At 37.8% G+C, this 116,538-nt stretch overlaps 10 protein-coding genes and 1 long non-coding RNA gene across 22 annotated transcripts; 5 read left to right on the top strand and 6 right to left on the bottom strand.

The window, feature by feature from the left end:
- Positions 1 to 7,147: 7,147 nt before the first annotated feature.
- Positions 7,148 to 12,160, bottom strand: LOC116261598 (probable E3 ubiquitin ligase SUD1). Of its 5 annotated transcripts, none has more exons than XM_031640439.2 (9): positions 12,002 to 12,147; positions 10,640 to 10,743; positions 10,303 to 10,540; positions 10,075 to 10,160; positions 9,773 to 9,919; positions 8,705 to 8,807; positions 8,136 to 8,248; positions 7,938 to 8,058; positions 7,148 to 7,710 (listed from the first exon to the last, which is right to left on the bottom strand). In XM_031640439.2, the coding sequence occupies exons 3-8, from the start codon at positions 10,481 to 10,483 to the stop codon at positions 7,966 to 7,968; spliced, it is 723 nt and encodes a 240-aa protein (XP_031496299.1). In that variant the 5' UTR covers positions 10,484 to 10,540; positions 10,640 to 10,743; positions 12,002 to 12,147; the 3' UTR covers positions 7,148 to 7,710; positions 7,938 to 7,965. The 5 variants fall into 5 exon arrangements, with proteins under 5 accessions (XP_031496299.1, XP_031496300.1, XP_031496298.1 ...); XM_031640440.2 differs by having other exon boundaries at positions 10,640 to 10,766; positions 12,002 to 12,145; XM_031640438.2 differs by having other exon boundaries at positions 10,640 to 10,756; positions 12,002 to 12,145.
- A 669-nt stretch (positions 12,161 to 12,829) lies between these two features.
- Positions 12,830 to 24,153, top strand: LOC116260831 (mediator of RNA polymerase II transcription subunit 8). 3 transcript variants are annotated; one of them, XM_031639345.2, is made up of 12 exons: positions 12,830 to 13,057; positions 16,900 to 17,024; positions 18,222 to 18,346; positions 18,430 to 18,613; positions 18,779 to 18,886; positions 18,981 to 19,051; positions 19,789 to 20,040; positions 21,218 to 21,271; positions 21,423 to 21,632; positions 22,011 to 22,064; positions 23,220 to 23,280; positions 23,769 to 24,153. In XM_031639345.2, exons 1-12 carry the CDS (start codon positions 12,870 to 12,872, stop codon positions 23,951 to 23,953), a joined length of 1,617 nt encoding a protein of 538 aa, XP_031495205.1. In that variant the 5' UTR covers positions 12,830 to 12,869; the 3' UTR covers positions 23,954 to 24,153. The 3 variants fall into 3 exon arrangements, with proteins under 3 accessions (XP_031495205.1, XP_031495206.1, XP_049935597.1); XM_031639346.2 differs by lacking the exon at positions 21,218 to 21,271; XM_050079640.1 differs by lacking the exon at positions 12,830 to 13,057 and having other exon boundaries at positions 18,181 to 18,346.
- Positions 24,154 to 26,595: 2,442 nt separating this feature from the next.
- On the top strand, positions 26,596 to 31,670 carry LOC116261528 (uncharacterized). The gene is made up of 5 exons (XM_031640330.2): positions 26,596 to 26,751; positions 26,907 to 27,118; positions 30,506 to 30,727; positions 30,926 to 31,041; positions 31,213 to 31,670. The coding sequence occupies exons 1-5, from the start codon at positions 26,668 to 26,670 to the stop codon at positions 31,356 to 31,358; spliced, it is 780 nt and encodes a 259-aa protein (XP_031496190.1). The 5' UTR covers positions 26,596 to 26,667; the 3' UTR covers positions 31,359 to 31,670.
- Positions 31,671 to 31,924: 254 nt separating this feature from the next.
- Positions 31,925 to 38,421, bottom strand: LOC116260404 (uncharacterized). The gene is made up of 6 exons (XM_031638729.2): positions 38,132 to 38,421; positions 37,668 to 37,920; positions 36,282 to 36,385; positions 35,632 to 35,808; positions 33,070 to 35,000; positions 31,925 to 32,267 (listed from the first exon to the last, which is right to left on the bottom strand). Exons 2-6 carry the CDS (start codon positions 37,862 to 37,864, stop codon positions 32,121 to 32,123), a joined length of 2,556 nt encoding a protein of 851 aa, XP_031494589.1. The 5' UTR covers positions 37,865 to 37,920; positions 38,132 to 38,421; the 3' UTR covers positions 31,925 to 32,120.
- Positions 38,422 to 49,624: 11,203 nt separating this feature from the next.
- LOC116260871 (pathogenesis-related thaumatin-like protein 3.5) lies at positions 49,625 to 52,497 on the top strand. Its single transcript, XM_031639392.2, has 3 exons — positions 49,625 to 50,213; positions 50,813 to 51,065; positions 52,151 to 52,497. The coding sequence occupies exons 1-3, from the start codon at positions 49,739 to 49,741 to the stop codon at positions 52,305 to 52,307; spliced, it is 885 nt and encodes a 294-aa protein (XP_031495252.1). The 5' UTR covers positions 49,625 to 49,738; the 3' UTR covers positions 52,308 to 52,497.
- A 288-nt stretch (positions 52,498 to 52,785) lies between these two features.
- LOC116261249 (DNA-binding protein BIN4) lies at positions 52,786 to 61,463 on the bottom strand. The gene is made up of 10 exons (XM_031639923.2): positions 61,277 to 61,463; positions 60,241 to 60,460; positions 59,929 to 60,020; positions 59,337 to 59,387; positions 57,969 to 58,086; positions 56,238 to 56,284; positions 56,131 to 56,157; positions 55,366 to 55,441; positions 54,619 to 54,761; positions 52,786 to 53,300 (listed from the first exon to the last, which is right to left on the bottom strand). Exons 1-10 carry the CDS (start codon positions 61,322 to 61,324, stop codon positions 53,208 to 53,210), a joined length of 915 nt encoding a protein of 304 aa, XP_031495783.1. The 5' UTR covers positions 61,325 to 61,463; the 3' UTR covers positions 52,786 to 53,207.
- Positions 61,464 to 63,706: 2,243 nt separating this feature from the next.
- On the bottom strand, positions 63,707 to 70,947 carry LOC116261004 (UDP-D-xylose:L-fucose alpha-1,3-D-xylosyltransferase MGP4-like). Of its 4 annotated transcripts, XM_031639576.2 has the most exons (7): positions 70,776 to 70,947; positions 70,164 to 70,304; positions 69,293 to 69,659; positions 66,900 to 67,607; positions 66,040 to 66,201; positions 65,700 to 65,915; positions 63,707 to 64,294 (listed from the first exon to the last, which is right to left on the bottom strand). In XM_031639576.2, exons 4-7 carry the CDS (start codon positions 67,380 to 67,382, stop codon positions 64,085 to 64,087), a joined length of 1,071 nt encoding a protein of 356 aa, XP_031495436.1. In that variant the 5' UTR covers positions 67,383 to 67,607; positions 69,293 to 69,659; positions 70,164 to 70,304; positions 70,776 to 70,947; the 3' UTR covers positions 63,707 to 64,084. The 4 variants fall into 4 exon arrangements, with proteins under 4 accessions (XP_031495436.1, XP_031495433.1, XP_031495434.1 ...); XM_031639573.2 differs by lacking the exon at positions 69,293 to 69,659; XM_031639574.2 differs by lacking the exons at positions 69,293 to 69,659; positions 70,776 to 70,947 and adding an exon at positions 70,629 to 70,769.
- Positions 70,948 to 73,576: 2,629 nt separating this feature from the next.
- LOC126410391 (uncharacterized) lies at positions 73,577 to 75,402 on the bottom strand. 2 transcript variants are annotated; one of them, XR_007574310.1, is made up of 3 exons: positions 75,252 to 75,402; positions 74,369 to 74,473; positions 73,577 to 73,932 (listed from the first exon to the last, which is right to left on the bottom strand). It is a non-coding gene; the product is annotated as an uncharacterized LOC126410391 (long non-coding RNA). The 2 variants fall into 2 exon arrangements; XR_007574311.1 differs by lacking the exon at positions 75,252 to 75,402 and adding an exon at positions 74,616 to 75,077.
- A 14,755-nt stretch (positions 75,403 to 90,157) lies between these two features.
- Positions 90,158 to 92,224, bottom strand: LOC116260633 (putative disease resistance protein RGA3). The gene is made up of 5 exons (XM_031639081.1): positions 92,142 to 92,224; positions 91,510 to 91,987; positions 91,030 to 91,426; positions 90,511 to 90,744; positions 90,158 to 90,465 (listed from the first exon to the last, which is right to left on the bottom strand). The coding sequence occupies exons 1-5, from the start codon at positions 92,222 to 92,224 to the stop codon at positions 90,158 to 90,160; spliced, it is 1,500 nt and encodes a 499-aa protein (XP_031494941.1).
- Positions 92,225 to 94,910: 2,686 nt separating this feature from the next.
- On the top strand, positions 94,911 to 98,460 carry LOC116261550 (uncharacterized). The gene is made up of 2 exons (XM_031640373.2): positions 94,911 to 95,350; positions 98,335 to 98,460. The coding sequence occupies exon 1, from the start codon at positions 95,056 to 95,058 to the stop codon at positions 95,326 to 95,328; it is 273 nt and encodes a 90-aa protein (XP_031496233.1). The 5' UTR covers positions 94,911 to 95,055; the 3' UTR covers positions 95,329 to 95,350; positions 98,335 to 98,460.
- A 3,317-nt stretch (positions 98,461 to 101,777) lies between these two features.
- Positions 101,778 to 111,812, top strand: LOC116259775 (pathogenesis-related homeodomain protein). 2 transcript variants are annotated; one of them, XM_031637681.2, is made up of 12 exons: positions 101,778 to 101,970; positions 103,340 to 103,884; positions 104,939 to 105,104; positions 105,591 to 105,714; positions 106,207 to 106,319; positions 106,410 to 106,799; positions 108,101 to 108,328; positions 108,527 to 108,616; positions 109,020 to 109,070; positions 109,879 to 110,118; positions 110,314 to 110,403; positions 111,420 to 111,812. In XM_031637681.2, the coding sequence occupies exons 2-12, from the start codon at positions 103,346 to 103,348 to the stop codon at positions 111,756 to 111,758; spliced, it is 2,370 nt and encodes a 789-aa protein (XP_031493541.1). In that variant the 5' UTR covers positions 101,778 to 101,970; positions 103,340 to 103,345; the 3' UTR covers positions 111,759 to 111,812. The 2 variants fall into 2 exon arrangements, with proteins under 2 accessions (XP_031493541.1, XP_031493542.1); XM_031637682.2 differs by lacking the exon at positions 109,020 to 109,070.
- Positions 111,813 to 116,538: the final 4,726 nt, after the last annotated feature.

The following is a 116,538-nucleotide window of genomic DNA, read 5'->3' as shown; positions in this document are numbered from 1 at the left end:
GAAACATGTTTAACAAAAACAAGTTAAACAACTGTTAAGTTGATCTTGAACTTGTTGTATGAAGCTCGCCTCAGCTCAAGCTCAGGCTAGAATTGGCTCAACTCGTGTAAGGCCCCACCTGCAATCATTGAGGTCTGATTTGTCTGAATCTGCAGATTGAAAATACTGCTTGCAATATTTTATATTGATGACTTCCTGAGAAAGGCGTCTCCGGAACTCCAAACATGATATTTCACGTCAGCATCTCTTTCCATTTTTTCTTCAATATCTTCACATACTGAACTGATTTTTGCTGAAGTATCCGTTACTATATAAAAAGGATATCGCAGGAGCAAACTATTTTTGCCAATGATGCTGGTCGTCGTGGATAGAAGGGATCGCATCATCTATATTTTGATATTATTAGAGGATGAAACCGAATTCTTATGTTATATATGTTTTTAATCAAGTTTTCACACAGCCTTCTGATGGGTATATATCTATGTGCAGCTTTGATATTACTATTTTTCAATATAAAAAGGTGATTTGTTTATACTTTTGGACTAGTTTAAAATAAGGTAAAATAACTTGACATAGTTGACAAACTCTCCATTCCAAAGCACTTAGGATCGTCCATTTATATGATCACGAAATAGGGCTTTTTTTGTTGTGCATTACTTAAAACTGAAAATTGTTATTTATTTAATTGTAAAATGTCATAGCTTTTACTAAATATACACAAGTACTCATGTTATATGTTATTCACTTTCGGTTAACAAAAAAAAAAATCAAACATGAAATCTTGATAAGCTCACCTTGTTCATCTATTTATATAAAAAATGCACTATAAAATTTATGGCTTAAGTTGTCGAGTCAATTCTCTGAGCCAATTATCAAATCTTCATCCAGTCCAAGTAGTCACCGGTTTTTCAATTATGATGTCGAAGCCACCAAAAAAGAAAAAAATAATAAAAAAATAAAACCCATATCTAATGTCTCCTTTTCAAGTCTCACCAAACCTATTAATAATTCACCAACGCCTCGGTCGTCTCAATTTGTATTTGTCCTGAGGTGGACCGACCGGATGTTTTTCTACGGCATATCCATAAGTTTTCCTTGTTGAAAATTGAGGTCTTCGGCCGAAAAAAAAAAAAGAAAAGATGAAGGCTCTTTTGAATTTCTTCTTTTTCTTTTTTCATCCTTCTCAAGTTCACTCTCCATCAATGTTATCATAATTGGATTTGAATCAAGTAGCGTAGCTCATTTATGGGTGTTCCGTCTCCAGCTTTTAACTTTTTTTTTTTTTTTAAAAAAAAAGAAAAACATATTTTAACGATTTTTTATGTTCACTTAACTTTTATGTATTTTTATTTTTGTCAAAATTATAACATTTTAAACCAATTCAGACCAGATTCAGCTGAATATGTGAATCGGCTGTAGTTTACAAGGATGGCAAATGGATTCTAGGAATGGTGCATGGTTTCTTGGATCAGAGTGTACTTTTCATAGTACTGAAAAGTTAAGTGTTTTTTATTATCGCCAAATCTGTAGTGCCACTCTCGAAACGTTTTCTTCGTCTTATTTAAAGATTAAATTTTGTCATTTACTGTTTTAATCACCACCATGGTTTTTATTTAACGCATTAACAAAAAAAATTGGGGCATAAATATTATTTTTTTGGTTCCCAGTGGCAGATCGACTCAAATCGTTTTCAAAGGTTTCACGTTAATTATTCTTTGGAGAGAATTTCAATTTTCAAGTACTCACTTAAGGAATAGACAGCAACCGAACGCTTAACTTTTATGTAACATCCACTGAGTTACGTAACTGTAGGGCTGCACAATGAGTCGAGTCAATTCGGGCTCGACCCAACTAGTAAAAAAGAGAAGGATGAGTTGATCTTCAGTCTAAAATTATATTAGAAATGTTAAATGAGTCGAGTTTGAGTTGTAAGAACTCAACTCCTTTAAACTTGGCTAAGTTCAACTATATAAAACCAGTTCATCATAGTTGAATTAATTAAATGAGTTAAACTAGTCAAGCGAATCAAGCTCCAACCTGTTCTACGCAGCTCGACTCAGCTTGTATGTAACCCTACTCAACGTTCATATAAACAAATTTATGTTTACCTTTTTAGATAAATTTTGCAGCGACGACTAAAGGTTATAGCTGAAAATGAATAATAATGTCGTTTGGTATGGTTAAGAAAGCTAATACGAATTAATCAAACGTAAAACTGATAATTAAAAAGAGAAAATGGTAAATCTGGTGCCAACATGTATTACTACTATATGTTGCATCATTTTGTACACTGAGCAACCATAAAGCACACGCAGGATCGGTTGGCTTGCAAGATAAAATAAAATGCAACTGTACATATGTGTTGCAGAAAAATAATATTTTCTCGGCATTGTGTTCCAGAAACGATTGATTATTGATTTTGGGAAGATATGTCTGTCATTCATGATTCACTGTGCATCCGTCGTTGAAGATGCTTATTACTGACGCTATCTTTGCATCAAAAGGAAGAGGCGAAAACGTCAAAGTATTTTTAACGGGCAGGATTGTGTCAGTAATAGTTTATTATTGGTGGCATTTATGACAGTTATAAAATTCCATAGGGGAAATTGAATGGAGGAGGGAAAGATTTTGATCACCACAGAATATGCTCAGCCCCTTATTTTGATGTTTGCTTCGTTTAATTGTGGGAAAATCAAACTTAATTTCCTTTCAACTGAGCATTTCATCTTTCGTTTTAAAAGATTTGATCAAGCAGATTTGATCATTATGGTTGTTAAAAGATGAAAATCTAGGCGAGTGGCACACGTTAAATATGCCCATAAGCGCGATCAGTATGTTGTTGTTGTCGCTTATTAATAGTGGTGGAGCCAAAAAATTCTAACTAAGGGGTATTAACTATTGAATTTTTAGAGACATTTATGTACAAATAAATAAAAGTTGAGCAGGTATCCATGAAGAAATACCCACACCAGCCTGCATTTGCCTTCCCACTGCTCACTAACAAGTTGTTTGGTCATCAGTAAATAATGATAGAGTAGTAGTGACAATATGATTCATCACTTAAGACGTCACTAAAAACCGATGAGACGAGTATAGGACTTGATTGTCATTTTCATGGGTATTAGTGACGGGCATGAATGACATCAATCCATTTAAAAATCTTATTTTTGGGTGAATAAGAAGAGTATTTCATCATAATATTTTATGGTACCATTCAGCTCCCACCCAATTCTTTTGTCTATTTAAACTATATGGTCTTCTTTGGTACCTTGGAGTGCCACTTCTATCCTGGTTCAACTTGTGACAGATAGTGGACACTTCAAATACCATCATTTTTTTTAATGTGATAAGATCATGGAAAATCTACAAAAAAAAAAAAAAAAAACTGGTCAACTTTTCATTCATTTACAAATGAACCTTTAACTTTTGAAATTTTACTTTTCAAACCTTGAGTTAATGAGATGACTTTTACACCAAACCACTCCATGGCATGGAATGACGGTCCACGTTTGAATGTTGGGCGAAAGGACATAAATGCGATCACATTGTTGCTTTGACGGGAATAATATATATATATTTTTTTTACTTTTCTTATTTTCCAGAATGGAAATGATTTCCTTGTGATTTTCTCATGAAATTTGATTTATTATCGCTCGAATTTTTAGGGGTTTATCATTGAGGAAAATTTCTAACGGTTTTGTGTTTTAAAGCAAGCTTGAGATGTGATTTGGTTTCAAAAGTCTCATTAGGTACAAGGAAGTTTATCTTGCTCCTACCACAAATGGTAAGGATTCAAGTGGATACTACATGTTTGAATTGCAAATAGTGGCAAAGACCATACACAGTAGCAAAGAAAAGCAACTTTCCCCATCATATCATCACCACTAAAGTCCAACGTCTCACTTAACTTGTCAGACCTGCACACCATTAATTGAATATCCTCTAAAGTCCATTGACTTTATATGTTTTAATTTGCATTATAATGTGATAACCCATTTTCTTGGAAAATGTACATTATTTCCTGGCCGTGAGCTGCCGACTGGCTAGGCTTGCTTGGCGTCGAAAATATTAATCAAATTGGGTTTGGCATTTGATTGGTTAACATCCCCTTTGTCATATTTTAAACAAGTTTTGCTATATTTAGCAGAAACAAGAAAAGTGAGTGAGACCTACTGTTTAAATATATTTAATTGATAAAGTAAGTCTAAACTTATTGACTCCATGGTCCCATCACATTTGTAGAAGGGAGGTTGACACCCATACCACTCGAACCAGTGACCAGTCCGTGCGTCAAACCCCTTTAAGACAACTTATATTTGTATGTCACCGGGGGCAAGCTAGGATTATTGCCTCAAATTCAATCATTTGATCACCTGTATCTTCTCCTACCGTCTATGTAGAATGCCAAATAAGCACTTCCAATTGTTGATCCAATGTGAAACGCATTAGCGGAAGTAGTTTTTGTAGCTGTTGGGAGAAATTTTCTACACCAGCCCATAAAATTTACCTTATTTACATATTGGTACTTTATTATTTTTTACTTAAGTGCCTCCTCAAATAATAGTTGTCCCCTTGCATTGTGGTGGTATACCCCAGAATGTCCAAAATTCGAGGAATCAGGGGCGCAGCTAGGAATTTTTCATTGTAGGGACAAAACTAAATGTTCAAAAATGTTAAGACATATAATTTTTTTTTTCAAATTATATAGGTTAAACTAAAATTTATATAATTTACATGTATTTTTTTATTTTTTTAAAATCTGAGGTGTCCGTTTATATCAAAGAGTGCCCCTTTATATTTGAATTTAAAATAACAGTTCTCCTTAGCCAGAAACTTTTGACTTTGCCACCATCTTGGCTCCCTTAGATTTTTTAGAATTCAAATTTTACATGTAAAATTACTGAAAGTTGTCTCATGCCCCCTTTAGAATTTTGACCCTACTGACTTTCCCTTCAAAACTGGGTGGAGGTGAGAAAAACTTTGATCAGTCCCCCCGCCCTCCACTTCAAAATTTTCTCAGTCCCCTATTTTGATGTTTGTTTCACTTAATAGTGGGGAAAATGAAACTTAATTTCCTTTCAGCTGAGCATTTCGTCTGTCATTTTATGTCGAAGCAAACAAACCCTTTCTCTTGGAAACCAAACAGCAAGTATGTCACAACAGATTTGATCTTTGTGGTTGTTAAAAGAGGAAAATCTAGGTAATAGACTCACCTTAGTTAACCGGATAACTACTATGTTTCTTAGGAAATGTTGTCCCTCACTAGCAGTGGCGGAGCCAGAAATTCTAGTTAAGTGACACTGGCTGTTAGATTTTTAAACTTTAAAAGGCATTCATATATAAATAAATAAAAATTGAAGAAGTATCAATGAAAAAAATACCCACACCAGCCTACACTTGCCTTCGCCACTGGTCACTAGCAAGTTGTTTGGTCATCAGTAAATAGCCACGGAGTAGTAGTGACAAAAGTGTTTCTTTACCGTGGACGTCACTAAAAACCGATGCGGTCGGTGTGGGACTTGATTGTCATTTTCATGGGTATTAGTGACGGGCATAGGTGACACCAATCCATTTAAAAACCCTATTTGCATTGAATATTCTAAACACGACTACTTTCAATATGTGATAAGATTGAAAAATCTACAAAAAAGCCGATCATAGTAAAACTCTTCCATTTGTTGATTGATAGTGAAACACAGTAGCGGAAGCACATTGTGGCTGTTGGGAGCAATTGGCTCCATCAGCCCATAAATTTTACTTTACTTACATATTGGTACTTCTTTATTTTTCAGTTCACATATGAATGTCCTTCAAACACCAATTGTTCCCTGGGGTTGTGGTGGTACTAGAAGATGACACTACAGAATGTCCAAGATTCGAGGACTGGTATTGAAGAATACCCCTTCAGATTTAAAATTTAAAATAACAGTGCCTATTAGCCAGAAATTGTTGACTTCGCCACTGGTAGAACCACTACTGTTTCCATCTTAACTCCTTAGATTTTTTTAAACTTCAAATTTTACTATGAAACAATGCTAAAAGTTGTCCCATGGACCCTTTAGAATTTATAGAAAAACTAGATTTGAAAAGAAGTAAATTCCAATTTGATTGGATATCAAATTTATTCTCCTAACAGAGTTGTTTATTTGGTCTGGCAAATTCCAACCTTGAAACTGGTTACTTAAATTGAAACTTGATTTGATATTCATAGTCTACTCCGATTCCAATCAGGGAATTTTGAAAACAATCAGAACATTAATAGCTACGTTCAGTCTGACACCAATTTATTTGCCTACCACTTTAAGACACATCTCTGCCATTTCTTTCAATTGAAATCCACTAATGGTCCGATCAATTACTGCAAACACAGGACCATGTTCAATCTTATCCCAGTGTCACTTGGTTTATCAGCTCATACAACAATACAGGATCTTGTATCAACCTCACCCAGCATTGATCGATGTTATCAGCTTGGTCCAATCAACGCTTGTTCACACAATAGAAGATCTATCTCATCCCTGCCCCAATATCAATTGATTTCACCTTCTAATGTACATCGAGTCAAACTCTTTTCAATGGTTAAGGGACGTGAGAGTTTGCTCAGAATGGGCCAGAAATCAACTATTCAAGCCTACCCAACACTGACAGCTATTATCAGCTGGTACGTTACTGCTCATCGACAAAGTACAATATCAGATTCAACCCTACTCTGACATTAATTGATTTCATCTGCTAACATATGTCGAATCAAACCTTTCTTCAAAGCATGGAAGAATTTGGTTCGACGATACCCAAATATCAACGACTTTTACGAGTTTGTAGCCGCACCTTTGGCATATGAACTTATAGTGAACAACATCGAGCCTCTGCTCACTCAGCTAACTTTTATAAACAGTCTTTCTTTTATTCGAAAGAAAGATGGTTTCATGTTCTGGTCACACATGGTCATGCACGTCGAGCGACAGAGACACATTAGGGACGTCGACATATATTATCTGGTTCAAAATCGAATATTACTTAATCTGACTGACATCGGACGTCACAGTTCCATCTACACAATCCAAAATAAATATCCAGACATTCACATGCATTGAGATTCAAATGGCAATCAAATTTGGCTATTCACTGGATTCAGTAACAGAAAACCTATGCCAGAATCTGAATCTGAGTACCATCTGTTATTAGCCTGCCCATGTCAACTCTGTAAACCATGTTTAGCATACGTTACAGAGGTGCGGACTACAGGATCCTTAGGCATAAATTCTGGTGACATCAATTCTGCAACTTTAGCATCACAAAATTGGAAATTGTATGTGAAAAAAAAAAATCAATTTTTTGGTATCAATTTTTCTCGAGCACTGAAGGAACTGGATACAGAGACATGTCTTCGACATCTTCAGAAATGAATATCGCCCGACGGCTGTGTTCATCTACCAGTCCACTAATATTTACCTTTTGCTGGCACAGGTATTTACAGAACAAATTTCTATTGCTAATGTATATCGTAACTATATAAAAGAACGAAAGAAAATTTATAAAACACCCAACCAAGATTTGCAAGGAAAACTGTGCATCTCTTGAAGTCTTCAGGGCCTGCTGCCATCTTGAAAGTAACCAAAAGAACTGGTCCCGGATTGAATTTCTGCATGGGCATAATCATGCTGCTATGGAAAAGCTTCTCCTGTAAACAAGTGTAAACACTCAAGCAACCTTGAGCACGAAAACATATCAGAAACTGATGGCACCTCTGTTTCAAATCTTTGCTTTAGCATGTTTGCTTAAACAAGCACTTCCAGTTAATTTTATGTTTCTGATGACAGATTCATCTAAGTTCAACAAGGTACCGACTTGCAAACTTCTAAATGCACTAACTAATACAAAATTCTTAAATTTGCTCCAGAAATACAATAACAAAGTGGGAGATATTGACAGCGTACCAAAAGTTGGCTGCAAAACGTCTTCCGTTCAGTAAAGGCCTAACGTCCTTAGCTCTGTCACATGTGCAGAGTCAAGTTCAGGAGGATCTTTATTGTCTTCCCGGCTTTCAACCACATATTCCTGATGTTTTAGGATTGGCATCAGAATTCAGTCTCAAAGCAACAACTCATGCATGCTTAAGGCAAGTGACGCCTAACCTTTGTTAGCTCTTGTTTGGCAAGAACATGGTAATGGCGCTCAGTGATCTTATGCCCACATATCATGGCTATGAAAAATCCATAAAGCAACCCAACCATGATGATAGACACAGCTAGACAACACAAATAAAGAAAAAAGTTAGGATACAGAAAAGGATGATTAATAATACTACCATGAAAAATAGCTCCAATATTTCATTGTAACATATGGTGTCTCCAGACTCTACACAACAATTTTGCACAAAACTAAACACGAAATTGGCCACTTTTTTTTTTTTCATATTCTGCATTCCAAAATGTGATGCGAATTTTATCACTTCCTAAACAAGCGTTAATTACATAATATGCAGCCCATTTTTAAGAAAAGTTACCATCTGCTCATGCTATTCAGAAGGATGTCATCTACAATGCCAAATGACTGATAACAACTGGAACTTCACTAACATCCACAAAATGGAAATGCATAGGAGCAGACAAAAAATCACAGGCACTCTCAAGCAGGGGAAGCATGAATTAGAGAGACATGGATAAGGACAAGCAGTATTATGCTGCATTAAATATGAGTTTACCTGCCAGAATATAAAAAGCAACATGGTTCTGTTCATAACCAAACATTTCACGAAGTTCTGCACCATAGAACTTGTAGACCAGCATGCTAAAGAAAGCCACAACCTACGACCATAACATTTCACATTCATATCAGGAAGCCATCAGTATTAAATAAAATACATCCACAAATACAAAACACAAAAGACAAAAAAAAAACAAAAAAAGAATGACAGTTTTTGAAGAAAGCAATCACTATGCGTTTAGTTACATATGCACATGTACACATCCAGGCTTTTCTTAACATATTATTTGATCTTATCCACAAAAATATTAGCTAACAGAATATTGGACACTTTTCAAGCTTGGTAAATAAATTGAACAAAACAGACAATATGGCGAAAATGGTGAAAAGCTTATTATTGCCATCATTTATCATGGTCGACAATCCTCTCATGCTGCCATATGTATAGTTTACCAAAGTCATTTAGATGGTCAGGCTAATATTCATACGGTTATCCCCAATATATAGCCCACAAGGAGCACAAACAGAACAGTAAAAGAGCATGTTAAATAACTTCTGCGTAACAAAATATGCAACCATAAATCTACTCTCCCAGATGGATTGATAGCAAAATATAGCATGACTATCAACAACCAGATGTCTTGAGATTATTCGCTACATCTAAAACAAGACTTATCTTAGGCTCTCAGCAGCCAGATGAAAGTACTCACACAAGCCCGTGATCCTTATGACAGACTATGTCAAACATACATTTGTGGACATCTATTCTTCACATTACTTTGCAGTGTGCACATTCACAGATGAACCTAGAAAACAATGAATTTTAGTTCTTTCAATTTTTGTTTTCCATTCTGCATATTATAATGTTTATTAGATCCTTTATTTACCAGACTGAACTGTTTTTCTGTTACTAGAATTGAAACACCAGTATAACTATTTCAATTTCCTTTTACATGATTACTGAACCAGCAGACAAGGTGCATCCAGATTGTAATCATTGTAAAAAGCGTCAAATGTCACATGCTGAGCCATAATTTGACTTAAACAATGAATATAATAGTCTTACCAATTGAACAATAACAAAAATCAGAACATGGTCTCTGACAACAAGGAAACGAAACTTCAACTTCAACCACCAGCGTTGTGGAGGCACATTTGCACGTAAAGGGAAAGTTGCCTTGCATTCAGTACAATGTGCAAAAGCAAACCCCTCCTGGTGAAAGTAAATAAAATAAAGTACATTGAGTCATTACAACAAGCAAGTAACATCTGTTAGGAGTATTTAATAAGGCTCTACCTATTAGGTGTAAGAGCAGTATTGGTGCAATAGAAATCATTATGTGTTAAAAGTCAGGGAAAGTTGAATACCTTGGTTGACCTCCAATTATCAAGACAAGATCTGTGGACATATTTCTGTGTGCCTCTGCAATGGCAGGGTGCAATGAGGTCTTCGCCTGGAAATAGAAAACATCATTGCTTTATTTGAAATAAAACATGATGGTCAGAGGGCATCGTTTATAGCTTATCTAAGAGAAATGCTCTCTCACATGGTAATGGATCAGAATTAAAGTACAACTATAAATTCTTATCAGGAACCTCCAATATCTAGGCAAATCCGACACTGTCGTTGATCGGAGCAAATCAAATTGCTCTGTTCATCATCATCATCAAAAATTTGTCCCGTGACATGTTCCACGTGGATAACTGTCTCCATCTCCGACGACCGAATTTCACCACAATGTTGGGGCACAGTGGAGCTACACATGGGATCAGGCATGGGCACAGGTGATTCCCTGGTAGAAAGTAACTTTTCTTGATCGTCATTTGATGCCAACTGCATTGAAATGGCGTCTTGATCAATATTCTGCACACCAAGCATTCGCAAAAAAGGTGAATAAAACTGACCACTTAAAATGAAGTCTAAGAAACTCACGAGGGCAAAGAGACTAAGAATGTTCAAGCAGGAAACTTCCAATTAGCACATGTTCTTCTTTCTTGCAACTTCATCAAACAGCAGGCTCTTGCCATGCAGAACGCCTGTATGTTGCACCTAAATAAGTCTAAAACAATTTAAAGAACTCTTCAAATCCTACTGAGCTTTGCGGAGAGAAGATGAGATAGTGGCCAGAGAAATGTGAAGACTGAAGAAATGCATGTATACGATTTTAAGGGTTTGTAAGCCAGCTCAGGCAACAAAGATCAAGTTGAATAAATCTGAAACTATCTCCTGAATTGGATCCGTGGGACTTCTTCTTGGTCATATTAGAAGAGTAGACCAATCAGTCACGTCGTAAAACAGTCAAGTCCCATAAAGGTGACCTTATAAAGCTGCAGCCAAGTTTGATTGGAACTTCATCATATTCAACTTCACAGTTAACACAGTATTTCACGACAGAGAAGGAGACAAACAGCAATTCACAGTGCATTACAAGGCAGGTAAAATACATATCTGTGATGTAGTAACTACGAAATTTTATACATATGACCATCTTTCCATTGAAGTGCAACGAAAAGCACGACTGTGAATCGTCTGTTATTTTGTTACAGTGTTCGAACTTCAAACACCATTCACATGAATAATAATGTCATGCATAAGTGCAAGTTCTACTGATTACATCAAGCAGCTGCAGCTAGCACCTTCGGTTGAATTCGAATCCAATAATTCTACAGATCATTACTCGCGAACCTGGCTCCACATATGAACTCTCTTGAAGTTGGAAATGGGATCTCCGATAGGCGCTACCCATCTCAATTGAGTTCGTCCACGTTCCAACTAATTCAACAATGATCCAAATGGCATCAGTTTTGCTCATAGTAGCCAGCCATACAAGTGAAGTCCATAAGCCAGTAAATTTTCACATGCGTTCAATTACATACTACCATTCGTCAATGTTCATTTAGAAACTCTACAACACCAAGGGAAATACTGATTTTCTCGATCATAGGAGAGGGGGGGGGGGGGGGTGTTGCACCAATACCAAACGAAAAAAAGCTCCAAATCTGAATTTTCTGTCAATCGGAACCATAAAAAATAGCGAATTTCCAGAACTTCCTAAACCAGCTCGTTATTCTATCCTGGCCCACACAAAACACCAGCAGGGAAAAGGTAGAAGGAATAAATAAAACACGTTCTCAGAAAATCGAGGTCGCGTTCTGTAATTTCCCGTGAAAATCGAGGTCGGCGCGATCGATGAGCATGACATCCGAAAACGGGAATCTAACCACAGCTCAGGAGGAAACTAATGAAAATTTATGGACCGAATTCACGCGCAATGCAAAGTTCAATGAAATTCACCTGGTTTTCATGAATCCGCGAGCTGACCTCGCGGAATCCCACTCATAATAGTCTGAATCTCGGTGAATCTGGAACCCTTCAAGATCAGGATCTTTCGGGATCTCCGGCGGAGGGATTATCGGCTGCATCCGCAAGGCGACGATGCTCGCGTCCGAGCAGATATACGGAGGGGTTGGCGCACGTACACCTCGCAGTCGCACGCTGCTGGGACGGTAACGTGGCGCGAACCCACGTGTGAGCACCCGGAAGTGGGAACGAGATCCATGACCCGAACACGCTGTACATCTAATTTTAACGAACATATAAAAAATACAACTAAAGGAAAAACTAATGTTAATATCAAAAGAAAAAGAACGATGGCCATTTATTTTTTAGCTTAATTATTTTCTTGTAATTTTTCTTACAAATCAAAGAAAACCACAACAAATTCTTGTTCTTTAGACTTGGTATTCTGAGTCCATTTTGAAATTAATTTATCGTAATTGGCAATAAAGCTATTTCAATTTTCTTTGCTAAATGTCAAAATTTAAAATTTGTACTTTTATACGACATTTATTTCCACAAAAAGTTGGAAGTTATGAAAAAAAAAAACTTACGAGATACATTTTATAATAAATAAACAAATAATTTTTTTTTATAACAAGTATTACTGCCGCCTACGTCCTCTCTGATCACATTTTAATCGATAAAATACAAAAATTATTTATTTTTCTTGTGTTTGCTCAAATCTATCGTCTGGACGACCTGTAGCAATGGGGACATCCAACTCGAGTCCGTATCCGGTCCATCCAAGTGCCGGGTCCCTATAATTGGGGCTCTCTCGCGTTCTCTCTCTCTCTCTCTCCCGCGGTTCAGGCAGAGAGGGACAATGGCGACGACGGAAGGAGTGGGAACGCAGGAGCCGGCGCAGCCGAAGCCGGAGAAGCTGAACCAGGCGCTGCAGCAGCAGCTCAATCTGGACTCTCTCCGTACCCGAGCACTCGGACTCTTCAAAACCGTCTCCCGCGTCCTCGAGGACTTCGACGCCATGGCCCGAGCCAATGCCTCCCCTAAATGGTACCTTATCCACCTCTTCGTTTCATCTCAGTCCGATTCTGTAGTTCTAGATTCTGAATGCATTTCTGTTGGTTAAACCACAATTTTGGGAGTTTACTGGTTTAGATACAGTGGTAGAAGGTCACCAATTTTGATAATTCCCATTAGTTTTATTAAAGCCTATGTTTGGGCTGAATGTCTCGAGAGATCGTGCACCCTCTTAATAGATTTCATTTCTTTAGTGGGCAAAAGGGCTCGACTTTTTGGGTGATTGCAGAAACAGTTTGGTGATGGAGTTGGAGAGATATCTGTATCGTCCGAAGCATAATTGTGACGATAGGACTTGACATAAAGGATTGTTCAATTGGGATTCAGTATATGGCTTTTGAAAAGTTCAACCTGACGAGATGTTTTAAGCAAAACTACTATAGTCACAAACGGTGTCTGCTAGATATTGTTTAGTCCGTTCATTGAAGGTAGAGTTGACAGTTATAGGTCGCAGCCTGATTGGGTCACAATACATGGACATAGGAGAATTTACAGGCAGCTCTATTTTCATTATAAGAGTTTGTGTCCAGGCAATCTCGCTGGCTGTAGTTGCCATGTCACGATACTCAACCTTGGCACTAAATTTAAAAATAATTTCCTTGTTTTTTACTTTTCTAGGAAACCATATTTCCTCCAATGAATATACAATAACCTACAGTAGATCTTTTATCATAATTGCTTTCCCAGTCCGTATTAGTGAGTCATTGACTTCTATTGTGACCATTTCTCTTCAGCTATAGTTCTTGCCCTGGAGTTCGCTTCTATAGTAATATCTTGGTAATCTTCCAATAACAGTCTTGGGAAGCACATTGTTGATTGACAAAACTTGGAACATATGTTATATTGGGTCTAGTAATAGTAAGGTAAATGAGTTTGCTGACTAACCTCTGGTATCCCTCCTTATGAATAGTAAGTTCTTCATGAGAAATTGCAAGTTTCTACACTGATGCATGGGAGTGTCAACTAACTTGCACCCTAATCTGCCGGCACCTTTGACTCAAAGGCTTTGAGGTCCAAAATATACTTGCGTTGAGAAAATAACAGTCTTTTTCTAGGGTGAGAAACTTCAATTTCTGGAAAGTCGCACAATTTGCTCATATCCTTTACATCAAAAGTATTATGAGGAAGAGCTTTAGTGCTCAAGAATCCAAGATGCTCTTGTCGTATGAGCTTATCAATATAATATCATCTGCATAAATGAAGATAATTGTCAGATATGTTACTTTCTTTCTTAATAAATGATGATTTATCAACATTGCTTGTTGTTTTATAAAATTACTTAGATGAAAATACGAGGTCTTGCAAATTATTTTATGCCATAAATAGTTTTATATAATTTGCACATCAGATTGATGCATCCTCTAGGATGCCTTGGACAGAGTTTCAAACTTGCATATAAACTTAGTCTTTCAAATTTCCCTATAGAAAGGCATCGTAACATCTTGATATAAAAGCCAAGCATAATTGCAAGCACCGGAAAGAATAATCCTGACGGTCTTATCTTAGCAACAATAGCAAAAGTTTCATCATTATTCAGACCCTGAGTTTGTGTATACCCTTTTGTAACCAAACTTGCCTTATCATTTGACGGTGCTGTCATTTTATGGTTTATCGTAGTCATTTTATGGTTTATCTTAGCCGACTCATCTCTTAAGCTAGCGGAAGCGTTCATCATTATTCGGGACTGTGGACTAGACGAGGAGTGCAAAGCACTCAGCACACCATCACCCAGGTTTATCCCATTGTTGGCCATCGGCAAGCCGTGGCCATGAGGCCCTATCAGAACTTGGCCATTCCTCCAAGTGCCTATCTACTATCAACGAAATCTGGGTGGGGGTAGACTTCTCTTGGGAGGAAGTCCCCAGCCGAAGCCAGTTGACGACTAGATGTCATTAAGCAACGCGGCCGACCATCGCCCTACTCGACGACGAGTATTCACTTACTCGCACGGACTATGAGCGACCTTCTTTCCAGGAATTAGAGAAAAAAACAACCGAAGATTTATTTTTATGTACTTTCTAGGAGTAGGAAAAAAATCTCAAGATTTATTTTATGGAGAGCTTGAAATTCTTCATTCATAGCTTGGACCCATGTAAGAATAGGATTTCTCTTGTCTTCTTCATAAGTAGCAAGTTCAGTCCAGATAGAGATATTGCTAAGATAAGTCCTATAGGTTTTAGTAACATACCTGTATCCAAGTTAACTTTCTGCTGGATAGGCAACAATAGAAAAAGGTACATAATCATTCAGTCACACCAGAGGCTTGGAATGCTTAGATCTCCCCAGGATGGATTGACATTCTGCAATCCTATTAGGCATAATCTTTTGGGTGTTATCTTCCTAGGGTTCAATAAGTTCACAGTCTCCCTTAGACTGACAGATTTGTCATAGATATCAAGGCTTGGTAACACCAACTCCCCCTGAGTCGTAACTTCGTTCATATTTGAGAAAAATAAGGAGTGTTTTTATCAAAAACACATCTATATAAAGTCATTTCTCTTTGTTGTTATAGCATCTATATCCCTTTTGAAAAACAAAACTCCCTTAAGAACACACTTGGAATACAATATTGAAGATATCCACACTGCACACAGCATTGCCCTAGGTGTGGAAAATGTTGGTAGAGCAGAAAGTGGACAGAAGTCATAGAATCACAACTGTATCAAGCGGCATGCAGCAGAGAACTTGCTGTTTTGTGAAAGCAGTGCAGCACCTCTACAGAGATTGATAAAGACTCCGATACGACATAGAAATTTAATGCAATCACAAATAAAGCCAATTTTTTATGTGGTTTAGTCATGAAGACCTACATCCACGGCACCCACACACGTCTCAATTCCTCATTCTTTATTATCTAAAACAAACTGATTACACCATGGCTTATAGCCAGCAGAGGTAACAAAAGTAACGAAAGACTTAGCCAATATTGGCAACAATCAACTCTAACCTTTGTTTCCGAAAAGAAAAGATAGCGCTAAATTGGTAACACAAGGAATCAAGGAAGTTTTGTCACAAAATGATGCTTGCCTTCAACTTCTATGCTAGTTATAAGGCACTAAAAAACTAGTTCTTGTGCCACTATAGTGGACCAAGTATTTGAAACAATTAATATAAGCTGAAAGATTTTGAAGGCCGTTACCTAGGGTTTATGCTATGTAGTGAAAAGTGTGAGGTCTGCCTAGTCAGTGGACCTCCAAAAAAGCATTGAGGCGGCAATTGAGCAGGGGAATAGGCAAGCCAAAAACAGTCAAAGCAATAAAGAAAGAGGAGAAAGAAGAAGAAGAAGAAAACTTTTTCTGAGACCCTCTCCTGAACTGGGCCACTAGGTATTATAAGATGCAGGACCTTGGCATGCCTAGGGGCCACATAGGTGTGGTTTTTTAGTACAAAGGGTTTATGCCACCTAGCCACTTAAATTTATCACAAAATATTTGGTGGGTTACTGAAACGTATTTATTTGCTAAAACATATAGGTAAATTGAAGGCCCTAACGGTCATCCTTGCTTGGTGCAATTTGCACAAGGTTACTAAAAACTTGGCGTTGCTCGATACTTCTATGATAGTTGGTGTGCTATCTATTTCCTCTAACAACAATTCAATTATTTCTTTGCAAGGCCATGTTATGCTTCCGACTTCTTGTCCTTAATGTGAATGCATGTTCTGATTTTTAAGACTCGTTTTTTGTTTGCATGAAGATGAGGCATTTTAGTTGGAATAGGGTGAAAATGGATACTCTATTTTGAGAGTTCTTTACTTTTGCATTTGATGTTTAAAGAGGATCGATATGTTACTCACCAATAATTCAAATATGTCAGGCAAGATGTTCTGGGGCAGTTTTCAATGGTTAATCTTGAACTGTTCAATATTGTGGAGGACATAAAAAAGGTCTCCAAGGCATTTGTAGTACATCCAAAATTCGTAAATGCAGAGAACTCAACAAGTATGTCCTCATCTCTTTGTGCAACTGTCCATGGTATCAAAGGTTGAAGTCTTGAATAGAGTAGGCTGGTGATTACTTGATATATGGTTAGCTACATAAATCAATTTTTTTACTATATGTTTATTCTTTGTCCATGGTTATCTTTCTTTTCTTGGTGGAGTTGGTATTAGCTTCTCCAGGCGTCAACATTATATAAATGATCCAATTATTTGAATGCCTTTTCTTCTCCTTTCAGTTCACAAAAAGATATATCACACGATTATCAATTTTATTATTGCTTATATTGTTGACTCTGATGGTAATACCTAACTTTTTGTGATTAGTATTGATACATTCATTTCTTATGTAAAATAGTTGTGTTTTATTCATTATGTGTCACTCATATGGATCTGGTTAGTCATGGTTATTTTAGTGTCATCCTTTTCCCGTCTTCTTCTAATGCTGGAAAGTGAGTTTTCATCCTGCTCAATTAAGTCTTTTGAGGCAATATATGTGTTGTTCTTGTTGGTTCTAGTTATTTCACAAGATTCTGCAATGTGCAACAGTTATAGTCCTGCTAGAGAAGGGTGCTTAAGAATCAATTGGTACCGGTGACATGATGTTGAAGATTGGTATTGCAAATTTCTCTTTTGCCTGATGAAAACCTTTTCTAAAACCTGTGCCATGTGATATCATGCATAAGTCTTACACTTGTACAAATTTTGGCACATTTTTTAGGTTGTTCAACTGGAGAAATGGCTATGTGAACATATCCACTTTTCACTTCCTGTAACTTTTAATGTGCTAGTTTCTTCTCTCCGAATAACTTTTTTCTTCTAAAAGGAGAAAACGAGAAGATCAGGTAACAGAATGTAATTTCATTAGTTCAATGAAATGATATAACACACGGCAGAAAGCTTCAATTGTTATGAGGAAAAATTGCATGCCTCTTGCTAACAAATTCTCTGGACAAGTTTTACAGGATACTATTGTTCCAAAAAGGAAATTTTTTTTCCAGAACATGCATGATATTGTTTGGGAACCGTATTTGCTTAATTTTATTTAGGAGCATGATTTTTTACTATACATTTTTAGGTTAGCCCATAGGAACTTCAAAACATTCATGCAGATGGTATTTATCTTTCTATCTGCTGGTGTTTGTTCTTCCTGCTTGTAGCTTCTAAATGGGACTGCATCTAAAAGTACTTGTGGTTACAGTACTACCGGTCATGCTGTCATCTAAGCTTCTTCCAGAAATGGAAGCAGAGGATACCTCTAAGAAGGAACAGCTATTACTTGGGATGCAGAACCTCCCAATACCAACACAGATTGAAAAGATAAAGGTGCATGAGGTTTACTCAAGCCCCAATTAATATGTAATTTTTTCTTTTGGTTCAAACGTAAAGCTTTTGTGAAATATGTGCAGAACAGAATTGACATGATTGGAGCAGCTTGTGATAGTGCTGAAAAGGTTATCGCAGATATTCGTAAAGCTTATGGCTTGGGTTCTCGTCAAGGGCCAACCGTGCTTCCCACCTTAGACAAGGTCCAGACTGCAAAGATTCAAGAACAGGAGAACATTCTCCGAGCTTCGGTGAATGTTGGTGAAGGTACTGTCCTTCCTGTATCTGCAAAGTAAATCTTGATGTATATTTGTTTACTGGAATTTTCCTCTCTGCCTGCATTACTTTTTTATCCTTGATCACTATCTCTAGAATTGACTATGGCACTTGTGTAAGTATATATACTTATATCATAATTGAATGGAATTTCAGGATTAAGAATATCTGGGGACCAAAGATATCTTCCTTCTGTGCTGCCAGCACATCTCGCAGATGTTATAGCTAGTGGTGATGGTGGCCAAAATTTAACAGATGCTTCTGGTAAGTGAACATATGAAAACTGTTACCGAGCTTTGTATATTTGGTCTGTTTTTGCTATTGTCCTAGTGATGGTACATTTTCCCCTCTCTTTTAGGTGTTTATCCAAAGAGTGCTACTCCCAGTTTGCCTCCAAGCAACCTTAACAGCCAGGGTCCTGTTATGCAGGTTCGGAGACTGAAATACCATAAACTCTTGAAAGCTGTAACTTCTGTTTTTCCTATATATTGGTCCCAAAAGTCGTCCTTCATCTTTTTGCTACTGTTTAACTGTACCATGTTTTCAATTTTTTTCTTCTCTTTATAAAACATTGATTAAAAATGTTATTTGGTAAAAACAGTGCATTTAATAATACAAGCTTATGTCAAGTGTACAAGAGATGTGCCTTCGTCTCCTGCTTGACTGACTGTCCAACTGAGCACTGAGCTGCTAGATATGTCATTATCAATAACTACTTTAATATTATGTCTTTTATATTTTAAAAATTTCTGAATGTATGGATTATTGATGTAGTGAAAAAAAAATCTCAGGATGCAAATGATCCATGAACAACTATCTAGACTGTACAAAGTGTTCTGTATGCAGCTACATATTTCTGAAGATTTCTCTCTCATATTCAGGTCTTGGTAGCTGGATGTGAATCATGTTAATTTCTTACTTCAAGCATGAGTTTGATAGTTGATACCTCAGATGTGGAGCTTCCCACCTTTTCCTGAATGGCTAATCATTTTTCTTTACTATATATATATATATATATATATATATATATATATATATATATATATATATATATATATATATATATATATAGTTTCATCTTTTTCATCTGTGGAATAAAGTTGCTGGAGTTTTTTTAGTTCTACCACCTGTTACTTGCATTCAACTGGCTTTCTTTGTCCTGCAAGGCGTCAGGAGCCCAAATTGTTGGAAGGTCTGTTCCTTCTCCATCTGGAGCTTCTTCCTTTGACAATACAACCACATCTCCATTATCTTATGCCAACTCACCAAGACAAGCAACAAGCCTGATGAATGCACCATCACCCCAGCAGCAGGCACAACAGCAGCAAAGGCAGAAGCTTGGGCAGTTGCCACCACATCAGCAACAGTTGCTTTCTCAACAACAGTTCAGGCAGTCATCCACACCAGGATTAGTGCAGGTATATATTTTTTGTGTCAATATTTTTTCACCAGACATATGATGACTTCGTTTTGATAATGCCCTCTATACACCACTTGGTCCTACTTTATGTGTCTTTCATCAGAAACTATGCATGTGTTTGTGTGTGTGATGTAGCATTTTTAAAGGTAGTTATTTATTCCTTTGTTTGAGTATATGACTTGTATATGTGTGCTTTCATGTGTTCTGGACCTGGCCCATTTCATTATATTAAAATTGTCTTATATGCTTTATACATGCATACCGACATGCATATGCCACATGTCCTGTTAAATCTTGTTGAGTCTTGTGTTACTATAAGTGCAATCACTTAGTAATCAGTTTCTTTATTCTCCCTTCTCTAAATGTGATCTTTCTGTTCTATTCAAAATGCCAGCTAGTCAGTTGAGCCGGTTGTCAACCAACCTATGTTGCAAACAAGTGACTAGTTGGCCAGACTAATCAGCCTATTAGTTGACTTCTTTTTCGCTCCCTTCTTTCATAACCCGAGTTCTTAGAAGTAAGAGATAAGAGGGACCTATAGAAAATGTGGTTAGAAATCCATAATAAAGTCCGACCATAACGACCGAATTCAATATATTCATCCATAATAATAATAGATTACCGCAGTCGATTATATTTACATATGCATAGAGATATATTATTTATTCTAGTCAATCAACTTGGATCTTCTCGGATTGGCTAGTTCCAGCTAGTCCTTTTGGGTCTTGACCAACTTGTGTCTGAATTCTGTTTTTGACTACTTAGCCTCTCTCTGATTCTTCTTACTTGAACCAGTGAGTTCAGTGGAGCCTTTGGTTTGATGTTCTATATAGGTGACATTATCAGGAATGTTTTGGGAATTGGGACTGCTTTCTCATTTATCATATGTTCTCTTAAGTTTAATTATTTTTCAGTCTTTGTTTTATTTTTTTCATTTCAATAACTTCATAAGTTTTATTTAAATTTCTAAAAGAAATTTGTACTCAAACTGTGTCCCTTATTTTTTTATTTTCCATTTTTAAAATTTTTAGTAGGTGCTGAGGTTTCCCTGGTATTCATCATGTTCCCACTTCGCCATTTATCATGACATTTCAACTTGTTGAGTTATTGTGATTGAGACAGTGTCTATAAATGTAGTCTTGTGAAATCATCTTACGTTTTATTTTCTTTGTCAGAACACAATGCCTCAGCTACATGACCTACATGGGCTACAACCGAAGTTCCAAGCAGTATTAATTTCTTTCTTGTGATCTTACCATTTTGTTTCTCTTTCAAATTTATGAATATTGTTTGGTTGAAATATCTGGGATTCTCTATAGATAATTGTATCAATTATCCTTGATTGTTTTTGAAGTTGCAATATGCTCATTCTTGAATAAGGTACATGGCCAACATCAACCACAATATTCACAGTCTCTAGCACACCAGCAATTCCAGAGCAGGCCGTTGCAACCTGGACACATCCAACAAAATATTACACAGGGACAAATTAACCAAGGAAATCAACTGAGAAGCCATATGGGCCAGTTTCCAGGAACTACAAATAATGCACTGTTCAATGCTGTTCAGACATCGCAGAGCTCTCAAATGGTCACTTTTCTTTCTTCATCAAATCAGTGATTGCACTTAAACTTCCTTGCTTACTGGCTTTTACCATATTTAGTCATTTTTGGTAACTTATTCAAAGGAGAAAACTATTAACTTTCAGTATCATATTCTACCAAAATTTTTTCTTTTTGAACTAAGATGCCTTGTTATTGCTGAAAGTTGAGTATAATCAGTTTTGCTGCGATGAAATATCACCTATAAGGTGCGACTTAATACTTTTCTTCATCTAAGAGGGAGCGTTTACTTTTCTCCCGTGAGAAGGATTTGCTCCTCAATAAGTTCCACTGTCTTGAGAGGAAGCCATTGTTACTTTGTCTATTTGGTTACAGCATGTTCTTATGTTTGTTTGTTCTATGTCAGCTCTCCAACATGTCAGCTGCTATTCCATCACAGACATTGCTTCCAAGAATGCAGGTAAGCATTTTGATGATGGAAGTCAAAGCTGAAATTTTGAGTGGATGTCAACAAATTGTTTTCACACTGGATTAGTGAAGTTCAATGAAGGTAAATTTTGAGAAAGAAAAAAAGTAGTAGTCCTGAAAATAACTTCAAGGAAAAGCCTGAGAGTTATTGAGACCACCCTATACAGTGGTGATGTCGTGAATAAACTTTAAAGAATTGCATAAACTGTCATGAAAGGAAAAAAAATGAAACGGAGCTAGTACAAATGTATAGGCAGTGGATTTACATAGTGTAGAAGTGATACTAAAACTGTACAAGTGGTATACGCCAATGTTATCCGTATCGTACGATATGCATGTGTATCGTACGATACGTATCGTATAGGTCGAAGAAACCTATACAATATGTGTTCGATATGCGTGCGTATCGCCCGTATCGTGCGATACGGGGGCCGTATCGCACAATACAGAAGTAAAATTAAAAAGGGGCCCGACGACCCCTTTTTTGCGTGTTCTTTTAAAACCTATGCTCCTCTCTCTCTTTTCTTGTTTCTAAACACTACATATAGTCTAAACACTATATGTTTTGATTTTTGAACTTATGAATTGTGATGTAATCTAATTCTCTTCGGCTGGTTATTATGTTATTTTGAATGTTTGATTTCTTATTTTGGAATGTGTTGTTCATACTTCATACTTCATATACATGAATGTTCCTTTAAATACATTTTTCATGATTTTATTGATTTTTGCTTTTTTTTGGATTTTTTTGGATTTTTTTCTATTTTTTATGAATTCTTAATATTTTTTAAGAATTAAAAATTAATTTTACGATACGTTACGATACGACGTATAGGTCGGCCCGACCGATACGCGATATGCTACGCATTTGATAACATTGTTATACGCAACTGAAAGGTATTTTTTGTATACGAGTAGGCTCTACAAAGAATATTTGCAGGTGGTGACCTAATTTGCAAGTTATAACTTACCTGAATAGAGATTCAAGAATATTTGCAGGTGGTGACACCTGTGCTTGCATGCAGCACATGTGCCTTCCTTTATTTGAAATGCTTGTGTCTTTGGAATTGATTTCAGGTTTTCAAGTTTCACAAGAAATTGACATTTGAATATGCTTCTCTAATTTCCTTGTCTCTGCTGTTTTTAGTTTGGTCCTACTGGTGGACATACACAGCGACCTCATGCTTCTCAGATTCTAAGTGACCAAAGTATGTATATCTTTCCAGTTGGTGATTTTGTCTCATCCATTTCTTTTTAAACTTCATTTATTTGTTTCCCTTTTCTTTTCTCCTTTAGCAGGGAGTTGAGTTCGTTTATGTTGGCAATGATGCTATTTGGTTAGAATTGTTACCCTGGTTGTGCAAGTTTTTGGAGATGCAACATAAATGTTAGCAGTGTAAGATGTTACTAAGGATGTCAAAGTAAATCCTCGAGAGACACAATGTGCAAAACTTGGTTGAGGGCCTAAGTCGTTCACATACAGTTGTACCCAGAAATTTGACCGTTGCCAATTATTAAGCTTGATGAGCGCCTAAATCATTTACTTACAATCCAGTAGATCATCTGATAACTGAACCAATTCAAGCTGTATATATATATATATATACATATTATGTATGTTTTACCAATTTTAGGAAATATATTATTCTCTCGTCTTTCTTTAGCACTGAAGGATCTTTAATTCATTTTGTTGCAGTGTTTAACATGGGAGGAGCAAGCTCCACGAGCATGATGCAGATGCAACAGCAACAACATGGTGTGCAACCTGGATTTGGTGGATTACCTGCCAATGCACAGAATCTACAGTCAGGCTTAGTAGCTCTTCAAAACGCATCTCAAAATCCCAACTTCCCTCAGCAACGACAACCATCACAGCAGTGAGGCCTCGCTTGAAACCAGATTCTATTATGTTGTGCAGTTCATTTTTCAAGTGTAATTGTATGATAAAGTTTTTGACCATTTGTTTATATGACTAAAAGCTTTTCTTCATTTTCTGTGAGCTCTCTGTAGTTCCAAACAGATTCTGTACTGCTATGCAGTTGCAAGTTTAAAATATAATGACATAATGTTGTTCACAATCATACATGCTTCAATGCTGTTGTTCATATACCAAGAACCTTTGTATTGTGAACCATGTTGCCGTGGTTTCTCTGTTTTTTTCCCGCCCCTTCCTCTCTGGCCTATTCTGGATCTAGTCTAACAGGTTGGCTTGACTGGCTTTGCTGAGAGATTTTGCACGCTATCCTGTAAGTGTGCCAGCGAGAAGACGTTGATGATATTGTGAATGCCAGGCGCAGATTCAGCATAAAGAATGTCTAGCTTCTGGTAGATGTCGAATTTGCTAAAGATTTAAGACTGGTCTGTAATGGTTGCTCATGGAGTTAACTTACGAGATCATTCCTGTCGTGGACATCAGATTTCGTTCGTCAGCATCCACAGCTAACTTGGCCAAGGTTTGAGAATCTGTGTAGTTCTCCACTTGTTTGATTTAAAGTCCTCGCTTTTGGCTGCTGCCCGTCTCATCGCTTTTTTGTTGGAGGCAATAGAAACTCAGTTGGACTTGTAAAAAGCAGGTTCTCGCACTGGACCATAATCTTGCTGCCATCTTATTGCTCTGCTTGGTTCGTAAAAACATGGTTTGGTTCCAAAAAGCAGGCCCTTACACTGAACCAGTCAACATTTTTAGCTGCCTAACTCGTTTCTGTTGGGGTTTTGGTAGGATTTATGGAAAATCTTTTTGTTGTTATTCATGTTGTACCATGAGAGTTAAAGTGACCGAGACCTAAAAATAAGATCAGCATGAGCCGAGTCCGAGCTACTTCATGAAGACCTCGCTGTTACCTAAGCCAAAGCTGGAGATTTTTTTTTTTTTTTTACTGCCCAACTCATTGCTCTGCTTGGTTCGACTCCTACAACCAGGCCCTCACATTATGAATGAATGAATCATGATCATCTTTTCTTTTTCGTTGTGCAACATTTTTCGATTGATAAAAACTGGTTGGACTCGTAAAAAACAGGTCCTCGCACTGAACAATCTTCCTTTTTTCCTGTCCATCTTAATTGCGCTGTTTGGCACGGTTCTCACTGGTAAAAATGTTTGTAGTTCACGTCATGGCCAGAACTAGAAACTTTTTTAGAGGGGTCAAATAATATTTTCAAAATTTGTAAAGAAGTCAGAACAAAATTTATCAAAAATTTTCTATAGTTAGAAATTTAAAAAAAAATACAAGCATGTTCCCAAAATGTGTGGGGGTGTCGAGGGGCGATACAAGAATAAGATTTTATTTGTAACAAGTATCTTTTTTGGCTGGTTAATTGGTCACATGTTGCTGAAATGTATTGGCTTAGTATTATCGTGGCCATGGGAAAAAAAATGAGAACTAATGCACTTTTTAGATCGAATAAATGTCTTATATCAAAATGGGGAACTCAAATCTTTAGTATTATATTATTTATCATCTGTATCTGCTATCTAAAAAGAAGGCCATCCCATTATAACTAAGAACACGAATCTTGCGATTCATTTGGCTCTCACGCTCAATTAAATTACTTATGGAGCAGCCATGGCCCCAGCCAGCCCCTCCTTCCCTCCGCCCCTGGTTCACATCTATGTACCATCAAACGTAAACAGGCCCCCTTTTATGAATAAGCTAAGCATGAAGGAATCTGCATGAACTTGCTCGGACTCGTTCAGGGACAAGCAAGGAGTAGAGGCCGTTCGTCCATTTCATTTTCCTATTCCTGTGTGGTCAAATGAACCACTTTTCTGAATCATTCTTGGCTTTATTTGTCTAGATCATAGAATGGACGGAAAATCATTCAACTTGTTTTAACATGTGGTATCTATGACAGTTGGGAGACAGAATCATGTCCGGGTAACAATTTCCCCTTGTTCTCTAGCAGTCCTTATTTTATTATACTTGTTCAATCACCGAGTTTCATCTTCAAAGTTTCTTAGGAGAAGAAAAGTCTTCACCTCTTAACATAAAACTATCTGGATCCCATAAAAAGCGATAAGCCAGTAAATTTTGTTTATGATAAGTTTTGCTCGTTTAACTAACTGACAATCAGAGGTGGGCAGCAGTCAAAGAAAAATCTCTTAAGAATCCTGAAATGAAACCCTCGGATGAAGTCCTGCTGCCACTTTCAATCCAAATGCACAGTGTTAACTATCCTAAGAAGTGGTGAGAGCTCTCTTTCCTTTCCATGGAAGAAGACCATTTAATAGTCAGTTTTTTACGTCCTTGCTCATGGAAATGAAAAAATAGAGTTAACTGGATGTTGCCAAGCTATGTCCATAGATTAAGGCTAACGGAGATTGGGGCCGAATTCAAATGAATAATGACGTAATGGTATTTGGTTCTTCGTCAACAAAAACTCCAATTGAACTTAAAGATCATTGGACTTCAGATCAATTTGAAAAGAAGCCAAGAGTTTCGATAATCTAAGTAATCTATTCTGCTGGATTCGGATAAGAGCTCCGTTATAATCCGAACCAAATTTGTAACGCACCTTAGTTCTGGACCCTGGTCCATAAAGCAGGCGGGCTATCAGGAGGCTTCCCTCTCCTCTCTCTCTCTCTCTCTCTCTCGCTAATGGCGGAAGGTGCGCAAATTCACCGCTCAGATGCGTCATCTCCAGTACCCGCTCCCTCAAATGAAGATGTGAAACCTTCTTCGGTGCGTATTTCCCAATTAATAGAGTTTTAGGTTTCGAATTTTGCTTGTTATTCTATCTTCTGATTGAAGAATTAGTTAGTTATATATTCTCATATCCACCTGAGTTTTAGTCTTTTGTTTTGCTGTTCAATGATCCATTGGTTTCGATTTCTCAGGTGCCCAAAAATCATGATTTGCCTGCCCTCCAGTACCCCTTGTTCCCAATGATGTACAATCAAACACTTCCGGGATTTTTTCCCTTCCAAAGTCAAGAGCAAAATGATCATGGTGGTGGGATTTATGCAATTGCTACGATGCCGTTTATGTCTCCGTTGCCTGGAGTTCCTCCGCCCGTGGCGCTCATACCTCTCACTTATAGCCTTCCTACGTGAGTTTAATCATTGTTGCTTTGGCAAAGCGGGATTTTGGGTGTTTGGTATTGAATGTTTTGTCATATGCATATTTTTCTTTTTTCGTTTGTCAGATTTGACAGTTATTCTTTTGCAATTGAGGTTTTTCTCGTTCTTTTGTTGTTGTTGTCAATGTAATGCTGGATCATGTCGGCGCGCTAAGAAAATTATTCTTGCGTCGACGATGATGCTTGATTTTAGATTTAGATGAGAACGGCTTTAGATTATTTTTGCTCTGGTGCACGTTTGGTATTTGGGGAATTATGTCGATGCTGTTTTATTTGTCCCCTGAGGTTAAATATCATTTCGAGTTTACAGAATTTTGTCAATTGATGTGGTGTTTCATCAGGTGGATTCGCTAATTTGGAGACTTCTTAACCTCTCTCTTTCTCTCTCTCTCTCTCTTTTTTTTTTGTTGCGCATCCGTTGTTTTTTATAGAGAGTTGGGCGGATGTAGACGTAGGATCGCCAAAACAAAGAATTTCCAGTTTCCAGGATTTACTCATTATTCTACTCGATCATAGTAGCCAGTGGCACGTGACATTAGTGATTGCTGGCATGAGGAAATTTGACTGGTTTATTACCTAGTAATTATATAAGATACAAGGTAACATCCTTTACATGATTTGCATATTGTTGGTTTGTACTTCAGTCTGCAAGCTTTTGCAATGTTGCAGGCGGGTGCATTGAACTAATGTTTTGTGGTCTATAGCATATAACATCCACTATTCTGTTTTCTAAATGACAAACTTCTGTATGCATGAATCAGGCCTTACACTACCATCCGTTTATTTCATATTCTTTTGTTAGTTACAACTGTTTTTATTTTTTGTTTAAGAGTGCAACTTTTTTACTGCTAGAAGAACACTTCATAAAATTTCAGCTTTATATTTAATGAGAGGCATTATTTTTCAAATGCTTAGCAACTGAAACATCATCTTGGACCTTTTTCCACATTCTCTTCACTCTTGTTGTAAGCAAAGGAAAGAGAGAAGGAAAAAGTAAACTTAGAATGGTGGCTATTATTCAGTGTAGAGCCTTTGCTTATGTTGTATGTGTATTGCATGCATGGTGCATGTATAATCGAAGGAGTGATGCAGGAAATCCAGCATAAGGCAGTTTTACTGCCTCGTTAGAAGGACACGAGGACAGCTCCCAGTCTTCTTGTTTCCCCTAGCTCAGGATACTAGATCAGATAATGGTAGGAAGAATGGAATGGACCCAAGAAGATGAAACCAAAGTTCCTGAAATAGATTATTGAAGTGTTGCTAATGTAATAGAATGTGAATGAATTGTGGAAATAGTGTGACAGTATTCTCATAGTTGCACTTGGGAATCCTCAAACTGCGATGTGGCCTTTCCTTTCTCTTCTAATCTTCTTTGAATCATGTTAATGATGTCAATGATCTAGCCAAATCCTCTTGCTCATAATGTGATTGTGGTACTTACTTACATGATCGCATGTTGAAATAAACTGCAGTCATGGTATTTTCTACAATAACAACCAATTTGAAAGCACAACTTAGTGAATTTTTATGCGTCTTTCAAGTTTGTTTGCAGGGTTCATGTTTGTGATGCTAAACTATAGTAAAGCGCTATATGTGCTGCTCAAGTACATATTATTTGCCTTCATACACCTGTATCTGCACATCTGCACATCCACATTTATGATTTATCATCCTAAACATTTTTGTGTTTTCTTTGTAATCACGTCTTTGATGTCGAGGCAATGAAACCTGGGTGCGCCATTTTTGGTCTCGCACCCGCGTTGACACGATGCGGGTGCGCCTCCGATGCGCACCCAAATGGGCCAAACAAGAGTCGCTCAGGTGCGGTCAGCCGCACCCAACTAAAATCATCCTTTTCATACTCGCACCCGACTCGCGTTTGACCCGAGTCGGGTGCGGTCAAAAGCAAGAAAGTCTACTTTGGTCCAATTTTTAGGGTTTTTATCTTTATTTTTAAGTTTTTAACAAAGTCAACCTTTCCCTCTTTGTCCCTTCTTCTTCTTCTTCCCTCTTCCTCGACCTTCATCCCTCTTTGTCCCTTATTCTTCTTCTTCCCTCTTCCTCGACCTTCATCCCTCTTCGTCCCTTCTTCTTCTTCATCCCTCTTCTATACGTCGCCTTGGGTGGAGCCGGCGAAGTCGTCGATTGCAGCCTGTAGGGCAGGGTGACCTCCATTCGAGGTAAGTAGCAATCTCTTTTGCCCACTCTCCCTCTCCCGGGTTTTCTGTTTCGAGAATGGCGTTGCATTTGCATATTTGGAATTTTGGGTTTTCTCGTTTGGTCTGGTTCTCTCTTTTTTCTTTTTCTTTTTTTTCTCATTTTTGGGTTTCCTCGTTTTCTATTGTCAGCGTTTGGTTCTCTGTTGTCAGCGTCTGGTTCAATCCATCTCCCTCTCTCCCACCGCCAGCCGAAGTCGAACAACAGCTTGCCTTCGACTCCTTTGCCGTTTATTCCGACAGTCGGCAACCCAGCCTCACGTTAGTCATTCTATTAGACTATTAGAAAGCATTTTCTGATTTCTGTAGGTCGATCCTTGCGATTTTAGTATATTCTGTATTTTAGTATACACCTGGTTTTATTTTACAAGGAAAATCAGCTTTGTTTTTGTAGACAGGAAATAAATCTCTCGTAAAAACAAGGAACAAACAAGAACAAATTAAAATGTAAAAACGACAGGCAATCTGTAGAGGCAGAAGAAAGGAAAGAAGCAAAGGGGGGAATAAAAGGGTTACGTGGGGAATACAAAAATGGGATTTCCTATATATATGTATATTTTCTTTCGAGCATAAGTTCTTGTATCTTGGTTTTGGATTCTTGGCACTTGGCAGTGTTATTGGTCGGCACACTTGATGATATCGTTGGAAACAATCAAGAAAATCAAGATATTGGTGAAAGTGGAAGTGGAACGCAACTCTGATTGATGATATAATATGTATCGATATATGGACTATGAAGTATGACTGTATGAATTGTGAATCTTTGAACTCAAAATTAGAATATATTTCTTGTTAAATGTTGAATTGATGATTGATAATGATATCATGATTAGCAAATTGCAATTTTCATTTTGTTATTTAATAATCTTTTGGTTTATAGACAATTTTTTGTCATATATATTATATAATAAAATACTCTCGGCGCACCGCAGCACCAAAATTTTTTGAGATGTGCCGCGCCGGCACCCGCACCACGCACTCAGGTGACATAGTGTCGAGATCGGTTGTCTATGGATAAATCCAGATACGCTTCCTTGCATATCTGTTCATATATTTCTTATAGATATATCTGACCATACAGAAGGTACATGTTCTTTAATGATTACATGTCTTCGATGAACTAATCCAAACACTGTTCCAGGAGGCCAGCTCCTACTGACGGGAATAATAATGAGGGTCAGAGACAAGAAGTGCCACAACAACATGCACCAGAGCGGCAAATTGTGGTTAGAAGGTTTCAGATTGGTTTTCAGCTTGACTTGTTACTTATCCTAAAGCTGGCCGCTGTGGTTTTTGTGTTTAGCCAAGATGGATCAAAAGAAAGGCTCTTCTTTCTTCTGCTGTTTGCCTCTATTATTTATCTGTAAGTACAAGGCTATGTTTTTTGTTAGAGGTTGCGTTGGATATGATGCTGATGTTGTTATAGGTGGGATAGTGAATTTGCTCTTTGTTGTTGGAAGTTGCATGTATATGATGCATGTGTTAGTATACTTGGTGGATATTTGGATAATGAATTTGTCGCTCTTTTGTGTATATCTGTTAAATTCTGTGTTATTTTCAGGTATCAAACTGGGGCTCTCACTCCGGTTATTCGTTGGCTTTCACAATGGGTGCAGCAGGCCATAGCACCGCCACAACCCCATGTTAGGCAGAGGAATGAACAAGAACCTGTACCAGGTACCTCCATGCTCGTACGAATGACCATTTGGGAAACTTTGCTGCACTCCATTCTATAGTTCCCTAGATCAAGCATAATATTTGTGAAAGATCTACGTGCACACAGAGATTAACTTTTGAGTAGTCAACTATCATAAACTGTCTGTCTAAAAGCACGTGTACTTTCTGCAGAAGGAAATGCAGGGGCTGAAAATGTGAACCAACCAAATGCTGATGCAGTGAACGGTGGCAACTGGTGGGGAATTGCAAAGGAGATTCAAATGATTGTTGTTGGCTTTGTAACTTCTCTTCTACCTGGTTTTCACAATGTTGATTGAGAGATGGGGGTATTTGATGTAACAATGACATGGCCGACGCAGGCTTACATCGGATGCAAACAATGACATGCAAGCCGTTTCAAAGTTATCAGTTTTTTGGGGAGGCACAGCTGGTTTATAGTTGTCGTCTAATATCCCTCCTCTTTTCCTCTTATTCCTGTATTTTTCCAAACTTTTTTGGGGATGCGGAACTTCAGGTTTCTAGCTCCTTAGCAAAGATAAATGTAATATCTTTTTGGCAAAGTGATGTGTATCTTGGGTAATATATGTTAATAATTGTATCTGGCGATTCTAGGCGAAGTTCTGTTGGCATTTAGCATTGTAACTGGGGGCTATGTTTTGCTTCTAAAACCCAAGAAATTATAGTAAATATGCAAATAAATGAGAACTTTACGGGCAAAGTAACATAATCAGATCAAAAGTGATCAATCGCTACTCAACTAGCTCAAATATCAAATACCACGTAATTGGTTAGGAGTCCCTTTCAGATATAAAATCAAATATGACATCCAGAGGTCTGACATTTTTGGAAACTGAATGGAAGAGAGAGAGAGAGAGAGAGACCATTGCCCAAAGATATATTGCTTCAACTTCTGTGCAATCACATTCAATACTTCGGATGGCAACAATCGTATTAGTTTTCAATTCCCTCTTGGCTGTTTATTCTTATTCAGTTGTTTGATGGAACATTGAAAAAGGAAATATCATCTCCTTCATGCTAGAAAGAATATAATTACAAAAATGTATTCACAGTTGCTACGCCTACATTTCTGACAAGAGATTGCTGATCTTCCTCAGTTCCTTGAGAGCTGTCATGGCTGTTACTTGTCCCTTCCCTCCAAGAATGTTCCTTGATAAGTTCAGTGGCCCAACTTGACTCCTTTCAGGCTGGAATGCTGATTCAATCACCTGCAAAATGATAAGGATTGTTATTCAACTTCCTGAACCAAAATGTTACAAACTAGATAGCATGTCTTTGTAGGACATTGATAATGCAGTCATGGCACTGACTGGGCACCTAGTTCCAGGCTCCAGCAGACTTAGTCAAGAAACCAGGATGAAGCTGCCAAAAGGCAGAGTCCATCTTAGTTAAATGAGACTAGGACTGCATAGCAGAGAACTGGGAATAACGGGAAAAGAAAATGCAGAAAGCCTGCAATTGAAGGTTTTGGAACATCCAACTGGCAGATGATTGGAGCATTTCCAGATACTAAATATCAGAAAGTTCCAAATGGCAGCGGTTGATCATTTGAAGAAAAATGAAAACTAACAAACTTTCAGAAAACAACAAAAAAATGTTCAAGATTGTTTACCGGTTAATCAGGTTGCTGTGGTAAGATTCTAACCAGGCATGGAGCTAATGAAGCTAGGCCTCAGTCAGCAACCCTAAGCTAATGCCAGAGCATAGATTGAATTTAGAAATATGGAAAGTTTAAAACCTGACCATGATAGAGGTTCAGCCTCAGCCAGGAATAGGCTCTTGCCAAATATAGATTAAATCCTTTTGCAGATAAAATGTCAATTTTGCATGTCTACCAGAAAACTTGAAAGCAGACTGAGGATTGAACTTACACACCAGACTGATACAAAAGCACTATGGTGTAAAGCATGCAATCATCCAGTTCTGTATCTAGTTTACCTCAAACAGAACCTGATTCATGTCAGCTTATAGAAATTGTAGAAACTGACAGCTAAAAGATTTAAACATTACCTGAATATTTTCCAGCATCGACTGCCCAAGACTTCGCAAAGTGGCAAGCAAATTCTTGTCTGCACCATCTGTTCCACTGCTAGATGGGTATGAATTTGCACAAGCTTCTGCACTTGAAGAGTCAGAAGAATCTTGAGGGATACTGCTTTCATCTTTCGTTAACCTTGTTGGCTCGATTCCACTTTTATTTGTGCTATCATCAGCATTATTTCGACCGAACCTCCAAAACCATTGAAATTTACCAGACAAAGGCTTGCGCTCCTTGAATGCTGCTTGTTTTTCATTCAGTACGTCACCACAAATTTGAACACCTGCATCAGACTCTATTTTCCTTGGGCTCTCTTCAGTGGAGACGAAACCTGGGAATGGCTGAGAAGTAGATGCAACACATAATTCGTCTGTGTTGCTGGTCCTGATGTCTTCAGTTTCATCAGAAAGAGGTATATCAGTGCTACTCTTGTCAGAATCATTTTCAATATCAGGATTTTGGCCAAGAGAACAGGTGGATGCAGAGAAGACCGGAGAGTCCTCACCAGTCAAAATTCTGTCCTGACATATATCATCATCCAGACAAGAAAAGTTCCTCTTTGCATCATCTCCTTCAATCTCCCCTGAATCCTTCTGAACTTCTGAATCTATTCCTGAAGCTTGAACAGAATTATCCTGCACATTAATTTCTTCCATGTTTCTATTGGATCCAACCTCCTCAGCTAGTTCATCCAACAATCTCCTTCTTACAGGCCCATGAGGTCTCCTTTTATCCTTTCTTAAATTTGTTGGAGAGGGATCTGACTCTGCTCTTACCAAATTGGTTTGTGGTTTTCCAAGCCCTTCATTTTCGGCTGATAGTCGATTACTTGCATCTCCTTTTTGATGATCTGGCTTCTGCAATACTGAAATCCTCCATTTCTCTTCCCAATAACTCTCACGCACAGGACTGATGGGGACACTAGGAGAACCAGAGAGCTTGAGTGGCGAGCTAAGGCTTTGAGTTCTTCCAGTTGATGATCTGCTCCTTTCATGAAAAACAGGTGAAGGAGATTGCAAGACACGTGTTTCAAGTGCAAGGACCTGCAAAGATCTTGCCTTGTCAATCAGTTTCTGTACGTCTACATTCTCTGGAAAGTTCAACAGTCTCTGAAGACAGGAGGTGGCATTCTCAGTTGCCAACAAGGAAGATCGCACTTGAAGCATCATTGAAACAGCCATCCCAGAAATAAATGCTCCTCGATCAGAACTAGCAATTTTAAATCCAGAATCATCATCAACACTGGAATCAATGGGTCTGTTAAGTGATTCAAATATAGCATCCCAGACAACCAAGAGGTTCTCAAGCAAAAATTCTCTACCAAATAGCACACGCAACCATCGCAAGGCAAAGTATTGAGGCTCAACACCAAGCTCCACAAGGTGAGAATGTAATGAAGAATCAACAATTGATAACAAACTGTACAATGAAGAAGACATTTCAATAACTGGAGGCAACCCTGTCAAAGATCTAATGGAGGGTGAAGTAGAAAAGAAGTCTGCCATGGTTACCACACCACCTGCACCACTCATCAAAGCATCGAACATGCAATAAGCATCATGTTCCAGAAATCTCTCTGACAAAAGAATACCAAGTTCCCCTTCTGCACCATATGCATCACTTGCCATTATAATGGTTCTCACATCTGGATCCAGCTCGTCAAGACTGCTTAGCTTTCCAAGGCTTCCGGAAAGACTATCACCATCCCTATTCCGCAGTGCCTGGTTTGTAAAAAGATGAGAACCGCTGGCTGAAAACTCATTCTGTTCCATGTTACTCTCAGTGAAAGACATACCATCAAACCTGTCATTGAAATGGTTCTCATGGAGCTTTCTTACTTGACATAGATGTTGCACATCAACATGAAGTACATACAGTAATGGTGCTAAAAGTTCATGCATCCCTGTTATTAGGATCACCAGAAAAAGATACTTGTGGTTACTACGGGTGCATGTATCCACATAGGTTTAAGATATATGGAGAAGAAAAGATATACATCATTCCCTAGAAAAAAGAGAAGGCTCTCTCCATGATTCTGTCAAGTGATAGACATGTGTTGCCAATTGATTTAAAGTTCAAATGTGCTTTCTACACTTTTTTAAAAGAAAAAAAAAAAGCAAATGGCATGATTCCGTTACAAGAAGGGACAACTATGGAATCAATTTTTAAATGAACATACAGAAAAACAAAAAAGAAAGAGAATATAATGTATCATCAACATAGCGAAGGATATAGAATCAAATCCTGCTTTTGTATTGAAAATGTAGCATCCACAACCAACATTAATGACAGACGAGAAAAAGAAAGAAAGGGCAAAAAGAAGTATAGGAAATGCTTGAAAATCAAGATCAATAAGTACAAGTAAAGGAGTATATAGCCAAGCTTCTCTTCTTCAAGATCAAATGAATACAATCAGAGGAGTAAAAAATCCAAGGTACTACCTGACCATTCATCATTAGCAAAGGAAGATCAGGAAATACAAGAAGCTAAAAAAAACTATTGTCACGTCAGATTAAAATATGCAAAGACCTTGCCTTGTTTATAACCAGTTTCTGGGTATTTAAGGCACCAAAGCAGCAATATTCGTCGCAGCATTGCTTGACAAGCTGAAGTCTGAAAATAACTGCCATGTTCTGGATACAATCTTGACAAATCCTGATCTAACATTTTCTCCAGCTCAGCATTACGGAAAAAGCGGCCCCACATACTATCTGTTTGATGAGAGGAAGCATAAGAATGGGGTTCTTGCAAGATTAGGAAGACATCCCAAATCAAAAGCACAAATATGCATAGAGTAGAAATTAAAAAAGGGCGAAGGATAGAAATTTATTGTGGATTAGAAACAAAAAGCATTGTAAAGTTCATTTCGCAGCAAAGAACTAATGTTCAGTCCTCATTGAGAAGACCCAGCTTCACTTGAGAAGCGTGCTCATTCAGTAAAATGAGTGTTAACCAAGCTAATTGATGTGATCTTGGCTGGATGAGCGTTTATGCAAGAAGCACAAATGGATAGCTGTAATTTTTAACAGCTGGAATAAATTATAAAGGAACTCATTATCAGCTTAATGGTTATGGAATACACCATCAACCTTACAAGAACAGTGACCTGAGAATCAACCTGAATTTCTGACAAGTTCCATTAAAATACTGTTCATATATTCATACATGAGAACCAACTACATACCTGGATTTTGTGATAATGGATTATCCATGACAAGGTTTGGCTCTTCAAACTCATTCTTGGCAACATAGGGATCAACCAGAAGGTGTCTTCTCACGTCCGCATACCTGACAAGGCACATAAGCAAATTCAGTTAAAGAACAGAAGCAGCTTAATGAAACAAAATGCACAAGAGAAATGAATAACGAAGAAACATCCATCGAAAAGAACATCAGCAAATCCAAATAAATAATCATAGTTATTGCAACAAAAAATCTTATATTTCTCTCGGTATGATAGAAAAACATCAAGTTTATGGACGCATATTCTACATTGTTAGACATGTAAGGTGAAAACTGAAAATAACAAATAAGTAAACAAACCCACGAGTTCTTCCTTCAAACTGCCTCTACAGAAAAAGAACACGTAATTGAGAAACTTCTTCAAAGAGGGAAAGAGATCAAAAGAAAAAAAAAGGTAAATAGCAATAGTAATGCATCACTGGAAGAAAGAAAATAAAATTGAAACATACACCACCTACGGGAGCATATCTAAGTTTCATCATTAACCAATTTTAAGATCTATTGACGGTGAATATTGTTGAAAATACCTAACATTTGCAACCATCAATTATGTAATCCAATTTTGAAAGAAAGACACAGAATTTACAGTGCACGTTCTCACACATCCTGAAAATTATAGATTGCAAAGTCATTAAAGAAGAACAAGGAGAAAACAGTTTTAAAGAAAGAAGAAACAAACGTCATTTTTATGTAGAAGCAACTCTCACTTTGAAAAAAGGAGGAAATGCTGAATTTCCTCTCCTCCAGAACCAAAATTGCAGCAGTTAACATTAAAGTTTAATAAAGACCAACCTTTTATCGTACAGCCTACTTCTTAAGAGCTCCAGAATCCACACAATGAGAAAAAACGTAATTTCTACCCCCTATCAAGTGAACTTTCAAAGCCTCTCCTAAAACGAAAAAACTATTCAAAGCTACCATGTTAAATGCATAACAAAATTCACTTTTAAACAAACAAATCATTATAAACCATTTCTGCATCACAAATTCAGCTTTTTCAAAGAAAAAACCAACTCTTTCCCACAAACAATGGAGTCGTGCTTCTAATAGAACAAGGAAATTATGAAAGTACGTCATTCATCAAAGAGGTCCGTATAATCCCGTCTTCAAATAGAAGGTGCCGAGCTTTACACCCAAGTTCGTCACCTAAAAATGCATTACCCTTAGAAGAAATATAAAAAGATTCCAAATGGGAAGACATTCACATCATCCAAAGGAAGAACATTATCGCCAGAAGGGAAACCCAACTCGCGAATTTCCTTCTATTCATGAAAAGTCATACAAAGGAGAACAAATGAGAAGAAATGAAATGTTATCCATGGATTACCTCCTCCGACAATCCGCAGCCACTCGTCGAAGATCGTCAATTGAGGAAGAAATGGATGGTAAAACGCCGAGATTTATACGCCACTGGACACCTCTGAGATTGCAGAACCGCGCTGTAGGAGACGACCCATCAGCTGAATTGGGGCGTGAGGGAGACGACGATCCTGAATCCTTCAACTCCTTCTGGACTACAGACATCTCCCTCTCTCCAAGAAGCAGATTCCGGCAAACCAATTGCTCAAGTTAACCAAAATCTAACAGCAAACAGAAAAAACGATGTACCGAGCTCAACAACTCTATGAATGAATGACCTTACAAGAAATCTCTCTCTCTCTCTCTCTCTCTCAATCTATCTCTCCCCTCTCTCTCTCTCTCCCCCCTCTCTCTCTCTCTCCAAGAAGCAGATTCCGGCAAACCAATTGCTCAAATTAACCAAAATAACAGCAAACAGCAAAAACGATGTACCCAGCTCAACAACTCTATGAATGAATCATCTTGCAAGAAATCTCTCTCTCTCTCTCTCTCTCTCTCTAGCGTGTAATGCTTGGGAACGGCTGCTCAAAATGGAGACGCCACCCTCATATTAAAGAGGAAAGTCAATTACCTACTTTGATTTTACTTTCCATTTTTTCAGTTTTCATTTTTTTTTTCATTAATTTGTTTCTGTTATGTGCAGTCACCTAAATCTCAATTTTCAATCTGAGTCTACGTTTTTTTACTTTGTCTCGGGAACACAATTCGATTTGGGTTTATCATTTGCACTTTTCTTTTCATTGACAAAAACATTCTTGTGTTTGACAAAAAAGATTATAGATCTTCCAGTTTGGTTGCCATCTTTTTCTATTCCAAAGAAAGTTGATATGGTCAACATGCATCCAAAAAGCTTATCCTCAGGACATGTTTGTCATTTCTGCAATACTGGCTCCAAAACATCCGTCAAGCGAATTCTTTGTGCGTTTTACTTTCTTAGTCCAAAAATGAATTAGAACATCTTCTTCAATTTGAGAACATGCAGTCAGTCTCTTGGGTTGGATTATTTGGTAAAAAAGATATTATATGAATTTTGGTATATAAGGGTGTCCCAGTCTCACGCACGATATAGATAAATGTGGTTTTGAGTTTTTACTATACCATTACCATATATGATTGAGTCCTCTTTCTAAAATGTACTCACTCATTATAAGAGAAAATTGACATGACCCCTTAGATCATGAACATTCAAATCGTCTCTGTTCTTAGTAAATAAAAATAAAAATTTTCTGTTCATGGTGCTTTACTTTAGAAAAAGAAAGAAGAACAGTTTTAGCTGTGACGCAGTTTTCGTTATTGATTGACAAGGCAACCACCATTAATAGTTGTTCGAACTGTAACCTTTTGCTTGTGAACTGCGCTTGCCGATTCAAAAGACAAATTAAAGAGGGAGTCGTGAAGTGCTGAGATGAAAACCTTGGATCAAATGCCGACCCTACCACTTCACTGTTCTACCCAATTAATCTACTTGTGAAGAAAGTGCAAGGAAATTCAGGAAAAGAACAAGAGCACTTCCGGCAAAGCATACGTATAGAAAGAGCCGTTGAGAACTTGTTCTTCTATTTGTTGCCAAATCTCATCAGATTCCAAGCATATTCCAAGCTCTTTTTCTCTTTATTGGGGACTTCCACTTTTTCTTTCTCTCTCTACCAAATGATGGGCAGCGCAATTGATCCAGTTGTGTAGCATATATTAACTACGTCCTCAGTTCAGTTTGCTTCTGGAATGTCTTATTTAATGGTATGAAAGAGTGTTGATGTGGCTCAGTCTTATATATATCTTTCTCTCTCTCTCTCTCTCTCTCTATATATATATATATATATATATATATGTCAGTCAAAGTTGAGGGCCACGGCAGATTATTGTTTAATTTGGAGAAATTATAGCAAGTGCAAGAGATGATGTTCTTGACGTTGCCACTGGTGGTTATTATATAATCCTAAAGCATTCGGTGTGTCGTGTGAAATAATTCAATGGTCTGAGAGTAATGGCAAAGAAGACAAAAAAAATTAAGATGAAACGCTGACGAGTTTATCAATTATGTGGAAGGAAGCATTACGGACCAACGCCCTTCAAGGAAGGTGCTTCTGTCATGGTGGTGATGTTTTTTTTTTTCTTTTATTTTATTATATGGCTCATATATATATATATATATATATATATATATATATATATATATATAGAGAGAGAGAGAGAGAGAGAGAGAGAGAGAGAGAGAGAGAGATGCCTTTGATGGCTTTGAAAGTTGTGACTCTTTGGACGAGATGTGAGAAAAACTCCGGTTCAGTCAGATCTCTAAATGGACATTAAATTCCATGGACTTTGGAAGTTTCATCTTAAGCATCAGATCCTCATATTTGACGCGACAATTTGATCTATTTAAGTTCGGATTTCATAAGAAATTTGTGGTAACTAGATGTGATTGGGGTCACTTGAGCGTGAGTAAAGATCTCAATGGATGGATTCGAATCAGATGTACCCCCTTTAAGAAAAGTTTATATTGTATCCAACTCTGACTTTTAAATTCACAATCAGAACAGGACCGGACCCGAACCTGACTTCTATTTTTACATTTGAATTCGATCCCTATCCAAACCACATTTTGATATATGAAGAACAACTTCCGAAATGTATGGATATTAGACATAGGATATTTATTTAAAATTGAATCCATGTTCGAGTCCCCATCTGAACCCAATCAAATATTACTTGAAATTGAATCTGAATCCAATCTGGTGTTATTTTTTAAATCTGAATCCAGACCGACATTTTAATCGTATGTTTTTTTTTTCATATCTGAGACTTCCCTGTAGCAGATTGCATGGTTATCCGATTCTAGTCTGATCCATTGGCTTCATGTGCCGTGATTTGAATCTTGTGATTTTCAGATCTAGATCATGCATATTTAGCCCGATAACTGTCGAATCAGATCCAGACTTACGGGTTTTCAGACATTTGGGATGCCAGATTTGCAGTTTCATCAGATCTGACACTGGACCCATGCCAGATCCACAGTATTGAGAGCAGAGTAAGTGGTTATCATAGACGTCCAAAATCACATTAAGACCTTCTTGTCGACAATTGGACCTACTAAGTGAAATGAACCATTCTATCATTCTTTTACTAAAATATAAACAGGCAAGTTTTTTTCATGTGGCTGCAATGAATTTTAAACTTGATGCAACATGGTGACCATTAATGGTCCAGGTCCTAGACTCATTTAGTCCATGTATAAAGACTCATTTAGTCCATGTATAAAGCAAAAGCAGCCCTGAACCCTGAGGGTAGGAGAAAAGGGGGACCGAGTTTGACCTTTTCCGAGGTATCGCTTTCTCTCATTTCGGCCATATGTTCGCTTGATTTAATGTCACTATAAGCCTGAGGTCTAGTTTGATGGCTAGCATCAGTTATCCCTGGTAATAAAATCCCATCCATAAGCAATTTGTTTTAAGTTAATAGAGCATCTATTCGAGGTTAGATTCAATGTTGCGAGAAGGCCATTTCAAAAAAAATAAATCAAAATATATAAAAATAATTATAAAAATTCTTAAAATATTTTAAAATATCAAAAAATTGACACATGGCACTATTGAATTGGCTATGTAACCAAATGGGTAGGCCAATTTTGATGTCAGTGCTGATTTGTTCGTCGAAATGATGTTACTTAATTAAATTTGTTATGTTTGATTCGTGAGAAATCGTTTTTCTGGAAAACCTGTTTCGTGTTTTAATTTAACATGTTAAAAGTTAATCAATCTGCCAGCTTTGGCGCTTCACTAGCACTTTAGATCAATTAAACAATAGACTCCTGGCTACCAACTAAAGCAATAGAAAGAACAGGCTTGGACTACTCTTAGTTCTTTTAAATTCTAAAGAAAATTGAAACTTTTTCAGATTGATAAATTTTGATGTTAGAGAAGAAAATGTGAGATTTCCAGGATCAGTCTTTTAGCGAGGAACCACATCTCCTAAGCATATAATAAAAATTCCTTCTTCTTTTTTTCTTTTATATCAAAAGGGATCGGTTCGTGGAGCCCATTAGCCATTATCTGATCTCATTTATTTGCCGATTCGATTCGTATCCGACAGGTGCAGTTCTCCACGTGACTCCAATTTGTAGCCGTTGCGGCTATCAATCTTTCATGTCGCCTGTATTTCACTTTTTGTATTGCTTGAGTAGATTTGCCCACAGAAAAATACGCCGGAAATCTTGGCTTTTACTAATACGTGGCATGTTTGTTTTTTTATATGGCAAGGATTCGTTTGCACCATTGAAAGCCTCATTTTTACTTCTCATCTCATGTAAGATCAATCGTAATCAAATAATAGAAGTTTTAAATATAGGCAAGTGAACAAAGTTAGGTTTGCTTTCAATAAATTGTAACATTTATAGCTTTTCTATGTGCTTTTTTATACAGAAATGAAGATTAGGTGTGCCTGTACATTTACAGGCGCCAATGCTATTACAATGTCAACATACAAAGTTATAGATTGCTGTTAGGTAAGTGCTGTTCTTCATTGATCAAGAGCATGGAGGTGACTGTAGCGGAATGGAAGTGCCAGCCAAGCGTTTCGGCCCACCATGTGAAACTGGCGAAAGATCAAAACGCCAAAAAACATTTAAGTATGTGGCATCACTCTTTTTCTTGAAGTATGCAGGAATTAATCAAACTAAAGACATGCATGTTTGTTTGCATGCACATAAACCAGACAAACCCAGTGGAAAAGGTCGACCACTTAGTGAGCCCTGAGCCCACTTTTCTCAGTGAACTTCAATTGGGGTGCAGACGTACTCCACTTCCATGGGCGCCATGCTATACTGCAACTAGTATGTAAGTGTCTCTCTTTTGCAGTACAGAGATTTAATGTCATAAAAATCTAAAATGAAAAGTGAAAACTAACTCTCTCTTTTACATTAGATGGAGGGGCGGAGGGAGGGGGAGCCCGCCCGGGCCATGGCCCGGGTGAGCTTAGAAAAAAAAAATTATATGTAAAAAATTAAATTTTTTTTTTGTTTGGCCGGACCCATTGTTCCTCTTGGCCCTACCGTCGCTTCTCTTGGCCCGACCCGCCGATGGTTTGGCCCGTCCCTCAATAAAATCCTGGTTTCGCCCCTGATTGGATGGTATGTGAGAAAATGAGAGATGATCTACCGAAGTAACTTTTGAGGTTGGACAATACACCAGCAGTCAAAAAGTGAGTCGGCCTTGCAACCACAGACATTGTTAGCTTCGTCTCTCCATCTACAGGTTTACCCGACGGTGGACAATGACGCGGTGAGGGAAAGGACCTGGATCCGAGCTGAGGGCCCCTCGCATTCGTACGCTCCACCGACTTGTCTGACAACCAGATCCAAAACGTTTCTAGAATCCCAATAATTTTGATGTCATTCACAACACATTATTAGGAGTTCAATATGTGCTTATGATTTCTTGGGATTCGTTTTAGATCTTAATTAAGATGCATATTGTCATTGGAGTTATCTGTGTGCGTATGTATGTGTATGTGTGTGCACTTAATATATATATATATATATATTGAAATCAATGCAGAGACAAAAGCTTAATTATATATATATATATATATATATATATATATATTGAAATCAATGAAGAGACAAAAGCTTAATAATTGAAGTCCATAGATGCAACCTTCTGGTATAAAGCTCATAGAATTGGCATGACTTGAAGATTAAAGGGTAGGTGGGATGAGCATCAATGGCCAACAACTGTCTCATTTCAATTTTTTTGGATCCCACCCACCAATGGTGTCATTCTCAATGGGTATGGGCTTTTGTACCCTAAAATGAATTATATGACATGTGGTTGTCCACCCAACTAAACTATTGCTTTTTCTCCTTTTTTTTTTTTTAGTGGGGACAATTTCTTGGTCTTGAAAAGTGTATAGGATTCCACCATAAACTTTACAAATAGAAGAATGAATAATTGTAAAGGAAGGTAGATTTCAAGTGTCCCCTTGGATTATTAAAGAATAATCTGTTCAAAATAATGTCTCTTTTTCTTGTATAACGAGTGCGGGAGATCTGATTTGATCTGGGATCATGGTTTTTGAGGTCACATGCTCATCCCCTACGAGTTACCATCAATTATTATATCAAAATTTTCAGCCACACATGATTCTATTGAAGGAGATGATGTGAAGAGACTGAAGCTCATCCCCCTTTTCCGGCTTTCGGAATTCAAGGTTTTTCTTTTGGGGACCCGGAGTGAGGCACAAGTCCTATCCACCGTTTGTACTCCAGAAGAATAGCTATATTGTTTCCTTGAGTTGAGTTTGAGAATGAAAGAATGAATGCCCCCACATGCAAGAGCCAATCATTCACCGTATGAGGCGCGTCGTCAATTGAAATAATAATGAAAAAAAAAAAACCTTGCCTATGTATACAAATTGTTTGCTCCTCTTTTTCTCACCGTGCATTTGTCAGTCGTCAAATCTTAACTAATATACTGCACAAGAAAAAAAAATATCATGATCTTTTCTTTATAGAAAAAAAAAAAAGAAAAACAAAGATTAGCATTTTGAAGCTTGTGGCGTGTAACAAAAATGTTTCACTTAGTTGGCCCCCATAGTTATTATTTAGGCCTCCGCAACGGGCCAGCCCGATTGGGCTCGGGCTTGGGCTGGGAATTTCTCGGCCCGGGCTTGGGTTGGGAATTTCCCGGCCCGGGTCGGGCCCGGTCCGACCCGTTTACATTAAAAATTTTTTTTTTATTTTTTTGTTTTAAAAATATATATTTAGTATTATTAAATACATTTTATATTTTAAAAAAATATTTTATAATTAAAAAACTAATTTTTAATTTCAAATGGGCCGGGCCGGGCTTGGCCCGGTCCGATGCCCACCCTTATTATTATTAGTATGGATGCGCCCATATCGACCCATGCGCATTTGCCGATGTGATGCCGGATTACCAATGTAGATTTATATTTTTTTTTATAAATCAATTTCAATTACTTAAATTGCCTTGTAATTCAAAATATAAAAAATGAAGTTAGTATATCTGATGGTGGAGCTATTTTAGGTGAGAGACAATTATAAGCAGTGGCAAAGCTCGGGAGGCCGGCAGGAGCCATGGTCCCCTCCGAAAATTTTAATAAGAAAAGAAGAATTTGTGTACTAGAATTTTCGTTTGGCTAAAACATCGCTCGGCCAATTATTATAAGAGCTTTATGGTGAGTAGAGAAGCCGACTGGTCCCAGCTCACTATTGAAAATGAAAATGAGCGGGGGTCTAGGCAGATGACTACCTATATATGCCCACACCTAACTCTACCACTGACCATATTTGCGGTCAAAAGGATAAGGCACTAACGCTAAGTTTTATAACATGATCTTGGTCAAGCTCGAGCTACGCAATTCAACTGCCTTAGAAAACTCGAGCTTGAACTCAAGTTTAGCTCGATAGAACAAGCTCAAGCTCAACTACTAGATGATACAATGTAGAGCTCAAACTCCACTCCTTTAACTCATTTATATTAAGCATGTCTCATTTCTTTCAACTTATTTAATTCGTTTGGTTGTCACTCATTTGACTATTTTCTCATTATAATTCAATGTTCGTTGTGTAGTTGAGTCGAGTTTAAATGACTCAGCTTCTTACAGCTTGAACTCAACTTGTTTGACTCTTTGAGCATACGTTTGAACGCAAGCTCAACTTGTTTTGGCTTTAACCAACAAGTCCGAGTGGAGCTTGACCTAGCTCGACTCATTGTTCTGCACTAACTAATATGCATCTAGTAGCACAATTTGTAAAGTCTAACTCATCAGCTTTCACACCTAAGAAAGAAAGAAGCAGCAAAAAAAAAAAGAATTTGAAACCTCTCAATGGCACAAAAGACGAATAACTCACCAGCTTTTTGTGCAAAAGTAGATGCCCAAGATTTGGTATTCTATGATACGTAGCATACGAGGCAATCATGCCACTCATCAACTCCATCTTATCCTTTCTACCCACCAATAAATGAATAAATAAATAAATAAATAAATATATATATATTTGTTTGTTTGTTATTTTCGATAGGTAAGTCAACAGTAGTTGTACCCTACGAGAGACGTTCTAAATATACTTCTTGGTTATCTTTAGCTTGAAATTGTTAAAACTCTTAAAGTCCAACTTCCTGGCCAAGCAAGCAGGTGGGGAGACAATTTCCATGAACAAGCTACTTGATAAATTAAGAATTGTTTAATTCCGCAGTCTATGCGAATGAATGAGGGAGAAGACCTCCCAGCAGGAGTTGTTTGGTAGGAAAGACGATTTACTGTTTCATGATGGAGTAACTAGCATTTCATAAATCTACCCGAATCTCAGATTCATAAGATCAAAAAGATTTACATGACGTTCATAAACTGAGTGTTTCTGCTGTCAAACGACCGTGAAGAGTTGCAACGGAATTAGACAGTCTTTGAATGTTCCATGAAGCTGGTTATATATATGTTAGCTCAAATATGTTCAGGTGCTCAAAATTCCATTAATTCCCCAAAATGGAAGAGAACAAAGCCCCTCTAATGGAAAACAAGAAAATCATCGTGTACCCATTTGGTCCTGTGAAGAGGACAATGTGGTTTACTGCTAGCGTGTTTTCTGTGCAATTTTTATTAGTACTCCGACTTGCCCCGCTTCATTAATTTACAAGTTCATTAATGGAGGGAGCTCGTCAGTGCTTGCTTTTAGGTCCCTGTTCGCATTGCGGGGCACATTATAATGTTTGGCATCTATGGAAGGTAATGTTTACTGATACAGAGAAGCTATTTTTCATTCTAAAAATACAGTAACAAAATCTCCAAAAAGGAAAATCACGCATAAAAACAAAATTCTTTTGCCTTTAAAAGATGTTCTTTCAGCAGTAACAGTGAAAATTATCCCAGGAAACTTTTTCTTCGATGACTTTGTTTCTAACAAAGCATTTTCTCGGCTTCAAACGAGAGAATGCTTAGTTTTCATCAAACCTGAAGAAACTGGACCAGCTAATGATGTGGCGTGCAAGAAAGAAGCAAAGATTAGATTAGAGACGACCCACCAGTGGGACATGTTAAGCACGCGTGCGCTTAGCGTTTAGTGACTTTAATATGCGTGGAAGAAATAAGTAACGGTACCACATGACTGAGGCAGAGCCGGGGGGCCATGGCCCCTCCAGATTTTGAAGATTAAAGTTTCACATATAATATTATATTGCTCCTGTTCTAATAAAAAAAGAAAAAAATTTCTGACGTGTAGATTGATAAGATGAAGACGCTAGATCAAGTTTCAATCACCTCATTTTCTTGAGCCGATCCATTTGCAACCCTACCATGTCTATTCAATCAAGTTTCACCTACGCAGCCCACAAACTCACAAACCATTGTTTCAACGTTGTTATCATGAAGCTGGTCATATGTTAGCTCAAATATGTTATCTGACGTTACAGACAATACAAAGTTAACTGTTGTCGCCAGATGAAACATTGAATTTGTTTTCCTCTTCTAGTACCTATCCTTTGTCTTGTTCAAACTTGAAACTGGGATGCAATTTTGGCAACTTGGCTGCATTATCATGAGTTTTCAATCTGTTCCTGCGACTCAATGGTGGTTCTGATCTTTGCATCATCTTTGCTTGCCATGAAAACCAAGTCCGCTGAGATTAGTACATCTTTGCATTTTAGAAATTTGTTGAATGGAGGCTTGACCTGCGTTTCTGATCCATCTTATAAATGTTCAACATTGTGGCGACCAAGAAGAAAAGGATAGAATACATCAACTACATTTTTATGGAAAAATATCTGAAATCTTGTCACTCAGCGTTCTTCTTTTTTCTGTTTACTTTTCCTGATTCTCCGCTGTGTCCAAGTCTGAAGATGGTAATAGGAAGATGAATCTGAAGCTGGAAGTTCCTGAATGCCGGTAAGCAACATGAGAGTGTCGCCGACCGGCGAGTAGGAGTTGATTCGTGACTGCCTAACTGGTATCTATAAGCTTCACCAATCGCCAATCCTTTATGTTTATACAGACTCGTGTCGTCAATGCTCCTGAAAATATATAATGAAAAGAGACTTCTATCATATTCTGAAAGTTCGTTCAGGTCGTGGCATAATCTGTCTGGAGTCTGCCCAACGCCCCAACCTCAGCCTGTCTGTGAGAAGTAATTTTGTTGCTAATATTTATGAATCTTAGTCCATTTTGTTATTATTTGTTAATCTTGTTTAGTAGATATGTGCAAGATAAAATAAAATGAAGGATTCTCTGAGAGTTTGGAGGAATTTCTAGGCTAATTAAACATTTGTAGATGGTGCACTTGTCTGAAGCCATGGTCCTACCTCCATACCCTTTAAAACCGGTTCCTAATCCATGTTGATCTGAGATCCAAATCCCAATATTTCTATAGCTTCTAGAACCTCGAAGCTTACCTATTCTGGAGCTTGCTTGTTCAGAACAAAAGAGTGCAAAACAGGCGTGGCATGTGCTGCTGACGGCAGAAAAGGGTTCAAAAATCGAATATATACGTTGATTCATAGATCCGAAGAGAGAGGTGGTGACTGCTTATCTGATCTAAAGTACCAACAAAGAAAAAGGAAAGAACAAGAAATCAAGATCTGCAAAGTAAGAAAAGAGATCTGCAATCCCAATGCACCCAACTTTTCCTTTTCGTAAAAGGCAAACTGCTAAAATAACTTGCCTCACGAAACTTTGCATCATGTCATGTTATTATATTCCACGGAAGAAGATTTGTCTTGCTTTACTAAGATGGAATCATTTTTGTTTAATGGCTTAATTTGAGAAAGATAAAACCCGGACTACACTCGCAAGAAAAGAATAACAACATAAATTAAGAGATCCATGAATCCAAGTCTTTACTCAACGTGAATTGAGACAAAAGTCTTTTACTCAACCATAGCTATTCCAAATGTGGAGACACTTGGTAAGTTGGTACAGTTAGAGTCACCATTTGGTGAATTCTTTGAAAGTAAGATATAATTAAACGGTATCAAAGTTTCAAAAGTTAATGGGAGAATGAATTAGTGAGCAGGCATGTTAACACAATTACGTGGTCGTGTAATTGTATTAAGTGGTGAATAGGCCGATCCAATTCTAACGCTATCTAGATGAGCTTTCACTCTTATTTGAACCCGGTTCATTAACTACTCTATTTGATCCTCAATTCTATGCTTCCAAAGGGTAGTCATTAATGTGCAAATTGAAGCATGGTGGAGCAGCACTCCAAAGCACCAAAAGCAAGCCCTATACCTTATAAGAACGAGAAAGTGGGAGCTTTAACTCTCTTCGTGACATTAGAATGAAATACTCCTCCAGCTCACCTAAATTTAATCAGCCTAATCAATTCAAAACTTGCCGGTTACAGAGATGCAATATCCACCTTCAGTTTACAACATATTTTGGACTAGATTCATGGTGCCCCTTAACAAGACATGAAACAAGCTGGCTGTTGAAAACAAGTAGCACATCATGTAATTGTGAGATGCACACATTTTTCAAGAGCTTTAAGAACCAAGCACACAATGTACCAAAATTTCAAACTTGGAAGACTGTCCATTTAGGAACCAAGTTGTGATCTTAGGTTTGACTTTTTCATGGTAAGAATATGCTCATATACAAAACTAGACTGAGCATATGCTGCTCAAATTCATAGTTTTTGAGCTAGGAGTAGGTCCACTTGGTGCAGCCATATCATTATCATTTTATTATAGAAAAATTAATTGGAATAATCTTTTTTAAACAATTTGGAGACAAAAGTCACATTCTCCCTGTCCCCATGAAATGAGGGCACTTTGGTCATTCATGAAAGTCAAACGACATAGATGTCCTTCTAGGCAGCAAAGAATGTGTGCCTTAGAATGACCAAGAAGGCATTTCTTCACTATCAGGCCACCTTCACCCCTACTTCACAAAATGCTTAACCCAAACCAGTCACCTTAGTCTTACCTATGCACAAACCATGGCTCCTTTCAAATGTCCAAGGACCCTACATCGCAATGCAGACCATTCACCAGCCCTCTGCCTGCCGGATAGCTCGTCGCCGGTGGCATTATCATGATCAGACATGCCGGAGCCTTTGCATTGCTCTTCCCGGTTTTCCTTGCCATAGCAAAGGCTTCCACATTCACGATTGCCAACAACTGCCCGTACACCATATGGCCGGGGATCCTAGCGGGCGCCGGCTCGCCTGACATATCACCGACCGGGTTTCGGCTGGAAGGGGGTGCAAGTTATACTGTTACAGCGTCACCGGCGTGGTCAGGCCGGCTCTGGGCTCGAACAGGTTGTGATTTTGATGGTGCAGGCAATGGTGTGTGCCAAACTGGTGACTGCGGCGTTGGACTTGAGTGCAAGGGGCGTGGTGCGCAGCCGCCGGCGACTCTGTTTGAGGTCACCCTCGGGAATGGTGAAGCAGAAGATTTCTATGATGTTAGCCTCGTCGACGGATATAATTTGCCGATGATTGTGGAGCCACAGGGCTTAGATGGAGGCTGCAATGTCACCGGCTGCACAACCAATCTGAACTCAGGTAGGTGGCACGAATCAGAAACATAAAAAATTTCATGAGCCCCCGAGATTTTCTTCTACAAGCAGAGAATTATTCCAGTAACTTTTAGTGATGGACAAACTACCACTTGAATGCACTATAATCTAGCAGCACGCACTATATTTTTCATGTTTAACTTTGATACTCTAAGAATCTAACCTTTCAAATGTGACATGGTCTGTTTGTCAAAAGACATGTTTGAACATGGTTTAAGTTGCTTTTTGAGATCTTGAACAAAGATTAAAAACTTGTTTTTTCATCAGAAACAGCGGTGCCCAAGATGCAACCGCTCGTGCATTATGTCCTCTTTGCATTCTGAGATCATATTTTTCAGAGAAAGTTTGTAGATATGGTCTCTGACTACAAACTAATATTGATAGTACGTAGAAAGAACAAATTAGATCAGCATTACTGAGGCGGGCCGTAGCAAGTAGGAGTACTTGTACTTTACCTGCATCAAATCTGCCTCTTTTTGACCGTATTCATTCACAGTCATAAATTTGATGATCGCTAAGTTTAAAGATATGGTCTAGACAAGCTCATTTCTTATTGAATATATGTTCCAAATTGGCCATGGTCAGGTTGTCCAAGGGAGCTGCAGGTCGTGGATGGTGATGTAGTCGCGTGCAAGAGTGCTTGTGGTGCATTTGGGCTTGACCAGTACTGCTGCAGTGGAAGCTTTGCAAGCCCCACACTGTGTAGACCATCCTACTATTCCACCATCTTCAAGAGCGCATGCCCTAGAGCATATAGTTATGCATTTGACGATGGGACAAGCACCTTCACCTGCAAGGCCGTGGCCTACACCATCACATTTTGCCCTACGTTTGACCGGTACAAGTTTTGTTTCTACACCTTTCATTATCTCAACATCATTGAATCTCCTGACTTCTTTTATCTTTTGCATATTATGTCACAAATATCAATGAAGCTGCTAGCTGTAGTTACTCGTTCATCGTTTCGCAGTTCCTTTTCTTTTTTTTTTTCCCTTCTGGAAAGTTCAAAATCTCAACATCAACAGGTTTTGGTAGTTGTTGCACACTAGAAAATATTGCTTAGCTGCTGCACTTTCGTGCAATAGATACCCTTTTAGTTTTTCTTTTTTTATGAACCAATTATTGTCGATTACCAAATTTTCCAGGAAAAAACTTTCGACTGAGACCTACATCCGTGGTTCTGAAGAGATTCAATGCTCTGCCCGGAACACAACAAAAGTGTCCGGGTGCCTGAACTGCCCAAAATACTTCTGACAAAAAAAGTTTAAGGAAAAACAAAATCACCCTGTGATAAGGACAAAAAAAAAAATCACTTGAGGACTGGACTGAATTTTTTGAGCCTCCATAGGAAATGTCAAGAAAAGGGATTTTCTCAAAAAAAAAAAAAAGAGGGAGAAATCTTGGCAGGTGTACCATAAATATATACGAGAGCGATTAAAACAGTTTAATAAAGTCAATACGTTTTTCAACTAGGATATTTTATAAAACATTTCGTTAATGTTTTATGACTTGTCAGCCATCAAAGACATCAAAATAAAATGAAATTTCCCAGAACTGCTAGGTTTTGCTTGAGATACATGAAAAGGAACGCTTCGAAATCGTAAGAATCAAGATTAGAGTCTCCCCGCGGAAGAACAAAACAATCACCATATAGATAAGCAGCAAGCCTTCGCAACTTTCCATCTTTATTTGTCATTCATGACTCAAGTACCATCCGCTTCAAACTATGCCATGACCCTAGAAGAACAAATCTGGTTATAAGACAGATTACTGATTCTTTGTGTTTCCACGTTGCTGTTAGGACAGAAAAGAATTTTTATCTGCCGGATCATCTGATCTGCGATTTGATTCTGAATCTACGTGGACTGATTGGATCCCCATCGGCCGTTTGTCGTACGTCTCTTACTGTCTTAAAAATTGCAGGTCAAGGAGGTCGAATGGAGCTCTGTCCAACCAACCCCCCTCGCTTGCCAAGAAGCAGGACAATAATTTGGTCTCTTCGTCAATGCGACAGACAGTCAGCAGCCACTTACTCTTGGTCGCCATAATAATTTCCATAAGCAGATATTTTGGCCCGTGATCACATATCAAATGTGAACAGAAGAAGTGCAGTATACTTACTTGAATGAAGCACATGATTCTTTACCAATCTATTCTCGACGCATGTATTTCGTTGCTTCTGTGCACGTACCCGTGTGCCTAACAGACTCATTCGTGACATGTCCTCAAGAGAAAAACCTCAGAATAATGTTATAAATTTGGAGAAAATGCCAAGTACATACAAATTAGAGAATAAAAAGGAAAAGAACATAAGCAGTGCAAGAAAAATAAACAAATACCTATATAATATAATTCAAAAAAATAAAATAATATCATAAAAGTAAAGTAATAGCCAAACAAGTTTTCATGTTATATGTAATCATGTCAAAGTAAAAATTAAAGAGATCGCCAATATTCGTGATCCATAATCCTGATCCACAGATTTTTGCCATTTACAGCACGTTGATGCCGAACTCAAGGGCCTCCATAATACAATACAAACAACAAGAAATACAAGATTTCGACTAGCAGGATGCAAAGTGCTTCCATCCACTTCCTGAGATTTAAGATACACAAAGTACAGCCACAGTAATAGAAGACACCCATTCTATCACAACGGTTAACTTCATTAATTGCCTCAAAATCGGATTACAAGCTCTTCATCTCCTTTCCCTTTTTCTTCTTTCTACTCAAATTGTTTACATACTGATACAAGAAAATGAATATATGCTTTATTCTTGCGGTCATAGAATCAATTCTGATCTCCGCTGGAGGGATCCTGCCCTAAGACACAAGGTTTACCAGTTGTCTTCCTGTTGAAGATTAAAAAATCCCACTGCCACTTCCGTTTGATATTTATTCCTCTGAGCTGTTGAACATGCTTCACGTGAAAACCAAGCATTGTAACAAGGGAACTTATCCAAAATAAGTACAACTTGCATCACTTCTTTTTTGCTTTCTTAGACGCCTGGGTTTTCCTTCCGCCTTTCTTTGATGGTTTTGCTGCAGTTTTACCTTTTTTCTGTGTTATTACCTGCAAAACATCAGTAAAAAAAATGGTGAAAAGATTAGCAGATAGTTCGTGCTGCTTACTAGCCTCTAATAGAAACATGCTAGCTTTTGATGATCATGCAGCACATTTTAGACCTCACGGGCTATTGTTTATCAGGCCTCTCTTGAAATTCAAAGATGTTGTTTAACTTATTGCTGAGCAAATCCATTTATGCTGCTGCTTGCCATTTAGATATTTAACTTACTCACCATAGCCTCTTCAAACTGGTGCAGGCGTTAGACTTTGATTTTTAAGAGAAATAAATAAGTGAATAGATATTTACACACAAAATGTGTCTTCCAGTCATTTTATAATCTTAAACCTATGGGCCGACGAAAATCCTAATAATGGCAGTCAAGGAAATCATCCTAGAATTTGTGATGATACTTATAAAGGCACAGTTCATCAACCTCTTCATTGACTTATTGCATCAATCAAAAAGCCTACTTTTATCACAGTACGTGACCACCCACTTATTTCAGCTGGAGCATGTGCTCTATCACATGCACACACACATGGAACACACACACACACACACACACACACAGAGCATCTCAAAAGATCCACTAGAAAAATGTGCACTTGAGGCGTAAAACAGTACCCAGGGCCAGAACCCATTTCATTAATGGGATTACTCCAGCCAAAAGCCCGTAAATGAAAGGTATAGCTTCCATCATTTTCCTAAACCATTTGTACAAATCATTCTCTTGGATTGTGTAACATCATACTTTCTAAGACCGTTCCAAGTTCAGGTTTTAAAAGCTTAAACACACAAACAGCATGGACCTCACTAATAACCCAGATCTGCTTTCACAATATACTCCAAGACTAAGGTATTAATGAAATGGAAAGTCACCCAAAGGTGTTGCTAATGCTATACTATATGTTTCAAAGCAAGTGTAGGAAAATGAATCCCCATTGGATAACCAGCTTGCTGGACAAGAATGAAGTGCCTCTAATAGGTTGACCTAAAAAAAAATACACTTTCCCCAAAAAATGTTTGAAGCATTCCCAGTTATGACCTGATAATAAACAAAGCAAGAAATTAACTCTGACGTGAGAATTCAGCTTTTCTGTTTGACAATTATGGAGTAAAACAAATGAATCTGGATAGGAAATCCCATTCATGCTGTCATCTAAGATATGGGAATTGTGATCATGCTTATCAACATTGGGCTACTGCAGGGTCTAAGTGGTGCAACAATTAGCTTACTGATGAACCCAACACTCACTATAACACCAGTTACAGAAGTACTAGTCTTTTACGCATGAACCATGGTATGTTGACAGTTTAGTGTACCGATGATTTGGTGGCCTTTCGCTTAGTTTTCCCATTGTTAGGGTCTTCTTCACCTTTAGTGTTCTGAATGTTTTTATGTGCTTGTGCCTTTGGTCCCCGATCACCCTCATCTTCAGAATCAAATGAGAATCCATCAAGAGTACCTGCACCATACAAATATTAGTTCAAGAAAACCCAGTAAAACAGCAGGTTTATATATATATATATATATATACATATATATATATATACACACACACACACACAATTTAAATAAAAAATTTTGACCATCACACCAATTTCTTTAGCAAATATTTGCAAAATTCAGTCCACATAAAAGAGAGAATGCTTCTGGCTGACAAACATAACTACATTAAACAAGAAATCCGAGGTTCTGTTTCTAGCCTATGCAAGAAGTGTCAACAGAATAAATGAAACACAAGGTAATGGCATACCATCCTAACAATTCCTAACCACGTAAACTGCTTTATGACAATGTATACCAACATATTCAGAAACAGGTGGTCATCACGTGAACCAGGATTTTCTTATTTGAATCTCATAGATATGAATATGTGCAAGAACAAAAAGGAACATCGACTAAAACACTACAATACGAAACTTATGCAAGCTTTTGAAGAAATTTCAGAACCATTTGGCTTCTGAACATAAATTTCTCATACAGGCAGATATCTATTCATAAATTTTTTAGAATGTGGTACAAGCCAAATTGCATAGCACGCACACGTCATAAAGTATGAAACATACCTTCTATCATTGTCTCAGCTTCAAAGAAATTTGAGAGTGGTTGCAGCTGAACAAAGTCATTCATAATAGCCTCAACCTGATAAATATGACAACGACTATGTTATGGACTACAATGATAGAAAACAAATGACAAAATGAATCTGCATACAATTACATATACCATGGTTACATGAAGACTATATGCATGTTGGAAACATTAATAATAAGTCCAACAGCTAAAGGACAAAAAAGTTCACAACTCCATACAACAGAAAAGATATTGATTTGGAAATTTCAGATTCCTTTGATCAGAAAGTGCCCAAAGAAAAAATAAAAAATAAAAAGTATACACCAGCATATGAGATCTTGTGAGAATGGAAATTTAATTTTTGCAGTTTATCACAAAAGTATTCAGAAGACTAACTAAGATTACAGAAATTAAAATTTCAGAGATCTTCTAAATCAAAGAAAAATTAAATATCTTCTGAGATTTAGTTTTTTAATAGTGAGATATCCTCCACTTTTTTAGTGTTCTTCTTAAATTGATATTTACCACCATTGATCAATCCGAATATAAGCATGTAAAGTGCTGGATCACATTTTTCTAAAGCCAAAAGAAAAAAAAACATAAGAAAATAGTAGTAAAATAAGCAACAAATCCAAATTCACAGCTACGCTTGGCTTCAGTCAAAGCTGAACTAACATATCTGCAGGTTGAAAATGCCACATAGATCCAATTTTTTTTTTAACTTGAAAGAGGAATATGACAGGTAGCCGGTGACAAACCTTTGCTTCTGTCTGGCTGAAATTGACCTGGTGGAAAGAAGCTTATCATTTTCCAGCAATTAGAAATAACTGAATTGAACAATTATACAATGAAATGAAGAACTTACAATGCAAAATGTTCTGGAAGGAACTATGTTCGTTTTGTATATCGTTCCTGAAGGTAAAGGGGAAAGTTAGGCAGATTATAGTGTCAATGCATGTACACATCTAGAAGCTTTCTGACAAAACCAGCAAGAAAACATCAAATCAGACATTGAAATTCAAAGAATTAAAGGAACTCCAAGTGAAGGAAACTAATTATAGTTATACTAAACCAAAATATTATATCCCCCTATTCCCAGCAATGACAAACTAACATACAGAAGACAGCCACATAAGCACTATAATTATAAGAATACAGCTCTTGGAAGACTTCACTTTTAATATCATAAAAGGTGATTAATGCAAAAGAAAACCACAACTATAAAAATAGGCATGCATATGACTGCTGCTATTATAGCAAAAGAACTGTAAATACGGACAGTTTTTTACATTGATACTTGACGGTATTGGAAAAAAAACATGTCAAGTTCAGGTAACAATTGAAGCAAAGAGTCTTGTGAACTCCAGATAGTATTCTTTGTATACAAAAATATCATGACAAATATTAATTCATGGTTCACTTGCACTATGAGAGATCTAATATTGCAGCATCAAGAGCTTCTTCACGAGCATTAGGCAGGTCAGTGGAAGTGTTTTATCTGCAAAAGGTTTAGCTTAAGATAAAACCAGTAGAACAATTCCTTGCAGATTAATAGAAAAATTATAGTTGCCAAACCTGACAAGTAGACTCAAGGTCTACTCAGATCACCAAGAGACTAGGTCAAGTGTCAAAATTGTCCCACATGCAACCAAATCCTACAGGACTCAATTTTGGATCAGATCACTTGGTGGGTTGGATAGCGATCACCTGATTCAAGCCTATTTTATTTGGCACCTGGCAGACTCATTTACCAGTGAAGGCTACGGGGTATCAACCTGTTTCCTACCTTAAGCCTTCAAATGAGGGTTGAAGCGTTGAAGGTTTTAAATTACCTTACTGTTTTCCTATGCTATGCCTCTACAGGATATCACTGGTCTCAGATATCCATCAACAATTATCATCGACAACATCTAGCAGCAATATCCAGTCTCTCTCCCTCTCTCTCTCGCTTTCTCTCTCTTTTTCTCTCTCTCTCTCACCCTCTCTATCAGTGAGAGCTGCTTCAATGACCCATTGGTAGCTGGTGCTTTTCTTTGTCAAAGAGATTTGCTAGGACTGTCCCTGTAAAACTTTGGCCTTGTTCATGAACAAAGTCTGTTTCTTTTTTTAAAAAAAATGGGAGCAGTCCCAAACCATTTAGCATGCCTAATATACGAACTGAATTTATTAATTGCTTCAGTTACCTTTGCTTAATCATTATTATTTTTTAGTTATTAGTTTGGTTATCAATTGTCTATCAGTTCATTCACCTATTTTTGTTAAAGGTTATTCAATTATCATTTTGGTTGTTCAATAATTTGGTCAGTTATTTGACTGTATTTAGTTGATAGTATCTGTCATTCTATATTTATCTCCAACTTGTTTGAACGTCCAGTAGAGGGGGGAAAATGCTATAGAAAACCATGACCTGACCCAAACAAGTTGTCGAGTCAACCTGCTAACCCATGACCTAGTAGTCAACCAATCAGGGTCCAATCCATAGGTTTACTAATGATGAGAATTACACAAAAAAATAACAGTCAACTTGGTAGTCAGTGTTTGAAAAAGCAAAAGAAAATCAAAGACGAGTTGTTAGTAGAATGTTTGAGTCTCCTACCTTTCAAATCTAAAAGCATTTCTTTACCCCCGGTAGACTTATCTGAAATAAGAAGTCTTCCAACAGCACCCACATCTCCACTCATGTCAAGTGCATCTCCTTCACATTCAATAAGTGCCTGCAAAAGATATTGCTACCTGATGCTACTCGAGATAGTTATACATGCACCAAGAACATACAACAAGTTACATAGGATGACTAGAAATAAAAATGTCTGTGGCTCTTTATGTGGATCCCTTTAAACTTTAAAGTTACTTGCATTCAAGAATTTAGCTAACATATGTGTAATTGTATATTGCTCAACCTTTTTCAAAATATTCCAGGCACTTTACTTCTCATGCAACCTATTAAGCACTAATACTAAAAAAATTGGTGTCTTTTTCAATATAATATTCCAGGCTCTAATGTAATGCAACCTGATTGTCACCCCAACAGTTAACAATTGTACGACTGGAGTGTGTTTATGACCATTCTCAACTAATCCTGTCTAAGGGTATCAGCTGCCACCAACCACCGGCCATATTTGGCTCCAAATTTAAGCGATGGAAGAAATTAAAGAAATTACAAATTTACAACCACATGTTTAGTTAAGGACAACATCAAAATGACCTCACAGTCCCTACGAACTTAGAGATGCATCTATGCATGTATCCACATAAAAGAAAATCACATATTGCTATATAAGAAGTGACACACCAATGTTATTTAGAAGGAGATGTAAGGGGCCGTTTTCGAGGAGGGTTTTTGAGGAGGATACATTAGGCATAATAATAGTATCCTAACTAACAAACTATCACATTTTTAGTGGAACTTAGCACATTAATTTAGAACTATGGTGAACAAGAACTTTCTGCATGTTTATGCTATTATCAGGAATGTAAATAAAATAACTGGCTAACATTTTATGTTTGTGCACAAAGTTTTCTTCAACGCACTTGAAAGTCCTGCAGTTTACATATTTTTTCTAAACGTATGCCATAATGCAAACATAAAGCTCTAGGTCATTATTGACATTCAATAGTGTCTAATCTAGTCAGAAAGCAAGCCCAGAGTGCCAGACAAGGCAGATCCCTCCTCATTGCCCAGTGAAACATGTTAGAAGCTAGGTCCTCAGATTGGCATACCCATGCATCTCATAGATCCTTCATTCCAAATTATGTTCTGTTTACAGGTAGAACATTTCACAGGTTAACAGGCCCCAAATATTAGGTTCACTTCTAGGCTTTGTTGTGAAGAGCGTGGAGTTTGTGCCCAAAGTATTGGAACATAGATTCCACAGTTTCAGGATGAAACAGATAAAAATTGCACATAAAACAATGTTCCACTGTTCCTTTCATGGAAAAGGGATAATTGAGATGGAAGGTTTACCTTTGTCCTGCTGATTTTGTCAGGCAAAACCAGAGGTAGCCTTGAAGATACCTGCATGGGTTGGGGCATGAATAAGAGTCAAGAAAAATTATAATTCTAAATACATGTTTATAACAAAACCAACAGAATCCACAATATCACAGAAATGATCTCATTAGCCAAGGCAAGTATTTGAAGGACATAACTCAGAGCCTCTGTGTATTCAGCATATTCACATCCACCAATGGCATTACAAGAAAGTAAGAAATTACCCAAAAATCTTTACAACAACAGAAATTAATAAAGCAGTTGAAACATAACGAAAAGGGAGAGTGACTGCTAAATTAATTAGAAGGGGCAAAAAGTGCCACGCTAAAGTTCTAGTATTAAATGTGCAAGAAGGCTATGCCAGCTATCAATAACCCCGATATCTCTTGACTTAAAAGATCTTATAAGGTTTGAGATTACTAGAGATGTCCCACATCACAGTCAGCACCTTCCCAAGTACCCTTCCAAGGAAGGCATCTACTCCTTTTTTATTTCATATGAGTAAGAAGAAACATGCAGCATCACCACATTAACAGAAGATCAAATAACTGCTGATAATCCTTACACGAGGTTGAACCTTCTTCTCTAATGTCTCTTCATTCACATTCTCAGAAATGTCACCTCGAGCTTCTCCTTCATCAGTATCCACTGTCACAACTGGAGCAGACCATAAAAGAAATAAATCATAATATCTTAATCATGAAGTGCATGCTACAATGTAAATAATATGGCATGAGAATACATGACACCATGTGAGAATAGTCAGCTTAACCTGGCAAGTAGTTATTGAATATGAGATAAGCCCTCTACCAAAATTTTGCCTTACTGAAAGAACATCAGACTTGACATCTAAACTGTCCTCATGCTTAAAACTCACCTTCGTTCTGATCATCATGCTCTTCTTGCTTGGTTTTCTTCTTTGCCTTGGTCTTTGTAAGTTTGTTTGGAGAATCTACCTCATCATCAAGGAGAATTGTTTTCTGATTTTTGCTGTGCAGGTCACTCTGCAATGCCTCCTTAGACTCCTCAAGATCATCATCTTGCTTCCAACTTTGACTCCCACTGGGACTAGACAGTGCAGGTGATACATGCGGAGCCTATAAAGATGAAATAATTCATGCCATCCAATCATCAAGAGAACAGCAAATCGTAAAAGAAGAAACTGCTCTAACTTTTACATAAACCTAATTCCGTTTACCCATCCCAGTTGGCGTCCTTATTTTGAGACGACAAAGAAGTTCAAAGTTCAAACCAGTCTATTCATATAATTTTGAAGATCAAACATTGTGGCTTCAAGAATCAAAGCAATGTAGAATTGTACACCATTTAAACCAGATGGCTTCAGCATCTAGCCACCCAAATTCAGTGTCCTTCTTGCCAATAGATCAGAACTAGTGAGCAAGCAAAATCGGTTTCTAGAATTGCACTATCTCAACAGAATTAGCTTGGACTTTCACAGAAATGGCCATCACATGCAGCTTAACTAGATAACGAAAGAGAAAGGGAAAGGCCGAGAAGAATTTCCCAACAGGTGAACAATGAAATGGAATACGCGCCCATTAGAAGAAAAAAAAAAACATCGAAGAAGATCGCACATAAATACCAATAAGAAAGGAGCAAATGGACACGAACAAATGTACGAACCGAACTACTCTATCACCATTCAGTGCAAGAGACACGAGCTACTGCTCAAACAGAAGGAAAATAAACGCCGGAATTTGCACGATAACAGGAGTATAAACCCTCTAGTTGATCAAACCATCCATAGAACAGCCAACCAAACGGAAGATGCACTGAAACCGACACACTTAGGAAGAGGTAGAATGGCAGCACAGAAACGATAAGGTTGGCTCAATTAACGGAGAAAAATTAAATACGTCACGAGGATTGGGATTTGGACTCGGCGGTAGTACCTGAAAAGTACGCAGCCAATCTGGACTACTCTCCCTCGAGTCGCTCATCGCGAACGTCTCTCTCTCTCTCTCTCGTTCCCTGTCGGAGGTACGCAGGATCAGAAAGTTCGAACACAAGAGGAGGGAAGGATGACACAGGACAGCCGAGGGGGATCCAACTCCAAGAAGGTCTGACCGGCCTACAGGGACTGTTCTGGTATTTTAAGAACACACACACACACTCTCTCTCTCTCTCAATGTAGCGACTTTAAAAGGTAGCTTTTGACGTTATTTTAAGTTTTTTTCTCCTACCTTGATCATGTAGTGCAACCGGATGGTAAGGCAGCTAACATTGAACAAGTTCGAGATGCAAATCTATCTTTTGTTTGACAAATAAAGGTGAGTATGTCAACGAGTTAAATAATGTACTAAGTCAAGCTTTCAAGTAAGACAGAATTTTCAAGGCATAAAGATATGGTCTCCAAGGTTTTATGCTGAAAGCAGTCTCCTTTTAAGTGAACATTTTTATAAAAAAAAAATCATATATAAAAACCCAATAAAAGATGGGGTACTCAAATTTGGTCAGCTATTAAAGAATATACAAAACAATAATATAGTTAGCAATTTTGTTTATCAAATTGACTAAGCAATTTTAGAATCAAATCAACAACCAAATATATCTGATTCATATACATCTCTGGCATTAACTTGCAAGATTAAAAAAAAAAGAACGTCTATTATAGCAAGTTTAATTGCCAAGTAAGTTTAATTGCTTGAACAACAATCCCAGCTTTACCCCTGCATGGATGCACATCTTCTACTTGGTGAGAGATTATTTTCCTAGACTTCTTTTGCAGGTGTTGTTTGATTCAAGGGTAGAACTTGCTAAATATTTGAGCCTTGGCCTTGTCCAAGTCCGCTAAATATAATTTTCTCTTCGCAAAACTTTCACCAAATTCTCAGCTTTGAAAAAGGTAAAATGCCTTCCCTTTAAAAATAAGATAGGACTTCTCCGAAATTCTTATTTGCAACATAACTCAAAGACTTCACCGCCAATATCTAGAGTTCCAGACAGCCGTATAAAAGAATTGGTCAACAAATATTCGAAATTTTTCTTCAAGAAATAATAAATAGCTTGTTGCGTGTAATATAATGCGGTCTGATGAGAAAATGGTCAAAACATTTTAAATGCCATGCACGGATGTTCATTTCCTACATTAGACATCCGATAAAATTGGAACGAACTACATGTTCCAAGGCACAATAAGTGAGTGAGAAAGTTTCTAGAGTTCTTGGAGAAGCTATTGATTCAAAACAATCACAGCCCATGTAGGGAGACTATTCTATTGTTGTTTCCTTATGTAGGAAAATACAAACACGGTGAGCTTTTGCCGGAATAAATGTTTACTCTGTATCCTCAAAAGATGCTCAGAATTTTTCTCCCCAGAAGCGCAAGAGTCTGACTTTTTTTTCCCTAAGGGCCCATTTGATGGGCCGGAATTCTCCTGTAGCAGAAAAAATTTATTTCAAAATTTTAAAATATTTTCAGTTTTATCAAACATGATTTTTTTTTTTTTACCGTTGAGATGGGAAACGGAAACAAATTTCCGAAAATATCTTTTCACCTAAAGAGGTGGAAAAATATTTCAAGGGTTTTTTTTTGCCCATTGGGGCTTCATCCTCGCGTTCGTCCTCACGCTCACGCCTTCATCCTCACGCTCACACCTTCGTCTTCACGCTCATGCCCGGTTCCTCCCTCTCGAGCACGCAGTTTGCAAGTTTCCTTTCCCGTTTCAAGTTTGTGAGGGAAGAACACTTTCCCTCCACTCAGAGCCAAGCATTTCCTTCCATCGTACACATAGGGAGAGGGAGAAGGAGAGGGAGGGGGTGGGGGGGGGGGGGGGGGGGGGGGGGGGAGAGAGAGAGAGAGAGAGAGAGAGAATGGCTGCAGAGACACATCTCTTCTTCCTTCACCTCCCTTCTTCCTCCTCCCTCCTTCCCTTCTTCCTCCCTCGCTCCCTTTTTTCTCCTTCCATTCTTCCTCTGCCTCCCTTCTTCCTCCCTCGCTCCATTTTTCCTCATCCAGCCACATCTTCTTCTTCCTCCTCCTCCGCCTCCCTTTTTCCGCTGCCTCCCTTCTTCCTCCCTCACTCCCTTTTTCCTCTTCCAACCACATCTTCTTCTTCTCCTACCCTTTTTCCACCACAACCCACCATTTCCACCGATTCTGACTTTTCGCCATCAAACGAAGAAATTTGTTTCCAGAACAATAATTCCAAGTTAACAAACACAACGTGATTTTAGAAATATGAAATTTTATTTCCCATTCACCAATTTCAGAAATAAAATTCTGAAAACTTGTTTCTCAAACGGGTCCTAAAAGAATTCCCCACCCACAGCCCAGAATTTCTTTTAATTCCTAGGCAAGCATACCCTCCAAGGAACCCAAAGGACAAAAATTGCTCAATAGATTCCAACTCAAAGTTCAAAATTCTCCTCTGATTGACAAAAGAGGAAAGAAAAGGAAAAAAGGAAGACAAAGAAAGAACCACCGAACAACAAATTATCATAAAAATAAAACAAATTTGGCTTTCCTCAAACAAAAAATAGTAAAATGCAGCATGTGTTATTTGGCCAACTCAAAACCCAGATTAGCAGAGCTTTTTTGTTATTAAATTACAGATCGAAGAGTTAACCCACTTGGCTGAACAAGCATCAGCAAGCCACCATCATCAAGAACTGTAGTCCAAAGTTTCTGCAGGTCATTCATCCGGTGCAATTGTAGCATCAAGATGCATCAAGGGCCAAAAAGGACTATATGTGCACTTCTCATATTATGCCGAGTGGTGAATCGTGTGCATGATCATCCAGCAACCAGAGACCAAATTCACGAAACCGCTTTATTTTCTTCTCAAAACCAGTGATGTAGTTGTTGTGAATAATGACATGCTTCCCTTTGGTTTGCTGAACCCAGGTCTCATTCTTGAAATACAGGCCACCTGATGGGAATGCAACTTGGGGCAGCAGGTAGAGATCAACCTGCAAACCAATGTTGTAAAGCACATAGTGTAACTCATACTGGTCAGATCCAAAGCTAAGGTAATATGAAAAAACACAAATTTAATTTTTCAGTATTGAAAAATAGCAAAAAAAATTAATATCAGAAAAATACAAGAACATGAAATATCAGAAAAAGTAGGAAAAAATTCTGTACCAAACAACATGAATTGCATAATTTTAACAGAATAACAACATACGTATAGGCTATAACATGCATGCTCAGTATAATGATTAAAAATTAATTACTCTTAGATATTAAAATAAATAAGTAGTACTTGTATATGACTTACGCCTTGGAGCCTTGAAACAACTTGATGGCCATGAAACTTGAGTTCTTTTTTCTTTTCAATATGTGGGAGGGTAGGCATAGGCTTGTATGAAAAACCATGAAAGCTCTGATTTGATGAATGAAATCAAACCTAAGTTTAACTTTTTACTTTAAATGTGTGAGAATGCTTTTCATGAGGAACTTAGCATTCAGCCTATTTTGAAAATACCTTCTTATCATATGGTATACAATGGCATATTGTAAGTTAAACCCGACAGGGTATACTTACTGTCCTGAAACCAATCCAAGGAGTTTTTTTTTTTTTCATATTTATGTTACATAGTGTAACATATCATACAATGTGTGATCTTATGCATAATACTACTGTAAATATCTCCACTTAGGTTGTTTACTATTATAGATCTATGTACAACAAAATTTATTCAAATATATTTTCATAGTTACATTAACCTGCATGTGCGAGTGTGTGGGTGGATGCATATGTCAACCTCCCAGCCTTCAGCATCCACATGTGCCCCAAAGAGGAAAACAACCTTAACACAACCCTCACTAAATCTAATCACATAAAGTGAACATATTTCATTAGTAACAGTTCACTCTTCAGTCCATGTTCTTGAAATCAAAATTACGTACTTATTAAAGCTGTGAAATGTTGGTAAATTATTAGCAGTTTACTTTTTATGTGCCTGAAATCCCTTTTGACAAGTCATAGTAGGGTGATCCATCACTTGTCTTCGGTAAATAAACTACTTGGATCGCACCCATAGGAAATTTACGTCTACCAGGACTGCTGTTGGATGGTTCTGAAGTAGTAAGCATGATGAACACGAGAGAACTTGGACTCTTCGTCTCTCTTTGGAAGTTTCACTTAACTATGGCCCACAACATCCAATAAAAGCCTCTCAAGTCATGTTCCATTTTCTGCTTTCACAGAAACAACTGGCATGGGGTAACATATGAGCTGGAGGAGCTTTTCATTCATGTTAAACATATTTGAATTCCATTCTTGTTATCGACTCAACTGTACTCTGGTTTATAGAATACCAATTAAGAATTTCTACCATCATTAGGATTGAAATTCCATAATAAACATACCTCTCCAGCAGTTTTATTTAGAGCCCAGTTGAAGGCAGGCTGGTCATTAGTTTTCTTTTTGCTTGTCCAAGGCTGAATTTGGAGTTCTTCAATCCACTTCTTCATCACTTTCTTAGCTCCAATTGTAGGCCTCAAGAATATCATGCAACTACAGATGTAAGTGCGCCCTTTTTTACCAGGTGCTGGTAAAGTGTGAGGATGATCCAAAGGTTTTACCTGAAAGATTAAGGAAGATTTATAAGGATCTATTCTAGATGAAAAACCAAGTGTGCCTTCTACTTAAAGAAGACAACTGATAATCCAGATTTTATCCAGCAGAAAGAGAGAAGATACTACCAACCATGGCCATGTCATCAGTGAAATAAACATCATGATTCCCCTTGAAAAAGGGGAATGGGTCCTTCAACCAGACCATGTCAACATCATTGTACATCACATTATAGCCAAGCTCCAAAATATCTAGCAAGTGGCGAGGCCTGCGGGATGTGAAATTGAAGAACCCCTGTCAAATAATGTAACGATCAAGGCAATGGAAAAAAAAAATCAGCGAGAGATAAGTTGCATATGCAAAAAACACACATTCGGAAAAACACATCAAAAAAGCTCATACGACATACAACGGGTCTTTGCAGTTCTCATATGAAACATCTCAGAACTAATATTAAGCTACTGCCATTTACTTTTTTTCCACCTAGTCATACACTCATTTGACATGCAGACATGTGGAACACCAGACAGCATTGTAGAAACACTGTTGGTGCTTTGTTCTAATCAAGGAAATTAAATGAAAATTTTCTTTATATTCAGCTTCAGCATCTCCTTATTTTTCAAGCCCATTTATATTATCTTATCAAGAAAATTAAATGGAGATTTTCTTTATATTAAGCTTCAGCATCTCCTTATTTTTCAAGCCCATTTATATTATCTTACTTCTGCAAATTTTTAATTAAATTAACAGCTACATAAAGTTCACCTTAAGTAGCAAAAGGAAGTGGTCATGGATCTACTGACACAGTCATGCAGACATAACATTATAAAATATAAATAGAATAAAAATGTTAAAAAGTGATGATTATGGGGATGATATCTAGAACCATAAGAGAAGGTGTCAGTTAGAAATCAGATGAGTATTTGAGCGTTCATCAGTTTCAGATGATACAACATGCACAGAGTTATTCATCATCAGCTGGTACAAATTACCTGTGATCCAAATTTATGAGCTGTCTGAGCATCAGGTGCAGGAGGGATCAAGACAGCATGTCCAGGCCATTTCTGATTCACCTTGTAAAGTGTTGCATAATCCTCAGCAATAACCAGTACCTTCTCCTCATGCTTCTGCTTGGTGATACTGATGAGCCAGTTATTTAGAAAAGGTAAATATGGTTGACTAACTGCACAAACTATCACAGTACCATCCTTTGCTACAAATGCCGCAGCTTCAGATAATGTATAATCCCTCCATTTCGAAAGAGACTCACCACTTGAAAACAGGCTCCCTGAACTACCAACCCACGGATAGAAAAATACGAGCAATACAATAAAGGTCAACAATGTGAGAGAAAGCCCAAGTGTGCTGAATAAAGAGGAAGGTCGCTGGTTAATATTTGGTTGACGAGGTGAAAGGGGCAATGAGTCAACTAGAGGTTGCTGTTGCTGCTGTTGTCTCTGGTAAAGAATCGACATTATTTTCTACAGTAACAGGAAAATTGAAAAAAAAAAATCTAGTATAGCTCAAGGACAGCCATAGACGTGTTCTGTTGTGTGCTTCCACTGTCTCCAAGCTTTGGCATCAAGGCCTATATTTTTCTAGGGATAGCGGAACAAACATCAAGGTCTACTTCATAAGTGGAAGCTCTGGGAGTGCAAGTTGCTGTCAACAATTATTTGCCTGCTGTTGATTCCAAAATCCTACAAAAGAAACTCGTTAGGATTCTTAAGTGAAAAAAATAGCAGAAAAAGAGAAAAAAAAAACTTGATTTCTAGTTTTTTGTTCTAAGTCTCTAACATAAACTATACTTGCACAGGTACTAAATTGTAGACCAATGTAACAGCTTACAGCCTTATATACTATTCAAGAAGCACAAAGCACGGAACTGAAAGTAGACATGATGCCTGCTTCACGCATCATATTCTAAGAATATAGCTCTTAAATTTCATATTTTTAAACAAATCAAACTTTGGAAAAGACTATACTCCCTGTTAGACTTCCACCTAATTTTCAAGAAAATCAGAAAGTGTACATCTAAGTCCTTTCATTGAGAAAGAGTACAGCTAGTGTACTTCCCTAAAAAGAGACATTATGCCTGTGTACATCAGAAAATTGAAAGATGAAGAGAAGGCCTCAAGTCCTATCACGAGATTCAGGGAAAAAGGGAGAAGAAATATGTGAAACAAGCTTGTTTATGGTAATTGCGATTTTCAGATGCTTGCCTCCAATGCTTCAACTTTCTAAGGTCCGATCAACACAACCAAACTTGATCAGAAGTTTTAAAAATTCCAAGAAAATATGTATACAAACTCAAATATTCAACGTATTGTTTATCTGAAGTCTTTTCTTAATCATTATATTTGCACCCATTCTGAACGGTGAGGCCTTTCTGTCAGCACCCAGAGGAGGAGAAGAGACTTGCATATCGAGCTACATTTTGATTCTAAGTTAACGCAACTCACCTGTCCAAACATGCACGTCTGGACCAGTGGCGGAGCCAGAAATTTTTGGCTGTGGGGCACTAGCATATAGTACGTGAAAAAAAATTCAAATTAACATATATGTTATTTTAAAAATAAAGCAAATAATCATAGTTACAAACAAACTTACAATTAGTCCCAACAAGCAAATCATACCAACTTCATGGCTGTCGAAGATAGCCAAAAAAATCCTAACAAAAAACACTTTCATTTGTTTCAAAAACTTACAAATCTTTAACTGTCTGAGCATGTGGTAATGGCAGAAAACAAAACAAGCAAAGTAAACCAACAAAAAAATTGACTAACAGCTATCTACAAGTTGTCTAGCACCCATGGATTTTTCAACAGGCTTTGTCCTAATATGTGAAGTCCACTAGCAGGGAAACTCGCTTCCCAGGATTGCTCTCCTTCGTTTCTCGCTTCACGACGCTTCCCCGCTTAATCCTATCCATTATTCTAGACATTTTCGCTTCACATATCACTTCCTGTGTCAATTTCACTATCTTGGTAGATCAGATATAAACACTCCGTGCGTTTTGCAACTCAAAGTTAGTGGCAATTTCATCATTTAAACTCTGAACCCACTAATATCCTTCCATTTTCAAGCATCCCTTTGGCCAAGAAAACTGTCCAATTCAGGCTACAGTGTTGGTAACTAACCAAAAATTCAGCTCTCCCTCTCTCTCTCTCTCTCTCTCTAGTGTCTCTCTGTATAGAACAGGAACTAGAGGAGCAGCTATTAATGGTTACAAGTTTGAACAATGTCGGGCACGATGTTTTCACATGGAAATCGGCCAACTGAATATCATAAAGTAAAAATGCAATCCCACAATGTCGTCACACATCTCAAATGAGCACTGGATTGAATCTTAAATCTGAGGCAACCAAAAGGAGGAAAACAATACCTAAGCAAGTAACTGTCTACTCTCCGGCTGCTTGATCCGATGGCCGTGATTTGCTTATTCTTGTAATGGAAAATGAACGAGTCTCTGAACCAATTTAGCTTCATTGAACTAATCCACAGTTGCGTTTGCACCAAAGGACTTTTTTTTTTATCATTTAGAAGATATAAATGCCAAAACACCCTTCTTCTTTTTCTTTCAGGTCGTTGGAACTGTCCACATTGGATCATTTTAAGCAGTTCCACCTCTACCGCATCTCATCATTCACTACTCTCGACTTGAAACAGTCACTTCATTATATGACAAGGCGGTTTTTGAATAAAATCAAGCAGCATTCCTCAAGTAGATTTCAATTTGTTTCTCGCTTTTCCTTCGGGAATGCATTAAAAATTGATATCAGTTTCCATCAGAAAATGAAAAAGATAGAAACCACTCAACCAGTTAGAGAAGGATAAATCCCTTCATTTACATCAAATTGAAGAAATGGAATTCACAAATCATTGACATAAACCACTCATTTCTACCTCAGAAAGACACCAAAACCCTAAGTCCCCAAGAACCCAAAAGTGAAGAAGAAAAACTCAGTCAAAAAAGAATTCATATTCCGCATCAAATTATCACAAAAGAACAAAAACAGAGAGAAGTGGAAGTGTGGAACTGAGATACGATTAAACGAGAAAATAAAACGAAGGAAACAAAACAAGCGTTGAAAAAGGGGGGGAAAAAACGAAAAACCCAACAGGGCCAACACCAGCCTTATTAACGCAGTCATGCAGCCGACATTGAATAAAAGCAATCAAATCGAGTTTCGAAACGAGATACGGCAACACAGATTCAATGAACTCACGACTCAAGAAGAAGAAGAAGCACTCACGTCTCACGATGTCTGTTTCGGACTTGAGCAGCTAACGTGGGGCCCGACCCAAGTCTGGCATGGGCAAAACATGTCGTTGGAGAGCAGAGCAGCGAACGTGGAGCTCCTTTTCAATGGGAGCTTTAATGCTCCGCTACTGGTCTGGACAAAAACAATCACGAAAATTCAGTAAGTTGTCTATTCCAAACTTCACATTTCAATTCGGAATAATATCCATACCAAATCTTCATACAAGACATATTACAGCTTATTGAGCAGCAATTTAATAGAAATGAGTTATCCCTGAAAAAATCATTACCATTTGTTTGATGGTAAGGCGAAATGGAGACTGATATTCTTGAATTTCCCCACAGTACTCGATCTATTTCGAAAACTGATCTGTTGAGTTTCTTGATGACAACTTCAACTAGATCTCACTAAAAGCTAAGCATCACATTGATCAATCAGTTCATCCGAGCGAATTACCTAGACGACTCGCCTGCTCTTCATCTGGACGCGACTCCAGATTCCGTCGTGAAAAGCGTTCGAGATCTCTCCACCAACAGATGCAGAAAAAACAGAACAGAAAGAAACAAAAGAGCACTGAGAACTATGAAGAAGGAGAAGAAGTACCTGTCCAGCTACTAGAACTTTCGAGAACGAAAGATTCGGGGAGATGGGCGAGCGGAAGAGTGAGATCGAAGAAGAATATCGTAACGCACACAGAGGAAAACAGTTTTGCTTGTTGTCTCTGGCAACGTTGTTCAGAGACTGGACTTGAATCCGTATATCTAATGGATCCACCGAGTTGGCAAATCTGGCCTATTTAAAATGAACCCAAACTTGTTCAAGTACGTTGTTGTCTAACAAGGTTCCCGGCTTGAGTATCATGGTTTTTTTCCCAATCGATGGCTCAGGAAAACCACGAGAGATATCAAAAGAATGGACTTGAATTGGATCTACCTTTAAAAATATTTGATTTATTAGATATTCATATATTCAAATTCGATTTATTAGATACTCATACATTCAAATTCGAAAAATGCAAATGAAAAAAAGTCTATACGATATATGAATCTGATTTGTATTTGTACTTTTGAATATGAATCCAACTTTTTAAATACAATACTGAATCCGAATTTTGTTATGATATATTAATAAACGGTTTTCAAAGTTTATGGACATTGGATATAGGATATTTATTTGTAATGGTATTTTGAATTTGATGTGTATCTGAATCCGATCAACTCACTTCAAAAAGTTAATGAGCTAAATATGACCAAGACCAGTAAAATAAGGCATATTTAGTTGAGCTAAAGCATGTCTAGTGTTTCAAAGAGTATGAGCACAAATCTGGATCCGAATCCAGATCTATTTGAAACTTTTTTCTTTTGAACATATTGGAAGAGACCTGGTTATGATTTCTATGCATGAAAAGTTTTTTACGTCTTTTTTTATCTTAGAAGGTGCAACACCTTTTACCACATGGGGTGCTTAGTTGTTGGTGAAGAAAGTCATACAACTGTCGGTGAATGATTACTCTCGATTTGAAATCTACAAAATCTAATGCGGATATGATGCGACATGCTTTTGTTAATGTGACAAAAGATTCATGGTAAAATTCATGGTTTATCAAACTAAGGATCTTAAGTCATATCTAAGATTCATACTTAAGGCCTTTATTTTACTTCTTTGCATTAAAGAAAATGTCAGATTTAAGATCGAGGGAAGGGTCAAACCTTAAATTCATGGTTTTCAAATCCTGAGAATCTCAAATCTATGGCCATCAAATGCCCCCTTAATCTTTTGGGTTTTGACACGTTCCATCGTGTTTGAATGGAAATATAGGTTTGGAAACAGCTGCTCCACCACTTAAACAAAGTCTTTAGAGCTTCTAGTTAGTGGTAACTTAAAACTCATTTCTCATTAATGGGATACATGTTTGCAGCACAATATGAAGGTCAGGCCTTGTTGTGAGTTGTAAAATGTAATCTATAATATATGGGTAATGGATCTGATGTGGCAAAAGATCTACACTAAAGTTCATAGTTTAAGAAATTAAGAATTTACATATAATTCACACTTATAACGAGATTAACATATGGAAAGAAGGTCTAAATTCATGAGGCTCAAACCCTGAGGATCTAAGAACAAACCAATTGATAAGGTAAGAGGATTGATTCATCCTCGAGATAGAGATTTTTTGGTTATTTAGTGTTTGGAGAATGTTGAATGTTTAGATCTAAATCCACCCATAATGAGCAGAATCCAGGTCCACTTATAATAAAACACGTCCTTGAAACATGTGTTCTAAGGAGCAAAGAGTTCTTGTCCATGTGAACAACTTGTTAGTTTGCGTTTGTTTCCTTGGACAAACAGACGGCACTTTAAACTCATCTTATCTAACGTTTGTTTAATGGGATGGACATGTTTTAACACATGTTTTGCATCTCTCTCTCTCTCTCTCTCTCTCTCTCTCTCTCTCTCTCTCTCTCTACACATACAAACAATTTAAAATCCACACATAATAAAACAAGACACACAATAAAAGCATATGAACTAATAAAAATAATCTCCCTTTCTCTCTCTACACATAGGAATGACCTAAAATTCATATGCAAAAAATATTTGCTAAAACGTCTAAAAAGGATACAAGCCAACAAAAATATTGTCTCGCTTTATATTCTTCTCTCCGCACATGAGAAACTTAAAATAGACGTGATAAAAAAATCAAATAAAATATATACGAAACATACAATCGAATAAAATACTCACTTTTTTTTTCTCTCCCTCTAGAAACCAGAAATTGCACGATTAATATGTTAGAGAAAATACCCATTTCTTCTTCAAGAAATAAGACATCTGAAACATGTTATTTTCAGAAACAGTGAAGCTATTGCACCACATACAAATCTCCAAAAAACATAGGATTAACGCGATGAAGAAGAATGTGCAATTTGATTATCAAGAACACTTCAAGATCACCTTTCTTTTTTCCTCTTCAGCAGAAGGTAGTGGAAGAAGCATCAGATACTATCTTCAGCAAACTTTTCGTATTTCATACAAGGATCAAGCAGTTGCATACTTGGAAATTGCAGATAGAACAATTCTTGAGCATACCCAAGCATATCAAGAGATGGGTTTTCTTTACAGGTGCATAGTTACGCTTCACCAAACTCCTCTAGTTTGAACATTCTCCCTTGCATACCACTAACTACTAAGATCTTTTATGCCAATATTTGTGAAGGCGAGCTCTCACTAGCGCTGCTCTGCAACACAACTAGGAGTACACTTGGTTTCCATTGGGGATTTAAAGCTGGGCACAGATTGAGCTTTTTCAAAGGAGAGAGTTTTCTTCTTTAGAGCTAGCTTGATTGTTTCGGATTCAGTTAAAGATAGATAATCCAAAGAATGAGGTGAAGGTAGAAAGAGTATCAAACAATGGAGAAAGAAGTTTTCCTTATATACAGAGAAGATTCTTGAATGCTGTGAGGTTCACAATCTTGGCAGCAGCAACAAACCATCTACAGTGAAGATGAATGCTTGAGGGTAGAAGATGAATGCTTGAGGGTAGAAACTAGAAAACAAGACATGCAGGTGTTCACAATCTGTACCCAAGAATCCTTGGAGATGAGCCCCTGATCTGTGGAATGTTGACGTCTCTGTTTATATCAAAGAAACAGTAAAAAGAAGCTTTTAGGCACCTGGAACACCAATCAACAATCACGTTTTACTAGGCTTTGATGCCCACATCACGAACAGGCACAAGATGACATCTACGTTTACAGACCTGCGATGATGTGATTATCACCGTGTTAGGAACTTATTTGAGGAATCAACCCACGACCTCACCGGTTCAGCTTGAATTATACAGTAAAATTTACTGTCATAAGAAAAACTAAAGAGGCTGTTTACATGATCGTCCAAAATCTCAAACAAAATAAGAATAGCTTGAATTAAGTTTGTAGCCATGGATCCATGAGATCATTAAATCAAAGCCTTCAAATTTAAGGTCAAGAATCCATCGTTCCACAAGCTAAGACAGGAGGGCGTACATGGCTCTATGCTATTGACATTGAGCATTCTGACAAACACTTGGTGTGCATCAATACAATTAAAGAAGAAAACCCAGATTTTCTTTCAGCAACCCCTCTTCCATCGATCTTAGAAAAAAGGCATAGATATGATTGTATATGATTGACGAAGAAGAAGAAGAAGATGCATACCAGTGTCTCTGGCATTCCATACATCACCGAAATGGACGGCTGAAATTGCAAATTCCTTCAACATCTAATCTGACAGTCTATGTGACTGATTCACCATTACAAAATCTACTCAACAAAAGGCGATTTCAGTATTCAATCAACTAAAAAAAAAAGGATTTCACGCAGAAAAGCACCATCACGTATGATAGATGATGTGATCATAATATTTTTATGTATGTCCATCAGAAAATTCAAATTAAGTGGCAACCTTTTCTATATAGCACCAAAAAGAACCTTCATAGCTCTGATCTTTTTTACTTGAACAAGCTTCTATTTTCTGGCATCTGTCATCCATTTCTTAACCATCTAATTTGCCAAGTGCTAACATTCTTCATTTTTTCATGTGCTTGAAAAATATTTTCCAATCAGGACCAAACAAAAAGATGATCAATGTTATGTATCCCGAGATGATAAATCATAACTACCAATCTGGTTATATCACAAAATTCAGGAATATTAAGGCCATACTAAAAATTGGTAGCAGCAGGTCTTAGAAGTGGGTCCTCAATGAAAGTTTTTCTTTTGAAACTACACACAAACCAACCAAAAACAACAATATCTTCTCGTAAAGATGATAAACAAATGCTTTGCTTATTCTCTACTCCTTCCTTTTATTCTCTTTTGTTCACCCAAAAAAACATTATGCTTCATTGCCTAAACATAGCATAGGGCACACAAGAAAGGAACGTAACAAGTGTCAAATCCAAAGAAAGAAAGTATATATCTTGAAATAAAGCTAAAATGCTTATAATATGTTGCTTTTAATCTTCATAATGCTAAAGATAGAACCACCGCACGGGAATCATCAAAAGATCACATCAAGAATTCCACATCACTGATTTACCTTAGGGTTCATAATAGACATTGCAGATCACATCAAGAATCCCAACATCAGTGATTCATAATACACATTGTTCCATGAACCCAACCATTTGGGGTTTGATACAGCAACAACTTGTCAAGAAAAAGACGACGAACGTCAGTTTTGGCGTGCCAGGCAGGGGTGGGTCAAGGAAAGACTTGGACGTTATCTTGAACTCATTCTTATGGAACAGTACTCTAGTGCAATAATTGACCCAAGAATCAAATTTAGCGCCACAAATATAAATAGTATTTTCAGAAATATTAGACGAATTAATTTTTTTTTTTTTTGCAAAGATTTGGATTGACTGAAGATATTTGTGTGATTATGGTCATCGCGTTACCACAATTATTGTGCCTTGGAGTGTTCCTTTTTTTTTTTTTTAATCATAGTACTTCCATAAGGGCATGAAATATTCATTTTTTTTTCTTTTTCAAGTTGCTCCCAAGAACATAAGGATTTTTTTTTCAAATATGGGACATGTTGTTTGGAGAAATTCCAGATCCAAAAAAGTGATACTTAATACGACAGTGGTGATATTAAGTAATGTTTTCCATTCAGATTCAAGCTCCCAATATATGATGTTTTTCATAAGAAACTCATGTTTTCCTCGTTATAAAATACTGTTCTTTTTTACCCTTTTTACTATATATTGATGGGGGCTTGTATAATAATAATACCGCACTAATATTATAATAAAAGGGATATCTATATGATTGGATCATGAAGTGTCGTTTTATAAGGTATGGTTCCATTATTATAGAATAATAGCCAAGTTGGAGTTCAGACTTAAATAAAACGTTACTTGTATTCGCATGAATCATAGATGCTGATAAAGAAGATGATGATAAACATGTTGAAAAATTCAAAGCACCAAAAGTTGGTGTAGTTAGTTGCTAACCGCACAATCTATATGATATGAGGTCAAATTCATGGCCAACATGATTCATTATCAAGGAAGCAACGATGGGATGTTAACGTTGGTGATTCTCCATCGATTACCATTATTGGTCTGCCCACAATCTTATCTTTTCTTTATATTTCTTTTTACCTAAGAAGAATAGTTTACGAACCGGACTACAGGTGTAGGCACTGTGTGGGCAACTGCCTACACAATGCCAAAAAAATGCTTACATATAGATATTTCAAGGTAATTTTTCTTATTTACATATTGATGCCTTTTAACAAGCCGGCCATCTTTTAGTTTAATATTAATAAGGACTCATTGATTTTGTTAGACAATATGTGGTTGGTAAACAAGGATCGGTTTTTTAGCAAGGTACAGAATGTATCGTCAAATATTTAATATGATTCCACAAAATCTATTTTCGTTCAAGTAACAGATTCTAACCAATTGAAAGGACCTTTTGATCAATCCGGAGAGAATTTCGATTCCATTAGTAAGGAGGATTTGAAATGTCACATATTGATCAATCAAATAGAGATTAAGCAACTAAAAGCTCTCTTCAAACGAAACATTCTTTTGGATCATTCCTCTCTTCAAATGAAACGAACAGCGATAGAATCAGATAAGGCCACCATCTAAAAAAAATAGGTTATATTTGTTTACCAAAGGGGATAACAAATCAGCGGTAGGGAGCCTCATTTCTCATAAGGTGATATGAAATTAGCGGAAATCTGAGAGGATCTGATAAGTTTCTTGCATTGGCTAATGAATTTGCTTATGTGATTGTCTTTTATGAGAAGCATCTATTCTAATCTTTCAAATTTTGCAGTGTATATAAAAAAATATATGAACATAATATGTACATGCATTAAGTTATGTGAAAATACACATAATATGTACATGCAATAAATGATGTGGCCCAGCTTGAGCCTGACTTCTTATCAGGTTGGGTGGGCCGCGCCCGATGCGCACCTCTACTGGTAACAAGCTGTTCAATTCTGGTTGTTAGTGGGAAATTAATATTGCTTCTTTGGATAAAAACACCTAATCTTTTTTTCTTAGTTTGAATCATTTTCTTGATCTTTACGAAGCTTTACATTATGGTTTGAAGGGTTCTATTTCTGTGGATGATTATTTGTTCCTCTCTGTAGAACCTGCATGAGAAAGAATATTAAAAGAGTCAAAAATTCCCACCCCACAAAGCCGTCATCTATCTATCTGACTAAAGGATTAGTATGAAGAAGCCTACGGCCCCAGCATTTGACAGCGCAAAAAGCGGCCTACAAGTCAAAATTCTCACACTGCACTTTCTAATATATATATATATATATATGTGTGTGTGTATGTGTGTGTACAGTGATGACAAATTTTTGAACAAGAAAACTAAAATAAAATCTAATGGCGTCTTTGTAAAGTGAGGATCTTAAATTCATGAGTATGCTCTGAAATGTAACATGGTTCTGCTGTTCTAGCAAGAGATTCAAACTAAAATCTATGGTTGATCAAAGTAGGGATAAAACTAATTGCGATATGTGGTTTGAATATCTTTGTGACGCAAAACTGCTTAGGACTATAGGTGCATAAAACCAACTTGAAAATTTGATTTCTAGTCCACATACTACCAAAGGAACTGTCCATTATTGACATCGAATGCATGAGTGGCTAGATTGAGAAACAAATGTATGGTAGTTATTCCCGAGGATGCTGGCATAGTGGCAGAGTGTGGCTGGTAGGTGACAGTCTTTGTTTGAATTCTCGAGGCTCCAACTTTCTGTTATGTAAAAAAGGAGTACTGATATATAAGTTAAAACGTAGTGAGGCACTTAAAACGGGTCTAGACCCTTCGGGAATAGGGGGAAGGGTAGGGGGTTCGATCTTATTGTTGCGCAGTAGGATAAAATACTCATTTTGCTCACTCGAGATGTGAGATAATCATATATCTTTCGGGCACTTAAAACGGGTCTAGACCCTTCGGGGATAAGGGAAGGGTAGGGGGTTCGATCTTATTGTTGCGCAGTAGGATAAAATACTCATTTTGCTCACTCGAGATGTGAGATAATCATATATCTTTCGGGCACTTAAAACGGGTCTAGACCCTTCGGGGATAGGGGGAAGGGTAGGGAGTTCGATCTTATTGTTGCGCAGTAGGATAAAATACTCATTTTGTTCACTCGAGATGTGAGATAATCATATATCTTTCTAAGTGGGACTCTCTTCTTTGCTTTGTAGGGTCAATTTAGATGCATAGATTGAGTTAATGCAACTCAAACTCTATTATCAACTTGGGTTGTGCTTTCCTTGCATAAGAACACAAGTCAAGCTGGAATTGGTGTCCTATTCTTAGCTCAATTATGCTTGGTCAATCTATATTTCGCTGTCTGGTTTTTGTCCTTAACCTAACTTGCCCGCACCACACCCATACATACATACGCAGTTCTACATTATCGTGGCTAAAAATGTAATATCAATGAAAGCCGTCCAGATCTTCCAACCACTTGAAGTTGAAGTCCTGAGAATGAGGCTTTTAAAACCATAAAAAAATTTATTCAAATTTACTCGAGCTTACCTGAGCCAAGCCCAGTAGCAGAGTCATCAGAAGCTAAGGGGCACTGAGAGTTTAAATCTTAAACTTTAAGGGACATCCATATGTAAATAACATGAAGTGTAAGCAGTTGTTAATATAATACAGTTCTTTTGGGCTGGTGTGGATAATTGTGCATGCCAGCACACAGGGGCGGAGCTAGGATTTTTTCCAGGGGCGATTCAAATGGGAGATGGGTTTTGTAGGTTGGATTTGGGTAGGGCCAAACTGAATTCACATTCAAAAAATATATGAGGCAAAAAGTTTTTTTCAATTTTTACATTGTATTTTTGTTTTTTTCATTTGGTTCGGGTGGGGCCATGGCCTAGGGGGGGCCCGGCCCGCCTCCCTCCGCCAGCACATATGTGGCTCTACCACTCACCAAAGCTAAAGCTCGATTAAGCCAAATAGAGCCAAGGGCAAAGCCAAAGAGAGGCTGGTAGGGGTCATGTCACTCTCTAAGATTTTAAAATAAAGATTTACTAATATTTTCAAACATTTTAGTTTAACCCCTCGAAAATTTCTTAAAATATATAGTTGACTGTGAAAAGCTTTTGTAAGTTTCTGTAAATTTTTTAAAATTTTCGATTCCCCCAAGAGAAAAAAAAAATCCTAGCTCGCTCCACCTACCCTTGCAAGAGTACCAAACTGAGCCCAAGTTAGAGTGGAGTTAGCAGACTCCATTACAGTTCGACTTGTTTGTACTGCTAGAGACAAGGGGTATATGAAATTGGGTAAGAGAAAGGAGAAGTGATGTAGGTTTGGTCCAGTGGCGGAGCTACCGGGTGGCTGGTGTTGATATATTTGATTATAGATATATATATATTTCTGGCCGCCAGTGACGAAGCCATGTATGTCCACTTAAATCTCAGATCATGTTATATATATATATATATATATATATATATATATATATATATATATATATATATATATATATATATATATATATATATATATATATATTTCTGGCCGCCAGTGACGGCAGCCATGTATGTCCACTTAAATCTCAGATCTGAGGATTCAAACCCCACCAAGAAGACTATGGGAGAACTGTTAATCTCCGTTACAATTCGGCTTGTTTGTACTGGTAGAGACAAAGATATATGAAATTGGGTAAGAGAAAAGGAGAAGTGATGTGGGTTTGGTCCAGTGGCAGAGCTAACTGGTGGCTGGTGTTTGATATATTTGATTGTTTATATATATATTTGGCTGTCAGTGGCGGCAGCCATGTCTGTCCACTTAAATCTCAGATCTGAGGATTCAAACCCCACCCAGAAAACTGAGGGAGAGCAGTTAATCCAACTAAAAGCCCAATCCCTATCAACACCATTTTTCTTCTTTGTTGGGATCTGTGAGAATTAATTAAAAAATGAGATCAATGCATTGGAGTGTAGATCTGAATTTTAGATCCATATGAATCCTGACCGGACGATATGTTCTTTATTGCATTGATGGTGATGGGTTAGGCCTAATAGATCTGGATCCAGAACGGGACCCCACCGGTTGGACATTGACCCAGCAGAGAAGGGCCCATGATCACTCATTGAAAATAAGGTGGAGATTGGAAATTGGCAGCCTCCCCTTCCTCCAATGCCAGAAGCCCGTTTAAGAATTGAACAGATAGATAAATAAATATATATAGGAGGTGCCTTGCCGGGGAGGACAGGAAATTTCTCGGCACAGGTGAAATGCAGAGGAAAGAGATAATAAATCATTGTTTCTCCCATGGTTGGTGAAAAACATGTTCTATATTTATATATTTCTAACGGCTAATCATTTATGTAACTTACTTTAACTTTGGGGTTTATTTATATCTTCATTAAATGATATATGTAATGGATCTTGTTTTGTACTTGTGCATGTCTTTTCTTTATTAAATTATTATTAAATAGGCATAATTGTCATGCAAGAAGCCAAAATTTGGTTTGATTATCCTTGATTTAAAATCCTTAGGATTTGTGATCTATGGATTTAACGTAAGCCATCTGTCTTTGATATTATATCAGAATGTCAAAAAGTAAACGAAGGACTTCAAATGAGGATTAGATCTCACCTTTTTCCTCAACTTTTTCCCATATTAGCAAAAGTATGCCACATCATGTCAATGGATCTTAAGTATGAAGTGATCAAACAAACGCCTCTTAAAGCTTTACTTCTATTTACATATGTACACGAGAGAGAAAGAGTGTGTATATATGTGTAACGATCCATCCCACTCTCCTGCCATGCTCGAACCTCTGGTCTGATGGATCTCAACTCACTCCCTCTCAGTTTCAATTCCAACTCAAAAAAAGATATAAACTAGGATAACCAACCACTTAAATACATTCTTTATAGGTTGTTTAAGATTCTTCACAATCTCAGGTAAGAGAATAAACTTTTAGAATGACATATATATATATATATATATATATATATATATAGAGAGAGAGAGAGAGAGAGAGAGTTGAAGTTTCTATGCACGTGAGATTGGAATTTTCCAAGGGCTAAATCATGAAACCCAATCTTTGTTTCTAAGGGGGTATGAATCTTGGAAACTAAGGAGGAAGACAAATTCATATGCAGATCATTTGATTTTTGAATGCTTAGATGTCAAACTTGACTTTGAGATATGAACATTTTGAGGTGCAACGTTACCTTTGTGTTGACTGTCGTTCCTTTACACGTCGAAACGTTTACCATGCATCTCAAAGACTTAAAAATTACTTCCCTAGAAAGATGAACCTCAGATCCTCACTTTTCAGAAAGATTCGACCTTGGATTTCGACTTAAATCCCAATTTCTCTCTCTACATTGGACTTCCCAGGCAGATGGTGCATCTCAAAAACGTAAAAAAAAAAGGCAATAAAATAAAGGACGCGCATTGAAATTATTGATTTGATAACTTTGTAAGAAATTTATTTTAATTCTTCTTTTACTCAATTATTATTTTTTAATTAAAGGTGCGTGATTCATTCCACCGCCCGAAGCCACGGCCGGGATTAACAGATTTTGCTTCGGAATGGATGTAATAGCGATCACCATAAGTTCGTTTATGAGGTGGACCGCTTTACCGCTAAGTATGCTACAACCCTTTGAAGTTATTTTAATTGTACGTGCAAATTATTTACAAAATTTAAAAGTCTTTCTATGAATAAAAGAAGTGTTCCTCATAATTGACTAATCTCGTTGATTAACATCTTTAATTCGACTAAGAAGGTCGATTTTTCCAACATTTAGGTTGGCATGTTGGCATAATTTGGTAGGAATCTGTCAAGTCCAACCTTTCAATTAAATGAAAAAGTTGATGCACAAATTTGCAAACTTTTTTAGCATAGAATGAATCAACTTCATGCCATTGTCATGGACCATGGAACACTTACACACATATTATTTAAAAAAAACGTATTTAAAACGTTAAAATTTGATCAGCCAATTAAAACGTGAAAAACATGCTTTAAAAAAACATTAAAAACAAAGCACACACATTTTATGTACGTTTTTTTCCTCTTTTCTCATGGTCCTCCTTTTTCTGCATTTTCATGTTTGTGTTGTGTTTTTTTGCAGTTTTTATTTATTAGATTTTTATTTTCATAATTTTTATATTTTCTATCAAAAACGACTTTGTTGTTTTATATGTACAAAACCTCACCGTTTAAAACCCAAAAACGATATTAATTTGTCGCTACACTTACATGTTAAATCTTGATTGAACATGAAAGAGATTACAGAGGCCTCTTGAGTTTTTTTTTTTTTTTTTGGTAAGTTGTTGGACCATTTTTCTGAAATTTAGCGGACTGGCCGGACCCAAGTTGGTGCCCAAAATGACTCATAACCTGCAGACCTACCAAAGAAAAGACTTTATGAATCTCCTTAGCCGGTGGTTGTCATAGAGAAAGAAGTTGAGTAGTTAACTTACGAAAATGAGTAAAGATGTAAGGTGGCCCTTCATTTATATTGGCAACTACAACAATGGTTGGTTAAAATTCGAGAATTGGTTGCATCTACTTTTTTTCAAATGCATGATTTTTTCATAAGCCAAAGTTTTTTTGCACAAGCAGAAGAAAAATTCTTACCTAATTACATGTTGCACACACATGTCTATCTGGTACTTATTGCCCATTATTGCTTTCTCTTTCTCTCAAATATTTTTGCTTGAATCGCGAGACAGTCACGTGACATAGAAGATGAAGACAAATTCAAACATGGATCATGGAGCCAGCCTTGGTAACACACAATGGAACATGGAATTGAGCAATGGCTTGCACATGAAAATGGAGATTCAATAATGTCATGCAACTATTGTTTTAATTTGTTTTATTGGCTTATTATTACTTTCATAGCGTTGTAGTCGAAGATGTTAAATTACCAAAATGATTTTGCCGTTAAAAATTTACTAATCATACACTACTGGCATAATAAAATAATTGTCTCAAATCATACATCTCTCACTCTTGATCTTGTATAATTAGTGACAGCTTGTCACCCAATTTTTGTTTATTCCATTTTGTCAGTTCTCTCTCTCTCTCTCTCTCATATTAATAGGTTTACCCAAATTGTGATTGTCTAATAGATATATCGGGCAAATTCACATTTTTTAAGGTATTATACAAATCTACTTTAATCTTTGAGCATATTCATGTAACAATTACATACTATTCTGTTTGCGTTAGATTTAATCTTTGAGCATATTCATGTAACAATTACATACTATTCTGTTTGCGTAACGAACCGTTTGACTAACTAAATAGTAATATATCATTTCATGAACCTATCCCAAGAATTAATGTGAATTCATGAAATACTACATCTCATCCCATGTGTGCCACTGCTCTATTAGTCAAATGAACCTTTATTGGGTAGTTTGGCAGCAAACAATTTCATAAAACAATAATTTAAATATCAGATGAACCTACTCTCAATCTTAAAGCGTAGTTTTGTTCCTCTCTCTCTCTCTCTCTCTATCTCTCTCTCTCTCTCTCTCTCTCTCTCTCTCTCTATATATATATATATATATATATATATATATATATATATATATATATATATATATATATATATATATATATATATATATATATATATATATATATATATATATATATATATATATATATATATATATGCGAGTCTATTACCCAAATCTGAGATCCGATGGTCAGACTTGATGTGGGGACTGTAAATCTAAGATTCAAACGGATAGATCTTGCCAAAAAAAACTATGCATAGTTACATATTTTAGTACAATCCGTGTATCTTTCACGTTGGGGTTTAAGATCTCAGTCGGAATCTAATAGTTTATAGATATCAGATTCACGGCACGCAAACACGGCCTTATGAATCCATGTCAAGAAATCCATTCTCAATATTGAACGTGTGGCACTTTCCAATTTGCAGGTCATAGTCTTGACTTAAAGGTCTTGAGTTCAACTCCCAAACCAAGTATAACAAGCTCTTCTCTTGTCCAAAGGCCTCCAAACCTTCCACCTTCTCGAGGGTCCCCTAACAGTCAACAACATTCTCTGCATCTGACAGACTCCTGACCAAACCAACTCAACCGGGACACAGATGTGCCCATTCCTCTACTATTGAACTCCAACCAAACCCCATTGTTCCCACCTGCAACTCGCGACAGGAACCCCATGTTCCACCTGCCACCGACCTACCCTCCCAGTTCCCATTCCGTGTTTGTTTAAGCAACCGAGTTCCTGAACTCCATCCACCAAGAGAAACGTTGAGGGCACGTCTCCTGGATCCTCCGACTTCGCGATTCCCACCTCTCGTGAACCATCCCAAGGTTGCGTACGATCCTGAACTTTATCGGAATCTCGCCTCGTAGTTCAAGAACTTCGTCACGTTCTTTCCTGGGTGAATTGAGTACGCCCTTTTTCCTTCTTCCGTCCACATCTTACCTATCAGAGGATGGACGGTCAGAAATGGATAAGAAAAAAAAAAAAAATGGGAATTTCCCGTCATTGAGAGGGGCATTTCGGGGAAAGGCACCTGGCAACCTTTCAAACCACATGACGTGGTAAGATAAGACACGCAACGCTTTCCGTCAAACCGTACCCCCGAAATAAACGGCCGTTTTGCTCCGTCATCTCTAGAGTCCTCGAACTCGGCTTTCTTTTTTCCCCTCTTAAAATAATTAATAACTGAAATTCCAGAAAAAGAAGACAGGCGGTTCCAGCCTTCCGAACGGGTCTGGCGCCAAGGATCGGGCCGGCACCGACACTACCTAATGCTCGTACCCGAACCGTTCTATGAACAAAGAATTAAATAAAAAGAAACCCAAATTTAATTAATCAATTAAATATGAGGGCAGGAACATTCTCACTCACGAGCAGGTGGTCATCGTCACGTGGCAGTGGAGGAGGGTAAGTTGCTCTCTCGAGAGGTCCGTGGCCCCCAGCGTGTCGCTTACCGCTGTGGCGGGGCCCACCAGTCGGACGCCAGGAGGTATCAAATCCGCTTAATTGCTTTCCGACTTCGCGTCCGCATAAATCCAGGCCCCTCGCTCATTCACCACCCTTTGTCCCCTCCCCTTTATATTCCCCTTCCACCCAACACCCTTTTCCTATCCCCGCCTCCAATCTTTTCGAATTTTACGTTCCTGTCCATGCCATAGGCTCCCCTCCGTCGTCCTTCTGCTTCCACCTCACGCCGTCACCTGGTCGTTGGTTCTTGGCCCTTCTTTTTCTCTTCCGTCAGTTGCCTTCTGCACTTCACTTCACGTTGCCGGATCTCCACTCCGCCTCATCCATCTCCGGTCAACACCTTTCCGTCCCCGCAACCGCCGGCGTTAGGTTTTCCGACGTGCCAGCCGGCTTGTCTTGTTGAGATATACTGACGCCGTTAACGTATTTGACGCCGTTTGAAACAGTTGCGGACGTCACTCCCACTTTCCCGGCGTTCTTGCCACTTTCTGGCGCGGTTCGGCAGTTTCTTGCTGATTATATCCGTGTCTGGCTACTCAAAGAGCGCGTTTCAACCTGCGTTTTTCTTAGAGTCCGAAAGTCCGGCTTGTGCACGGTTCTCCGGTGGTGTTCCGACGGGCTTGATTTGATTAGTTACTGTTCGTGCCTTCACACGAGATTCTAAGCTCATTTTTTGGGATTTCACAACCGTCTCACAGACTGTTACTGGTCTTTCCTCATCATTCTCGAGGTTAATGAACGTCTTTTTGCACTGAATCGGGCGGAGCCGGATTTGTTTGGTGGCTTTTGCATTTTGGAGTACAGTAGTTCCGGTGATGGAGACGAAGCGAAGCAGAGAGAACGAAAGCGATGACTCTCCGGACGCTAAGAAAGTGCGGGCGGAGCTCATCCGGTTGCTCGACGACACGGACGTCAAAGGTGGAGAGGGAGACGGAGACTTTCTATATGTGAGCAGTCCTGCGGAAGCGGACGCGGCCGAGGAAGACGTCGTCGGTGTTATGAGAAGCCTTGAAGAAGAGATCCTCCTAGCGCCCTCAATTTCCGCCGAAACGTCTGTATCAGAGAAGGAGTTCGATGTTCCGGCGATCGACTCGAGCAACAGCTCCACTGTCTTCGACCCTGTCATGGATGAGGAGGGGTTTCTAACGACGACATTTCCCGACGACCTGGATTTCGCGCCGAGCGGGTCCGAGCGGCAGGGGCCGTGTCAGGTGCCAGAGGGTGAGCCGGGGGAGGTTGGACTCATCTCGTCCGGTTCCCCATTAGGATACCTCCTGGGCGCATCCGACGATGAGCTCGGTCTGCCTCCGGCGGGGTCCAGCGGGCAACAGTCGCCTCGCAGTCCAGCGCATCCGGAGCCCCCGGCCGGGCTGTTGATCGACAACTGGCAGTTCGACGACGAGCTGCAGGCTATGCGGGTCCCAGGGCTTGAGTTCTGTGAGCCGATCGACAACCGGGAGGACGCCGAGGACGGCTGTGGGTTCGGCGGGCTGTTTGACCATTCGGACGTCGCCGACGGCAGCTTCGTCGTTTTCAGCGGTGACGCCTTCTCGTGAAAGCGGTTTCCATTTCCAAATTTCAACAGAGGTCACAATTTACAGCTCTTGTTCATGTTTTTTTTTTTTTTTCTTTTCCTTTTCCTTGTTTCGCGCATATGCGGTGTTTCTTTTCTCCCCTTGCTTTTGACGGGGAAACAACAAAATTGTACGTTCTCTGTTCTTTGAAAGTCAAAAACGCTCTTGCTTCTCAGGTTATTCGAAATACTGTCTTGTTGAAAATACACAAAAGTGAAGCGTCGGTTAGGGCGGTATTATGAAAAAGTTATATTGACTTGAACATGGTTATTAGGAAGATCGGATGCTCTCATAGGGGCAGAAATGAAAAAAAAAAGAAAAAAAAAAAAGAAGATCCTCTTGGCTCTTAACCACGGTTAAGGTCCGTACTGCAATAGTGAAAGGGCGAGAGCGACACCTGGGGTTGGCGGTTTCACGGGAGGGGAGAGCGGTTTGGGGAAGGTGGTGCTAACGGCGTCACGGTTGTCCGGGGCAATCGGTGGGGCCCATTATCGCGGTATTCCGCCTGGGTGGATATTTATTCAGGTCAGCATTGTCGTGTGGGAAAAATGTTCGGGTTCGTTTTCAACACCAAACCCGAAAGTCGAACCCCGTGTGGGCAGTTTGTCCCTACGGTGTAGAAGTCCGATCCCATGAAATAGGATCCGGGGCTGCATGTAATGTTGTGAACATCAGGTCCGAATTGATTTGAATAACAGGTTCTGGATCCGACTTGAATTCCAACCGCTTGTATCCGATGCCCAAGTTTTTATTCAACTAGAACAAAAGATATTTGCTTTCATTGACCTTGAAACAGATGTAAACATAAAACTACAATAAACGTAGACGCTTTTGAAGTAGTTTGTTGAAAAGGATTTACAAAAGACACCAGAATAAAAAATTCGCAGAACGCGTCACCTCTTCATGTTGAGTATTGATTAATGCTGGGTGGTTTTAATTGTAGTACAACCGACTGCACACATAATTGCTCACCATTTTTTAATTATTATTTTACTATTATTATTTTTATGAACTTAGAAATACATGGATAGATTATTTATTTATTGGGTTGGTTTAGTAGAACATGGCTTTTGAATCACCGAATGGACACGCTTCAAGATTTTTTTTTTCTTTTACCAAAAAGAAGTTGAATATAATGCATCATATTTTGTGGGCTAAAAAAATTTGTTCTTTTTTTTTTGGCCTAAAAAGCAAAAATAAATAGTCGAACTTGCAGGTTTTAGGTCCATATCGAACACACCAAAACCATGAAACTATGTCAAAACAGCTTGAAGATCTTTACATTTAATACGACTGATTGCACGTACGTGGACTTGTTTTATATTCTTTTAATTTTCATTTCTACCTAACCAAACCGTAGTTCATAACAAGAGCTAAGCTATCAAATACATCTCCATTTTTTAAATTAAGACAAAATCATGTTAAAGTAATTTTCAATTTTGTGTAAACTTTTGATGCATTTTTGGCTATTGACTTTCAATCAACAAAAGGCTTTGAGGTTCGTCGGGTTCCTGCAACTCATAAGATCATCTTTACTAAAACTAATCTCATAAATGACATTAGTAGGTAAGATCTAATAACATGCAAGCCAGAAGCATAAGAAAATGGACCGAGACTGAACAAAACAGGCCACCCATATATGTTTCAGAATAAGTTAAATCTCTTCCTGACAGATCCAGCAAAAACACAACCATCGGTTAAGAATTGAAGAAAAATGAAGAAAGAAAACTGATCTGGACACAAAAAAGAAGAAGAAGAAGAAGAATTTGAAGGGCAAGAAATATGGGGATTTTGTCTGCAAAAATTCAGCTTGATATGATCATGGGATGGTGACATACGACTATCTTTTTGCGTAACTTCAAAACAAGCACAACTGCGAACCTGCAATAACAAACACGCGAGGATCAACCATGTGGAAGACTCGACCCTGTTGATTGGAACGTGAGGAGGATCAATCTCACCCGATGGCCACTACTCTCAAGGCATCCACCAAGGCGCCTAGGTGCTGCCACCCACTAAGTTGATCGCTCATCTCTGCGGAACCAATCTCTAGTTCACATCAGGGTCTCTCCCATTTGATGATACTCGAATACAGGAGAATCACATTGGTTCAGGCAGCTAATTTTGATAAATCTCAGCTTGTGGCAGTGGCGGTGGTATCTTAACGCGTGCAAGATAGAAGGGATCAGACTTGGCGAGCTTTTCACATGCAACTCTTCAAGCTGGTTCATACTCCACCAATCGGCCCAACTCTTCTATCTGTGGATCCTAAAACCCTCTAACACGGAGGCGCTGGAGTCTCGATAATGATCCCAAGTGTCCAAGGAGAAGTCCCCTGCTTGCCCTGGCGTGATCAGATTGGGAAATGGACCGAGTGTTAAGCTTTTTCAGACATCTCATCTTTTCCAGCAGCGTCGCAGGGAGTGATGTGAGCTGAGGTAGATCTCCTAGTTTCAGTCTCTTGTTGAGGTTTGTGAGGAGTTGCAGCCCGTTGGGTAGCCAAGAGAGCTCACCACAACGGCTGAAATTGATGAGCGTTTGATCTTCAATTCCAACAAGGACGTAGAAATGGGCAGAGATTTTAAGTTTTGGCAGTCTACAATATCCATTTTTCTCAAATGTCGCTGCACCACCTTCTTCTCCTCACTGCCTCTTGTTCCCACCCCTCCTTCCTAATTGTCCATATCTTGAACTGTTAATACCTCCAATTCTGGGCAGTCAAAGACAGTCTTTAGTTTTGGACAAGACATTGTCGCCATCTTTCCACCTTCATTTCTTTGCCCTCTCCACCATCCGTTCAGGTTCTCTATATCGTGGAGTCTTAGTTCTTCCAGCATACGACAATTTGGCAAAATTTTCAAGCTTGGGCAACGTTTGATTCCCATTATTTTGAGTGATAGCAATGTGGTCGCCATTTCTTCTGCCTTCCCTTGTTCTGCCCAATGCCATCCCTCGCAATTGTTCAGAGAATACAAGAATAGCCTTTCAAAACTCCGAACAGTCTGGTAAACTCCTCAGATTTGGACAAGATCAGATGTGCATCTTCTTCACATGTGGTAGCACCAGCTTTTTCCCTCTCTCTTTTTCTCCTATCCATCCCTCCCATCTTCCCATGCTGTCAATCTCTAGTTCCAGCAGAGTTGCAAACAAGGGAATTGACTTCAAGTGCCCACATCTACTTATTTTCAGCCTTTTGAGACCTGGCATCGTTCCTGCTCTTGAATCGTACATAACCATTTCTCTAAGCTCGTCAGACCAAATAGGCGCAGCTCTTCTAGCTTGGGAAATCGAACTTCATTATTGGGCGCACCATCGTCGATAATCTTAACTTCTGAAGCTCCATAGCTGTGAAGCCTTGCAAGCTTTTGCAATTGTCCTAAACACGGTAACCGCTCCAAGTAATCGCATCACATTAACACGATTTCGTCCAAAGCGTGGTAGGCAGGGGAGCTTATCCATGTGGGTGTTCTTCTGCCCATATAATTTTCAACTTCCAATCTTTTGAGGCCTAGTGGAGGCTTTAGACTTTCCCACACACGCCCCACCTTTTCTCTGTCATCCTGCTTCTCAATATCGATCTTGTCAGAAGACCACTCCAACCACCGCAGCTTGTCTTTCCTTTCTAGTCCTGCTTCTTGTGCCTCTTCTTCTGTTCCAACTCTTTCCAGATGTTCGATTCTTAGTTTTGCCCTCAGATTATCCAAATGGCACAACTCTGCAAGGACGCATCCAGAGTAGGCATGTCGCTGGGATTACCAACCAGAAGTTTGTTCTCTGTGGAGATGCCTAAGATTCTTCAAATGTGATATTCTTTCAGGCATCTTTTCTATAGCACTACGACCAAGGGCCAGCACTTGCAGATCGTAGAGTTTGGTAATTGAATTACGCAACTGGATAATTCTTGTACTAGTGAGATCTACGTACCTTAAAAGCAATAAATCTCCATTCGACTCTGGCAAATTGTGTATGCACTGTTTTCCACTCAAGTCAGCCACTGGAAACGCAAAAAAGCATTACTAATCACATGACTCTTTGCTTCAAAATTATCAAGGTACGAAGTTTTCTTTGCTTGTTCAGTTCATCCAAAGAGCAGTTTCCAATACCCAAGAAACAAAAACACGCCTCATTAGGCATGCTCCCTGATTTCAAAACAGTTCCATCAATGCACTTGTTCTTTCTTATGTCAAGAGAAAAATCATGGACGATGTCATGCAATTTGTAAGTGAATCCTCGCGCCAAAGGTTGGATCAGGGACCGAGCAACCAGAACTTCTAAGTACTTCTCAGCCACATCCTCCATCTCCTCCCCTTCTTCTGAACAAAGCCTTCAGCTATCCAGAGCCTCAGTAACTTTTCCCTTTCCATCTCATAATCTGTAGGAAATACAGAACAATATGTGAGGGATTGCTTTAAGGGCAATGACAAGCTCATGTAACTCAATCCTATGATTGGTCGAATATCATCCCTGTCATTTTCCAATGTCCACAATGAGCTATGAGCAACGCGATGCCAAACAGGCCTTTCTCTGTCCTTTTTACGCAACAAGCCTGCTGTAACAACTAAAGCAAGTGGCAGTCCGCTGCATGTCACAATTTTTTTTCCAATGTCCTGAACCACGTTAAGGTCTTCCTCCTTCTCGCCTTCCAGGCATACCTTGGACTGGAAGAGGCACCAGCTCTGCTCAATTGATAGGCACTTCATTTCATGCAATGTATATTCATTCCCTTTGCACGTTTATCTTTCTAGTGGTGAATCAGTACCTTGCTCCCTGATCCACCAGTTTGCAGGACACCATTTAATTCATTCCACCATTTGTAGTCCCATACATCATCTAGCACGAGCAGAAACCTTTTGCCTTTCAAATGGTTACCGATCTTGGAGTGTACAGGCTTTCCGTTAGTGAATTCATTGGCACCACTTTCGTTTACACAAATCTCCTCCATGATCTTTTTGGACAAATTCAGCAAGTTGGGCTTCTCAGAGACACAGACCCACATTCTTTTGTTGAAGTATCCCCTGACTTCGCTACTGTTGTCGAGCTTCTTGGCGATGGTGCTCTTTCCAAGACCCCCCATACCAACGACCGCTATAACAGATGCATTCTTTTGCCTTTCATTCAGATCCTCCATCAACCACGCAACCACCAATTTTTCATCTTCTTCCCTTCCAATGGCATCAGGCTCAGTGATGAAGCAATTTGTTTGCCGGTTTTCAATCCACACTGGCTCACATCCCCACCTGATGAAGATCCCTCTTCCTTTGGAATGAGGCCTAATGATTTATCTCTTTGCGCAGCATGCCAACTCTTGTTTATCTGTTCAATCTTATTACTGGTTCGATGAAGAAACAGAACATCAAACCGTGGAAGACGAGAGGGAAGAGACCCACCTACCTCCATGAAAGCGTTGCATTTGACCTTGTGTATATGTCAATCACATCCTGCGCATCATAAGCTAAGCCATTGAACCTCGCCATCCAATCCTTGACTTCAGGTACCGTGAATTGCTTGTGTTGAGCATCTCTAAATATGGGTTGGATAGAACGCAATTACCTCTCCAGCTTTGCCAATTCAGCCATCACAGTTACAACCTTCGAGATCTCTTGTTGAGGAAGACCCAACACCTTCTCCAATAACGTTAAACGATTGCTTCGGCTGCCATTTTCACACGCACACACACCAGAGAGAGAGAGAGAGTCACACCCACATAAAGCATAAAGCGAGAGATAGAGAGAGCCCGCAAAAATAAAAATAAAATGACCTATACACAGTAGAACAACATAATAGCGGAAAGAAAAAAAAAAAAAACAAAGAGCCGGTAAAATGAGAATGTATATCAAAATTGGAGGACGATCTCCTAGATACAAAAATTAAGGACAAGAAGTCCTCTAATTACCGTAACAAACCGCAAGACAAAAACAGAGAGAGGCCTCTCTGGTGGCAAATGAAGCTGTTTAAATGGCACAAGCAACATATTCTTTCCCTTCATATTGGAAACTAAGCCCACTTTGGCGTTAGGTGCACTATATTTGCATATTTGTATACACAAACTAGATGCACCTATTATGTTATATTATACAGACCAACTACAATGGGAATCAAAGTTATACTGCATAAGATAAAGAGTTTTAATGATAAACGATACTCTCCCCCCTCTCTCTCTCTCTCTCTCTCTCTCTTTCTCTCTCTCTCTCTCTCTAGTATAATTTTGATTCCCATTGTAGTTGGTCTGTCTGACCCAATTTGAGTAATGATCAGTCTATATTAAACAGCTTACATATGCTATACCTCTAATTGTTTCAATGGAAGCGCAAAATGGATTAGGATACATTATGTTAGGCAAGTTTCTTGGGCAACCTCTAAAAAGATAATGTTTTGTATAATATTTACATTTTCTAATTGGGCAAGTTGATGCGGACATGGTTTTTAAGCAAGCAATTGACAGAATAGCGTCTATATATATGTATATGTCGCGATGAACTTCTTATTCTGCACACTTCTGTACATTTTAGTTGGACTCTCATATCAAGCATATAAAGAAATAATAACTCCTTGTTCACATGCGAGGAAGATTCCCTTTGTTATTTGGATGTTCTCCATTTTGTTGGCAATTGCAAAATCAAATTTGAACAAATATTTTTTATCTACATTAAAAAGGAAAACTTATTTTGAATGATGGTTACATTGTTTAAATTACTTTCACAAACATGGCATTTGTTTTTAAAACTCTAAATTTTGTTTGTTTACTAAAAAAATATCGAAACTGCAATGTGAAATGTTTTTAGACGGTGGCAGAACCTGAAACTTTTGGCTAAGAGGCACTAACCGATCTTTGGCTATTGAGATGAGTATTTGCGGCTCGGGGTACTGAACTAAGTCTGGTGTGGGCATCACATGTAGAACCATAATAAAAGATTTCAAGAATTGGCGTGGGCAATGGCCCACACTAAGCACACATGAGCTCCACTACTAATCCTAGATGTCACCTAATCAAACACCTCCAAGTGAACCAAAAACCTCTTTCACTTACAAGACAAGACAGCGGAACCAAAAACCTCTTTCACTTACATTCATTGACCTGCTACGTAGGTCAATGAAATCAACACACTTGACTTCTAGTTATTATAGCGAAAAATTTATTTTCGGACTGAGTTTGAACTTTGAGGTATAGCCAGCGATATATGAATGTTGATGCAAATAATTGTTTGGCGGTTTAACTCATAGTCCAATAATGCATCACAAACTTTGCAAAATTTTTATAAATGTCATCTAAGTAAACTTTATCCTTACATCCGCATAAATACCTCATACTACCTACTTCGCTTCTACAATTTCGTAAAATAAGATAAATATAAACGTTAAGCAACAGATCATACATAAATAAGCAAATATACCCAAATATACACCTCTTTAGCAATCTCTTTCTCAATAATTTTTTATTTTATAAAGAATTGCAAAAAACACACCTGATATTTAAGCAAATAACAAATCACCATTCTAGCTTCAAAACTTTAACGAATAAGCTCTCCACTTTTTAGAAAATTTCTCAAAGAAACTGCTAATGATAGAAAACATTAGTTTTAGATATGAAAAGGCAAGGTACTTCTCATAATGAACCGCTCTTTCATTAGTCATGATCTTTGTATTCAAAACGAGTATTTCGTATACATAAAAAATCATCTTCAGCATGCTCTTTAAAAATCTTTCTCAAAAATTGAAAGCCTAAAAGTTGAATGATAATTTGTTATTTGCTTAAACATTAGACGCATTTTGTAATTTTCTCGTGATTTTGAGTTGCGGTTGTCAATGGGCCTCAAATTAGATCGGTTTCTTGGATTTGGTAAAGAAAATAAGATTCGTCCGGTGGACCGGTTTGGATCTGACCTTAATCATATCTAGCTGGATTCTGATTCGATTTAAAAAAATCGAGCCCCATGTCCAAGTTAAATGAGATCCAATTAAGTCGGATCTGGTAAAAGCCAAATCCAACCCGAAGTGCAAACTTTTATATCTTTATTCTGTAAAATCGCAACACTTCGACGGCTATACGTAAATTTCTGAATAGTGTGAGAGAGGGCGTTGGGGCTTGTTTTCCAAACACACTCATACGTCAAGCGGCCTTTTCCCACGCGGACGTACGAGAATCCATTTTTCCTTTTCTACCCAATTTCCGTCTCCCTTGAGAGCCCTAATTTCGAACAAGAGGGATCGATCCACGGAGAGGAAGAAGGAAGAAGGCGAGGGGATTGAGAATTTGAGAGAGGGTGGCGAAGAAGATTTAAGGGTTTCTAATAGGGAGAGAGAAACGATGGCGATGAGGGGATTGTTCAACGAGATGAAGGGGATGAAGGTGAAGGACGTGCCCGCCCACCTCAAGCCCAAGATGTCGATGGGGTTCCTGAGGAGCACCTTCCAGAACTGGCTCGACAACTACCACAAGAAATACATCATGACCAACTCCATCGACCCCCTCTACCACGTCTGCTTCGGTGGCATGGCCTTCTCCTACCTCATCGCCCTCCCCGAGGAGCGCCGCCACCTCGAGCACCAGCAGCACGCCAAAGAGCACGGTGGCCATTGATCTCCGCGCGCCTCCGATTCTGGTACGCGGATTCGATAAGACCGGTGTCTATTTGCTTTTTTTCCAACTTACTTTTATACATCAGGAGTTTCCCTGTGTTACTTGCTTTAGGGTTTCTTTTGGCTTTTCTCCTTATATGTTGTCATTAGAATCGGGTCTTGCTGAGCATAGTGGCGCCATTGATAGATTGGTATTTGGTGTGTGTGGAATTTCTTCGTGCAAGGGGATTATTGGGATCGTGTTGTGGAGAACTTTCAAATTTTTCGAAAAAACTGCATTTTTTATTAGCCTTAGCAGGTTGGGTGATTTTTTCCATTATGTGCACGTAAATTTGTCTGCAGTCACGTTCATGTCTCTCTGGGCATGTGTTTGTATGTGGCTGTTCTAGCGCAATCCTTTGTATACAGTTTTAAACCACTGCATTGGAACTCCTATCTGTTCATGGAAGACATCATGAGCTAATTGGGGCATGTTTCTGTTTGTTGGTGCCGTTGTCTTTATGATCTAGTGGGAAACAATCTGTCTACGCATTGCGTTTCTAGCGATAGACAATCTGTCACGGCCACACTGTCTAGAATAACATGCTGAATAATTGAACTTTAAACGTGATGTAGCACCTCATTTTAGAAGCATACTGGACAATGGTGGACAAGGAACAAGGATTCTCGAAACAGTAGTAAGGAAAGATACGTAGATTAAGAGGGTCTATCAAGAAGGGAAAAGAAAAGGGTTCATAGGAGCATGAAGTCGACTTAGATATGAAGATAAGTCTCTTGGAGGTTTCCACATGTGTATGACTAGATCTTAAGTGAAGTAGTTAGCTACTGTGCTGATGAATGAATAAAGGAATTACAGTTTCACTGTAAAACCATGAAATGATGAGGAATCCTGGTTTCTAGTAGAAAGGAGACAATTACAAGGTATCAGGTAGCCACAAAGGCACAACATGGAGTTTCTTGAAAAGTTGATGCTTAGCTATGTGTGGATGAAAGACATGTAAACTTACAGACGACATGCTATACTGTAAACTTTTGACCCTTAGATGGATTGTCCAGAATCCAGATAACCCCCTTCTTGAAATGGGATGCTTGTGGTAACCATCTGCCTCTCCTTTTATAAGGAAATGGAGTCCTGCACCCTCGGGTGAAGCCATCTGAGGGTGTAGATTCTAGCTGGTAGGAAGTTCAAATTGCCACTTGCGGGACCAGTTAGTGGCCCTACACATCTCTCTCTCTCTCTCTCTAAAAGAAAGGAGCTTGTCTCCTTAATAATAAACTAATTTGACCCAGGCACCTATTAGTCTTTCACCGACTAGTATGAACTATGAACTAGCCGACCTAGTTAGTGGAATTAGCCTTTCGGCTATGTAGCAGTGGATGAGCTGGCTGGCTAGAGACTAAGCAACTAGTTGCCTAGGTTGACAACATAGAAAATAACTCAACAGCCATACGATTAAGACTAAACAGTTAGCTACCAAGCTAGGTGTACATTGTTTGGTAGAATGAAATGGACGAAAAGGGTTTCATTTGACTTGTAAAGTATTGCGTAGTTCCTATGAGCATAAATATTGCTGCAGCATGGTGACACACTAGAATGTGAAGCTTGATGGAAGTGTAATGCAGCATTTCTAAGTTCTAACAGACTTTATGGTAATGAACTATGTTACTTAGCCCTTTCTCATTCTTTTGAATGCCTTTTTGAAATGCTTCTTTCGTTTGTTTTACTTCTTCTTTTTTCTGGAGCTGGTTGTACCAGTCATTTCTGAAGAGCAGTTAACTAGGTTTTAGCAGAAGTGTTTTATCCTAGCAGTTGTTTGAGATATATCAAGGCAAGATTCATCACTATTTGTTCATATTTGTACTTTTGTTAAAAGAGATATATAATGAGGAAGAGTAGCAATTGCCAAACTTGATCCAGATGTGGAATCTGTTTTCAGAATACTTGACAATATTATATCCATGTTTGCATTACATCTTCGGATAAGATGCTCAAAATGGACGTCTGAAATTCTTGTCTGACTTGAGTTGGCAAGACATCAAGAAGCTGGCTTCTTAAATGGTTTTATGTCTTCGTCCAATTAATTGGAAACTAAGAAATTCCAGCTTAATGAAAATATATAGTTGGCGCTTGTGGTCCAGTTCAAGTATCATTCTTATCAGATTGCCTGGTTTATTTTGGAATTTGGAGCACGTCAAGTGGGTGGAACTAATTCTGTTGGTTACTGACTGTGGGGCATGAGTTTTTCTATTATGTTTCTTAGTGGTTGTTTCTGGGACTTACTTATTCAATACTGTCATTGTTAATCCTGTGGCTCACTTTATAACCTGCCACTGGTCTTTGGAATGACAGATTTCAGACTCATAGAGAACATGGAGAGGTTAATAGCAATTGACAAATCTCCTGTTTGTAAATTTGCACATGTTCTCCGTAAGCACGGCTTTAAGGAATACCTTGAACTGTAGAGCTTGGTAAGACTACCTATATGAAGTTTAATCCCTGCTCAGTCCGTAGGTGAGAGCTTTATATAATTTAACAGACAGAATTGGCTTGGACTGTTCTTATATAGGCATCCAGTAAACCCACTTTTTGTGGAGATCCCAGCATATCTGCTGGAAGCTGAACATTATGATATGTGCTAACGGGATCTAAAACAATTTTACATTATTCTGTTACTGATCTAGGCATACAGCCTTCTTTACTGGGAAAAACCATAAAGCAAGGTTCATTTTGTGCCTGTTATGCTGGGGTTGCAGGCTCCTGCTGGGGCGATGGCACGTGTGCTAATGCATGTTGCACCTTGTTGCTTTTGCCAATGCAACTGATCAAAACTTTTGCTCTAAATTATGTTGAAGGCATGGTTGTTGCTTTGTATCAATGATAAATTCTACTATTCAAGCCTCCATCCAACGTTTATTAATTAGTGTCCACAGTGATTCTCCGTGGATTTTTAAGTGCAGCCTGGGTACTTGTAAAACTTCTGTAACTTAACACTTCTCTATCTTGCAGGATGGCCGCCTTCATCTATTTTGGGTTTATTCATGAGTTGCAGACTCTATTTTGATGTATTTGGTTGATATAATGATCAATCAGCAAACCATGAGCGATTACTGAAATAAAAATTCTCTTGGACTATTTTGCTTTCTATAAGTGGAAGAACACTGCCTGGACATTGTTGATCTGTCATAATTAGTTGGTTGAGCACCTGAAGAACCTAAACCACAGTAAGCCTGAATAGAAACGTTTCTGGTCAGGTAGATATCCTACTTGAGCCCCGAATCTATCTCATTGGGTATGTTTCATTTTACGTGCTTTCCCTGTGTGCGCTTGTGTGGTTTTGTGTGTGTGTGTGTGTGCAGGCAAATGCGTGCTGTCTGATTCCAATGATTGCCATCTTTGGTATCTAAGAAAAATTGATGACGGATATTGGCTAATGCCCCCATTAAATTCTAATGGCTAGTTTTGATCGTTCATTGTGCTCGCTCGATTTGGTCTTACTTTCATGGCTCCGTTCTACATGGATTGTCAATGACACCTGCGGATTTGGCGATAATGAAAAACCCACCTATCTTTTCTGCGTTGTAAATTCCATGCACATTCTCGTCCAATATAGTTAATTATAGTAAAGGGCAGACAGAAGAACTATGCTCTGCACTGTGCTCGAAAATGATAATTAGGCTGCAAATGGTGGGGAAAACAGGAAAAGCTAGAGGCATCAGAGGTTGAGTTTTAATTAGCAGTATAGTAGAAAATGACTAGACCCTCGCTTTATCAACTCGGGAGATGTTCAACCCATCTGGTTAGATGGGTTGACACAGCTTCCAAGTTGAAGGAGGACGAGTTTGAAGCCAGTAGAAAGTATTGCATCCTTTGCCTTTAATCACGCGAAACTAGCAGGAACATTTTATTAAGCAAAGAAGGGGTACATGGGTGTTGCATCAATAAAAGGTCGGAACATCGTGGGGTGAACATGCGTTTTCAAAACGTTTTGGGTGGTGGTTCCTTCACCATAAAAAGGGGAAATTTCCTTTCCGGTGATACTTTTTGTTATTATTTCTATGAATGCCACATTTTGCAATTTTCTTAGTAAAAGTTATGTTCTTGTCGAGCAGCTTGTTTGTTATGGGCTTCCACCATTACCGGTAAAAGCTCATAACACCCAAGTCCTCTCACGTTTTTCATAAAAAATACTCAAATACGGGTTCGGAGTAGGGCTGCACACGAGCCGAGTCTCGAGCTCGAACTCGACTCGAACTCGAGTCGAGCTACCTAACACAAGCTCGAGCTCGACTCGATTAAATAAAGTCGAGCTCGACTCGATTAACTCGATTAGCTCGTCTAAATAAAATATGATCCTTCTTTTTAAAATATCTAGTAAATTTCATGACGTGTGATGAAATTTGTTTACTCGTCGAGTATAAATGAGTCGAGTCGAGTTCTTAAAACTCGAACTCGACTCGTTTACTCATTCGAGTTTCATTGTAAGCTCGAACTCGACTCGTTTATAAACGAGTCGAGCTCGAGCCGAGTTTAACCGGGCGAGTTCGAGTCGAGCCCGAGCTGGCTCGACTCGTTGTGCAGCCCTAGTTCGGAGTAAACTTCTATAACTTGAATTAAAAAATATATATATATCTTTGGCTAAAATAGATGGCATACGATCTAGAGATACACAGTAATATTAAAAAAGATATTGCCAACGTCCACTATTTCTCAGGTTAATAGAATTCCAACACTAAGCTTTGACTTGAAAAGCATAGCTTTTATTAGAAAATCACAAAACCTGATCTTTTTTTTAAAAAAGCAAAAGATAGGCCCAAGTTATCTCTAATAAAAAAAAATCTGGCTTTAGCTCCTCGTTCCGATAAGAAACACGTAAGTGGTGGATCTATTTAAAACGATTATTTTTATCAGTTTTAGTACTTTCCATCTCTCTCTGTCTGTTGTCCTTATTCAATGAGTCAACGGGTCCGACCCGATATCGACACCGGCCCAATTCAATAGGCACAAATTTACTTCGTTTATTTAGGAAAATGCCACATTCTTATCTCATTCCGTGAACAAAAGGAAAGAGCCAAAAAACAAGTTTTATAGTGCCCAAATATTCAAAACAAATCGGATTTAGTTTTCCTTTTGTACCCGACCCGTAGTCACGGGGTAAATGAAAAGGACATGGGAAGAGGTACCATGTGAAGCAGAAGCGGAAAACAAAGTTCTCGGAAAATAATCTTGCCCTATGGTGGACTGTGGGACCTACAAAAGGAGGTCTGAAGCCATAAAGGGAAACCGGATTCTTAGAACTATGACCCGATCCGATCTGGCAAGTGATGCGCCAGATAAAATGTACACGACTTGATCTCGGGTCTAGATATTTAGAGCTACCCCTATTGATCCCAGACGTGGATCCAGAGTCAGATGAGAATAGTTAAAATCAGATCCAATACCAAACCGTTACTGAAATTACGAAAATCCGCTTGCAAATGCATTCAAATTATAATTTGCATTTGGATTTAAATTCAGGTTCTCAAAACCACATTTATGGAGCTATGACCCGGTTGTGCTTACCTAATTACCAACTGGAGTCGAGATTCATTTATTCGGGGTGGGGGAAGTTTAGATCTGAATCCTGGATCTGAGAAAGACCTGTGACATGTAAACGTCGGGACTTAACTCTTAGGGGCTGTTTGATGAGGCTGGAAATTAAAACTCTCATTTTTGATGAAATGAGAAGTGCGTTATCAAACAAAGAATTTTGATTTCAGAAATGTAGATTCATTCTTGAATCAAAATTTTTGAATTATGATTCTATTCTTAAGGGGTAGAATTATTGTTACAGGTTTTAATTCTTGTTTTCTCAAACACGTCATTTTCAATTCTGAAATCAAAATTCCAAACCATGAAAACTAGAACTGGACTTTTCATTCTAATTCTAGTTTGACAAAATTCAAGGCCGTCAATCACCCCATTAAGCTAGTAGAACTTGGGTTTAGTTTTGAAAATTTCAGTTCCAGGTCTGAGTCCGAAACCAAACCTGACCATGTCGGACTTGGTAATGCCTAGGTTTGAAACCATTTACATACCTAAAGATTTGGAACAATCAGAATTTGGATCTCACTTTGGCTACCGAATTTTATAATGTGGATATGGATTTAAGCTGGAAAGCCTACCTCGATCCGAACCATGTTCGTCAGTGGCCATTAACATTCTCTCTAGACAAACGCTTCCATAATTTGCGTGAACGAGAACAGGAACAAGGAAGGGAAAGAAAGAAAACTGATTGCACTCAAGAATCAAGCCTGGAGACTCTTCTTGGCACCTGTAAACAAAAAATGTTTAAGCTATCCTTTGATACAGCTGACAAGAAGCAGAAAGGAGCTTGATCCTGGAGTAAACTTATATCACAGGATTAGTTATGCGAAGAGAAATGACAGAGAACGAGAGAGGGAGAGTCGGAAGCGAAGAGAGTGAGCGTGGAAAGAAACGTTGCTATGGCAAGCCTATAATTCAAAAAGAGAAGAGAGAGAGAGAGAGAGAGAAATGGAAAGCTCAAGGAGAGAGAATATGAACTCGAAACTCCGAGCTTGCAAATTGTAAGGAAGGCGGTATCTCAAGGCGATCGAGTTCATGTCCCTCTAATTCATTCATTTGGTGAGCAACCCGACTTAACAATTGTGCCAAGTTCCATTACATTGCCATTGAAGTCAATAGTTTTGGCTACTGGGGAGGCATTATTTTATGTTATGAGTATTAAATCTCAAAGAACTTCTCGGCATTTGTTCACTTTATTTTGTTTACCAGTTCTTTTTGTTCACAGTGTGAAGAATTGGGTTTTGATCCGATGACGGAAAATAGCTTGTTTTGAGTTTGTTTCGGATTGTTACTCATGATTTGGATAGGAATCTGTCGCTTTTTCTGGTTGGTGTACTACTTGTATTTGATCTTGAATACTGAAATGTTTTTTTTTTTTTCTCCTGTGAGGTACTCGATATTTCCTTTCCTTGACCAAGGAAATTGTTGTTTTCTTTGCTGGGTATCCGAGAAGCTTCTTCTTGGTTTCCATTTATGCTTGTTTATGTAGTATGATTGTGCTTATGATCAAGGTTGGCTGTTCCGTTGTCGAATTTTGAGTTTTCTGATACTGAATGAATTTAGACAACGGTAGCAGTCATCCGTGCTTTTGATGTTGATCCAATGCTGGATGATGGTTTTTCCTCATTGTACTTTTTGTCATTAGGTCATGCAGGATGTGGATTTGATTGATAATGATGTGTTCTTCTTCATCATTTATGATAGTTGATGTATTTCTTGATGCCCATTTGCAGATAGTATTCTTGTTCTGGTTTAGCTTTCTCCTTTCCCCGGTATGAGAAGCGGGGACGTCGTTTGTGAGTGTTGCGTGTTTTCCGTAGCGCCTATTGTTTCCTCCTTCCGTTTGATTTTTTGAAGGTTACCGCAGATCCATTCAGCAACGTCACTTTTACCTTTCAAGAGCCCTCCCGCGATAGCCATCTGTGTTGCTACTACATTATCCATTATTTTTCTTGGTCTAATATCATATGCCGAAATTATTGTTGTGGGATGACCATGTATTCTGTGGTATCTACGTATGACCTTGCCTGTGCTTGTTGGGTGGCATTAGAGGTTTTTCTGGGGGATGTTAATATGGATAATTGACAAGTTGCTTGGTGGGCTAAATTTTCTTGTTGAGCGGGTGCTTTCTTCCTTTGTGCCATCATCTATCATGTCCAAAGCAGTTCAGCTTTACACGCTTTCATCATTGTCATTTCCTTGTTTCCTCTTCTAATATGCATGTACCATTGTACTTACTGGGGGAGACTTGGATTATTTTGCTGGTATAAATTTCAATGTTCTAGGATTATATTCTAGAATCTTGATCCAAAACCTGCTTGATGAGTCTTTTGGGGTTTGCTGGGTTAGAGTTTGAAGGTTCCTATAGCTGTTGAACAATCATGCTTGATACAACTGAATCATGCTTTTGGTTCTTTTCTTTAAAAAGCTGAAAATGCGGGGTGCTGGAAAAATAGTCAAGCAGCCAGTGTCAAGGAAATCCTCCATGACAAAGAGACTGATGGGGTACAAAATGAACCCTACACCACAGAAGAAGATACCAAGGAGATATAGGATGAAACCAAAGTCATGTGTAAAGTCAATTCGTTCAGCTCGAGCAAAGAATAAGGTATTTGAAGCTTCCAAAAAACATGGAGACACTATGGAGAGAATTTCTGATCAGCATGGTGAGCATAGCAGGACACATACTCCAACCCATGAAGGTTCCTATAAATGCTACATAAGAAGGTCTTTGATGAAAGATAGTGATGACAAATTGCTAAAGTCTGGTTGTAAAGGAAAAAGAAAAGACACCAATGTGGATGATGGAATTCAAAAGAATAAGAGGAAAAGAAGGCGGAAAAGTAGAAAAGAAAACATCCACAGCAATGAGGCATTACGGCTGCAGAGAAGAACAAAGTACCTCCTTATCAAAATGAGGCTGGAACAGAACCTTATTGATGCGTACTCTGGAGAAGGTTGGAAAGGCCAGAGGTATCATACTCACCTTAATGTCCTGTTTATCCTAAGGTTGTGCTAACTTTTTCAACTGAAGTGCCTTTCTGACAGGTCACTGGCTTTATTTATTTTTTCTTTTTCTGTTTAGGTGAAATCGTTTCTCTTTATTAAGTTTCAGGTGTAAGTTTTATGCCTTTTTTTCTTTCTCATGCGCATATACTTGTTTATACTTATCTGCTTTCATTGGAGAGGCTGTTTCTGGTTCTCATTGGCTTCTACTTTGTACAAATCATTGTTCCTTTTTCTTCTTCTTTTTAGCAACGTAGTTGAAACTTGTGCAGTTCATCTTACTCAAGCATTAGGTGGTGAATATAGAAGTTTGCTGTTTTGAGGTTTCTGATTCCTCTACCCTCTGAAAGATATCATAACTTAAGATGCACAAGTTATTTAATTAAGAGGAATTTGATTTAAGCAAAATTTCAGTTCCTTTCTGGATAGACGGATGATCTTTTTAGCACAAAATAAAAAGTTGCACCACTCATTCAGTAATTCCAATGTTCAGATAATGCTAAAACACTAAGTGTGCATTTACTGCATGCGCACAGCATTCTCTGTGAGACCCAAAATGGCTGCGAAAAGAAGAGAGAATGTAGCTTAACCGGGCATGCATTTATTAGAATGTTATATTGCAACATTAAAAGTTAAAACAACTGCAGTAGAAAATCAAGCTTTATGAGTTTTAACATGTGCATGCAGTTGAGATTGTGCATTATTTTTCATGCTGAATAAAAACTCAAGGAAAACAAACCCAAATAACGGTATCACCACCCAAATGGGTTGGCTTTCTAAAGAGTGGTAAATCTACGAAAGCAGTGTTTCTGATGACTTGCATTTTTTTGTGAGGTTATATTTGTATCAACTAGATGGTTGTCCTTGATATATACATTTCCTGCCTTTCTTTTGAATTATGGTTTGTGATACTTATGATGCTTTAGTTCAATCAGTTATAAAACGTAACTGAACATAAAGATGCAAAATTGAACCTAGAGAAATAACCTGTGCTAAAGGAATTTCAATGTGTTTGCTGCAGTCGGGAAAAAATAAAGCCAGAGAAGGAATTGAGGAGAGCTGAAGAGCAGATACTAAAATGTAAGCTGGGCATTCGTGATGCAATGCATCAGCTGGATTTGCTGAGTTTTGAAGGGCGCATTGAAGATTCTGTCATTGCTCAGGATGGATCTGTCTTTCATGAACATGTAACGATAACTGCTTAGTCCTATGTGCTCCATTTGTAGGTTGAGTTTTTGGCAAAACTTTTCACACTTCATACTTCCATGATCACCACTTCTATCAGCAATTTCTTCAAAGATTGTGGTGATTGTTTCTCCATAAAACTTGAGTAATATTTAAAAATTTGAGACGAACGTTAAAACAATAAATGGATGCCTTTACAAGAAAGTTTCAGTGCAATTGCTACTGAATGCTTGGAAAAGATAACGGTTTAAGAGAAAGGATTATTTATCTGAAATAGTTGTAAAATGCCATACCAAATATAGAAAATTGCTGCTACTTTTGAGTCCCTTTGGGATTCCTTATTAATATTATAAAAATATTTTTATAACCAGAGATACTTGTGGTTCTGTTATATTTAATGCTTATACATTGCATTGCTAATTCTGTCTGAAGTCTTGCACATTTTTTTTTGCCAGTTGAACTTCTTTAACCTCTGTCTTGACTGCCAGATTTTCTGTGCAAAATGCAAACTTCGAGATGCTTTTCCAGATAATGACATTATTCTTTGTGATGGGACCTGTAATTGTGCCTTCCACCAGAAATGCCTGGATCCACCACTAGCCACTGAAAATAGTAAGCTGATTCTGTCTTCATAGAATTATTTATTTCTCACCATTAGTTGCATGAAATTTGACAAGAACTTGCATTTCAGCAATAGAAAGTTTTAATTTTGCTTGCCCGTAATCTATGAAACCGGTAATCAAGCGTTCAGAAAGACTTACCCTCAAAGTTCCTTTTTTACTGACTTATTTCATTTCAGATGCTGGCACTAATATTTGGTCACTGAAAGCACTAGAAGAAAAAATTGAACTCAAAACAGCGAACAGAATTAGAAATTTCATTGAGCTAGTTAATAGATTTCCTCCTTTTCAAAGAAAGTGAGTAGTTATCTTATCAGGGTCTTCATTTCATTTAAGTTAATATGTCTTGGCAAGCAAGTTTTGCTAATCCAATGTGCATATGGTTTCTTTGTAGCAACATCTTTGTGTTCACAGTCCTGGTACTTCTAGTTCATTTAGTCTATAATTTAACCAATTCAAAGCACTGAACATCTTCACATTCCAGTTCCTCCTGAAGACGAAGGATGGCTTTGCAAGATTTGTGAATGTAAGATGGAAATCCTAGACACTCTTAATGCATATCTTGGTACCTCTTACTCCATGGATAATGGTTGGGAGGTTAGTCTTTACTTCCTTTTCCCTAGCAAGCTGTCGTTGTTCATGGCTTGCACTTTGCTCTAGTTAATATGATTTACGACAACATATCAGGATGTATTTAAGGAAGCAGTCATTAGTGCTGATGGCGGCAATGTGTCTTTAAATCATGGGGATGAATGGCCTTCAGATGATTCTGAAGATGATGACTACGACCCAGACAAAGTTGAGGAGCCTGACATGGGATCAGGGTATGACGATGCACATAATGATGCTAGTAGTTCAGGTGGATGGTCATCCGATGTGGACAGCCTTGAAGATGGAATATCTTTTCTTAGTGAAGATCTAAATAGTGGCTACAACAGACCTCAACAAAGAGAAGAGGATGCTGATCAACCTTTTGATTCTGTCATCAATATTAATTCTGATAATGAGCATGATATTGATTTCAAAAATTGTGGAAGAAGGAAAAGGAGGGATGTTGATTACAAAAAACTATATGATGTAAGCTCATCTAATCTTGTCATTTGTTATGAGATACCAATTTTGAAAACTCAAAATAGACTTATTTGTTTGATTTACATATGGAATGGCATTTAGCTTCAAATTTCGTTTGTCATTGACATTGTTTCACTGGCACACAAACAGTGGATCCTTCCTTCTTTTTTTACTCTGATCCTGGTAAAGGTGACAATTATGCTGACAGGATGAAAAAGTTTGTGATGAAGGATTTCATCAGCTTTATTTAAAATATGTAGATCCTTTCATTGATTAATTATATATTGATCCTTCATTGGTTATCGCTTTGAGCAAAATTCCAGAATAACTGTTTGTTAAAATATCATATTCTATCCAATAGGAAGCCATTCCTACGCAATGGGATTAATCTTTTTTATGTGAACTGTAATCGCACAAAAGCACCTGAACTTGCATGCGTGCCTTTCAACTAATACGGAGCATAGATGTTGATGTCTGGGGGATGAACTATGAGTACTAGATATGCTATTTGGACTTCATGCCACTGAATATTAGGAGTGTGATTTTCAGTTCGCATACTTCTTTTTTTGCTTTATCTTCTCCTAGGTTTGAGTGATGGCTTACAAAAGCATAATCTGTGGTTTGAGAATTGTCTCAGAAAATGTGTTTTTTTCGAAAAAGTGCATTTTATATGTCAAAAGTAGGTAAAAAAAAAAACTGTGAAAAGACCTGTCTTTTTGAAAAAATGCCAAGGAATGCAAAAAAAGTGTTTTTCACGTTTTCTTGGCATTTTTTATTACTGCATTTTTATTTGTGCATTTTATTTTTAGATTTTTATTTTTTAAATTTTGCTGATATTTTCCGAGATTTTTCTGAAAAAGCAACTTTGCCATATTACCCTAGAAAAACCTTGCCGTTTAAAACATGTGGCAATGTTGCTGAGATGAAGTCTTTCCAAGAAAGTTGACAAAAAAGAAAAGGCACATTATGCATGTATGTCTCCAAAGGAGGCCATACATGCACCACTCAAGCACATCAAGTAGACATCATGCTTACTTTACGAATTTTTAGTCCATGAAAACTCATCCTGTTTATTCTTCTGCACCTTAAGAGAGAACGGATATCAGGTGGGCACACATGAACTCATCAAATAGATATCATGCTTACAAAATTTTAGTCCTTGGAACATCATCCTGTTTATTTTAGTGTACCTTAAGAAAGAATTGACATGTTCTACAGATAGGAGTTCTAAGCTAAAATTGCAAGGACATTACTTGGATGAACCATTTGATGTCTTTTCTTCGTTTTGCTGGTTATTCGGTTTCCAGGAGATGTTTGGAAAGGAACCTTGTGAAAGTGAGCACCTCAGTGAAGATGAAGACTGGGGACCTCAAAGGAAAAAAAGAAGAGATAAAGACCCAGAAATGGGAAGCTCTTCTGCTCCACAAAGTGAAGATAAGATTTTATGCACGGGCATAACAAGGCATGAGGAAAAGAACTCTGCAAGTACAAAAGATAAAAAGCAAGTATTCAGGATTCCTTCTAGTGCAGTCGAGGTAAAAGATAATATTAACAATATTTTCTATGTAATTTAACATGAATGTTTCTATTTCTGAGGGAAGTGGTTGCATTCCATGCAAGCAGAGTATAACTACTCCCTTCATAATTCATATAACTTGTAGTGTTTCTTTTGCATCTATTGAGTTTCTTTAAGGACACATGATTCAACTTTTTCCTTTTGGGTGTTGAAACAGAAGCTCCGTGTGGCATTCATTGAAAATGAGCTCCCCTCAAGGAAGTTTAAAGAGGACTTGTCGAAGCAGTTGGGTCTTGCATATGAAAAGGTATATGGAGAAACTTTAGATAATGGATTTTCTATACGTTTATAAGGAACAATTTTCTAATTGGTCTTGATGAACTCATTGCAGTGGTGAGTTCCTATGTTTTTGAAATCTTGTAAACCTAAAATGACATGGGTGATGTTTATTTTACGCAAGTAACTGCATCCTGTCATGTACATAGCACGCTCTCAATGTGTGTGCAATGTGAAATATCAGTTGCTTCCAAGTGTTCTGCACTTATTTTTTGTCATTTTAATAATCTGATGATCATATATAGTTGGTCCTTTATGATTATGTAAGTGCAACAATTTTTTTGTGTTTTTAACCTTTTACATGGTTCGTCACAGACTCACAGTCATGTTTTCTTTGATATAATTCTTTAAGGCCTTAAAATTCCTTTTGGCAGGTTAACAAGTGGTTTAAAAATGCGAGATATGCATCTCTTAAATTGAGAAAGGTGATGTTTCTGCTTATGCAGTTCCTTTTGTCATCATGCTAACTTTGAAGCATAGCTCTACTTTTATGTAGCTTGCCCTGTGTCATTTCCTCTATAGTTAAACATCAACTGAGCTGATATATCTTTTTTCCTAATCATGAACACAATGCTTTTGCGTTAAAATTGTACATAGGCTCAGATACAAAAATATTGAACTTTTCATTTTTAACGTTGTGCATACTTGACCTTCAGAAATTAATAGTCCCTGTGGCAGATTCGGACGTCTTGGCTAGACTTGGCTACCTGTTACATTGCTCTTTTCTTTTTTATTTGTCCTTTTCTCTTACCATGATAAATTTTCCCTGTCCAAATCTAGTAGCTGCCAACATGGGTGCCTTATCTCATGTTAAGAATTTTAGGTATAGAAATGACAACCAAATAGTGTCATTTCCAAATACTTTCTTTCTCTCCCAGATGCTTCACCATCAAATGTGAAAGTCCATACTTTTGCTTCATGTCTGTGACTGGCTAAACTATGTTAGGTTTCCTCATCTGTTAAAAAATGTGAAAAATTGGAAATAAATGAACAGGATCACTGGTAGTGTTTATTGCTTCAACCTTGAGGCTATACACATTCAATTTCTTTCCATACCAACCAAGGTATCAGTGGATACTTTAGAAAGCAATTACCATCTCCTCTAAGCTTGTTGATGGATGTTCTTTATGCGGCAGCAATATGTGACTGTCATTTTAAAAGTTTGGGAACGTGGTTGAGTCCTGGCAAAGTTAGATCTGGTTTTGATCTCAAATTCATTATTCACTAAAGCAGGAAGGAAAGCAGGAAGAAACTAGAAAAGAACCTCCCAATGTTGTACAACCAAGCATGGAAATAACAAGGAGACAAGATGCCAATCAAGCAGGCTCCAGGTCTCCCATCCCTTCTACAGCTTCAACACAAGCACCTGAAAGCAGAGCAAAAATTTCTCGGAGATTGAGGACAAAGCTATCCATATCTTCCAGAAAGGAATGGAAAAAAGCACCAACTCCATTGCCAGCTGATATAATTGAGGTAGCTACTGGCGATTAATAGTTTTCTCTTATTGGATATCTAATTGCCATTACAAGCCTCCAGTTTGAAAAAAATTAAGACTCCTAAAAGATTGGTGGATGGCAGAAGAGGTTCTCCAGAGAACTGATATTTTTTTTAGGGCATCACAAATACCAGTTAGACCATGTCATATTCTAAATTGAATATCATTTACAGAGACTTGAAGCTGCATTTCGTGAGAATCAGTTCCCTTCTGTGTCTCTTAAGCGTAAGCTGTCAAGGCGGTTACACATACCATATTACCAGGTAAATATTTGATATTAATATTTGGTTTTCCATATGTGAATTGTTTCCATTATTTGGAACCATGAATTGCTCTGCGCTCAAACATAACCACTTGGATGAATAAGATGAGTTTAATACTGGGGGATGGACTTGGTTGACTGATCGAGCTACTAGGAGTTTCCAGCTTTCCATGTGTTGTTTAAGGCTTTAAGCACATCTCTTTGTTTTCTGCTAATTAACCATTTTTTTTTATGGATATTGGGGTTGAGTTTTCAGCCAAGAGATTTTTTTACCACAAATAAATGGATGGCATGTCCATCAAATTTGTACTGATTTCCACTTTACAATATAAAACATAGACGTAGAACCATAATAGGCTCAGACCTGCATCATATGGACATGGCTAAGTGGATGTATGCCAATGCTCCTTTCCGGTAGTTTCCTTTGGAATGTTATGCAATTGAAATGTCGCCCAAGAGCATATTGTAGCTCTTGAAGTTTAGTGTTGGCTAAATTCTGAGTGATGATGTACATATGCATTTTCTGGTTCTTTTCTTGATCTGAAGACCATGAAAGCCTGCAAATGTTTAGGAATTGATGTCATCCATCTTTGGAAGATTTATTTGCATAAAACGATTATAGAGAACCTGGATCTTTTGGAAAACCTCAGGCATCTAGATGAAAAGAAATCCGCAGGCATCTCTGTTTATCAGATGCCTGAGGACCTTTTTCATTGAACATGAAATAGAATTTACTTTTTAAGAACTTTGATAATTTTTTGTTTGGGGTCCTAGAAAAGCTGAAATGACTTTAGTCTGTCACAGAAATTTGCTCTTATACCGTTATTTCTTGACTAGATTCTTTTACTCTCCTTTTAGTGACAACGTCTGACTAACTGATTCAAAATAAGCTTACTCCAAATCAAAAGACATAGATCTTATTTCAAACTTTTAGGATGAAAAGTATTTATCCATTCATTTGCGATCATCCTCCGACTCACATTGGATAGCCAACTTCTTTCCTTTTTCTTCCTCCAGGTAAGTTTCTGGTTTAGGAGCATGGTTAATGGCCCTATACAGAAGAGGAAAGCAAAAGTAGTAAGGCGAGGAATAACGTCCAAACCTACTTCTGCATCAGAAATTACATCTGACATGTGTGAGAAGGATGATGAGAAACGACCACTTTTTGTTTTGATGGAGAGACTTTTCCAGTTAGAGGATAAAATCGACAAGCTTAAGGGTGTGTTAAGAGCTGCTGTTGACAGCAAGGATGATGTAAAAGAAGTCAATGTAAGCAATTCAGATAAACAGATTGTGATGTATGTTCCAGTAGTAGAGTTGAGGGAGAACACAATCATTTGTAAATCATGTCCATGAAACTCTTGTATACCCCTTTCACAGAAATATATTCAATAAGAAAAATCAATTCTAGCGAGAATTTTTCGAGGATTGTGCACATATTATGTACTTTCTGCATATTAAAAGGAAAAGGATTTCAACGCAGGAGTTTTTTTGGGGAACGATGAAATGCTGACACCAACCTTTTTCAAAGACGGTAAAGCAGCTAATGTGCCATTGTTATTTATTCATGCAAGGAATAAACAATAATCTAGTAAAAGAGAAAATTTTCACTTAAGTCGTCTACTTAGCCATATACCGTATATCTATGATTTCTCAGAAGTACACAGAAAGAAGAGATCAAGTAACCAACTTGGAAAAGCCATGATTTCCAATCATCTTTCTGAAAATCGTATGCTCCGTTTATCTGAAAAGACGCCGACTTAGTGTCGCTACATGTTACCAATGACGCTTTTGTCTATGATCAATCTTTGAAAAATTATTGCTCTTGGAGATAGAGACTGGCGACAGGCGCCGGATTTCTGGCGGTTTATTGACAAGGAGTCCATTTTTTAGCAAGAAAACCAAAGCCTGACCAATTAAGTTTGGGCAGACGTGCAGTAGTTGACTGGATTCTGAATTATTGAACTCAAGGATTGTCTGCATATTCAAATTTCTAGGACTTCCATGCATCCTTTCACCGAACCTGCCAACTGCTGCCATAGCCGTAAACGTCTGTTACAAAGTTGGCCGTGCGCTTAAACGGACACACCAGAACAGCCATGGTCTGCATGGATGCCTGACAGTGGCTTTAATTTTTTGAAAGATGCTCCCAATACATGCACGTGCAGCGTATTTGCATGAGACCACGTGTACCATCGTATATGATCACTATTTTGACGCATTCTTCACGAACAAAGCATGCACACACACATTTTATATATATATATAGAGAGAGAGAGAGAGAGAGAAAATTGGTAAAAAACAGACACTGAGGCCAATGACAAAAATTAAACCCTTGATTTTGATTTTGAAATGTTTTTTTTTTACGACCTAACTTTATTGATATGATCTTAACAATGGGTTGATAAAAAACATATATTAAGTTGATAATTTGTTAGACTTTAATGGTGTTTTTATAATAAGAAAAAATGAACGGCATCCATGGCATGATAATAAAGATATCAATATTTTTTGTTAGAACAACTTGAATCAAAACATCTTTTATATCAAAACACTCTTCATAAACATATTCAGTTGTTAATATTTTATTGAAATAGTTTTTAATAAAAAAATCAATTGCTCGTGGTTTTTATCCCTAATTTAAGTGTTTGGTTTTTACCTATCACTATATATATATATATATATATATATATATATATATATATAAAGAGAGAGAAAGGTCATTCATGAAGATTGTTTGATCCATTGTAAAGATCAGTTAAAAAAAATGTGAACTAATATTAGATAATAAAAACACTTACCACCTCTTTTTTCATGTTTTTTTCAACTGTCAAATACGATGAACCAAATGACCATCATATCATAAATAAGTTGAGTAATTCTATAACCAAAGTCACCATCCAATTATATTTATATATATATATATTGAGTGAACGATGATTTTGGCTATCTAAAGTCACTTGACCATCTAATCAAAACCATTGATAAAAAACAACTAGATAATTGTAAGAAAAAATAAAAAAATATGAACTAATATTAGATCAAAACCATTGATAAAAAAGCAACTAGATAATTGTAAGAAAAAAGTAAAAAAATATAAACATGAAAATACTTATCACTTTTTTCTTTTTATTTTCTCAACTTTCCATTATGATTGACCAAATGGTTCTAATTAGATGGTTGGGTACCTCTCAATTAGATGGTTGGGTACCTCTCAAAAGCAAGAGTTACCAATTCAATCTATATATATATATATATATATACCTACCTACCTAAAACTAGATCTCAACTAAACAAACATGTGCTTTCACATCCACCCTTTTCTTCTCACATTTTTTAATAACCATAGCCATGTGATGATTAGTACCAACAATTGATGAGAAGGACAAACCTGACCTCACAGAACTCAAAGGGCAAGTTGGTTGTGATTTTAGAAGCCTTTGTCAATGATCTCAACTCACAATTAACAAGCGCTATTTTATTAAGACAAGAAACGCTGCATGCCTCAAAAACCCATCAATGAGCCAAACTAAAGATCTTGCCAACAAGTATCTCCCTTCTACGTAAGAATCTAAAGGAAAAGAAAACTTCGAAGAGACTTGAATACTTAAAGTTAAAGCTACCACTTGAACGGATAGTAAATTCGTATATTTAAGTGAATCGAACAGGCAATGATTTTGCTATTTATCAGTGCCTTTAAGTACTGTAAATTGGTTTTTATTTTACGACTGGTCAACTTGGTTTTTTTTTTTTAAACAGTTGAGAGTAAATTATGAATTTAAAATAGTTTTTTGAACATATGATTCATTTTCTAATTATATATATCGAGTAAAAGCGATGAATTCCTACAGAATTAGTGCTTTCTTTATGAAAGAAACTAATGTCATTTATCACTTCCTTTTGGAGATGTAAGTGGCTTTAATTTTGACATATCATTCACCATTGTCAGTTGATTTTGGTTTGAAATTCTGAATACTTGCCCGTTCTGAACAATTCCTGCAGCTATTTTATTGGCCCATGGAATGTAATAGGGATCTCATCTTTACCTGAGATCATAATTAGGTTGATTTTATTACTTTATTTGCAAGGAAAAGGAAATTATGTGTCTTGGATGATCGACATATTTGAGTATAAGTGCAAAGATGGATCAAGATTACCTCGCATGAATTATGGGGTTCAAAAGAATTCATGACAATTATGACATGTGATTGGATTCAATTATTGTTTATAATATCTGTTATATCTATCATACTTTTATGTTGTTCTTATCTCTATTATTTACGTTATTCCACATAGTTCATTCATACAGCTACATTAATAAAAACTTACTTTGTAAATACCAAAATAATGAGATGACACTTTGAACATCTAGTTTATATATATGAGAGAGAGAGAGAGAGTCAGAAAATGATTTATGGTGCTTCACTTCGGTCCGTTAACGTGAATATTTAGCCGTTACAAGAAAAAAGTAATCTAATAAAATGGTGAATACTTTTGAGGGAAAAGGAAAAGATTCCCGTATTCGACATTTGAGAAAAGTATGGAGCTTTAGAAGAAAGTTTTGCTGCAAAATACATTGCGTCCACTTGGAAATGATCAAAAGGGAAGGTAAAGAGGGGTGGATGGCGACTATTACTCCCCGAATTTACGGATCGGCGATTAATTGGGGCGCGTGTCCTGGATGGCGGCAGCTACTCTGCCCGCCGGTTCCCTGCGATCTTTTGCCGATACAAACGGCGCGTGCCTGCTCCCCGTAACCGCTTACCCGCCCTAAAAAATTCCATGTACCGGAAATACCCTTGACCCTTTCATCCTCGAATACTCGCAGCACCTCTGTAGAGTGCCCGAATTGCCCCTGCCCGGACCTTTGGCGCCGGTGGTGCGTGGTATTTTAGCTAATGTCCATAATACCCTTGCTTATCGGAGGGAGGAATCAGTAAACGATCCATTATCCCCAGGCAAATTTGGTTTCTGGTTTGGATTAAGACTCGGATAATAGTATTTTGAGCTCTATCAATGGTGGAAACGAAAGTTTCAGTGGACTTCAGTGTTTGGATCTTATTTGGCTTCGGATCTATCAATTTCTGAGATGAACTGGTTCACAAATTGTATCCTGTTTGTAAATCCAAATTCACAGATGTCAATGGAATAGAATCAAATTGGATATCCCACTTAACCGCTTCAGGAAAATCAAATATGAAAAGAAATTTTATTCAATCAGATTTGGCCCTAGATAAATATTTAAGTGGATTCAGATTCAAATTTAATTTTAAATAAATGTCCTATGTCACAAATATTTTAAAAGATAACGCCGTTCAAATTTGAATTTGGTTGTGAATTTAAAGCTAGATTTAAATATGATATGGACTTTTCTTCATTTACATTTGTATCTGAATTCAAATCCAAATATGTGCTTGCACCTTGCTGGAGCCATCTTTCCCATGGGCGTGACTTTCACAGGAAAGTGTAATTGCACCAAACAGACATCGTACTGCATGCTCAAGAGGAAAAGACCCCACTTCCACGTAAAAAGTAACTCCCTCCATGGCTCCATCGTGAGTGAGAACTGTGAAAAATAAAACGGCAGATTTCTTGGTCACATGAAACATTGTGTTTCCAGGTGAAGCTAATACCTTGCAAAAGTAGGAGCGGAACTAAAAAATTTTCTTGAAAGCGGCCTACTTATATCTATGAAAATTTTTGTAGGGGTCGAGCTACAAAGTTTTTCAAAATCAAAACTATAAAATTTTGCTTTCTCAAAATATAAAGGAGGCCATGACTCCTACCACCCCGCCCCTTGGCTCCGCTCTTGCATTTCTTCCTCACCTAGGAAACATTTTCTCATGCTAGAAGTTATTTCTCTTGTTTGAAACATATTTCTGACCACGAAATAGCAAATCTAGGTGGATGGATTAAGAACATGATTCTCTACACTTGAATGTGATTAATGTGAGGGCATTGTTGGATTTACACTTAGAGAAATGCACGGTAGTTAAATTTTACCAGATTATACCTAGAGAAATGCACCCTAGCTATTGAACTCTAGATCCTCTTTTAAGGCAGCCAAGTGAATGGATCATACACATGCAACAATACAGACATGTCTATAATCTTATGCTATATAGGTTTCATAACT

Source organism: Nymphaea colorata, chromosome 9 (assembly GCF_008831285.2).
Source record: "Nymphaea colorata isolate Beijing-Zhang1983 chromosome 9, ASM883128v2, whole genome shotgun sequence".
In the NCBI taxonomy this organism is placed as follows: Eukaryota; Viridiplantae; Streptophyta; class Magnoliopsida; order Nymphaeales; family Nymphaeaceae; genus Nymphaea; species Nymphaea colorata.
This window is presented reverse-complemented; position numbering and strand designations above follow the sequence as displayed.

Coding starts and splice junctions, on each gene's coding strand:
- LOC116261598 (XM_031640436.2), bottom strand. CDS start 10,546: ATGCAGTTGGCATCAAATGACGATCAAGAAAAGTTACTTTCTACCAGG. Junction 8,249..8,704: donor TGCTTTTTATATTCTGGCAG/GTAAACTCATAT, acceptor TGTGTTGTCTAG/CTGTGTCTATCATCATGGTT. Junction 8,059..8,135: donor CCAAACAAGAGCTAACAAAG/GTTAGGCGTCAC, acceptor CTAAAACATCAG/GAATATGTGGTTGAAAGCCG.
- LOC116260831 (XM_031639345.2), top strand. CDS start 12,870: ATGGCGACGACGGAAGGAGTGGGAACGCAGGAGCCGGCGCAGCCGAAG. Junction 17,025..18,221: donor AAATGCAGAGAACTCAACAA/GTATGTCCTCAT, acceptor TTGTGGTTACAG/TACTACCGGTCATGCTGTCA. Junction 23,281..23,768: donor TCAGATTCTAAGTGACCAAA/GTATGTATATCT, acceptor ATTTTGTTGCAG/TGTTTAACATGGGAGGAGCA.
- LOC116261528 (XM_031640330.2), top strand. CDS start 26,668: ATGGCGGAAGGTGCGCAAATTCACCGCTCAGATGCGTCATCTCCAGTA. Junction 26,752..26,906: donor AAGATGTGAAACCTTCTTCG/GTGCGTATTTCC, acceptor TCGATTTCTCAG/GTGCCCAAAAATCATGATTT. Junction 31,042..31,212: donor TGAACAAGAACCTGTACCAG/GTACCTCCATGC, acceptor TACTTTCTGCAG/AAGGAAATGCAGGGGCTGAA.
- LOC116260404 (XM_031638729.2), bottom strand. CDS start 37,864: ATGTCTGTAGTCCAGAAGGAGTTGAAGGATTCAGGATCGTCGTCTCCC. Junction 35,809..36,281: donor TCCATTATCACAAAATCCAG/GTATGTAGTTGG, acceptor CTCATCAAACAG/ATAGTATGTGGGGCCGCTTT. Junction 35,001..35,631: donor AGAAACTGGTTATAAACAAG/GCAAGGTCTTTG, acceptor TCCTAATAACAG/GGATGCATGAACTTTTAGCA.
- LOC116260871 (XM_031639392.2), top strand. CDS start 49,739: ATGATCAGACATGCCGGAGCCTTTGCATTGCTCTTCCCGGTTTTCCTT. Junction 50,214..50,812: donor CACAACCAATCTGAACTCAG/GTAGGTGGCACG, acceptor GGCCATGGTCAG/GTTGTCCAAGGGAGCTGCAG. Junction 51,066..52,150: donor TTTTGCCCTACGTTTGACCG/GTACAAGTTTTG, acceptor TAAAAATTGCAG/GTCAAGGAGGTCGAATGGAG.
- LOC116261249 (XM_031639923.2), bottom strand. CDS start 61,324: ATGAGCGACTCGAGGGAGAGTAGTCCAGATTGGCTGCGTACTTTTCAG. Junction 59,388..59,928: donor AGAAGAAGGTTCAACCTCGT/GTAAGGATTATC, acceptor CAACCCATGCAG/GTATCTTCAAGGCTACCTCT. Junction 58,087..59,336: donor ACAAAATCAGCAGGACAAAG/GTAAACCTTCCA, acceptor TATCTTTTGCAG/GCACTTATTGAATGTGAAGG.
- LOC116261004 (XM_031639576.2), bottom strand. CDS start 67,382: ATGTCGATTCTTTACCAGAGACAACAGCAGCAACAGCAACCTCTAGTT. Junction 65,916..66,039: donor TCACTGATGACATGGCCATG/GTTGGTAGTATC, acceptor TTAATCTTTCAG/GTAAAACCTTTGGATCATCC. Junction 64,295..65,699: donor TAAATAAAACTGCTGGAGAG/GTATGTTTATTA, acceptor ATTGGTTTGCAG/GTTGATCTCTACCTGCTGCC.
- LOC116260633 (XM_031639081.1), bottom strand. CDS start 92,224: ATGGCGAGGTTCAATGGCTTAGCTTATGATGCGCAGGATGTGATTGAC. Junction 91,988..92,141: donor AATGCAACGCTTTCATGGAG/GTAGGTGGGTCT, acceptor GATCTTCATCAG/GTGGGGATGTGAGCCAGTGT. Junction 90,745..91,029: donor ATGGAGGATGTGGCTGAGAA/GTACTTAGAAGT, acceptor TTGCGTTTCCAG/TGGCTGACTTGAGTGGAAAA.
- LOC116261550 (XM_031640373.2), top strand. CDS start 95,056: ATGGCGATGAGGGGATTGTTCAACGAGATGAAGGGGATGAAGGTGAAG.
- LOC116259775 (XM_031637681.2), top strand. CDS start 103,346: ATGCGGGGTGCTGGAAAAATAGTCAAGCAGCCAGTGTCAAGGAAATCC. Junction 103,885..104,938: donor GAAGGTTGGAAAGGCCAGAG/GTATCATACTCA, acceptor TGTTTGCTGCAG/TCGGGAAAAAATAAAGCCAG. Junction 109,071..109,878: donor CATCTCTTAAATTGAGAAAG/GTGATGTTTCTG, acceptor TCACTAAAGCAG/GAAGGAAAGCAGGAAGAAAC.